This window comes from Megalopta genalis, chromosome 16, assembly GCF_051020955.1.
Source record: "Megalopta genalis isolate 19385.01 chromosome 16, iyMegGena1_principal, whole genome shotgun sequence".
NCBI classification, from domain to species: Eukaryota; Metazoa; Arthropoda; class Insecta; order Hymenoptera; family Halictidae; genus Megalopta; species Megalopta genalis.
The window spans coordinates 2,082,208-2,226,386 of record NC_135028.1 but is presented as its reverse complement, the minus strand read 5'-3'; the positions used below and the strand labels follow the sequence as shown (position 1 = coordinate 2,226,386).

The following is a 144,179-nucleotide window of genomic DNA, read 5'->3' as shown; positions in this document are numbered from 1 at the left end:
AGATTCGTACCCCCTTCCAAGGATAGAAGATACGCTAGACGCTTTGGATGGCTCCTGTTGGTTTTCAAGAATCGACTTACAAAGTGGATATTGGTAGATATCCATGGATCCTGTACATAAGGAAAAGACTGCCTTTTGTGTGGGTACTGGATTATGGCAGTTCAAAGTCATGCCATTTGGTCTTTGTAATGCACGAGCTACCTTTGAATGTCTAATGGACAACGTCTTAAGAGAGTTAAACTGAAAAATTTGTTTGCTATTCCTCGATGACATCATAATTTTCGGTAGAAGTTTTGAAGAGGAAGTACAACGTCTGCGGAAGGTACTTGCTCGCCTGAGGAAAGCCTGCTTGCTGATGAGCCCGAAGAAGTGTAATTTCTTCTGCAAGGAAGTGAAATATCTTGGACACATAGTATCCGAGATGGGTGTACAAACTGATCCTGAAAAATTGGCCGGTGCCGAAGAGTAAGACCGAGTTGAAGAGTTTCCTGGGCCTTTGCACTTATTATCGGAAATTTGTTAAAAATTTTGCTGATATTGCGAAGCCCTTACATCGTTTGACCGAGAACAAGAAAATCTTCATGCGGACGGAAGAAGCGGAACATTCGTTCGAGGAATTAAAAAGGAAATTGATGAAGTCTCCCATTCTTTCTTATCCGTCGGATAATACAGAATTTATTTTCGGCACGGATGCCTCAAATTTTTCAATCGGAGCAGTTCTTTCTCAAATTCAGCAAAGTCGGGAGAGAGTAATCGCTTACGTCTCCAAGACGCTAGGAAAAACTGAGAGGAAATATTGCGTTACTCGGAAGGAACTATTGGGTAGTCCGTTACTCGGAAGGGCCGATCACGCGGCTTTATGTTGGTTACTGTCTTTTAAAAATCCGGAAGGACAGGTAACGCGTTGGATCGAGCGGATTCAGGGATATAACTTTGAGGTGAAACACTGGGAGGGAAGACTCCATCAGAACGCGGACGCTCTTTCTCGCAGGCCTTGCGAATCGCAGGATTGTGCACGATGCAAGCGCCTAGAGGAGAAGACGGAAGAAAATGGAGACGTAGTCCTGCGGCGGACACTCTGTGAAATACTTGATTTTGAAGAGTGGAGGAGAAAACAGGAGGAGGATGAAGAAATTGGTTTCATCCTGTCAAGAAAAGAGGAGGGTAGGAGGCCCGATTGGCAGGAAATTTCGGACAGGAATACGAGAATTAAATATCTCGTATCAATCTGGGATTCCTTTGAAGTGTACGAAGATCTACTGCTTCGTAAGTGGGAATTCCCTGATGGAAAAAGTAACAAGTGGTTAGTAGAGGTGGTTTTAAGAGAAATGGTAAGCTCGGTGATGATAGATTGTCATGATACACCGGCGGGTGGCCAATTCGGAATGAACAAAACTCTGGATAGGGTACGTCGAAAATTTTACTGGCCTGATAATCGCGAGGATGTGGAAGACTGGTGTCGTCGATGTTATACTTGTGTTGCAAGGAAAGGTCCGAGGGAGAGGGGTCATGGACCTCTCAAGATTTATAATGTCGGGGCACCGTTCGAGAGGGTAGGGTTCGACATTGTGGGACCGTTTCCGAAGTCTACGGCTGGTAACAAGTATGCGGTGGTCGTTGTGGATTATTTTACGAAATGGCCGGAGGTAGTTCCGTTGCCGGACCAGCGCGCGACGACTGTTGCGAAGGCCCTTCTTACAGAAGTTGTAAGTCGTCATGGCGTACCGTTGGAACTTCATTCGGATCAGGGGAGAAATTTTGAGTCGGCGGTCTTCAAGCGGTTGATGGTGCTGCTTGGTATTAAGAAGACTCGCACTACTCCTTTGCATTCACAATCTGATGGGCTCGTGGAGAGGTTGATTCGGACTCTGCTGCAGTATTTGTCAATGTTTGTAGCGGATCATCAACGGGATTGGGACGATTGGATACCTATCGCTCAAGCAGACACGAGGCAATGAAGAACACTCCATCGATGATTCTCACTGGTAGAGAGCTTCGACTTCCAATGGATCTTCAGAGAGGACTCCCACCTGATTCAAGATATGAGGAGGACGAGTTTGTTCAGCAAACGCGTATCAGACTGGCTAAAACTCGCGAATTTATTCGCAAGAGACTGAGAATTAGTGGAGATAAAATGAAATCTTGGTATGATGTTTACGCTAATTCAATTACGTTTGCTACAGGGGAGAAAGTATGGCTGTTCCAACCACGAAGGACGAAAGGAAAATGTCCCAAGTTACAGTCCGCGTGGGAAGGTCCTTATGTGGTATAGGACCGCCTGAATGACATTATCTATCGTGTAACTCGTTCTCCGAAATCGAAACTAAAGATCGTACATATTAACCGCTTGGCTCGCTACGACGCTGTACACAGAAACCTTTGACTGTCTCTCACCCAAGAAGAGGACGATTCTTCGCAGAAGACGAGGGAGTGATCTGTGTACTGACACGCTGAGCTCTTTCCAGTTGTAGAAGAAACGGTTCGATGGGAGAAGGAAGTTGTATCCTCTGGAAGATTACGTCCTCCAATTGAGGAGTGAGGACGTGTTCACAGAAGGGTACACCCTTTCCTGACTGGTCAACAAAAAGAGATGCACTGGATCCCATATTACTGCAGGTGATTGGAGGTGCATTCGGGGAAGAGTTTTGGTGAATGATCAGAGCAGGGAACTCCCGAGAAGTCTACAAGTGAGAAGTTCTCAAAACTTCTTCAAGAAGGAAATGCTCAAGCCTCAAAACGAAGAATTAAGAGGAAGGGTGAGCGACAGAGATTAGAGCTGTACGCGTCGTAGAAGTATTGATGTTCTGCTCAAGGTTTTTTAGTGGTTTTCCCTTGAGACGGAGGACAAATGTCAGGGTGACTAATGGGTGACTAATTACATTCTTTCGTTGATTGCCTACTTTTCAGACAGAAGTACTTGCGGCGGAGGTTAGCTGTTAGTTATCCGATGGAACGATAGTTCGAGGTTATAGGACTGGAGCTGGCACGATTAACGGTTCGATTGTCGTTAGTCAACAGAAGTGAAATTTGCCGCGGCCGGGACGGCCGCTCATTCAGCGGGGAGGGCAGTGTTACGGCGACTTGTTCAAATCAAGTCACTGTAATGTGAAAACTGCACTGTTGTGAACAACTCCTTAAAAAATAATAGAAGATAGGGGTTGCTATGGAAGAGTGTTACCAACGGACAATCGGAGAGTCGAGATCGGACTGTCGAACGAGCAACATTTCAAATAGAAAGATCTGAAATATAATCGTATTGAGTTGTATTATAGTTTATATTCTTCATTGTAAATAAAATGCCGCGACGCGAGAGAAACAGAGTGATTCGCAACAGTATTATTTATGAGACCTATGTTCATCAGTCATTTTTAACTTCTCCGAGGTAGTACTACTGGCCACACAAATGTTAATTCTCGTTTATGAGTACAATATGTGGCCACCCCAAAATGAAAAATTTATTTACACAATAGTCTTAAAGAACTTTACACTTCGCCTTCACACGAATTAAAGAACATAACCTAATCAATAAAATGACGCAAACCGTGTGACAAGTCCACGCAAATCTCTTTACTTTTTGACAAAAAATTAAGTTACATGAAGAAGATAATTGGTCATTTTGATGTGTAGTAACCGGCAAACGCAACTTCTTAAGACGATAAGAAATTTTTCTGTATAAATTAGGCTACTTAAAAAATTTGTTCTGTTGTATAGTATTTTATTTAGACATATATAGCCATTTAGGATCTTGAGAAAACTATATGTGAAGCAAACAAAAATCATGAAGTATTGATTTTTTATTTGCTAGAATCGCAATTCGGCTCACAATGCCTCGTGAGCAACGTGTATGTTCAATGTTACAGTTATCAGTATGTATCCCTGTAGAATTCTTTTGTCTTATTCATTTAAAGATAAGAACTTAGAAGAATCAATAGCTGCTGCAGTTTTTAATTCTTTCCTTCATTTTATGTACAAAATAAAAGCTCAATTACTATTGAAACGAGCATAAAATTCTATGCTGTATACATGTGCTGACTTTCTTGTATCCTGATTAAAGATGTTACGTCATCTTCTAATTAGAAAACTATAATAACTTAGCGTAGGGTAATTAGAAGTAGAACAGTTTTAAAAAGTCTACAGTGCGCTTTAAGGGATTTTAAAACAATTTAAACGTTCAAGGTTTCACACTTCAAGAATTCACTGATGACACTCATGTTCCACAATGGAAAAAAGGGTTAAATATAACATGCAATGACATAAAAAATTAAACAACTACATGGCGCGAGACGCCATCGCGTCTCATGATACATTTGTCCCAGATTCAGATGAACACAGTTCCAGACCCGCCAGCAGATGGCTTCTCTTCCCGCAAGTAACCGATCCGCCTCAATTTGTATATATACAGACTTCGTCCTTCCTACCGATATCCCAACGTCTAAGGCAAGAGCCCGCTAGGATAGCCTTACTGATGAATCCTCTAGCGGGTCCTGGACGAAACGTTACCCCCTCTCCTTTTCCCCCTAACAACAGTCACATTCAACCACCGCCAAAGATGTTTCCTCCGCAAATAACACTTTTAAAAATTTATTCATTATGTCAATACCTACTACTATTTACAACGAATATGATAACTTAAAAGAAAATAGGTGCTGCCTTACACATTTCTTGATAAAATCATCTAAATATTCTTACTGGTCGATAAAAAATAGTTTCCTGGTCATAAACCTGTCATCTACAAAATTTGTGATGTAATTTTCTGAAATCTCCACTTTAATTTTTGGAGATCAAAATCACTTCCCAATCATGTTATTATGCATGTCTGAACGTAATTTTTGCTCAGCTAACTCTAAACACTAATTCTAATATTAATACTTTTTGCAAGTCATATTGCATCGTTAGTGGTACTCAAAGCTGATGCAGTAACTATAATTGCTTCTTTTTGTAATTAACACTACTTATTACAGGTACGTGCACATATTTTTTACAAAATTATTACCGAAAAAGGAGTTGAAACACATGACGCAGTTTTATGTTTTTCACGTGCGCACATAGAAATATAATTTTGCAATATCGATTGTATTTATCAGGAGATTTATTATAATTATAATTGTATAAACAGGAGATCGAGAGACGAACTGCAAGACGATGCCAAGCTCAGAAGAAGACAATTGCATTTCGTCGGAAAACCAGAATGCCGCAATCGTAAAAACGCTAATCGATACTAACGCTTTCCCTCCTATCTATCGAAGTGCGTTCCTTACGCATTTACATAGTTTACCATATAACTCGACCTTATACATTTAAATTTAACATTTCTGTACAACGGTTATTTATACATTTACACACCGACTTCGTTAATATATCTTATACATATATGCTTCCTACACTCATGAAACTTAGCATTTTTCGAAAATTCTATCGCATTTTGATTGTCACAATATACCCTAATAGGAGATTTAATATATTTATCACACCCCCCCCCCCATTTGAGACAATAACCGTTTAGCAAAGATAATTTCCTGGACATTTCTGAAAGCACAACATATTCTGCATCTATAGTCGACAAATTGACAGAAGTTTCGATTTCCAACTAATTGGAATCCCCGCAAAAGTCGAAACGCAACCTGGACAATATGTACGATCATCAACGTCTCCATCCCAATCTGAATCTGCATAGTCCCTGAGGCTTCCACCATTTTTGACGTAATTAATACCGTAGTTAGACGTTGTTTGTAAGTACTTTAAAATTCGTTTCGCAATTAACCAATAATGTTTACCTGGATTAAAACAAAAATGACTTAATGTATTCGCCGCAAACGCTATAGGGGGACGTATAGCATTTGCCACATAAATCAAACCGCCGACGCCGACCAATTCCCTATACGGCCGGCTTGCTATTTCGCGTCTATCCTCTTTCATTGTCGGATACATTTCCTTCAAAATTTTCAAATTTGATCCTAGTAGAGTTGATACATACTTCGCATTCTCAATAATGGATTTTTTAATTAAGTCCTTGATGTACTTCTCTTGTGAAAGACGTATACTTCCCGCTGTACCGTCATACCATTCCGATAATGGCCGATTTCAAATATGGCCGAGGTCCACTATCTTAAATGCTAACTTGATTTTTTATTTAATTTCATTCAGTCAATGAACCTGCCTTCGTTTTTAACTATTACGTACACACATGGGTCTACTACAATATGCTTACCCCCATTTGATTGTTTTAACCAATTTAAGCAATTTACAGATTTGATCTTCATACCCACGTTCAATAAACATTTTCGGTTGTTCCATATACACTTCAGTGTGTAATTCACCCGGTGTACAGGCTGAAGTAAGGTTCATCTGATGTACATGCATTTCTTCGATTACCGATGCAGCGAGCAACGCTTGAATTACTTCATATCTCGCTACAGGTGCAAAATCTTCCTTGTAATCGTATATCTTGTACAGTAGTCTATAAAATAATAACTATAAAATATTTCACGCCTCCGAGTAATAGCGTCTTCAACGGACCGCAAATGTTCGAATGAATTAACCCCGAAATCTCTTTTTTGCGATTGTTTGAAGATTTGAACGGATAATTATGAATTTTATATTTTGCCCACATTTCACAATTAATTTCGTTTACATTCGACACGAAATTTTTTATTACGACTTCTACGACTTGCATTTTTCTTAAATAGTTAAAGTTAAGGTTCCTGTATCTCTGATGCTATTTATACACTTCTTTTCCGCAATTTTCTTTAATAAATTACATCTGTTCCTCTTTCTGATTTGTAACAGTTGATCGTATGTTATGGCGCTGAGGATTGTCGAACCATCTCTTCGAATGATCGTAGTTCGATCTTTTTCGAATGTAACCGTGTATCCGTAGTCAGTAACCTTCGATACCGATAAAAGATTATTTCACAAACCCTAAACACACAACGCATTCTTTAATTTTATCGAATTGGTCGTACGTTTAAATTAACATCGTCTATGCTTACCGATTTTACTAAATGTTTCGCGGCCGTACACACGCGTCTGTTCCTTCTCCCTAATCATCGCAAAAATTCGTTCATCATTACACATATTCCGGGTGACATAAGTGAAACTCCCACGTTTTCGATTTTTCATCTAGTTCAGTGTTACATGCAATTGCGGTCATTGCATCGTTAATTCGCATGCCCTATTTTACCACAATTAAAACATTTTCCGTTAAATTTACGTACATTTTGATATTTTTTTGGTTAATTTTTCGGTTTTTCATACGGCTGTCTCAATTGTTCATAGCGTCTTTTGGTTAATAGTGTGTCACTGTTCTTTTTTTCGTCCTTTGTCTTCTGAACTCGATCACTCTGCCTCGCTTCCTCTTCGATGAATTTGAGTTTCAATTTTTCTACTGTAGGTATTTCTTCACGTAATTCCATCGCTCTGGGAAAGTTATCAAAAGTGACTGATAAGGAGGTCAGCAACATTATCGACAATAATTCTCTTGGTTTTCGAAATCGAGCTAGTAAGGAGGTCAACAACATTATCGACAGTAATTCTTCTGGGATATTGATCCCCGCCACTCTTAATTGTTTGGCGTTGTGTGCAAAATCCGTCATATCGTCGAACTGTTTTTACAGCTACGCTTTCCTTACTGGACCACGAGATTTGAATGCTTCATTGAAACCATCCCACGTTTCTTTTGAAGATGATGCTTCCTTTACGTGATTCAGTTGACTATGCGTTATATTTAAATTAATTAAAGCCAATGCTATTGAATCTTTCCTTATCGATTCCTCGGAATTTTGACGAGGTTTCGTTTTTGTGCCATCAACGTATTCCCATAAATCATTAAACCCTAATACACTCTTCATTTGCACTTTCCGCAGATCATCATTTTCAGCAGTTAGTTTTTCAATATTTGCGAAGCCAGATGCAGAAGCCACTTTTTTTTTATTTTACAGTTTAAAACCTATGCACGCTAAGTTCGAAGTTTCTGGCTCATGAGCCAGACCTGTCAGGAGATTTATTACAATTATAATTGCAATGAGAGCATACAACACGTGTGATGCACGGGAGATCGAGAGACGAACTGCAAGACGACGCTAAGCTCAGAAAGAGACAATCGCATTTCGCCGGTAAACCAGAATGCCGCAATCATACATCAATCGATACTAACGCTTTCCAACAATATCCCTCGAACTCTGCCCACACAATATATTTTTGTTAATTTAGTGAATTTAAAAAAATAATACGAATAAAACTTGTCGGATTTAAAGAATTATATACCGTTTAAGATGTTTTGTTAGTCACAATTACCTAAAGATTAGTATGATGTTATTTCGGAGTTTGATTAAATTTTGTATAATACATTCTATTAATTATTTCACCAGTAATAAGAAAGAGATTTCAGCTAAATTATATGTTATGTACCAATTATCATTACACAAATCCATCGATATAAATATTTAATACTACTTACATGTAAAGTAATTAAAGCGATTAAAATATGCAAATAAGTAGATTATTAACCCTTTTCACTCGGATATCGTTGATACGGCGACACATTCTTGTCAAAGTGACAATTAATTTTATGTTTTGTTTCAGACTATGAAAATTATGTAAAATACATAAATTAAATCACAAAATCTTTTATTCGTTAATTCTTTTAGAATTTCACAGCAGTATAATAATTTTTATTTCAATTCGACTTTGTATAACAAAATCACAAGTTTTGCGAATTTTGGTCCCAGTTGAATGTAGATACATCGGAAAAATCTTCCGAGTGCGAGATGTGTTTTCTCATAACCGTGCTACACGATACTACATAGGATGACAGAAAAACTTGTTATCGCGTGAAAAAGGATGCCAGAATGCACATGAACGTATACTGCTGTTCAATATCATTGAGTATGATCCCTGTAATGTATCTGATAAACTGTGTCAAAATTGTGTCGTATCGCGACAATAATTTAATATGAGGCTCGGACCATTTACCAGACGGAAGGAAAACTTTCAGAAGTACTATGTGACAGATTGTTTACGTGTGCGTTGCATTTTGTCGGATGACTACATGAGGTGTCGTGTTGTGTGTTGGCTTAAATGCTAATAAAGGTTGAAAATGTAGGCAAATCGGTTTATCATTTAGGCTGAGCACAGTCCAATTTGAAATGACGGCTGCCACAAACTATGGCGCGATGGGGGTGTCTTCGGTCGCCATAAATCCTATCATAGAAACTCTCGGTTGCAAAAGGTTGGAAAGCGATGAGGAGCTATTGTACGCGGAAATTTGCGCATTTGAAGTGCACGTGTATGGGGACTTCGCAAATCGTCATAGTTTTAGAGTCAGCCCGATTTAGAGTCTTTCGGTGCAACTGCTACGGAAAATATTGATAAGGCATAACGGTATCCACTACGCATTGATTTACCGACGAAAATATTCCAAATTAAATACATTCGTAACCCCAGAAAAAGAATTTTGAAAATCGATTCTCGTAAAAACTATTCTGTTCGAAACGTTTTAGAAAAGGTATGAAATTGTTAAAATCAAATATAGTCTTGAAGTGATTTGATACTCCTAAAACCAAATGTGAAATTTTCAGATCTCGACGTTAAGAGTTGTAGAAATCTCACTGGAAAATTTACTTCAGACGTTATCGTTCACCTTTCCCATGCTGCTGTTCTTTTTACGATACGTTGGATTCATCATCACTTTTCCAGTAGTAAGTTGAATAAAATAAGTTGAAAATTAAGTTGAAAATCATTTAGGTAATTATTATATTCCTTAACTGGCTTTTTTCATGTGGTTTCAGATAAGATCCTTATTTGAAAATATTGAACGTGACTTCGTTGCGACGAAAGATCCTATGGAAATGGATATATTCGCGAAACAAATAATAGAAGCAAGACGCGTGGTCATGGTATTATTAGGTAAAGATGTTTAATCGTGTGATCCCTAATTGCACTAAATGTGAGTATTAGAAAAATGAATCCTTCTACAGGGGAGACTGTGGTAGCCCGATGCATAGGCAGGTTTGATACATTTTCATATTTCCTACCTAATAAACAAAAGAGATCAGTATATCAGTATAGAATACAAATGAGTTTGAACCTAATTTGATCAATGCCAACATATCGTTACTATTACGAAAATGGAAGCAATAGATACATTGAATTAAATTCGCAGTCAAAGGAATTTTATAAACGTAAGCAGTAATTTCAATTATATATAGCATAATCCAGATACAATTCCTAGGTTGCATTTATTTTCCATTTTTTTTTTAGCAAAATCAGTTTCGAATAATCGCATCTCCTCGTCGAAATGGTCCATTTTTGTTTTGAAGCCGAAGGACAATTGGGGAGAAATTATTATTAGCGTGTTCTTATTCTTAATTTATACAGGGTGTTAAAAAACATTCAACATTTACATGGTATATAGAACACATTATTTACATTAAAAAAGAGTTAGTAAACATACGTCGAAAGGTCAATCCTTTCTGAAATGTAAAACATTTCTGTTTGCTAGCATCGTGATTGATTTACTGTTCGATGCTCAGAAGTCAACTGAGAAAAGTGTAGGACCGATTCCATGTTAACGTCCTCGTAGAAGTTATTTCGTCTAGAATGTAGACTTCTACGTGATCCGTGTTCTCCAAAATGTATCCTCTCTGCACACAGTCTTCCTTAATTCATTACCCTAATAGGAGCATCTTGTCAGTTAAGATATTAGAATTATAGAAAACTACACAATTGACCACATTTTTTACTTTATGAACCTTGTTGCAATATTCTGTTCATCGTTGTCTTACTACAGAAATAAGTGCTTCGGCACTACAATAGTTTTAAATAGCCCTTTTACATGGGAACGCATATATCAGATACATGCATCTCATTTGTTTGTACACAAGATGTTCCAGCTAAAGCACAAATTCAATAGTTCCAAAATAAGAAAATTTGGAGCGGCTTATTGCATACCCGTATTCCTGCGTGGAAGGGCTCTAAATAAATCATTCTACATATGTTGGAACTATCCTAGAGTAACATTATTCTTATTTGTAGTCGTATCATCTGGAGGAGCGTTGCTCATATCTCTCATATTATTCATTCCTACTATATTGCAATCACAACTTCAGGTTCGTTATTTAAAGATAATTGGATTTTTTTATTCTGAGCTTAATCGGAATTCTACGCTGGTTGTTTATCAACTTATAATTGTACTCTGGATGGGAGTATTGTCGCTAAGCTGTACGGAATCATCGCTTGCTGTCATTGCCTCTTACTTGTGTGGATGTTTAGAGATCACAAGGTATGTTTCAATTCAGTTGTTTCGTACGATCATATCGATTCCAATCGATTTGATCATACAAAATTCTGATACTCCGTAGCCTGCTTCTAACAGCTGTTTGCGTCAAATTATTTTTATATACCATTGTCGGCAAGGTACTCTTGGATGGCTAGTTTGTTGTTGCCATATTAATACATATATTTTAGTTGAATCTTCATCTGCTTTTGTAGCCTTAGTAATACGCTCATGAATAAATTGATTCTCCTTCTTCAGGGCGAATGGTGACTCATGTAATTTCATTAATTACGAGAGCATTAAACTGTGACGCGATACTAAACTCCTTTTAGAGAATACTGTAAGTGTCAATATTAAGAGAACCTCTTTATTATTGGAAAATGTTCTGCATGTCAACGGTAATACAGTAATGTCTCCCTATCTGTCGCCGGGACCGAATTCTAAAGTGTCGCGAGTAATACGCAGGAAATGATTTCCTCGGGTCTCGCGGCTCGCCTTTATTGTTGCCGACACCTCGTGAGAGGGAGAGAGATAGAGCGAAACTCGAGTCGAGCGAAACTACGTTGTATACTATGTATGCAAGGCAGCGGTCAGGATCGGAGACAGCCGGTATACAACATTGTAATGATAGAATAAAAACGATGACTTAACTTTTTAATTTCTAATTTTTTATACATGAAAATTTTTTTAATATATTGGTTACATTTTTCCAATTAAAATGATACCAAGCACGACATGCTTTAGACCATTCTTATTCATTATACGTAATAAGTAACTTATTTTATTTGCGAAAAAAACATTACAAAAACTGATTTTTAACATATGAAATATAAAAGGCAAAGTCAAAGAAGGTATGTACATATGTTTTTCGAAAGAAAATATCACCAAAGCTACGCTATTCGAGCCTACGTTAGACACCGGGAGTAGGAAGCTTTACACGGATAGGAGACAGAAGGAAACGGAGACGGCCGAAAATGAAGTGTTCCAGGTTTGACATTTGCTGGGACGGGAGAAGCGACATCATTTTGAGGACGAGCCTGCACATTTTCCATCAACTCTGGAATTTTAAGATGTCGAACATCGAGAAAGAACACGACATTTAGCCAATTTGAATATGAATTATTTACAAATTAATTTTTTTACATTATTTGTTACAGCATCAGTAAAGCAACAACTTTGCCTAAACTCTTTTCCACCGCACACCACGTGTATCTTGGCAGTAAATTACGTGCAACATCTATCGTCTTTGATTTTGTCAACAGAAATATCTGTCCAAACTATATATCGTGTTTCGTCTCATTTTAATCAGGAAACTATCGGCAATATGTTAAAAAAAGATCAGTGTTAAAATGTTAAAATTAAAAAAAGTTATGTCATTGCATTATGAGTTGTATTCCGGGAATTCGAGTCAAAGGAGCCGCGACGCATGCCACAACACACCTGTTCACCAACACCATCGAACTTTAGCATAGCGAGAAAATCGATAAATTAAAGGGCCGCAAGAAAATCAATAAATTACAGGAACGTAGCAATATCTCAGCGGCGGGATTGACACACTCAAGTTACGCCGAGAAGAGAGACATTACTGTACTGTTACACAGAATTTTACTGAAAAGAATTATTTTTGTAGGAAACAATTGATGTGCTATGTATTCATACGGTCATCAAATATCATTCATTTAGTAATAATTGACTTGGAACATTCCTACTATCGACAAACCATAGAATTAATTTTCTGTGCAAGTTATTTAGGGGCATAGAGAATCGTGACAATGAACCCATATACTCCTTGGAAATGTTAATTATACTATTCATAAGTGACAGAAAATAGCAAGATTATAGAACATTTTAATGTTTCGCAGAGAAAAACGTACTTATAAATAGTAGTTAAATAATTAGATATATATTATTGAAAACGTCCATATTAACAGTACACATATATTTTCATTGCTCTAGTTACCGAATACGAACTGCTGTCGACCAGCTGGCGAATTCAACGACAGCTACATCGCATATAATAGACATACGATCAGCTATGGATTTGCACCAGCGTGCTACTGAGTTGGTACCTTCATTCAGATATTAGAGCAACATAATTGCTATATATTTTACTATACATTTAATCTATCTTCTCGTACGTCTTCTCTGTCCATCATGAATATACTGAAACAATATGAATTTGCGAAGGAAGACTCTCAGCAAATGTTACGAAGTCTTTGGCGATACCTTATTTAGTGGCTGTCTTAACAGTTGTCATCTCATTTGCTGTAAATATATATCGCGTAAGCATTGTTAAAAGTGTGTAAGAAGAAATAGGTTGAAGATAATTGTTCCGATATTTGTATATTTCCATCGATGGAAACATAATGCCACTGCTTCTGATACTAATAGCTATTCCTGGCGCTTGGAGATTTGAGTGACAAGGAAAACATATTGTTTTGTGTACAAATTACTTTGGTACATTTGTTCATTATATATTTAAACAATTATAACGGACAAAAACTGATTACTTCTAGTATTGGATTATTCAATGATATGTAAGTTCACTCTCTTGAATAAATGTAATTTCTATCAACGATAATTCTGATAATAAAATCGATTTAATAATAAAGGTAATGTGACTCACACTTTCGAATAAGTTTTGTAGAAATTACATTAAAAGATTACATAATTAAGAATCGAAACACACGTATTGAATAATAATGACATGACGCTATTCAATACAATAGATACGATTCATTGTGGTACTGTATACCACCGAAGTCGCAGAAAGTATTACTATTCGTATTGATGAGAAGTAGTTACCAAATGGAATTTAGTTGCGCTGGTTTATTCATTCCGTCTAACGAAGGCTTTGCCAAGGTAATCAACTGTTTTACATTCTATCAAATGTGATGTCTTAATTCTCAGATTAAATGAACATTTGTTTCAGATGATGAGCACATCATTTTCGTATTTTACTGCAATCACCTCGGTTCAGTAGGAAACCTAGAAATATTGGACGACAATGCTGATCACTGTTTAGGAGAAAGAATATGTATCATGCGTGTACAAAATTAATTGTTATAGTATATTTTCACATTCTTTTTCTGCATTGTATGTAAATATGTGTACACACTGTACCGTTAAATCTGGAATAAAGAAAGTGATAAAACTACACAAGTGGTATCTACTGATAATTTCATATGGAGTTCGTCGATGTAGCAACTATTTAGTTTACCATTCATAACACAGAGTGTCGTTTTCTAAAGTTTGTCGACACCTTGAATCTTGTGTTTTCTAGCAACAGGCATCACTCAAGAATTCTAATTTCAGGCGATTGTTTCATGCAATGTTGGTGAGACAAAATATCGCAAATGGCGATCTTATGGGACGTTTCTCTACTGATCACGTCGTCTATACTCATAGACGAGTATAAAATTTATGTTACTGCCAACCTGTGATCATGTCTTAAGATGCTCACGTCCGCATGTTTCGATTCTGACTAAAAGTATCCATGGGAGAAATTACTGTATTGACTAGGGCTGTGAACAACGTCGAACGCGCGCGCGCGCGTATCGATCCACGCTTTTCTTATAATTACTAGAACTTTTGAACGTTCATTCGGCGTTAAAAGTAAACATCGTGTTGGAGGCGGAATGCGCGTTACGCGATGAAGTTTCGGTGAAAAGTTTTATTACGCGAAGCGTTACACTCTTTCGATCGTCCAATTTACGTCAGTGGTACGTGAAAGATGTCATGCCAGCGCTTCTGGCGTCGATCCTGCATCTAATAGAGAATTCCATCAAGTATCAGCCGTTATAAGCAGGTTGTGCTGTCCATGTCTCGTACAATGCAGCTGAAGAGAGCAACTGTCAGCGTTAACAGTCACGACGCGTGTTTCTTTTGGACGGCCGTGGCGGGCCTCTATCCAGCTGAACAAAATTCGGAGCGAGTATTCTCCAACTTACACTACAAAGATCTGCTTCGAACTGAGGGTTTCTAATTGTTGAAGGTTGTCCATGCGAGGGACATAATATTTTAAATTTTGGTATTACATTGTTGTATGATGGGCTGCGTCGCATCTGGCGAGAAAGTGCGACGACTGTCTACCTGGACAAGATGTCCTTAAACAGTAGACAAGCGTAGATCCGCATTTCTCTGCGCATATGGTCTATTCGCACTGCGTTGCCATTTTTGAGGCTCCTACGACCAAAAATTTTGTTCTTTTGTTAGTTGCCTGCGGACGAGCGAGGCATGTGGTTGTGCCTACCGTTGCTTCCGAACCATCACCCTTTTTTTCTTTAAATAGCTTTCTCATTAAAATTAATTCTGTTACAATTATTTACGTTGCCTGTAAATATTCAACACTAATTTTGAATGTCGTTCAAGGATACATCAAAGTTTGAAGAAGCGAATTATGTTTCTGTGAACATGCTCGAATGGGAGGGGAAACGAAAAAGCTATCAAACGCTTCATTTGACAACAAGGACACGGAAGATGCACTAAAATTGCTGCTTATACAGAACGTAGCAAATATGCACAATTATTTTTTCTGTATATGGAATTTATCCCGTTTGGTTTCATCCCCCAACTCAGGGAACATAATCAACAGAAGTATATTTCTGATCGGTAAGTTCTATACTTGAATATTTATCTTGAAGGAAAAATAGACAAAAAATTGTGATATGAATTTTTTTCAGGTGTTTGAAATATTTCGGATTTTTGGAAAAATTGGACACTCATAGCGTCGACTGTAGCCAATGAATGAATGCGATTTGCTACTTTCAACGGAAGATGATAAGTGGCTGCGTTTCAAGGCGCATACAAGAAGGAGGCGAACGGAGATGCTTTTGTTCGTGGAGCAAGGAATACGAGGCGAGTTGGGTCAATATTCGAATCCTTAAGCGCGCACGAGTAACAAGTATCTGCCGATGTACAATTGTCCAAACCACCCACGTATCTAATGTATTTCGACGTTAATAATTTGTATGGTTGGACCATGTCGCAACCTTTGCCGCACAGAGTTTTCTGATGCAAGTAATCTTAACATCGATTCTGCATCGATCGACAGGCCCATCGGGTACATTTTAAAGGTCGGCTTGGGGAGTATCCGCGCGAAATTCAAGATTCTTATGCGGATCTCCTGTTTTATCCGAATCATGCTGGTCGAGGACGTCTCAAAAAAAGTTGATATTTTCAGCGATGTCTGAAGAATAATTTAAAATTGAAGAAAATCTACCATATTCTAGAATTTGAGCAATCGTATTGGCTATGGGATTACAACGATTTAAACACGAGATTGCGCGCCAATACGATGGAGAACGTACGAAACCCCGCGAACGTAAAATTGTTTTCGCGATGTGACTCGCATTAATATTCGGACACCATATTGTTAGAAGAATTATTGCTCCTTTTTATTGTTTGTGATAGTATTAGTGAATCAATTGTTTTCTCATATAATAAAGCACTTCCTAAAATAAGTAGAAACATAAATTTTGTTTATTTATTGCACATGTACTTTTGTATAATAAGCGTTAAACAAGATTTAACGTCGCAAAGATATTCGGACACATCTTAGATGCTAGAGTAAAATACTGTACTACATTGACGACGACGCTAACACACATTGTTTATAAACAAATTTTATAAACAAATAAAAATTCGTTGTGAGAACTTTGTACCACAGAAATTATTGGTGATATCAGACGCTTTGCTTGGGAAAATGGGACGAAAAGGAAGAACTCTTTTGAAATCCGACAATTGGTTATTTATCACAAGGAAAAGGGACAATCATACAGATATATAGCCAAATTATTAAATATAAGCAAGAGTAGTGTGGCAGATATTACACGTCGGTACATTTGTGAGGATTGAATCGATTTAATCCCTCAAAAAGGTCGTCCAAAATTATTAGATTCTCGCGACTAACGCAAGATAATAAGAAAAATAAAGAAAAATTCTGAACATAGTGCTACAAAATTAACAAAGGAGTTATTTGTAGAATTTGGGAAGAAAATACATCGGGACAGTGCGACGGGTATTAAAAACTTATGATTACAACAAAAGAGTTCCTCGTAGAAAGCAATACGTAAATGAAGCAAATCGCAAGAAAAGATTGAGTTTTGCAAAAGAATATTTTTGCAAAGACAACTGATTGTGGAATGATGTAACATTTTCGGATAAAAGCAAATTTTATCTTTACGCGGATCCGACAGTCAAAAAATTATGTGGTGTGAAGTAAATACAGAATTAAACATTTCAAATTTAAGACCGACAGTGAAACACGGTGATAGGAGTGTAACAGTGTGGGGTTATATCTCGTCCGTAGGTATAGGTGAACTAGTTTTTATTGATGCTATTATGGACAGAATGAAGAATTTGGACTTTTTTTTTTAATTTAATTACAAATCTTATAAATATAGATATACGTACAGTTTTAAGTTTTATCAGTACAGTGATCCTAAATACAAGGTCAGAATTGTACAGGAATATTTATTATATAATTGTCCAAAAGTTCTCAATTGTCCATCCTCCTCCTCAATCGCCTGATTTAAATCCAATTGAAAATTTATGGAATCAATTGGACCACAAAATTCGTACGACACCTACAAGGACAACAACAGAGATAAAACAACGTTTTCGTCAACCGACAAAATATTAATATTATGATAATATGATTAAAAAGTTTTTCATTTTATATAAAATTAATGTAATTCATTCACTGTCCGAATATTTTTGCGACGTTAAATTTTGTCACAATCTTAAATGTGTCAAAAGCACATGTGCAATAAATAAACAAAATTTATGTTTCTACTTACTTTAAGAAGTGCTTTATTATATGAGAAAACAATTGATTCAATAATACTATCATAAACAATAAAAAGGAGCAATAATTTTTCTAACAATATCGTGTCCGAATATTAATGCGAATCGCTGTATGTATTAGATATATCAAAATTACAATTGTACGATTTTCATTATGATTATATGATTCAAAATTTCCAAGAGAAATGCAAGATTTTGTACACGACCACGGACGGGACGCGTACGAGAAAATAAAACGTGACATTTACCTATACGATACTAGCAATTATGACAAAGACAACGTGTACGGTGTTTCGATCGCCAACAACAAAGTATTAGGATTGATGAAAAATGATAATAGCGGTAAATTATGACAGAGTTCGCGAATCTTTGCTCGAAAATATATTCGACTCGGGTGCAGGGCAAAATGAGATTAAAAAGATAAAAAGAATTAGAACCATCGTTACAGTTAAATGCATAAGTTTTGACGACTACTTGAAGTGTCTTCAAAATTATGCGAAAAAATCAGTTAGCAATAAATTGATAATGTCTGTACAGCATCGGGTGTACAGTAATTTCGTCCGGAAATGTCAAATTTTGGGTTACTGTGAACATCACTGTGCAAGTTCTACGCTTATGCAATTCATTGCTACGTCGATGCTAAGAATCAATGGAGTTGATTCCAAATCGCTTTCAAATCGTGACAAATAATTAGAAATAAAAAAGTGAAGTCGTCGATTTTATTCTAGCACTACTATGTATTCACATTAATGTACACCGGCATGTACATTATCATCATTGGCATCAACTACATCCCCCATGCGCACATTAAATTCATTCTTCCTTTGTTTGGTCTTGATTGATTCATGCTTTTGGGTTGAGATCGATTGTACTCTTGTTTTTTTATAGTCCTCGAATAATTTTTTTTGAGATCACGCATGTGTACGTATCTTGGATTTTGCAGAAACGGAAGTAACACGAGTGAAAACGCAACTTTTTCATCTGCCAGGATTTTAATCATCTTCGAGTTATCAGTGGTATTGCTGATTCGCTAACGAGATATGTTTCTGATGCAAGAGAAAAGTTGCATTTTTAATCGCGTGGCTCTCTTTCTTACAAATTTCGACATGGGCACATTTGAGATAGTAGGTTTTGGAAATTATTCTCTTTATTACTAAACAGTGATAATCACGAAATACAGTAATGAAAGACAGAAAGCAGTACGCAATAATTTTCATAATCGCACGCCGAAGTTGGGAACTGTGTTTGTAAGTTGCGTTCGTAATATTATAATTCCGTATCGTTATCCGATATTCGTATTAATGGGAATAAATGTAAAAAAGACATTACATTTATAATCATGTATTTTTTTTATTATGAGGACAAATTACATTTTTGTAACATTAAAGTACAGATGATAAGATTATAGAAGAATTATGCGATGTATTCAGTCCTAATATTCTACATTTATTTTATTTCCTTTTCTATCTAATATATATACCTTCTCCATTAAATACACATCAGCATATTTTGCAGCACGTATCTCATGTTCGTAAAATACATCAACGATTGGTTTATTTTCTGAATTGGTCAAGAGGTTTGTGACGGGATTCGTTCGTTTTACCGTGGTAATCTTAAATATTTCCGTTGATTAGTTTGACGTTTTGGCGGCTGTGAAGTGTCGTTGTCGTGGAAAAGGAGTGGAGTGGGGAGACGTTTCGTCCGGGGCCCGCTAGAGGACTCATCAGTAAGGCTATCCTAGCGAGCCCTTGCCTTAGACGTGAGGGTAGGACGAAGTCTCGGTGTATATATATGGATCGAGGCGGATCGGCTACTAGCGGGAAGAGGAGCCCTCTGCTGGCAGGTCTGGAGGTAGCCGCCACAACGTGTATCATTTGTCGAATACAGTTTTAAATGTGCTGATGCGCACATAGTTGCAAACCTTGAATTTAATAGGACCAACTCCTTGACACACGATGCATAAAAGATGTTTCGCATTTTTACGATTCGATTATTGTAGACTTCTATCGTCGTGGGAAGCTCTCATCGATCGAACGATATCTTCTACTCAACGAGAAGAATTTTTACATGTTGTTCTTCAGCGTACGATTGAATCGTTCTGTGACGGAAGCTTTTATAGTGCTGAACGTGGAATAGTGGTTGATGTTGAGTTTCCATATCAGTTTGCAAATTGTTTAGCATTCTACCATTTTTTTTTAATGTCGATGCGGAAGCTTTGAATACATCGTTGGCACTTTTATATTTCAGAGAGGAACCAGGCATATTTACTAAATGCATCGATTATCATAAAACTGTATGAATATCCTCAATTATCTCTCGCGTACGGCAAAACTTCGACGATATCGGCTTGCCAGAAATCGTCGAGTACGCACGTTCATGATTGTCACTTTATCGGTTTGACTTTAGCGCTATATTACTATGTATTTTATTCATCGTCTGTTCCGCATTTTTCGTCAGCTTCTCGCTAGCCGTTATTTTAGCCAGCATTTCAGACCTCCACCTTGCACTATTCTGTTTCACATCTTTCATCAACTTTTCGTTAGCATTTATCTTTCTACGATGCTCATCATAACCTTTCTTTGAAACGTCATCAACGTACGATTTGATAGTTGCGTCATCGTTTGCTGTTGGATTCGCAACACGAACGATCTTAGTTCCTCGCGCATCGTACAATTTATCAGATGAACATAATAGCATTGTCGTGTACATAATTTTTAAATATCGAATACAGAACCGAAATATCGGACGATGCTTTCGACTCGAACTCACTCGATTGATATAACGTGTCAAATTTATTAATGGACATTTTTTCGTTTCTCAATCCAGTTTTTTTTCTTTTCTATCAACGTCTCGAGTCGTTCTTGTTGTTGCTCGATTTGCTGTATTTTCTGATATATATTATTGAGTCTCTACTCGATATTTTAAAATTTCACCGAACGATCCGACTTCGGTATCTAAATTTCTCGATGACCCGACTAAGACACTGTCTAAATATTCGCTCGCTGAAGGTCCAAGATTGTCGAATTTATGTTGATATACGTAGCGGCGCGTTTTCGGATTTTCAAAATTATTTCGCATCGATGATACCAAAGAAGTATTACCCGAAAGTATTGTGACCAACGGTTCGATAGTTTTTTCGCTGCCATCATCATCACATTGTCGCCGTCATTGTGCGTCATTGCTTCGTCGTGCTTCATCTTCTTCTTGTTCCATTTTCTCTGCACTTTCTTCACAGTGTGTAGCGTTTGCATATTCAACGGCGGATTCGAGATCAGCGTAATATTGTTCACTTCTGAAGCGGTGTTTTGAACCAACTGTTTCAACGGCTTCAAGATCGGTCGTGAATTCGTCTGTATGTTCGTCTCAGTATTCATTTTCCCAACTTTTAGCGCCATATATTTTTTACGCATAGTATCGTTGCTCTTGTCTATTTCTTTGATGATCGCAATTCGCTGTTTTTCATCCGACGACGGCGGTGGTGACATATCGATGAACGATGTTACTTCAACTGCTCTTACCGAACAAACGTGTGTGTAGAGTATGACAAACTTGTTAAATCCGCATCTTTAACGACCACGATTCATAGAGCTGTCTTTGTCGATTACAAGGAATCTATATTAGTTTTGTCAACATCTCGTGCAGAGTGTGTGAAACGTTTTGATCGACATATCGGTATTCACTTGATCCTGATGAGTGTGTCACAGATTCGTTCGGTCTTGTTTGAATAGAATCAACAAATTGGCATTGTCGCAAATTAAGTGCTTACGTACTCTGGTATACGATTGCGCCAGATAGAAACAATGGATGTTCGAATGTCTGTCCATCGCAAAATATTCTCTCATGACATCCTGATCATCGCAAGTAACGTCGTCGAAGGTGAATATCGAATCTGGTGAAGCATCTGCCGGAGATGTTACATCTACGTTGTCCGAGTGGGCAAAGTATCCTATATCCTATTCTACGGATGAGAACACTTTGCTCAAGTATTGGTATTTCGGCTGACGTAACGATTGCGAGTACACATGCACATTTGCAAATCACAGTTCATTCGGACTCTCCAGCAAGCTAATCCTAACGTTTGTTTTATCACATCCTGATGGGCCGCTCACCACGCATCGTGCAGTACCCGGTAACAATGACCTATGTTCTGTGGAATTATCTCGTCGTGGTTGTCGAACATGCAACACATCAGAACCTGGATATTCTTGGATTTCCGTACAAAACGCATGCTCTGTTCTGTTGTGTGAATATTTCTTCTCGAGGTATAAAGTATTGGCTTGGCAAGAAAGTAATTTCAATTTACACCAGTAGATAGTGTTATGTTTGTATTGTCACTCTTCTATTAAGATAATTTTTTTGTTTTCAGATTTGTAGTTGACACTTTTAGATCACTATAGAAACAAATTCTGTGCAGTTTTGTTTACAACTGTTAGTTTGCTATCAATTTTAACATAGAGTGCAGAAATAAACATTTTCGACACATTTCACTTGTTTATTTTCACAAAGGCTGATGCTCGCAATGAAATATGTGAAGTTTATGGCGTTGATTGCTTAACAGAACGCACGTGTTAGAATTCGTTTAAAAAATTTCGTTCTGAAGATTTTTCACTTGAAGATCACTAGCGTTCTGGTCGACCTTCTGAAATTGATGATAATAAAATGAAAGCTATAATTGAATCGAATCGTCATGTTTCTTGTTAAGAACCTCGATGTTTTGATTCCGCATGAATTGAAAGAATTCACTTAGCACAACAAATCAGCATTTGCGATACGCATTTTAAATGTAACTCAATCAATCCTTTTTTGAAACGAATTACCACTGGTGATGAAAAATTGATCGTTTGCAATAATATAATAATCGAAAAAAATCTGGTCCAAGCGAGATAAACCAGCACAAACAATATTGAAAGCTGAATTGCGTCAGGAAAAGATCACGTTGTCAAATTATTGGGACTATGAATGTGTTGTGCATTTTGAGCTGCTTCAAAGCAATCAAACGATCAACTCAGATGTTTACTGCCAACAACTTATTAGTGCTTGGTTGAGAAGTGATGTTGCATCCTCCATATAGACTCGACCTTGCACCATCGGATTATCATTTATTTCGAAGTTTATAAAACTTTTTAAATGATAAAAATTTTAATAATAACGATGGCCTCGAATAGCACTTGGTTGAGTTTTTTGCTCATAAAGACTAGAGATTCTATGAGCGCGGAATCATGAAGTTACCAGAAAGATGGCAAAAAGTCATCGAACAGAATGGAAGATATTTGACTGATTAAAGTTCATTTTTGTATAGAAAAAATTGAAGTTTATTTTACATTAAAATACCGAGATGACTTTCTTGCCAAACCAATATTTATACAAGAACTCGAGCATCATTGATATAAGTCTCTTGGTATTCCAGAGATAGAACGCATCAACCGAGATTAAAACAGGTCACCGCTTTGTAAACCGTTACATATTGGAACAATAGCTTTTTAAACCGTTACATACTGGTAAAAAACAGATTTACTTACAGATAAACTGTATTACCGAATAACTCAGCCAGTACGAAATTGAAACGACGTTTAGCTTGTGGTTGATAACGTTTTGGCAGATCAAGCGCTACAACAAATAACATCGAAAGACATCGTTCGGAGAGAAAGTATTTGCCATGAAAGTTAAAACGAAATTAGATATGGGTCTGGAGAGGAAGAAGAGACAAGAGCAACGTCAAAGAGCAGTCAATGGAAAGAAAAAGAACATCGGCAGTGCCAAAAGAATTCTGCCAATCGCCGAACGCGGCAGGTTTCAATCGCTGCTGTTACCTGCTTTGGGTGCTTTGGGAGTGTTGGCAAGCGGTGCTGCTGGGGTAATCAAAACGAGAAACGATTCAAAAGCTCGTAGGAAACAATTGTAAGAAGCGCAATGATACAATCGCGCCATGGAGGGATCTGAAGAGGGATTGAAGAAAAAAAAGACGAAAGGAAAATGAAGGTAACTCGACGACGGATGTTGAATCGCGTATAGAATATTACCGCTTTTTCGCAGAGTTTCCATGTGCAACGAATTACCGAAAAAGATATGGGTAAACAAGCGAGGAATAGTTAATCTGGATAGCGGTCATGGACCGAGAACACGTTGGGTCGCATATATAAAATACGGATTTTGAAACCTTCGCCCATCGATCAAATCGATTCATTATTTCGGGTCGAACATAGAAATCTTATATAATTGCAAGAATTTTCAAAATTACAACGAAAGTATGTGCGGATAATTGTGAGTAAAATTTCGGCGAGAAACTTTCATATAGATTATGATCGCGCACGCTTTTTATTTCATGCACTCACATACTCCCTTAACGCAAAAATGTCTTACACGTTCATGTTATAGGGACGAAATAGCGTATTAACATCCAAGTATTTCCCGCCTATAGATATGAACAACGTCGAATACGAAGTAGATCTGTTCGATTTGCAAACTTATCAAACGACACCGAACATCAGTTCGAATATCAGGAACAATAAATTGTACTTCGGTGACAAAGACAAGGAGATATGCATTCCTGACGGTTCGTATGATCTGCAGGCGATCTACGCCTACTTGAGGCACGAGATACAGTGATTCGCATTAATATTTGGACACGATATTATTAGAAGAATTATTGCTCCTTTTTATTGTTTATGATAATATTATTGAATCAATTGTTTTCTCATATAATAAAGCACTTCTTAAAGTAAGTAGAAACATAAATTTTGTTTATTTATTGCACATGTTCTTCTGTATAACAAGCGATAAACAAGATTGTGACAAAATTTAACGTTGCAAAAATATTCGGACACAACATCTTATATGCAAGAGTAAAATACTGTACTACATTGACAACGCCGCTAACACACATTGTTTATAAACAAATAAAAATTCGTTGTGAGAACTCGGTACCACAGAAATTATTGGTGATATCAGACGCTTTGCTTGGGAAAATGGGACGAAAAGGAAGAACTCTTTTGAAATCCGACAATTGGTTATTTATCACAAGGAAAAGGGACAATCATACAGATATATAGCCAAATTATTAAATATAAGCAAGAGTAGTGTGGCAGATATTACACGTCGGTACATTTGTGAGGATTGAATCGATTTAATCCCTCAAAAAGGTCGTCCAAAATTATTAGATTCTCGCGACTAACGCAAGATAATAAGAAAAATAAAGAAAAATTCTGAACATAGTGCTACAAAATTAACAAAGGAGTTATTTGTAGAATTTGGGAAGAAAATACATCGGGACAGTGCGACGGGTATTAAAAACTTATGATTACAACAAAAGAGTTCCTCGTAGAAAGCAATACGTAAATGAAGCAAATCGCAAGAAAAGATTGAGTTTTGCAAAAGAATATTTTTGCAAAGACAACTGATTGTGGAATGATGTAACATTTTCGGATAAAAGCAAATTTTATCTTTACGCGGATCCGACAGTCAAAAAATTATGTGGTGTGAAGTAAATACAGAATTAAACATTTCAAATTTAAGACCGACAGTGAAACACGGTGGTAGGAGTGTAATAGTGTGGGGTTCTATCTCGTCTGTAGGTGTAGGTGAACTAGTTTTTGTCGATGGTATTATGGACAAAATGAAGTATTTGGACATTTTTAAAAAAAATTTAATTACAACTACTATAAATATGAGTATACGTACAACTTTAAGTTTTATCAAGACAATGATCCTAAACACGAGGCCAGAGTTGTACAGGAATATTTACAATTGTCCAAAAGTATTGCATCCCCCTTAATCGTCTGATTTAAAAATCCGATTGAAAATTTATGGGATCAATTGGACCGCAAAATTCGTACAACACCTACAAAGACAATAACAGAGATAAAACAACGTTTGCTACGTGAATGGAAACGGATTTGGCCGGATTATTTAAATAAAATCATCTGTAATATGCCCAAGCGATTACATGAAGTAATAAAACAAAAGGGTCAACCGACAAAATATTAATATTATGATAACATGATTAAAAAAAGTTTTTCATTTTATATAAAATTAATATAATTCATTCACTGTCCGAATATTTTTGTGACATTAAATTTTGTTACAATCTTGTTTATCGCTTATTATACAAAAGAACATGCGCAATAAATAAACAAAATTTATGTTTCTACTTACTATAAGAAGTGCTTTATTATATGAGAAAACGATTGATTCAATCAGGCTAAATCAGGCTTTATAAAGGGCCCAAACGCAACTAGAAATCGGGCTAGTTTCGAGTCATTCGTCGACGCGAAAACGCTAGAGAGATCGAGTCTTAATTCTCCTTCGAACAATCTAATAGGTAATTAGATATCAAATCAGAAGCCCCCGCCGTCTCAGTGCGAAAAGCTGAGAGCGCAATAGAGTCCGCGAACACTTAGATACATTTGTAAAAAACCAAAACGTGTAATAAATTAGCTATTACCAGTTTCTTTGGTTACAAGTTCAATTATTTCCACTTCCTATTTCGCAGCAGTAGTTGGTATAACCCACAAAGATATATCTTTATTTCTTTTTTCTTACAAAGTTACGAGACAGCCTAATATCAATTTCCCCCAAATACTATCCTTATCTTAAAGGTAGCCACCCGTGCCGAAATAAGGATCGGCTGGTCTACGCACCCTATCCTTACTTCCTTGAAGGTAGTCACCCGTGCCGAAATAAGCATCGGCTGGTCTACGCATCCTAATCCTTACTTCCTTGAAGGTAGCCACCCGTGCCGAAATAAGCATGGGCTGGTCTACGCACCCCTATCAAAATTCCCAATTGCATGCAACCTCCAGCCACCCACCTGCCTAGCCCTCGGCTCGTAACATATTAGTGCGAGTCACTGTATGTACGCGCGATGGTTTTACGAGCGAACAACAACATTATGAAAAGCGAAATTATAGGCACGTATAAAATAAACTTTACAATAGCTGATAATGTGGGCTCCATCCTAGGATTTTCTGCGGATCGCTTTTTATCATCGAATACGTGGCACACATCGGATAAGTTTGTGAACATCATTAATGCGAACATTATTCGAATAGAATGTAACGTAACCACAGGTCCGTACGATAACGGCAAACTGGTTCATACGATACACGATTTCTCGCCCAAGGTGCCGCCAGGATAAAAAATATCGAAAATACTGACACGAGTAATTTACCTTCCGATTGTTACACAGCCGATTGAAGATTCAACGATTTTTATCGTAGATCAATCTGGACGTATAATTGATTTTCGAGATGAAGAAATTATGGTACGGCTACACATACGACGAATCGTCTCATAAGCTGACAACGTTATGATAATTCATAATAATAATACGACGCTGAAGACGTCGAGCACCATAAACGATACATCACTTCGAAGTAGGAAGAAGAAGACAACGCTGACTGTGAAAAACGTGAAATACCTGCAATCTTTGGGATATATCGTTAAGAAGTAAAAATCTTCCCATCATGTTCGACGACATTTTGAACATCTCCGAAGCACCAACATCAAGCTTTGTAAACTTTTATTTAGTGCCAAAAACAATTAATAAATTGTATACCGCTATATTCGGAAAACTCTCCTCTATCTTTTAAGACCGATTAGAGAGAGAGAGAGAGAGAGAGAGAGAGAGAGAAATTTTCAACGATTTTACTTTTCATGCAATATCTCATTTTTGTTGAAAATTCTAGGTTTTTACTAAAGCTCATTTCTTTTTTAACTGTGGGTGATGAAGCAATTCGGCTTTCGGATTCCTGTTCGGGGAGTGAAGCTTTACATGAATTTCATAGTGGCTATCAATAATAATGTCGAATCGTTTATGTTCGACGAGATACGATATGAATTAAACGGACTGGAAATTGAACGATCAAGAAATCTCGGTTCAACGACAACCTTGAAGAATTACGTCAGTTTGTCCTCGGAAAGGAACAACGTGCTGTTCAACGCAGGCTGGATGTAGAAAGACAATGGCCAACGAACGAAGAATCTTCACACCGCAACACCTACGGCATCGATAAATTCCAGCTTTTGCGTTACACACTTTGTAACGTAACATACAGTCTTTCTCTCAATCGCCGATAAATCATGGAATCTCCATCACAAACTTTTATAGTGGCCATCTCTTTACAGTAGAATTTTTTTATTATTCATGAATCCATCCATATCCAAGATACAATCGATCCGAACCATCTTAATTGTAATAAAATGCTAATTACGTTTTTATGTCTTTGACACTTTTAAGTTATACCTAATTGAATATGTTAAAATCAAAGTTTTGAACTTCAATTTGACATTTTCGAGCTGAATAATTATGAACGGCGTGTTCAAATATCATCGATTCTGCAAACATTAGCAACGATGGTAGGTTCGTAGATAGAGAGTGGACCACAAAAGTGCTCATATACCTATTAAAACGCATTAACTTTTTTTGCTATTACTTTTGCTATTACTTGGAATGACAAACAAAATAAAAAAACTCTCGTTTTTTAAATATTTTATCTGAGCCTATAATGGAAATTTAAAAAATGCCTCTCATAGATCTCGGTAACTTATATGTATGCTGAAAATGTTATCGAAATCAGTTGACGTTGTTATGAGTTATAACAAATTAAAGATGATAAAAATCGCAGTTTTATTACGATTTTGACCAAAAACTGGACGAAATCTGCAGTTTTTAAAATGTTTTAACGCCTATATCTCGACTCCTAGCACTCCTGCAGCTCGAATATCTGGATCTACGAAAGGCATTTTTTAAATATTTGTTATAGGCTCAGATAAAAAAGTTTAAAAACGAGAGTTTTTAATTTTTTTTCTATCATCCCAAGTAACCGCAAGATTGAAAAGAAAAGACATTTCAGCCATAGTCTAGCAGACCAGTCCCTCTTTCATCTAAAAAAGAGTCAAGTAAATTAATTGAGTTATAAAAAAGATATTACGTTTTAGAAGCTGTACTTTTGTAGACCACTGTATGTATGATAACACAATTATATCAATATCCGCGTGGGAATCGGATGATAAGGCTGGGACGCTTGACTCACAGCCTGCGACACCCTTCTCCATTGAATTAAAATCGGCTAAGCGGCTTCACAAAAACGCTGATGAAACATTGAACTCCCCTCCCTTCTTGCCCTGCATACTGCGATAATCCCTCACCACCGAACTGGAATTGGCAACATCATTTTTGAAAAAAATGATCATAAAATCATAAGGATGGGGTATGTGCGAGCGGCTCCCTCTCGCAACGCCTCCCACTCCCATTGCCACTCATTACGAAAGGACTGGGCGATTTCATTTTGGGAAACTGATCGACCAAGAACGGTTGCTTAGGGACCTATAGGAACCTGCGGGAACCGGTGTGCGATTATCTAGTGTTAATGTTAGAGACCTTGAATCGCCTCCTACCCCCTTGGCCGGAGCATAACAGATAAAGACGCTATATTGTAACGTGAGATCCGCATTGCGTAACGCGGTCGTTCTGACATTGATTACTACGCTAGACGTTCTCCAAGCGGAACAGGAAGTGGAGGAGATAAAAAGATAGGAACATAGGCCCGTGGAATTTTTAATAGCTGGATTTGCTTGCACTGGTGGACAAAATGATAAGGCATTTTGAATATGAAATAAGAGAAGCATTAAAATGAAATAAAATTATATACAATAGTTTGTTTAAGTTTTAGTAATGTGTGGACTGTCCATCTTGGTAAACTTCTATATAGATCATTTATTTACTTTCGATCCACATGCTTTTCCAAGCTTCTAGATTTTAACTTGTACACTGTATTATTACTTCTTAGCTTCATATAAAGTTCGGCTGAGATTTCCCCAAATATCCTCGATAATGCTTAGGTCTGAACACCACGCTGGCCAATTTGAAACCTTTACATTTCCCATTTCCAAATACAGTAAATTCTCCCTAATTGACGCTCAGATTGTGCATAAAAATGGACAATTTAGGAAGAGGAAATGCGATTATTCGAGCCTTGCCTTATAGTTACCAATTGTCAACAACTATAAAAACGAGCCACAAGGCTCGAATAATTGTATCTCCTCTTCCCAAATTGTCCATTTTTTTGTGTACAATCTAAGCGTCAGTTAGGGAAAATTTACTGCATATAATTCTTTTCTATGCAAGCGGTTGCACAACTGCACTATCTTGCTGAAATATTTTGTACCAGCAATTCTGCGAGCGTAAGTCTCTATCTGTTCCATAAATAAATTTAAGTAGACGGCGCACTATTCATAGAGCCTCGAATAAATTTTATTTCCGTTTTTCCTCTGTAGCCAATACCTACCCTTCGTGATTACTGTACCATCACTACATTGTCGGCGATTAAATTTTGCAATAGAGCACATTCAATGGAAAAAGCAGTGAAAACGTATTATATTCACGAATGATTAAAAAACTGAATTTGGATGGTCCAGATGGATACATGGGAATTTCTCCCAGACATGTTTGGAGTCGGTATCAAAACACGTAGATCTGAGAATACTAAGTCGCGCTAAGACACGGTTCTTCGAGTCCCGTGGCTCGACTTTATAATTGCCGACACCTCGCGAGAGAGATAGATAGAACGAAACTACCTGGAAAGGCAGCGGTTAGCATACCGATGTATATTATTATGAATACATTGTAATGATAGAATAAAAACGATGACTTAAGAGAGCGGCCGGTCGCACACTATGACAACCCACACATAGAAGAAAAGCCATATACGTATATTAGTTTTAGAGGTTTACGTCGACCAAAACTGACGCTTTAATATCGAAGTGTGCAGTTCACAAGTGCAAAATTTAGATTCCAAAAAGACTAAACGACTGGGCTTCGGTTGTAGAAATATCCGTTTTGCAGTTATTGCGGAGATATTTGCAATATTCGGCCAGAGTGGTGTAAATGTCACGAGCAAGACGACACAAGATGGCCGCCGCTAACAGTTTTTCGTAAATATCGAGAGATATAGAGCTGGAATCGAAAATTCACAACCGAAGTCGCCGAGATAAGGCATGTACAAAGGCAGTGGAGTGTATTTTCATTTGATTACTTAGTTAATTAAGACACACTGTTAGTTGATCTGAATTGTATCGGAACACCACCTTGAGCTTCCGACATTCTTCACTACTAGCGTCACAGTTCTCTTCCAACCAAAAGATGCACCACAGCGAGCTTGCCGGTAACTATACTTACTTACAGTCGATAATACAGATCGACAAATTACATAGTTTTACACTTCCATTCAAAATATTTTGAATCAAAAGACGACTAAACATGGTTGCCACATTTCATTTCTCGCCGCAATGTTGCCATGTCGTCAAAACCGTTTCACAAACTGAGTTTCATGAAACTGATTCCTGCTTCATGAGCCCGTTCTGCCGCGCGCTAGGTTTCTGGACCAGGGGAAGGTGGCGTGCGGGGCAGTCGTGAGCGGCGCGGCAGTTGCAGCAAGAACACTCGTCGAATATTGCAAATATCTCAACAATAATAAAGAAATGGTCATTTCTACAACCAAAGCCCTTCAGCTTAGACTTTTCTGAATCGAAATATGCAACTCTCGAACTGCTCACTTGAATATTGGCACCTCCATCTTGGTTGATAGAAACAGTTGTCACGAAGATATTCTGCCGCGCGCTGGGCGATAGTACTGGGATCACTAATGGTCAGAGCACAATGTGTTCTAACGACACCGGCGATGGTATATGGCGGTATCTTTGATATACAGATTACATCACCGTCGGTGCGAGCTGACGGAACCGGCGGAAACGTAATCTGATATTTTGGAATCTCAATCCTAAGTAAACTATAGATTCATTTTTGTCCGAGGGTAAAGTTGTTTTCCTTTGCATAAATTATTATTTGGTATTATTTTATTTACCAATTCAACATCGCTAATCATACCATATCATACAATTTACCTTTTCCAATATGTCTCAAGCGTTCATGCCATAGTTCAAAATTACCTTTGATAGTACTGTACATTTGGACTGAGTTTACTTATTCATGCTTTATTTTCACATGCTCCCATCATAAGATGATGGAAGTGTTAATAATAAATGAGAAATTACACCCGTCTCTTCTAATTTTTCTCCAGCTGCTTTCAACTCAGTCATTAGGCCATCAAATGTCGTGAAGTGTCTCATCAATGGGGTATCACTTTGCAATTTTTCTAATACAAGCAAGTTTATGATTTGGTCATCGACGAATAATGTAAATACATCATACAGATTGATATCGTCAGGTAATTGCGTATTGAGACCGCCTGTCTCTTGAAAAGAAAATGTTTTTTGCCGACCACTAAATTCATTCCATTCACTATGTTGAATTGTAGCTTCCTCAGTATCATCAACATTTCTTTCTTCTTCCAAGACCAATTCTCGTAAACGATCTGACGATGCAATTTTATTTATGTTTCTCCTTCTGGGCAATCCGATCTCTTCCTCATCGCTGCTATCCGAATTTGTGTGAATATCGTAACAGGTCTTTTTTTCACTGCCATATGACTCACTAAGAACTAACTCTCTCATTTGTCTTTTCATTATTGAAACAAAATAAAGGCAGAGATTTTAAGTTGTATCACTCGGCACTCGGCAAAGATTCCAACTGTTCATGCAGGTGTCACGGGACCGTATCAGGTCTTGAAGAAATGACGTATGCTCCTTTATACTCTTCATACTACTCTTTATACTATGAAGAAGGTTATAAATTCAAATAATCGCGAAATTTAGAATTATTACATCAACAGTTCACAAAAGATCTTGTCTGAACGAAAGTAATTAAGTATTTCCGTAGAAAATACCAAAGTAACGCTTAGAACACGGAGCGAATAATGAAGATTTTTAATGACATGAACAAGGTGTGGCTTAGTTAGAATCGAACTGGTCAATGACTGCTTTATTCGGAAGTCCGCGCGTTTTTATACATGTAAGTGTTTATAAGAGCATATCCGGTGCGATTAGATTAGGCGTCGGAGACGTCGGAATGTCACCTTGCTTCACACAGGAACAGAAACATCAAAAGCGTACGCTTCCTACAGCGGCACAGGTGGCCTGAAGAACATTTCGCTGTAAACACGCGTGGCAGTCGTGTTTCGTTTTGTACACGCACTTTCCATTCCACTTAATAAGTATTTACAGTTTCTGTTTATGACACTAGAACGTTACACGTTAAGATAATAGTGTTCTCTTTGCACAGTCCTTTTACACTTCCGTTGAATGTAAACTCGCAAATCAGAACGAATGTGTCTCTCAGTAGCAGTACCAGACGAATCAGAATTTTATATATTTTATATTTTATAACATCTATTAGAATTATGACTTGGATTATTTCTTAAATGAATATGATATTAAATCTTTTCCTTAAAAGTTTTATTATTACTTTTACATGAAAAAAGGTATATGTACGAAATGACTGAGCGACCAAATTCAACTAAGAGACCGGCGACTGAATATCACAAATCTGAGTCTGCCCCGGTATAAATATCAGATTACGTTTCCGCCGGTTCCGTCAGCTCGCACCAACGGTGATATCAAAGATACCGCCATATACCAGCGCCGGTGTCGTTAGAACACCAGTACTATCGCCCAGCGCGCGGCAGAATATTTTCGTGATAACTGTTCATGTCAACTAAGATGGACGTGCCAATATTCAAGTGAGCAGTTCGAGAGTTGGATATTTCGATTCCGAAAAGTCTAAGCTGAAGGGCTTCGGTTGTAGACATGGCCATTTCTTTATTATTGTTGAGATATTTACAATATTCGACGAGCGTTCTTGCTGCAACTGCCACGAATATGGGGACTGCCCCGCACGCCACCTTCCCCTGGTCAAGAAACCTAGCGCGTAGCAGAACGGGCTCATGAAGCAGGAATCAGTTTCATGAAACTCAGTTTGTAAAACGGTTATGACGACATGGCAACATTGCGGTGAGGAATGAAATCTGGCAACCATGTTTAGTCGCTATCCTTCTCTTTCAGCTTTCTTTCTCTCTTCCGTCACATTTTTACCGATACCCGTGATCACAGAAACATATGCGTGTGCCATCTGACGGTCGAAAATATTTCTAATTTGGTTTGTCTAATGTCCGTTCGCACAACTGCAGCGCGACGATCAACTCCGTCGAGGTCGCCGGATGCAGGATGATCCGACCTTCCGCGTTAAATTTTTTATTTCTAATTTTTTGCCACGATTCGAAGGCAATTCGGAGACCACATGGTACGATTCAAAGGCAATGCGGAGGCCACACACCATGATTCCAAAGCAATTCGGAGGCCACCTGACACGATTCGAAGGCAATTGGGAGATCACATGGTACAATTCAAAGGTAATTCAGAGGCCACATGCCACGCATTCAACGGTTACGTACCTTGTAGCTTAACCGACTTCGTCGACCCCTAGAATCGACGTAGCAATAAATTACATAGGCGTGGGACTAACACAGGGAAATTCACAGGAACCCGAAATTTGTCATTTCCGGGAGAAATTACTGTATTGTGCTTTTACTTTTGAAAATGTCCGTTTTTGTTTATTTAATTACTAATTATTATTGCCAACATAAGTGTACACACAATTTTATGAGTAATTGTAGGTCACGCTATTGCCCCGAAGGACTCCCATGCCACTATTACAAGTTTCGAAAGCCAGGCATAATTCGCGGATGTTTTCGACCTTTCTGGTCAATTTAATACCACCTTACTTTACACAGACGGATATCTCCGGGCAGGCAATTTCAACGTTTACTTTCACTGCATTATCACTAAACACTGATAACTTATCAATAATATTTATGGACGAACTTTCCTGGGTTAATATGTATGGCTCTGAAAAGAGCCGATTTTTTAATGCAACGCGGCGCATGCCGCGCATGCCGCAGCACACGTGTTCACCGACACTATCGAACCTTAGCGTAGCGAGAAAATCGATAAATTAAAGGACCGCAAGAAAACCAATAAATAGGGGCCGTAGCAATATCTGGGCATTAGAATTGGTATGCTGAAGTTACGCCGAGAAGAGTGATATTACTGTATTTTCTTACTCAAATTCATCCATATTTTGATAATCTATTTAAAAAAACAATAGCATTCTTTAAAACAGAGCCCCTCAGGCTGCTGAAAATAAATCTGAAAAGGTGCAGGGATGCTAAAAATCTTGTGCATCAATTTGCGTGCAAGTGAGTGGTGGATATTGCCCTAATCTCGGAGCCGTGGAAGGTACTGGCTGACTGGTGTATCGATCTCAAGTTTGATGCGGCTATTTGGGTATGGCGGGTTGACAGATTTGGGTCAGTCAGTCCTCTGTGCAGGGGAGAAGAGTATGTGGCGGTTATGCTGAATGGGATGACGCTATGTAGCTATTATTTCTCGTCCTGCATACCCACTGCACTGAAACTGTTAACAGACTAATTGCCAAATCCAGCTACCGCCCTCGAGCTCACCATTCCGGTAAGCAGAGGGGATGGTGGTGGTGCGATAGTATTAAGAAGCATAGACGCACTGCTCTCCTTGCTAGAAGGAGGATGCAACGAAAATAGCACGAACGAGGAGCACGAAAATAGAACCAGGGCGATCTCCTTGAACTAGTAGCGGCCTTCAAAAAAGCGAGGAAAGAGTTAAAGATCGCGATTCAAGAGGCGAAGTCAGGATGATGAAAAAAATTGGACTGGGGCCAATCTACCACTGACTTCTTGGCGTTGTCGGAGGTGGGAAGTCCCGTCTGTGATGAGCAGCGAGGAAGATTATTAGGTCCCTTTTCCAGACGTGGTTGGAGCTTTCAGGTCGGGTGGATTTTCTCTGTGGAGGGGGGGATTCTTTGACGGCGACGACAGAGAATTCTCTGCAGGGGAGGTGCTGCTTGCTTTTAGCAAAGTCAAGAAAAAGGTGCTGGGAGTCGATGCTGTATCGGCTGAAGTTGTGAGCCTTTTCAGCAAGATTACACTGGGCCATCAAACGCGCGTTATTCACATGTGCTACAAAAACGGATACTCCCCCCGCTCCTAAAAGAAGAGGAAGCTGGTCCTAATCCCAAAGAAGCCGGACCCTTTAGAACAGACCAGTTGGGACCCTTGTGCATCTTCTCCAATTGAGTCAAGATGAAACCAATACCATTTCTGCAAGAGCAAGAGCACCATTCATGCCATGAAATGGTTTTTCGGCATTTGGGATTCGGCTAGAAGTAGAGGTCGACACTGCGTTCTGATGGCGCTTGATGTGGGTAATGCGTTTAGCGTCCTTAAGCGGAGTAACATCAAGCTCGCATTTTTAGTGTATATTAATGGTCCTTTATGGGTCTCATGATACATTCGTTTCTTACAATTAATGCTTAAAATTAAAATTGAAATTATCGCTTAACCCTACTACTTACATCTACTTCTTACAACTAACGCTTCAATACTCCTGTTCACTTTCTCTCGCTCTATCTCTGCTTCTTATCTCCCTTTCCTTGTTTCTCTACGTCCCTGATTCGTCTCCTTAATTTCATTTACCCATATAGTACACATCGTATTCCTTTACCTTCCAACCTTCCACCCTCTCGCCCTACATTTGCCCACCTCTGTCACCCTTTTCTATATCTTTCCATTCACTCTCCGTTCCGCCGCTTTCTCTATTACCTCTCCACCTCCTCATTCCTACTCCATCGTCTTAATCCATTTGTTCTTTGATTCTTTCATTATTTTACTCTGACTGTTTTCCATTTCTCTTACGCTCATCATTTACTTCCTTCCTCCTCATTTCCCCCTTTCCCTCCTTGAACTCATCCTTCCCTTCCATTACTTCTTTTCTTCTCTAAACTTTTAATCCACCCCTCCACATTTCCATCTCTTGCTAGAATCCTCTTAACTATTTCATAAAGGCTCCCTTCCTCTTCTTTCCATTCGCTACAGTAGTCTATTATATGTTCCCATTCCCCTATTCCTACCACACATACTCTGCATTTCCTATTCTCGCCTGTTTCCCAGTACCTCTCTCCCTTTATTTCGTTTCCTAATCTGAACCTTGCAATTCTTTTCCACCTTTCTTCCTTCCATCCTTTCCTCAGCTACTCCGCTATTTCCCCGTCTCTTATTTCTACAAACCATTTATTTTATTTCGCTTCTTTCAATTTTTCCTCAATTCTCATTCTCCTACATTTCCAACTCCCTCAATCCTTTCCCACTTCTATTCTCTTGCTTCCTTTTTTCATCCTCTAACATCTTCCTGCTACCTCTATTCTATATGTACTTCCTCCTTCCTTCTTCCCATTTTGATATTCGCATTCCTTTTCTCACTCTCGCTTCAATCTCTTTCAGATATTCTCTTGCTATTTCGCTTCCTTTCATTTTTTTAACCTTTTCTTAAACTTCCAGGCCCTCCTTGCGCTTTTCTTCATTTTCTCTCTTTTCAATTCTTCTCTTATCATATTCCCCGGTGTTACTGAATCCATCCACATTCTATCTTCTTTTTCTTCGCCCATACCCACACTTTTGCTCCTTATGCAGCCACAGGCCATATTAAGGTATCGTATAACCATACCCATCTCTTCACATCATTCTTGAAATATCTCTTTCTCACATCCCACACATTCCTCATGGCACCCATTGTATTCCTTGTCCTTCCCTCTTTTTGTGCTCCTTGCCTCCCATTTCTTTTGAACTGGTACCCTAGACGTTGTCCACTACATCTACGTGCCCCCTTCACCACTTCCACTTCTTTTTATCTCCCCTTATTCTGCCAGTTTTCATAAGCCCCTTAGAGAGAGCTCCTTAGCTCCTTCCCCTTCACATATTTTCTGAATTCCTCGATCATAAGCACCATTCCTGTCTCTTCCTTTGCGAGCAATACCATATCATCCGCATGTTGCAGCGTGTAGATCTTCTTCCCTCCTATCTTCTACATCCGTATATTTTTCACTTAAGAGACACTCCTGCCTTATTCCACTTCCTAACCAAAATTTCTCTTCTGTCTCTTCTCCTATTCTCACCTTCGCTGTTGTCTCCGTGTATACCTCTCTGACTCTTTCCACTAATTGTTTATACACCTGTGGCGGCTACCTCCAGACCCGCCAGCAGAGGGCTCCTCTTCCCGCTAGTAGCCGATCCGCCTCGATCTCTAAATATACAGAGACTTCGTCCTACCCACACGTCTAAGGCAAGGGCCCGCTAGGATAACCTTATTGATGAGTCCTCTAGCGGGCCCCGGACGAAACGTCTCCCCTCTCCTTTCGCACCCGACATCCACACTTCAACTGCCGCCAAACACCCCTCTTTCCTTCATCGCCGCCTATAATTTGTTTCTGTCTACACTGTCAAAAGCCGCTTTGCAATCTACAAAGCAATCTACCATACCACCCTTCTTTTCTGCCACCCCTCTATTTATATCATATATTATATTACTTATATTTTCTTTAAAAATTTCCATAGTTCGCTTTCTGTCATGACACATCCTGCCTCGTTTATTATTCTTTCTCTCACCTTCTCTTTTTTCCTTTCGCACATTATGTTCTATCCTTTCCTTCTTTCCTTTTTTATTTTTACTTTCTCTCTTCTCCATTCCTCATGTATTTTCATCTTTATCACTTTTATCCTTTCTTCCGCACTGCCATTCCTTATTTCCTTCTTTTCCACCTTTATTCTGAACTCTTCCCTCTTCTCTTCATGCACTCACTGCATTCTTGTTCCCTTTTTCTCCCTTCTCCTTACATAGTCTATTACAGTCTTCCCTCTCTATCTTATAAACGTGAACTCCCCCTCTTTGTCTACATTTATGCTCCCATTCATTATTTCCAGACCCATTTCCCTCACCTCTTTTAATAAGATCTTCTCTTCTTTGTTTATTATCGTATCTTTCGATCTTTTTTCCTCTTCCTCTTCACTTTTTCTCTCTATTTTGCTTCCTTTCTTCCCTGTTCTTGCATCAAAATCTCCCCCAATTATCAAACTCTCCTCCATCCCCTTATCTCCTCATTTCTTGATTTCTTTCATTTTTCTTTTTATATTCCCAGTCACATACTCACATTCTCTCTGTTATTATTCCTTATATCCCGTCTCTTCCATCCCTCTATCTCTTCCACCAAATCTTTCTTTATTCCCATCATCATTCCCCCTTTGGCTCTTCCTTTTCCCTTCTTTCTTTTGTATGTCGTTTCTTCCACTCATATTTTTTTTATAATTTCCTTTCTACCCTATTCCAATCTTTTTTTTCTAGCCAAGTCTTTACTAATGTAATTACGTCCCATCCTTCAAGCCCTTTCTAAAAATCAACGTCCTTATTGTTAACTTCAACTTCTAGTATTCGATTTTAACCTTTTTTGTTTTCGACGTTGTCTCTTTCTTTTCCCTTTTATACTCTATCGTTGCTCTTACTCCATTTTTTTCGTGTTTCCCTTCCTGTCCCTTTTTTAGTTCCATACCATCCGTATTTCTTAAAATTTCCCTTCTTTCATCCCATACCCATCTTTCCCCTTTTATCCAAATGTTCATATACCCCTCCAACATCTTCTTTCCTTTCCTTCTTTCTTGCTAGACTATTTGTCTTATTCTCTCTTCATTTTATTCTCCCCCCCCCCCCTCGTCAGATCGTCCTCTAGTCTTACTTTCCTTCCTACCAATCTGCTTCTTCTTTCCATCACTTCTCTTCTCTATTCCATCGTTTTCATCTTCGCAATGCTCCACTCTCCACTTCCTTCCTTCCTCTCTCCTTTTCTTAACTCTTCTATCACTGCGCTACGCCCAATCTCTTTTAACATCCCCTCAGCCTCCTCCCTTCCATCTCCTCCTTTTTATGTCTTCATACACTTTATTACTATATTTCCTTTTCTCTCGTCCTTATTTTTCTTCTCCCACCTGATTTCCATTTCTTTTACTCTTCTGCATAATTCTCCTTCTCCTGTTGTTCTTTTCCTGTCACCTTTGTCCTCTCCCAACTGTTCCATTCTTTCCTCAAAACTTCCTAACTCCTTTTTCCTTTTGCTTAATTTTTCCATTTTCTTTTCCAACCTTTCCTTTTCTTTGACCAACTCCCTTCTTAGCTTCCACACCTCCTCCGTTATTCCTTTCTTCTCCCTTTCGAAATCCCTCATACTTTCTTTTATACTACCCATCACATTTCTTATTCCTTCCATACAGTCCCTTATCCCTTCTCTTATGGCTATCTCTACTTCCTCCCTAAGAATTTCTCTCATCTCTTCTCTTATCAATTCCTTCCTTTCTGCCCTCCACTCATTCTTCCTCTTTCTTTTATTTCATTTTCTCTGCTCCTATTCCTTTTTCTTTGGTTGGAGTTCTCTCAAAGATCTGACTCCTTTTAAATATCTCCTCCTCTTTGTTGCTTTTATCTATCCCTTTGTCCTCCCTTTCCTCTTCTCCTCTTTTCCTCTTCAGCCAATTTCCTATTTTTTCTACTTCGTCTATCCCCGAAAAACACTTCACTCTTTCCCGTCCTCCTTCATCCTTGTCCGTCAGTCCCCCTACCTTCATCTTCTCCTCTATTTCCTTGCCTCTTTCCATTTTATTTTCCATTCTTTCTACTCTTTCACTTCTATTTTTTACATCTGCTCTCTGCCTTATCCGCTCTACTACCACAACTTCCCGCTAGGTAACTCCTTTCCTTTCTGTTCTTGGCTTCATCTCTTTGCCACATTTCTCACCTACTGCACCCAACCTCGCTTTGTTTTTCTCTCACTTTTTCCGTACTCCGATCTTCCTCCTTTCTTTTTCCTTTCTCCCTCCCTTTCCTCCTTTTTGCCCCACTGCTTCTTCGACTTCTACTTTCTCTTCGCCTGCCTACTCACCTTTTTCCAATTTCAATTCTACTCATAAATACAAATCACTTCTCTTCACTAAAATCTCGGAAATGGAAGTCCTCAAACTTGCACTTCGCACAAAAAAAATCTCTTCTAGATTCTTCGACATCTTATGCAGCTACCTGAAAAATTGCGGAGAAAAGCGGAGAAAAGACAAGCCCCATTATGGTGGACATCTTCATCGATTGATTTAAGGACAGGGACAAGAAGGCTGCGGTGAAAGACTTCTTCTTCGCCATCCACAAGGAGAAGCTGAGACAAGAGGATGGATTGACGAGTGAGGACAATAGATGGGCATTGGGCTAGCTACGGCCTTTGTCAAATACCTTGTGACCTTGATGTGAAATCATCGACGTAAGTCACCCCACTTCGCAGTGCAGTAATGCAGCGGGCCCATGGGGAGTGTGGAAGGAAAGGCTGACGCCTAAGGAGAGGTTTAGTGGGTATACCAGAACTGGCACTACTTCCGGGGAATCTCTCACTCCCGGTCTATGAACATTAACGACCGGCGTGCCCAATGCATTCCTCTCCCCCTGAAAAAAAGCGGTTGGTGATGCTGCTTAGTATCAAGAAGACTCGTACTACCGTTTCGAATCCACAATCTAATGAGCTCGTGTAAAGGCTAATCCGATCTCTGTTTTAATATCTGTCGATGTTTCCAGCGGATCATCAACGGGATTGGGATGATTGGATACCGTTATTTTTAATATCCTATCGCTCATCCAGACACGAGACGGTGAAGAACACCCTATCGATGATTCTCACTGATACAGAGCTTTGACTTCCAATGGATCCACCTGATACGAGATATGACGTGGACGAGTTTATTCAGCAAACACGTATCAGACTAGCTAAAATTCATGAATTTATTCGCCAGAGACTGAGAATTAGCGGAGATGAAATGAAATCTTGATATGATGTTTATCCTAATTCAATTACGTTTGCTATAAAATGTCCTAAGTTACAATCAGCATAAGATGCTCGTTATGATGCTGTTGTCACGGACCGTATCAGGTCTTGAAGAAATGACGTATGCTCCTTTATACTCTTCTATCGTACAGGCGAATTCACCGATTCGTATGAAGAAGGTTAAGTTCAAATAATCGCGAAACTTAGAATTATTATTTAAGGTTCACAAAAGATCTTGTCTGAACGAAAGTAATTAAGTATTTCCGTAGAAAATACCAAAAGTAACGCTTAGAACACGGAGCGAATAATGAAGGTTTTTAATGAGACGAACGAGGTGTGGCTTGGTTGAAATCGAACTGGTCAATGGCTACTTTATTCGGAGGTCCGCGCGTTTTTATACTTGTAAGTGTTTATAAGAGCATATCCGGTGCGATTAGATTAGGCGTCGGAGACGTTGAAATGTCGCCTTGCTTCACACTGTACACGGAAACCTTTGACCCGCAACGTGGGAAGTAAGGAATATTCAGACGTGGGAATAATAGCCTTCCTGAGTGCGTGCCGTAGGCGGCCGGGTCTTAAGACCGGTTGTAGAAGAGACGAAGTCCAGATGCAGGGCCTGGTCACTTGAAAGACCTTAATCATTTTTCTAAGTTGTTTTCTTGGAAATAATTCTCCACTGCTTAGAAATTCGAAAAGTCGTCGTCTAGGACAACTGTACATCCCTTGCTAAATGGTGACGAAGCGTTGAACAGTCTAACGACACAGATTATGGCAGACGTATCGCCGCAATATTTTGTTTAATTCAGAATATTTATCATTGTTGTTTCGTTATTGTTATTTTTCTTCGTTACGATCGTTATCGTTTTCTCGTTATTATTATGTCGTTGTTTGGTAGAGAAGACGTCGCAAAGGTATTATAATGTTCGTAATTATTCTTGTACGGTGCGAACAACACCAATGCGTTTACTTCAAGCATGCTGCTGTCACGGGACGCGACACGTAAAAATGAGCTAACGCGGAACTCTAAGCTTTCACTGACTGCTTATTACTATACTGAAGAGTACACGATCGTGATATTCTGATAATTAGTCCTTGCGCCGAACTTTAAGTAAAGTACGCATACGCTACGCGAAAAGGTTTCGGGAGAATGAAGTTGGCACGCAGAGAGGTTCCGGCAGAATAACTAGTTTATTCGGGTTCGGCTGGCTTATATACAGAGTTTTTAGGGGTTGAGTGTTTAGAAGTTCTTATCTTATGTTTAGGTTTAAGGGTAGTCTTGCTTTACACCGCAAAGAGTTCAGGAGAACGTTACGAAACGTGTCAACGCGATACGTGTTGTTAACGATGCGAACTTTGAAAGCGTCTCATAAAAATATCGGCACTTCTCAAGGCCATACATTTTAACCCAGGAAAGTGCGTCCGTGAATATTGCTGAATAAGTAATCAGTGTTTAATGATAGTACAGTGAAAGTGAACGTTAGAATAACCTGCCCGGAAATATCTCCTTCTGTACGTCAGTGTGACAGGCTACGCGGCCCGTTACACCATTATAATAACATCCGGTTAAGGTCAAGCCGACTACGATCCACCTGGAGCAAGATAAGAGGCTGCCCCACGTGGAGCGAGATAAGCAGGTGCCCCACGTGGAGCAGGATGGTGTGACACCCTACACACCCCGTTACGTCATTATATCAACATCCGGTTAAAGGAGCAGCCGACTACGATCCACGTGGAGCGAGATAAGAGGGCGTATAAAATCACCGCACATCAAAGACAGGCCATTGAGTTGGAATCAGGGTCTTGACCCATACACACCGAATTGCTGCCCGTCGTTATTATTTTGTACTGTGTCCATTTACTGTATTATACATTCAAGCGTAACCCGCTTGAATGAAATAAAGTTTTTCATATATCTAAGTGTGAAAGTTTACGTCACATATTGGCGATCCTTGCCAGGATCCATCAGATCTACGCGAAACGAAACTACGAGAGTTCGGCCTACGGGAACGCGCAGACACGAGGATCCACGGACCAGCAACTGTTTGATGAACCAGAACCCCTACTACGAAGGAATTGGAATCTACGGATACAAGCCAAGGTGAGCAATCTGGATTCATTCAAAACGTACCGCGTTAGAAGACACAGTCACAGTAGCACGTCTAGTTCAAGCATCAACGACAGTCAAATTATAAAATTCAATATGAGCAAGCCGACTCAATCAACATCAGCTCAAGAAGAAAAGAACAATAATCTTAGTTCAGACACCAGGACGATCCTGTCCACAATGCAAAATTATAACGAAAAGATTGAACGCGAAATGCTAGAAATTAAACGAAACTTAAAAGCCGCGGACGAAGAAAATATTAAACGCATTCAAGAAATAGAAATACTTTCTCGCACACTTTCAAAATTCGACTTGGGACAAACTTCCCGACCCGAAGACTCCACTGACTACGGATCATTAATGACGACCGACGACAGAATATCCGTCTTACACGCAACTACCAAGAACCTTTACCCGAATTTGCCTCCATTGAACCCGCCTCCTAAAACATCCTCGGAAGCACCCATTCCAAGGAATGAAGCAACTTCAATCCCTCAAAGACACCAAATATCCGTCCTTGACGCCCTAAAGATATTACCCATCCTAAACGGTGAGACCGGAACAGGAGTGGAAGAATTTATTAACGAACTGCAAGAAATACGTTCAATTTGTGCAGACCCACTCGTTTTATTAAAAGCAGTTAAGAACAGATTGATCGTAGGAAAAGCCGCCGCCGCAATAGCCAACATCCGCATTAACGCATTCGAAATTTTATACGACGCCCTACGAAGGAACGTCGCAGCACAAACCACTGTCAGGGAAAATCGAGACAGATTACGCGAAATTAGACAATTTGCGCACGAAACTGTTCAAGATTACACGATCAGATTCCGAAAAGCATTCAACTCATTACAATATAGCATAGCCAACGAATACCGAGATGAATTGACGCGAAGAGCAATGTTAGACAGATGTCAAATTGACGCCGTAACCGATTACAGCCGAGGACTTCAATACGAGATATCACGAATGGTCTTGTGTAGCCTTCCGTTTAACCTCAACGAAGCAGAAACACGAGCCACGCACTTCGAACGACTTATCAAGACACAGCCACGTCAACAAACTATCCCCGTGAGACGGCCCTTCCAACAGCCACAACGATTATTTTCCTCACCACTCAAGCAAACGCCTAAAACAAGCTACATGCCACCTCAGGCAACTGCGACCGCACCCAAGTTCGCCGCCTTCGAAAATAAGCCACTCACTGAAAGAAGTGCTATGAAATGTTTCAAATGCAACAAATTGGGACACACTGCTAATTATTGCCGAAATTTTCAATCAAGCGAGCCTCAGACGAGTCAACAACACCCTGATGGAAGAAATAAAAGAGCATCCACCTCCGAACGGATTCGAATCAACAACGCCACACTGGGACAACTACCAACCCTCAACCTCACCAGAAGAGCAAGAGATAGAACAGATCGACTACGACTACTCATCGACACTGGAGCCGGAATCAACATACTCAAACGAAAATTTTGCGAAGCAAACAGAATAAGATCAAAGATCTGCAAATTCACAATGGGACATTCTACCTATGAGACTACCGAAGAAATAGACATATCAATTTTTCATAAAAATATTACTTTTAATATAATAAGCGATGATTTTCCTATTATAGAAGATGGTATACTAGGTCTACCCGGTTTAGCCAAATACGATTACACCATTTCGAAAGATTGCATCAAACTCGACAATAACACTTGTTCTTTGGCGCAGAAAAACATCGAGATCGAGCCAGGCCAGAGTCTAAAGGAAACCGTTTACCTACAAGGACAACCTACGCCAGTATGCTTTTTCAATGGTGGTGAGTCCAAAACCTCAATTTCCAATATCATCGAAGACTCTAACAGCTTCGAAGACGTACAAAATTTTAGAGAACTTGTCAGATTAGATCACATAGAGCCAGAACTTAGAGAACCAATAGAAAAGATATTATTACATTACATAGACGTTTTTAATCTTAGCAAAACCACTCTTCCTTGCACAAACCTAGCTGAACATTCGATCGCGCTTAAAGAAAACAAAATCATTAACGTAAAATCATACAGACCTCCCGAGAAACATAAGGAAGAAATATCCAAGCAAATTAACGAAATGCTGGAGAAAAACATTATCGAAAATTCTGATTCGCCTTTCAACGCACCTGTGTGGGTAGTACCAAAGAAAGCAGACGCATCTGGAAAGCAAAAATGGAGAATTGTCATCGATTTCCGGCGATTAAACGAACTAACAGACCAAGACGCTTACCCTTTACCTGACATAGACGAAATCCTATCCCAATTAGGAAACGCTAAATTCTTCTCAGCTTTAGACCTTTCCTCAGGATTCCACCAAATTCCCATGTCAAATAACTCTAAAAAGTACACCGCTTTTAGTACCCAACAAGGACATTTCCACTTTAACCGCATGCCATTCGGACTTAAAAACGCGCCCGCCACTTTCCAACGCATGATGGACAACGCCCTAAGAGGACTCCCCAACGTACTAGTTTACTTAGACGACATTATAATTTACGGAGATTGCATAGAAAAACACAACAAGCATTTAGCCATGACGTTACAAAGACTAAAAGAACTAGGTTTAAAAATACAGCCGGACAAATGTGAATTCTTAAAACCTGAACTCGAATACCTAGGACATATAGTAACCACCGACGGAGTTAAGCCAAATCCCAAGAAAATCGAAGCCGTAAAGAGATTCCCACAACCAAGAAATCCGACAGACGTAAAATCTTTTCTAGGACTATCAGGATATTATCGCAAATTCATTAGAAATTTCTCTAAAATAGCTAAGCCACTGACAGAACTCACACAAAAGGGGACACCTTTTCACTGGACCGACAAGACCCAAAACAGTTTCAATGAACTTAAGACTAAACTCTGTACGACACCAGTACTGAAATTTCCAGACTTCACGAAAACTTTTACTTTGACCACCGATGCGAGTAACGAAGGATTAGGAGCCGTATTGTCGCAAGACGACCACCCCTGTTGTTTCATATCAAGAACTTTGAATCCTGCCGAACGCAACTATACGACTACCGAAAAAGAACTTCTTGCCATAGTATGGGCGACCAAGAGGCTCAGGCAATACCTATTAGGCCACAAATTCATTATAAGAACCGATCACCAATCCTTGAAATGGCTTCACAATTGTAAAGACCCTTCCAGTCGATTAATTAGATGGCGACTTAGACTTGAAGAATACGACTACACGATAGAATACGTGAAAGGAAAAGACAATAAAGCCGCAGACTCACTCTCTAGACAACCATTAGCTATCCATAACTTGACCGAAGACAAAACGGAACTGTACGACGCATTTAAAGTATGGGAAAGGAGCGACCAAACGCCAAAACTCCTTAAAAGAACCGTGAACAGACAAAACTTCTATCAGCTAAGAAAAACCGACTTAGGAACATTCGACGAAAAGGACTGGTTAGACAGACTAAGCACAATAATCCGAGACAACAACAAGATAGGTATAGCTGACAACAGCTTAGACGAAGTAGATATCTCCAACATCAAAAGATTTCTGCTATTCCTAAACGAGGAACGCGACGACATACAATTTGCCGACAAACCAATTCACGAGTTAGACGAGAAAGAAATCCAACAAGTACTCAGAGAGAACCACGACTTAGCTGCACATCCAGGAATATAGAAGACCTACGAACGTATACGAAAAGACTATACGATACCAAACCTGATGGACCGAATTAAAAAGAAAATCGAATCGTGTGAAATTTGCCAGAAACAAAAACTGACTAGGATAAGACCCAAAGAATTACCCCAAGTCACTGACACACCTCTTGAATCCAATGAAAAGATCTCCATGGACCTACTCGGACCCCTGCCCAAGACTAAAAATAATCATCAATACATCCTGTCCATGCATGACGAACTAACCAAGTACCTCATATTAATACCACTAAAATCAATGCAAACCCAATCAATATGGGAAGGCCTGTTAAACCATTACATCTACATCTTTTCTGCACCAAAAAAGATACTAACCGACCGAGGACAATACTTCATTAGCGAATTAATGCAGAAATACGAAAACGCCTTCCAGATCAAACACATTACTACGACTTCATTTCACCCACAATCTAACGGGAGCTTAGAACGAACACACGCCGTCATAAAAGACATGTTAAAAACAATGCAAGCCAAAGACAACTCAGAATGGGATACGAATCTCAGTTTTATTAGTTTAGCGTACAACACCATGGTCCACGATGCCACGGGATATACGCCGTTTGAATTAACTTTTGGGCATAAAGCCAATTTACCTTCTACAATTTCAAAGAATGTTCAACGTAGTTTGTCAGAAGAAGTAAAACTGCGCAAAAGAGAATGGGACGCGAAATTGACTAGCGCACGCGACACGTTAATCAGAAATAAGAAGCGTTACCAAAGAGAGCAAGAGAGGAAAATAAAGCCTCAGACCATGTTTAACGTAGGAGATTCAATTTTGATACATAATGATCATAAGGAGCATAAGTTAGATACAGAATGGTTAGGACCCTACACCATTGAACGAGTAAAAACTCCATATTATGAAATCCTCATAAATAACACATGGAAAAAGATCCATGGTAATCGACTAAAACCTTACTTTCCAGGCCACTCATCCTCTATGGAAGCATGATATACACCAAAGTAATTGTAGAACCGCTAGGTAAAGCATCATTGTATCGCGAAGTTATAGGTAAAACCTATGTTTATAGCGATAGCGTAAATATCATTATAGGAGTAAACGTTAGCCAGATATATAGTTCTTACGACAATCTACTTAAATTAAGTTTCGCCGTCAAAGATCATTGCAAAGCCCAGCAATGCGCATACATGATAGAAGCATACAATCTTGTAAAATCCGCACACCGCCTCGAACGTTCAATCCAACACCTGAAAGACATTACTCATAACCGCAACAAAAGAGGACTATTGAATTTCGTAGGATCAATACCTAAATCAATATTCGGAACTTTAGACGAGGACGATTTAACCCTAATTAACAAAAATATCGACACGCTGTTTGATCAAAATAACGACCTCAAAAACATAATCGCCAATCAGACTATGTTAATACAAAAAGTCATTAGCACAGAAAGCGCGCAAGCCCTTGAAACTCTAAGTACCAAATCAAGCAAAACCAAGAAAGAATTAAAGTCCACCGAAAGGTACGTCCAGAGCCTGTTACAAATCTCCGAAGCCATAACAGAATTACATTTCGAAACTGACGAGCTATTAAATGAAATCACTTTAGCTAAACAAGGAATCATAAGCACCCAATTAATTGACAGGGACGCATTTTTGCGAAATTACGAAAAGATACTCAGAGACAATAACTTACACACCAAACTCACGCCAGACCGTGAACACTTTCAATACACATTAGACGTCAGCCAACTAGCAGTAACGATTCTCGAGAATCACATATTTTTCAAGATCTCCATACCTATTATCACCCGAGACGAATGGGAAATAGTGCAGGTATATCCCATTCCTCAGAAAAGGAACCAAATTTTCGTAGCACCGCTAGTTGACAGACCAATATTCTTCACATCAAAACTAACGTACATAACCGTCGACGACCAATACATGACGAAAAATTGCAAGACTCGCATGAGCACAACACTCTGTAGGCAAACCCAACCGATCAAGAAAAGGGGTAAGACACGCAACTGCGCCGACGACACGATCAATCTCCACGACACCATTACTACTTGCGAATTTGTCGCATATAAAGTACCCGATGTACTGTTCATTCCTTTGCACACCAAAAACCGATATATCGTAATCATAGATAAACCCATACCAATCAACACTATTTGTAACGCGAAACACGAAACTATAGAGATTACCGGAAATAGCGTCATATATGCGAACGAAAATTGTGACCTAATTTACGACCGCGAGCATATCCGAATAGGACAAACCAAAGGAAATCTGACTTACTACCTACAGCAAAAGGACCTAGTCCTACCAACTAACGACAGTCTAAAAGAAATCTTTGCCGACTTAGACAAGATGACACCTACACACGACAATATAGAACGATACAGAATTGACCTGAACAATCTAGACGACCAGCTTGCCAAAATACAAACCGAACATAGAATCAAAACCGCTCGAGAAGCAAGTTGGACTATATTCAAAATTTTAAGTTACGTTTCGCTTGGTTTATTGCTCAGTTATGGACTGTACAAAATTTGCAAACCCCACCTGCCCTCCAAACTCTGTTTTCACCTATTCTGCTGTAAAACTAAAAATGTAAGATTTAACAAGGAGAACCGGCCTATGAACAACGTACCGCTAAGTTTCCTCCGGCAGACCCCGGAAAACACATACGCAAGTACCCCCACGTCGAGCCAGCTGACGATCACCGAAGAAGAAGAACCCATCATTCAAAGCCGAGCTGCCTACATACCACGCAGCATATTGAAAAAGAGCCGCCGCTGAATTTGGAGGACCAACTTCAATCTGAGACGGGGGGAGTGTGACAGGCTACGCGGCCCGTTACACCATTATAATAACATCCGGTTAAGGTCAAGCCGACTACGATCCACCTGGAGCAAGATAAGAGGCTGCCCCACGTGGAGCGAGATAAGCAGGTGCCCCACGTGGAGCAGGATGGTGTGACACCCTACACACCCCGTTACGTCATTATATCAACATCCGGTTAAAGGAGCAGCCGACTACGATCCACGTGGAGCGAGATAAGAGGGCGTATAAAATCACCGCACATCAAAGACAGGCCATTGAGTTGGAATCAGGGTCTTGACCCATACACACCGAATTGCTGCCCGTCGTTATTATTTTGTACTGTGTCCATTTACTGTATTATACATTCAAGCGTAACCCGCTTGAATGAAATAAAGTTTTTCATATATCTAAGTGTGAAAGTTTACGTCACATCAGCGTCGTATACAGATCAGCTTCGTCGTACATTGTACGAGGTCAATGTACTATTCTCCTGACACATATTTCCGATCATGAAGTGAATGTGCAACAGAATGAATGAGTTTCTTATTAATAACATTTTTCACATTTCCCAAAGAAACGTTCAGTGTGCAAACAACGCGAGAAGTTACCCGGGCTGTGAAGGATAACAGAAGAATGAAGGGAAATGTAATTTATGTGCGTAACTGACAAAATACGTTTAATAAATAGTACAAGTAATATTTACATTCCTTTTACCAGTTTATAATGTAAGTATTGCGATATAATATTCAAGTACAGTAGTGCAGTACGATCAGTGACCCCCCCGTGTCCGCTACCTTGTCGTGGTGGGGGGGCTTCGTGCCCTAATGATCCTCAAGGCTGTGCCGGTGGGGATTTTATTCCCTGGCAGGTTCTACCTAGCCGGAGTGGCTTGAGGTGAGGGGCCAACTAAAGTCGGACACATACCGTAAACCTGTGGTCATGTTTTACAGGAACGGGGGTCTTGCCTTAACCGGCCGGACCGCGAGGATGACAACCTCTCTAAAAAATCCCTAGCCCCAAGCAGTGTTGCGCGGTGAAGAGGGCGTAGCTGGAGTAAGCGCCAGCTATGGTTGGTGGGTGCACCAATCGTTAGCGGACAACCCCGGGGTACCTGGCGACCCCCCGGGCGTATTAGCCTTCCCCGGGTATGGCGGCTCTACCCGGGGTGACCTCCTTTCCGACCACACTCGTGGGATCAGATATGGATTCTTTTTCAAATACAACCGGGGAGGGGGGAAACGAGCGTGAGGTGGAGGTGCGCGGGCCTATCGTGCGCCTCAAAAGATGTACAGAGCCGGTGTCGCGGAGGCATTCTGCAACACGCGGCGCAAAGAGGCCTGCGGAGGGCCTTGGCGACTGCGACGGGGGGGAGGAGTCGGACTTCTCCGTCTCCTCCCACCACTCGTCGCAGAGCGTCCCGGGCACCTCCACGAGGAAACGGGGCCGGCCACCGACGACCGGGCAATACGTTGGCCTCCAAGAGGCCAAACGCAAACAGGCTGAGGCTGAAAGAAGCCTCATAGCGGGCATTTTCGACCCGGTTGCCCCGGGACCGAGGCCCGCGAGTTCGAGCGACCCGCTTCCGGACGAGGTCGAGGTCGCTGCGGATTTCCGGGGCCGCCCGACGCGGGACGTTGCGGCCGCGGTAATGGAGTGCCTGGGCGATGTGGCCAGGATATCCAATGCCGCGACGGGGCTGAAGGCCAGTGCGGTGCGGTCCCTCCGGACGGCGGCCCTGAGCAGCCGGGTGGGCGTTGCGGAGCTGGCAGTTCGGTCGGCTCCCAGCGCCACCCGGCTGTTGGAGGCCGAGAACGCTCAATTGCGAGAGCAATTGGCGGAGTTGCGGGCGGAGGTCGCCCGACTCCGTCAAGCGGTGGAGGCGGGGCCGGCTGTTGCCGGGATGGCTCCGCCGCTGCCCCCTGATGGGGGCAAGGGGTTGCTGCCGGTTATCAGCGCTCGGGGGCCCCAGTCACCTGGGCGAGGAGGGTCCTCGCCCCCACCCGCGGCTGTGCCAGCCGACTTGCTGGCACAGATCGGTTCCCTTATCGACGCCAAATTGGCATCGTTCAGAAGGGAGCTGGTCCCGCGGGTGCGAGGCCCGCGATCGGCGGCACCCGTGCCGCCCGCCCCACCCCTGCCGATGGACAGGAGGGGGGGAAAGAAAAAGGGTGGCAGTGGGGGAGAGACTGTGGTCGCTAAGGCGACACAAATGCAGCCCGCCCCCACTGTTGCGCCGCCCTCCACCACACCTCCAACTGAGGTGTGGTCAAAGGTAGTTGGCCGGAAGGCCAAAAGGGCGGCTGCCGCAGATAAACCTGCGGCAGCTGCCAAGGCTGCTTTGACCGAGAGGGCGGCGAAGCGGGTGGCACCGGCTGCTCCCAAAAGGGCTCCCCTGCCGCCACGTCCGCCCCGCACGGCTGCCGTTACTCTAACGGTACCGGCCGGCGGGGCGATGAGTTACGCCGAGGCGATGGCCACTGCCAGGTCCAAAATAGACCTGGCAGAACTTGGCATCGCCTCGCTGAAGCCCAGGAGAGCGGTGACGGGGGCAATAATTTTAGAGGTCCCCGGAGCTGATGGAGCAGCCAAGGCCACTGCCCTGGCCTCTAAGATGGCTGACGCGCTGGCAGGGACCGGCGTGAAGGTCGCGCGCCCAATCAAAAAGGCCGACCTTAGGGTGCGCGGCCTGGTCGACTCGACCACGCCGGTGGAGGTCGCCGCAGCTGTCGCCCGTGTGGGAGGGTGCGACCGGGGGGATGTGAAGACCGGCGAAATCCGGTCTTCCCCCTCTGGTTTGGGCACCCTCTGGGTCCAGTGCCCTGCTGCGGCCGCGCGCAAAGTTGCGGTCGCTGGCAAATTGACAGTGGGCTGGACCCAGGCGACGGTGGAGGCCCTCAGCGCCCGCCCCTTGCAGTGCTACCGCTGCTTTGGCTTAGGCCACACGAGGCAGCGGTGCACTGCGGCCGAGGATCGGTCCGGCTGCTGTTTTGGGTGCGGCAGTCAGGACCACAGGGTGGCTGGCTGCACTGAACAGCCAAAGTGCCCGCTTTGCGCGGGTGCTGGCAAGCCGGCCAGCCACCGCCTCGGCAGCCGGGCGTGCCCTGCCAGCGCGAGACGCGGCAGAGGGAGCAGGGGGAGGAGAACCACGACGGCCAAGGCAGCAGCCGCCGTGGCAGCTACTAATACAAAAGATCCGGCACCCAAGGATGCCACCGTCACGCCCGCGGGGGCGGTTGGGGCTGATAAAACCCCAGACGCCACCGCTCCCGCGGCGGCGATGGAGATTGAGGCGCCGGAGTAATGGGGCCTACTGGCCCTATTATTCAGGCCAACCTGAACCGCTCGGTCAGGGCACAAGACCTTTTTGTGCAATTCCTGGCCGAGCGGGGTGCCGGGTTGGCCGTAGCGGCGGAGCCGTACCGGGTCCCCGACCATCCACATTGGATGGGGGACTTGGACGGCTCCGTCGTTATAATATGGGCAGGCCGGCCGGGGTCCCCGGCGTGCTCCGTTATCGAGCGCGGCAGGGGATACCTGGCCGTTGACTGGGGCGGCACCGTGGTTGTGGCGATCTACGCACCTCCGAGGTGGTCCCTCGTGGAGTATGAACAGTATCTGGACGTGGTGGGGAGATGCGTCTCTCGCTGCCAGCCGCGTCCGGTGCTGGTCCTGGGGGACTTCAACGCCAAGTCTTCAGCTTGGGGTTCCCCCAGGACGGACCCGAGGGGCCGGGAGGTGCTTGATTGGGCGGCGGGACTCGGACTCTGTCTTCTAAACACGGGCTCGGTCCATACGTGCGTGCGGTATAACGGGGGGTCCATCGTTGACCTGTCATGGGCAACGCCCCCGGCCGTGCGCCGTATTACGGGGTGGAGGGTGGCGGAGGAGGTCGAGACGCTGTCCGACCACAGATACATTGTTCTCGGCCTCTCCGCCGCCCCATCGACGCCCCGACGTCGCCCCGCTGATGAGGGGTCGCCTCAGCCACGGTGGGCGCTGAAGCGCCTCGACCAGGACGCTCTGATGGCGGCAGCCCACGTCGTGGCCTGGCCGGCAACACCGGCCGGGCCAGTCGACGGGACAAGGGAGGCCCATTGGTTCCGGGGCGCAATGACGTCGATTTGCGACGTCGCCATGCCCCGGGCCAGGGTCTTCCCGAGGAAGGCGGTGTACTGGTGGTCGCGCGCGATAGCGGATTTACGCACAGAGTGCGTCCGCGCGCGACGCCAGTACGCCCGCGCCCGTCGACGACGACGTTCCGACGTGGAGCTGGCTATCCAGCTGTATGGGCGATACAGGGAGAAGGTGGTCGCCCTGCAGCTGGCCATCAGGCAGGCGAAGAGCCAGGCCTGGCGCGACTTTCTCGGGTCTCTGAACCGAGATCCGTGGGGGCGCCCATACAAAATGGCGATGGGACGTTTACGTCCCTGGGCGCCCCCTCTGACGGAAAGCCTGGATCCGGGGATGCTCGGACGGGTCGTGGACGCGCTATTCCCCGTCAGCGGGGAGGCGTCCCGGCCCGTCCCTCAGCTAGAGGGACATGAGTGGTCCCCGGATCTGGAGATCGCGCCGGAGGAAATGGCCGGGGTAGTCAAATGGCTTCGGGGCAAGAATACTGCCCCGGGGCCGGACGGTATCCCCGGCCGGGTCTGGTTGCTTGCCATGAGCGTCCTGGGCGGGAGGCTCAGAAGCCTCTTCTCCGGGCTCCTGAGGTCCGGGGTGTTCCCGGACCTCTGGAGGAGAAGTCGGATGGTCCTCTTAAAGAAGGATGGGAGGCCTGCGGATTCTCCCTCCGCGTACCGGCCCATTTGCCTCCTGGACGAGGTGGGCAAGATCTTTGAAAAGATCATTGCTGCCCGCCTCGCCAGGCACCTGTCCCGCGTTGGCCCCGATCTGGCGGACTGCCAGTTCGGCTTTCGGGAGGGGCGATCGACGGTCGACGCAATCGACCGTCTAAAGTCCCTCTCGGACAATGCCGTGGCACGGGGCGGGGTGTGTTTGGCGGTGTCGATCGACATCGTCAATGCATTTAACACCCTGCCCTGGTCCGCCATTAGGGAGGCCCTGGTTGAACACCAGGTGCCTCCCTATCTGAGGCGGGTAGGCGGTGGCGGTCTGTGGCCACCCAGGGCGGGAGATAACCCCCGAACTAGCCCTCGCGTAGGAGGGTTGATCGGCCGAGTCGATGGGTGTATCGGCGATGAAGGCATTAGAGACCGTCAGTGCGTCGTACACGTAGTACTTCGCATAATGGCGAGGCCCTGATTTAGCATACGGGCTGTGGCGTGTTCTTTGTACAGCACTGTATGTGCTGTATGACTTCCGACTGGGGAACTGTTGTCACTCGTGGCATCAGTTCCCCAGTTTACGTTAAACGGTTTTTCAGACCGTTTTTCGTGGGCGGAACACGCCACTAGACAACACTCCGCTGGGCTCAGGAATACATGGGATGCAATCAATCCCCTGGGCAACCCAGGCCGCAAGGGGCAAACGTGCCCTAGCCACACTTGAGCCTCCACGAAAAAGGTACCGCTGGATAGCTCGTGTTCTTAAATACGCAGCGAACTGAACGAAGTGTGGTGGAGAGGAAGAGGCAGCCTCTCCGACTGCTGTCTCCCACGTGTTTGCCGTGCGTGGCGACCCTTGTCGTCGGAAAAGAGGATCCTGGGATCTGAGGGGGCCCTCTCCTGCGGGTGAGACGTCCCCAACACGTACCTTTGGCCTCTGCTTCGGCTAGATGGGCGGCTGGACGAGAAAAGCAGCCCTGGTCCAGTCAATCGGCTTGGAACGACCACACGCTTCGGGCAAGTGGGTTCTGCTGGGCGAGGACGCGGGCTGGGTAAGGAAACCGACCCAGCCAGCAGACTATATTCGGTGCGTAGCCCTAACTCAGCCTTTGGCGGGTTCCAAATTGTGCGGGTCGGTGGTGGCCGGGGAGCGCACTGGATGAAAGACCAAGACACATTATGGGTCTTAATAAAATTAATGAACAAAAAACTAAGCGTCCAAAGACGACGGGTCCAGCTCCTACTCGGAGTGAAGCCGTCGCCGCAGACGCGGGAACTGCAAATGCAGCTGTCAGTCCCCCCGCGTCTGTGAGAAAGACAAGATCCGGGAAGGTGATTAATATCGCCAATCCTCGTGTGATCTTGCAAAGATGTGTGACTCCCACGCGAGCGGTCTCGGTGAAAACCGAGCCCAACGTGGAAGTAATCGAACGAGTCGGAGACACGTCACTCGTGAAGGTGCAGTCGGCACCCGAGCGTGTCGAGGACCCTACTGGTGACGGTTGGCAAACCGTCACCAAAAAGTCGAAGCGAGCCAAGCCGGGCGCACCCACCGGCAAGGCCGCAGTAAACCGGGCCAGGAGACCGAAGGGGACGTTCTCCGGGCAGAAGGTACGGCCTCTCGATCTCGTAAGAGACGAAGCCTTTAGGCGAGTGTCCGAAATACGGACCTTTTGCTTTCGACCTGAGTCGAAAGTCAATAAGGAGTCCGGGTCAAAGATACTCGCCGAGGTTGAGGCACTCAACGAGCTGGTCCAGGAGCTTATTCAACGGAATAGCTTCGTCGAAGGGCAGCTCGCCGCGGTCAGGGCGGACCTAAAAGCGCGTCCTGCCGTAATGAGTGCGATGCGACCTGGGCCGTCCAAGGGAACTCTCCCGAAGACGGCCTGCAACGCCGCGCAGTCGACTTACGCCCATGTGAACAAAGTCGACTGCAAAGGAGCTTCTCCGGAAGCGGGGAGACGGCCACAATCGCAGCATGTGGTAAAAATCTTCCCGCCGAAGGAAAAAGGACAGAGCAGCGAAGTTACGAAGGTTACTGTTCTGTCGCTCGTTAAACCAGCGAAGGAGGCGATCCGAATAAAGTCGGTCCGACGCATCCACTCCGGTGGCATCGTCGTCGAGACCGACCGAAAGGAGGACCTGCAAGCCTTCGTTGGCAATAAGAAGCTCCGGAGCGCGGGTCTGTCCGTCTCCTTACCCACCAAGCGGGACCCCGAGGTTTTAGTTTACGACGTCCCGCGTCGGATGGGTAAGGACGAAATTGCCTCCAGTATTTGGAGGCAAAATCTCTGCGATGCGAACCAGAAGGATGTGCCTTCGGGAATTCGGGTCAGCCGCATGGCTGGCAAGACCCCGGAGACAGCCAACTGGGTCGTTGCCGTCAGTCCGCAGAATCTTCAGCGGCTGAAGCAGAGGGGTAGCCGAGTTTACCTTGGATGGAACTCCTGTCGTGTACGGGATTTCGTCCAGGTGCTTCGGTGCTACCGTTGTCAACGCTTCGGGCATACCTCGAAGCGTTGTAAATTCAAGGAGGACGTGTGCGGTCACTGCTCCCAAAAGGGGCATACCTTCACGCTCTGTAGCAAGAAGAGTGAACCTCCGGTCTGCTCTAATTGCAAGGACAGAGGGTGGGCTAGTGCACACAAGTCGCGGGACCCAGCTTGCGCTTCCTATCAGGCGGCGCTAGCTTTGGAGTCGTCCCGTGTCCGACTTGAGTGACGGGCAGACGTGGACTTGTCCACTCCGCCATTCGAACGGCATGCTGGGCGGACCCCTCGGGGTTCGCCCCCTCGGGCCAGGCTGAAGCCCCTCTTGCGGAGATAAATTGACTTTAACACTACTCCGTCAAGAGTGCCTGGATTGGGTTGGACTCGAGGTGGCAGCGGGAGTAGCACGTTGTCTTCCCCTGTCACGATAACGAACGAGGGTAGAGCCAGACCATCGGCACGCGTCGAGAGAGCGGCTAGTATAGTCCACATAGGACCCAGGCATAGCCCATCTTAAGACTCACAACGACGACACTAACTATCTGAGGCGGGTGATCGGGGCCTACCTGCGGGACAGGTGGGTGGAATACCCGGGCCGGTACGGGACGATACGGAGGGAAGTGGACTGCGGGGTCCCACAGGGGTCCGTGTTAGGACCACTCCTGTGGGACCTGGGATATAACGCAGTCCTGAGGGCCTCCCTGCCCGACGGTGCCACTGTCGTCTGCTATGCGGACGACACGTTAGTGGTCACCGTCGGGGACACCTTCGAGAGGACCATCCGACGAGCGGAGGTTGCGGTGGCAGCCGTCGTCGCGAAGATCCACGATCTGGGGCTGAAGATGGCCCCGGAGAAGGCCGAGGCCGTCTGGTTTGGACGGCCTCGGTCGCGGCCACCGGCCGGATCGTGGATCTGGGTTGGAGGAGCCTGCGTCGAGGTGAAGTCCGAGATCAAGTATCTCGGACTGATCCTCGACAGCCACTGGAGATTCGGGGCGCATTTCGGCCGCCTCGTCCCCCGAGTTGAGAGGGCGGCGGCCTCGCTCGGCCGCCTGTTGCCCAATCTCGGGGGACCGGATAACATGGTGCGTCGCCTATACCTGGGCGTGGTGCGGTCCATGGCCTTGTACGGCGCCCCGATCTGGGGGCCGTCCGCGAGGGCAAGCCGGCGCATCACTTTGTTGTTGCGCCGGCTTCAGAGGCAAATGGCCCTTCGCCTCATACGGGGTTACCGCACCGCGTCTACCGTGGCGGCGCTTGCTCTGGCGGGAGAAATTCCCTTCGAGCTGCAGGCGGCGATGCGCGCCTATGTCTATAGGCGCATATGCATCGCTGGCCGGGCTCGGGGGGACCCGCCGGAGCAGGAGGCGGTCGACGGCTTCGAACTCCAGGCCCGGGGACTAGCGCTCGCCAGATGGCATGCGGAGCTTTGTTCCCATGCCGGCGAGCGCGTCCCTGGGGCTCTCCTGCCACACTTCACCTCGTGGCGGGAGAGGCGGTTTGGCAGGCTCACCTACCGTGCGACGCAGGTGTTCACCGGGCATGGCTGCTTCGGTGTGTACCTGTGTCGCATCGGTCGGGAAGCGACGACGGTGTGCCACCACTGTGGCGCGGAGGAGGACTCGGCGCAGCATACACTGGAGGTATGCCCCGCCTTTTCAGTGCTGCGCCGAGTCCTAAGACGGGAAGTTGGTCGCGACCTCGCTCTCTCCAGCTTAGTTGGGGCCATGCTGGAGAGCCCAAGAAAATGGGCGGCAGCCATCGCCTTCTGCGAAGAGGTGATGCTGCAGAAGGAGGCTGCCGAGCGGGGTCGCCGTGAGCGGGGGGTGCGGCGTGTGCGCCCACGCCTAGAGCCCCCCTCCCCGAGCAGATGAGAATAGGCGGGCGGCGGGTGTACCAGATTACTGGTTTAATTGCCCGCCGCCCGCCAACCCCCCCCCCCCCAACTGAAGCTGTCCTCCCCATAGTGGGAGTGACGAGGCGGTGTGGGGTGCGGTCCCCCGCACCGCCGAAGCAAGATGATTCATGGGGGGAGTATAAATCTCCCCCCCGGGACGCGGCCGGCCATCGCCATTCCATCCTGGTGGCCGGCCAGGCGAGGGGGAGCCGCGGTTGTGTTCTGTAAGAGTTCCCGTGGCTCCCCCGCTACTCGCCAGCGCCCTAGGCCGCCGTGGGGGTTTTAGCGGGTCAAAACCCGCACTACCCCCGCCCCGCCCCTCGGGCGGGACGGGGGTGTCTGACCAGCAGATTTCCCCCACGTTAAACAAAAAAAAAAAAAAAAAAAAAAAAAAAAAAAAAAAAAAAAAAAAAAAGTACGATCAGTGAAATAAACGAAATTCGCGTTGGATTGAAACAGTAGAAAACTCGGTACGAGCGCAAGCAACTAATCAGTTTGAATAGACTCAAATAATCAGATTGCCGTTGCACACCTGCATACATATATTGACGATTATGCCATGACAGAGAGAGAGAGAGAGAGGGGGGAGGGGGGGGCAACTGGTCCCCGAGCAAGCGCCAATTACCGATCAACACCTGACGACAGGGATGACTCAGCGGTTTATTAGTTTGGCGCTCACACAGAGATGGCCGTCTCTGTCTCTCCATGGCGCACAGTGGGTCGGATCGAAGATATTAGTGACTTTTTGACAAAAACCTAATTTTCTCATATCGATGTCTAGATAATTTTTATTGCTTGTTAAATGTCCATTAGCCTCCAAGTGGAAATATTAATAAAAATGATCATAAATTGTAATAGATACGACAATTTAAAGTTGGACATTTTGAACACTACATTTGACGCCAAAAAATATGCTTCTTTTTCTCGCAATGTGCTGACGAACCTAATTAACTTTTTCCCTTGCTTTCTTTTTTAACATTAGGAAGCAATATTTCTCGTTAGGAAACACTAGCTATCCTATATATGAAAAATATAATGTTTAATAAAATACAAAATGTGTGAAAATTCTTTACATTTGACAAGCAATATCTTTTGGCACCCAAGGAATCACGGTTTCGGACAAACGGTATATTTTCAGGATACTTTTCTCTACATAATTCTGTAAAAGTTACAAACCAAGACGAACCAGATTGTAAATTATTACGTTTTAAAGATATCAACGTTACGTTACTTCGAGGTTAAAGATATCGAAGATAATCTCTCTGTGTTCCAGTCGGTATTACAGAGCGTTTCTTCATCTGTAAATCGACAGATATTTAAAATTTTACATTATTCCATATAACATGAAAAATATAAGTAAACAAAACAAACTTTGTAACATTACAAAGTTATGTTATGTTGTAACAATACAACATTACAATACTAACGTACCTGTAATTACTAGTGGGTCCTCGTAACCAGTGTGGGTGCAATAAAGTACGCGTCCTAGAAAAAGTTCTCTGTATGCATTGTATGTAGTTGGTAAATTTCAACAGTTCGAACTTTTGATAAAATGTGGAGTACGTTAATTAATCTTACCATTTTGTTATTGTTTCAATAAATCTGCAGCTTCAGGATTTAATGCATACAGAGACCTTTTTCTGGGACGCGTACTTTATTGTAACCACACTGGTTACGAGGACCCACTAGTAATTCCAGGTACGTTACTATTGTAATGTTACAAATAGTTTGTAACATTATATTTAAACAATTTTTTTCACAAAAAATGTCAATGAAAATTATGTAAAAATTATTGCTTAACAAATGTAAAAAAATTTAATTATATACAGTTGAAAATAACTATTTTTTAAATATTTTTGGTGAAAATTTCATTGCAATATCTTTGATGGTTCAAAAGTTATAACAGAATGTCACTGAATTTCTCGATCCAGCCCATTGTGCGGCGTATCGAAGAGATCGTGACAAATCGCGTTGTCGCGACTTGAATTACGCACTCCACATCCCAATGACGATTCGCAATCTTCCAACCTCGAACAAATGGGATTATTTAGCAATAAAGTAGCTGTGCGACTTATTCGTTGTATTCTTTTCGGACACGGAATAATTTAAGTATTATTAAAAATTACTAAATATTCTTCAGACATTTTTAAATAAGGATAAACAGCGTTTTTCGTAAACTTATGGATGCACGAAGCATGATTCCGCTCGCTAGCTGGACCATCTTGTAGCTGGCAAGCTCGCCTCTTATTGATCACTGTTAATAAGCCGCGGATTGCATTTTCGCTGAGGAAAAAGTTACTTCAAATAACCTCAGGAATCACCCCTTTACGAAAATTGAGATAATTGTGAGACACCCTATATTGAATTTCCTCCTGAATAATATCAATACTTTCGTTTCCTAATGAAAGTGAGGAATATGTTGGGTATCCCCCTATACTGTAAATCCTCCCTACTTGACGCTCAGATTGTACACAAAAATGGATAATTTGGGAAGAGGAGATACGATTATTCGAGTTTTGCAGTTCGATTTTATAGTTGTTGACGATCGGTGACTATAAAACCGAGTCCCAAAGCACGAATAATCGTATCTCCCCTTTCCAAATTGTGCATTTTTGTGTACAATCTAAGCGTCACTTAGGGAGAATTTACTGTAAATTCTTTTTCTACAAAGAATAATTGTTTTTGTAATTGCTCTTGTTAGTTCACAACATTTCGAAGCTTCATAAGTAGGCTTATTATTACTACAAACCGGAAAGTGCAATCAGTATTACAATCCGAACCATTGAGCTGTGTAAAATTTGAGCATCAGAATCATTTATGGTATCAAATTTTCGTTTGTACTCGCTTTGATGCGATCCGTCATCCCTATTTTCTTATTAATTGTAGCTCATTTTCTTTTAAATTTTCTATTATGCGTGGTCTAAAGACACACTTGCTCGGTGAGAGCTGTTCGAGTAACATCGCTCATCGATATGTCACCACTGCCGACGTTGGGTGAAAAGCAGCGAACTGCGATCATCAAAGAAATAGACAAGAACAGCGGTACTACACGTAAAAAATATTTAGCGCTAAAAGTTGGGAAAATGAATACCGAGACGAATATACTGACAAATTTACGACCAATCGTGGAGCCGTCGAAACAGCTGGTTCAAAACATCGTTCAGAAGTGAACGATAATACGCTGATCTCGAATCCGTCGTTGAATATGCAAATGCTACATTCTGTGAAGAAAGTGCAGAGAAAATGGAACAAGAAGAAGATGAAGCACGACGACGGCGACAATGTGATGATGATGGCAGCGAAAAAACTATCGAACCGTTGGTCACAATACTTTCGGGTAATACTTCTTTGGTATCATCGATGCGAAATAATTTTGAAAATCCGAAAACGCGCCGCTACGTATATCAACATAAATTCGACAATCTTGGACCTTCAGCGAGCGAATATTTACACAGTGTCTTAGTCGGGTCATCGAGAAATTTAGATACCGAAGTCGGATCGTTCGGTGAAATTTTAAAATATCGAGTAGAGACTCAATAATATATATCAGAAAATACAAAAGATCGAGCAACAACAAGAACGACTCGAGACGTTGATAGAAAAGAAAAAAGACTGGATTGAGAAACGAAAAAATGTCCATTAATAAATTTGACACGTTATATCAATCGAGCGAGTTCGAGTCGAAAGCATCGTCCGATATTTCGGTTCTGTATTTGATATTTAAAAATTATGTACACGACAATGCTATTATGTTCACCTGATAAATTGTACGATGCGCGAGGAACTAAGATCGTTCGTGTTGCGAATCCAACAGCAAACGATGACGCAACTATCAAATCGTACGTTGATGACGTTTCAAAGAAAGGAGCATCGTAGAAAAATAAATGCTAACGAAAAATTGATGAAAGATGTGAAACAGAATAGTGCAAGGTGGAAATTCTGGCTAAAATAACGGCTAGCGAGAAGCTGGCGATAAATGCGTAACAGCTCATGCAAAGTGGAAATCATGAATAAAATACGTAGTAATATAGCGCTAAAGTCAAACCGATAAGGTGATAATCATGAACCCGCGTACTCGACGATTTCTGGCAAGCCGATATCGTCGAAGTTCTGCCATACGCGAGAGATAATTGAGGACATTGATAGGGAAATGAGTCTATACGAAGATGGTTCATGTATGATTTTATTTGGTTTCGGTAGTATTATTATCTTGGCAAGCTTCCATGTAATTTTGGAAACAATTTAATCTCTGAATATGGCGTTGAATATTAATAATAATTAATTTACCACTATTTAAGTCGAAGCCCGGAGTTTTATTAGTTTTAATACTTGTGATCAATTTTTTTATTTCGTTTATTGTAGTTTTGCGTGTAGTATTGTGACTTCTCCCTCTCTCTCTCTCCCTCTCTCTCTCTCTCTCTCTCTCTCTCTCTCTCTCTCTCTCTCTGTCAGCCAGATCGTTTGTTGCTAATGGTTTCGATGTCGTGTTGTTGGGTCGAAAGGTTTTATGTAAGTATTCTGCAAGTGTGATGCTTGTTCTAAGGAGGTCTTTGCCCAAGAACCATCTGAATTTCTTATTGCAGGTACTGGCATTGTTAGTCTGCTTAGTCGTTTTGTCGCTTTCCACAATGAATAATTTGTGTCCTCGCTGGGCGTTAAGTTGGAAAGATATTTGTTAAATTCTTTGTTAGTATGCTCTTGTATAGTTTTTTTAACTTTTCTGGTGAGTGTATTCAGCTGTCTTTATTATGAATACTGAAGTAGCGCAAATCTGGGAGAAATTACTGTATTCGATTTTTAAATACCGACTCTATGTTTGCCCAACGAAGGGTCGATACTCTGACGCCTCAGCCGATGTGCAATGAAAAACGACGACTTAACGAGACATTCAAAGTTTTCATACGACATATGGTCGGCACTAAACTAGATTTGGCACATACGGACAGTTCGTCACAGTAATCATTTATTTGGTACAACATTGTAAGGAATCGATGTAGGATTTGGTCCAATCGCGGTACTCTTCGATATTTCTAATAAACCCCAATATACGCGTCAAGTACTTTAATATGTCTTTAAAAACTTACGTCATCTTTGCGAAATGCTTTTGCACTAACTACGAATCAAAGTTTTTAACTTCAATTTGACGTCCTCGAGCAGAATAATTACGAACACCGTGTTAAAATATCTTCGATGCGGCAACAAACGATGTCTGGTTTCGTAGATGGTGATGAAACAGCCCCACCCATGTTTTATATGTATGATAACACAATTCTATCAGTATCCGTGTGAGAATCGGATATTAAGACCGGGTGCAAGCATGCGACTCCTACCCCTTTGCCCTGTACGCTGCGACACCTATCGCCATCGCATTAGAGTCGGCAAACAAAATAGATTTTTCTCTTTCTCCCTCTCTCCCTGTCACTCTCTCTCTCTCTCTCTCTCTCTCTCTGCCTCTCTCCCTATCTCCCTCTCTTGTTGCATAGACTCTCAAAATATTATATTTAAAAAATTACGGCGTACACGATGGTAAAACCACTTCGCGCGACTCGTCAGACAACGAAATGTCCTTACCTTAAAAAGCGGTTGCAATGGATATGCCATTGGCGACAGCTTCCAGGTGTAAAATGAACAAGCAACCAGTGACGAGTCGGCAACAACATCGTCGCAAAAAAACGTTGACTGTAAGATGATAAGGATGGAGCATGTGCGAGCGATCCCCCTCTCCCTTAACCCTCAGCGTTAACGAACGCTCGGCCCTCTTGCCCTTGCACAGCAGCGTCGACGAACGTTGAGCGCCCCCCTCTTTGCCCCGCAAGGTTGACAAACGTTGAGCGCAACCGCGTGCGGCCCGACCGTTACGTCCGCAAGACCCGAAGTCAAATGATTTCCGGATACCGTAAAACGGGCTCAGAAAAACTTCGGCGTGACAACGTCTATCTTTATTGTTAACGAATAGAAGTCCTTCGTTACAAAGCAGTACCACAATTCTTCTACGCACCTATACAACACGGATGAGCTCAGATTTCCAATCTACCCCTAGGGGGTAACGATCTCTTCTTCTGCATTAAATAGCGGACTTGAAGTAGTGTTGAATAGATGAAATTACTACCATGTTTCAGCTAGTGTATAAACTTAATCAAACGCACTAGTGACTCCATTTTTGCATCCACGAGTGGTCAATAATGAGTACACACATACGTAAACATAGAACCGCAGCTGGCGACAATATAATTCTTTAATTTTTCACAATGGATCATTTGTTTATATGAACATTATAAACAACAAAACGAAATTGTCCTAGTAACAGAAGATATGCATATTCGCGAGCTTCAAACTACGTGTAAAGATATAACCTAGTTATAGAGTGAAACTATTTCACCTTCCGTCTGACATTTTCCAATCAATCTGACGTATCAAATACGTTTCCGCCAGTCTCGCTTACCACTCACTGAGTGCAGGCACATTTCCGAATTAACATGTTGGCAACGAGATTAGAACGGATGCTTTGAACGCTTGTCAGCAGATGAGTACTGAATCGACGTCTTTTTCGCAAGTACATGATCCGACAGTGATCCCTGCATATACACCGTCCCCAACTGTTCTTTCCATATCGCGGGGACCGTTAGTTAGCTTTACTAAGGAATTCCGTAGCAGATCCAGGGCGAGAAACGCTTCCTTGCTTTTCCTCTATTGTATTATTTCCACCTAGCCGTTACGAAATGTTCTGCACGGAACACGTAGATTCAGAGGCAGCTACAAAAATGTCAAGTAGGATTACACCAAAGTTGCGCGTCATGAGCTCAGGTACTGAAAGAAAATCGAAACAGAAGTTGCGGAATCAATCGATGTACATTTCTAAAGTTCAACTTATGACTTTCCTGAACTACAGTAACTCTTATTAATAATAATAATAGTAATAATAGTAAATTTGATGTTCTTATTTTATAATATAATAGAACAGTCATTGTAGTTTCTAATAACATAAATTTTATTTATTTATTGCACATACTTTATGCATGGAAATGTGTTTAGAAGGATAGTACATTGACCTCGTACAATGTATAATGAATTGCACAGCTGATCAGTATACGACGATAACGAATAGAGGTATATCTCCGGGCAAGCTATTTCAATGTTCACTTTTATTGCACTATTAATAAACACTGATCATTTATTCAATAATATTTACAGACAAACTTCCTTGGGTTAATATGTGTGAGTCTGAAAAGAGTCGATTTTTTTATGAGACGCGTTCGTACTGTATTGACACCTTTCGTAACGTTCTTCCAAACCCTTTGTAGCATCTTTGGAGTAAACGCATTGCTCGAATCGTACAAGAATAAATCAGGAAATTTTCTTGCATCGTCCTTTCCATATTGATGCTCTGGATGAACTGCAGAGGACTGGTACGATGACCGACAATGTTTCGCGTTCGATGAAAAACAGTTCAAATTCGTTCGTAGGAAAACGGAATATTGTCGGCCACCGTGGCAGTCTTCTGCAGTTCGTCCCAAGCATTAAAATAGAAAGGATGTTGCAAGAGTATTATAATATTCGTAAATATTCTTATACGGTACGAACAACGCGTTTACTACAAGAATGCTCCAAAGGGTTCAGAAGATCATTACAAAACGTATCAACGCGGTGCGTGTTATTAAGCGAACATCGAACGCGATCCATAAAAAGATCGGCTCTTTTCAGGGCCATACATATTAACCCAGGAAAGTTCGTCCGTAAATGTTATTGAATAAGTGATCAGTGTTTAATGATGGTGCAGTAAAAGTGAGCGTTCGATTATCGTACCCGGAAACATATTTGCAAGACATTATGTTCATCATAGATTGTACGAAGTCAATGCACTATCCTCCTGCACATATTATATCCTTCTGCAAATATTCTTCAGACATTCTGAAATAAGGAGGTATAACATTTTTTTTTAATTATCATTGTCACATATTAAAATGAAATTCGGAAAGTTCACGCTCTGCGATTTGCCCTCCTTTTGTCACGTTTCACGGTAGAAGCACGTTGCACTTGATCGATCAACTACCTTGTAATTCCCGCTTTCGCCTCTTATTGGTCACTGTTTTTCGTTAATAACTCGTAAACAAAGCTGGGGATTGCATACTACTACATAACTTTTTCGCAAAGGAAAAAGTTACTTCAAATGACCTCAGATGTCGCTAAATTTTAGGAGACGACACTTTGTGTAATGTGTAATAAACCAAGCTGTTGCTACATCAACAAACTCCTTATGAAATTATCAGTAGATATCACTCATGTTATTTAATCATTTCCTTTATTAAAGATTTTATTGCCAAGACGATACAATTAGATAATTAGAAAAGCATTCCCGTTTCTGTCCCGACCCGGTCTCCCACACTACTAGTGATATCTTCTGTCGCGTCAGACTTTTTGAGTAGTTTCTTATTTCAGGTGGAATGAACTTTGCGCCTATAAAAATTCGCGGTTGCCGTATTGCTCTGGACTGACACCCGGAGGCTTGAAAGGTGTAACAACACATATACATACAATGCATACTACATACGTACTATAATACTCAATTTTTTACACGCATTATATATACTTCCTCTTCTAAACAATGATCAGCATTACCGTCCAACATTTCTAAGTTTGTTACTGAACCGACGTGATTGCGGTAAAATACGAAAATGATGTGCTCATCATCTGAAACAGATGTTCACTGAATCTGCGAATGAAGACATCACATTTAATAGTATCCAAAACAGTTAATTACCTTCGCAAAGCCTTCGTTAGACGGAATGAATAAACCAGCGCAACTAAATTCCATTTGGTAACTACTTCTCATCAATACGAATAGTAATACTTTCTGCGACTTCGGTGGTATACAGTACCACAATGAATCGTATCTATTGTATTGAATAGCGTCATGTCATTATTATTCAATACGTGTGTTTCGATTCTTAATTATGTAATCTTTTAATGTAATTTCTACAAAACTTATTCGAAAGTGTGAGTCACATTACCTTTATTATTAAATCGATTTTATTATCAGAATTATCGCTGAAAGAAATTACATTTATTCAAGAGAGTGAACTTACATATCATTGAATAATCCAATACTAGAAGTAATCAGTTTTTGTCCGTTATAATTGTTTAAATATATAATGAACAGATGTACTAGTGTAACTTGTACACAAACCATGATGTTTTCCTTGTCACTCAAATCTCCAAGCGCCAGGAATAACTATTGGTATCAAAAGTAGTCGTATTATATTTCCATCGACAGAAGCAAGAAAATATCGAAACAGTGATCTTCAACCTATTTTTTCCTACACACTTTTAACAATGCTTACGCGGTATATATTTACAGCAAACGAGCCGACAACTGCTAAGACCGCCACTAAGTAAGGTATCGCCAAAGACTTCGTAATATTTGCCGAGAGTCTTCCTTCGCAAATTCATGTTTCAGTACATTCATGTTGGAAAGAGAAGACGTAAGAGAAGATAGAATAAATATATAGCAAAATATATAGCGATTATGTTGTTCTAATATATGAATGAAGGTACCAACTCAGTAGCACGCTGGTGCGTATCCATGGCTAATTGTATGTTTATTATATTCAATGTCCCTGTCCCTGATTTCGCCATCTGGTCGACAGCCGTTCGTATTCGATAACTAAAGCAATGGCAATATATGTGTACTGTTAATATAGTCGTTTTCACTAATATATTTCTAATTATTTAACTGCTATTTATAAGTACGTTTCTCCCTACTAAACAATCAAGTACTTATATAATCTGGAAATCCATACTGTTTTCTCTTATTTATTATAGTTCCTATGTTACGATTCTCTGTGTCCCTAAGTAACTTGCACAGAAAATTAATTGTATGCTTTTTGACGATAATAGGAATGATGCAAGTAAATTATTATTAAATGAATGAATGATATTTGGCGTTCATGTGAATACATAGTTCATACATTATTTTCTACAGAAATAATTCTTTTCAGTAATATTCTATATTACTGAATTATAAGAAGGCTTTCTTACTATTGGCACTTACACTGTTCTCTAAAAGGACTACTCAATTTGTTATCACGTTACAGATTAATGCTCCGATGATTAGTAAAGCTACATGGTTCACACTTTGCATTGAACAAGTGAATCAATTTATTCGCGAGCGTATTACTAAGGCTACAAACGTAGATGAGGATTCTACTAAAATGTATGTATTAATATGGCAACAACAAACTAGCCATCCAACAGTACATTTCCGGCAATGGAATATGAAGATAATTCATCACAAACAGATGTTACGAACAGGCTATAGAGTATCGCAAGCTTGTGTAATCAAAAACGATTGGGATCTGTATGAACGTATGAAACAATTGAACTAAAACATACCTGGTGATCTCCAATAATCCACACAAGTAAGAGGCAATGACAGCAAGCGATGATTCCGTACAGGTTAACGAGAATAGTCCCATCCAGATTACAATTAGAAGTTGGTAAGTGACCAGACTAGAATTCCGACTAACTTCAGAATAAAAGAATCCAAAAATATTTAAATAACGAATCTGAAGTTCTGATTGTAATATTGTAGGAATCAGTAGTACCGCAGATGATATCAATATTCCTCCAAATGATAGGACTATAAATAAAAATAATGTTGCTCTAAAATAGATCCAACATAGAATGATTTCTTTAGAGCCCTTTCACGTAGGAATATGCGTATCCAATCAGCCGCTCCAAATTTTCTCATTTTGAAACTATTGAATTTGTGCTTCAGCTGGAACATCTTGTATAAAAACAAATGAGATACGTGTATCTGACATGCGCTTTCCCATGTAAAAGGGCTATTTAAAATTATTTTAGTATATAAGCACTTTTTTCCATAAAATATTGCAATAAATGTCATAAAGTAAAAGATTTTATCAATTGTTTAGCCTTCTGTAATTCTAACATTTCAACTAACAAGTTACTTCTCATAGAGTGATGAATTAAGGGAGATTGTGGTCAAAAACGATACATTTTGGAGAAATATTTTATTCATCACTCTCTACATTTAATGTCAACATAAATAAGTTAGGTAAAAACGTATACCCAAATTATAGCAAAAAACGCATTTCCCCTAATAAAAATATTTTAGGTGACGAAAATAATTATAGTTCACCGTGATCTACTGAGAGTGGTCTATATATGTAAATCCGAGGCAATTGCAGTAAATTCTTTGAAATTGTCCTTCAGCTTGCAAACAAAAATTACAGCCTTGCGCCACGTTTTTGTAGTTGTTGACAATCGGTAACTATAAAAACGAGCTGCGTGACCCGAATAATTGTATCTTCTCTTCTCAAATTGTCTATTTTTGTTTACAAGCTAAGGAATAATTTCAGAGAATTTACTGCACAATCAATAGATTCTGTTTCTTAGTTCACGAATGCTAAAAGATTATAATATTTCAATGAGCATATATCTAATGTAATAATTTTATAAGGAGTGTTAAAAAAGAGCATTCATTATTTATTTGTTATATAAACATTTCTGTTTACCAGCATCATGTGTGATATTGATGTAAGTGTTTAACCCTTTCGGTACGAGCGCCGGATATATCCGGCATCCATCTGATGACCGGTATGGATGAGTGCCGAATACATCTGGCATACATGTGAGCTATGTTTCTGACATATTAGAAATTATTCTAATAACTGTTTGAATCCCAAGCAGCGCGATCGCACTGTTCACATCTTGTGTCGCGATCAAACTTTAGTGACGCACGTACATCGCATAGCTGCTCTTTTTTTCATTTCTTTTTCTTTTTGTTTTGTTTCTCAATCTTGACGAGCGCTATCGTACCGCTTCATTCTCTTCGCAATTAATTAACCCCTTAACCTACGATTTAGATTCGAAGATGTTGGGCCGAAATTGTATACAAGCTCGCGTAGCGTTCGGGACGTTCGCACGACTTGTAAGTAATATTTACTTCTGGCCCGATCATCGTACGCGGGCTATGCCCGTCATTGTAGGTCAAGGGGTTAAGACAAGCGCGCTATCACGCTGTTCGGCATTTTTCGACCGTGTTTTCTGAATAATCCCTGGGACTCAAATGGATAAAGTCTTTTCTTACAAGGATTCCGAAAAACAGCTACATGTATAATTGTCGTTTGATCTGAATTGATTTAAAAAATTTGTGGTTACATTTTTGTTCGAAACTTGTTCATAGTTTTTAACATATTGTAGGTTCATTACAGAATGTTTACAGGAAACAAAAGATTTAGAAACGGATTAAGCACAGTTATTACTTGACGCTTAAGAAAATCTTCATACAAAAAAGTGGATTGACCCTGTGCTATGTGCGCATTTTCGGCGCGGCACCCTATACAGTGGGAGTGTCACGGCGGACAGCGTGCTCGTACCGAAAGGGTTAATACCAATAATGATTCTTGACAAAGAACTGATTTTTGATAAATGAGGACATTCAAAACAGAATTTATAAACACTGAAGTAAACATCGCATGCGAGGGAAGCAAGTACAATCGGTCACAAAAGTGTTGGGTCACTAGTATAACTTTGACATCTACGTCATATATTTAAATAAATATACATTTAAGGAAAAAATCGTTTACGGTATATTAGAATATACAAATGTCAAAATACAACATAATTCGTATTCAGCATAAAACGTTACCTACATAATTGAAAAAGTATAAAAAACCATCGAATTTTCACGCTACATAAGTATTCGGACTCCTTATAAAAGTAAGTTTAACAGTTTTAAAAATAAATTTTCTTTAAAATTTTTATTACTAGTTTTCTACATCGATTGTTTAACAATATGTTTCAAGAAGTTTGATATTTAAAAAATTATTATTTATTTATGATCCATGTCGTTTTGTATCTCTATTTTACACGATTTTATGATTGATTTATAATATATTTCATTTTTGTTGCCACTTGTATGACTGAATTCATTTTATGGAGATGGACAGTCCTGTATAAAACACGGATAAGTATAATTTGTTATCGTCATTTGTTAATGCATTTGAGGAAATTTGTAAAATTGAAGTGCATTTTTGGTTGATTTTTACCATATGACATCAATATTAGCGGATGTTTTGGACTTGATACGGTCGAAAAGTATACAACACCTGTGCGAGGAGTTCTAGGTTAATGAATATCATACGTGCGCGAATAGTTATTAGAAATGGTAGTAGAATAAAATTCTGCCGAACAGAAAAAAATATAATATGGAACAAAATGATCAAATTACAAAATGTTGAGTTCCTCTCTACTACCCTCAACGCCTCATATGAATCAAGTATCGTGTGTTAACAAAAAAAACATGTCTATATGTGTTGTCATTACCAATTGTACATGTCATCAATTAACTTTTCGAATTTCATATTACAGTCTGATATAATTAATAATGTAAGCTATGTGTAAGCTAATAATAACAATGCAACAGAAGGCTTTAAATTCGATAATAGACGTTATATTTATGTATTATATAAAAGATATATGAAATAAACTATTTAGAAGAATGTATATAGGGGTTACCGAAAAGAACTTTAACCTAGATTTAAAAAGATAAAAACATGAAATTTGATGGTGGAGGGGGCAACTTAAAAAGTATCGATTTTTTGAAAAAACCTTTTATAAATTCTTGTAAACATCAAAATCCATCCAACTTTTGTTTAAACTTGTTTTCAATATCTCGCACCGTTCTCGAAATAGTCGACGAAAAAGATAATTTTGCATTCCCTTTGAGGAATGAAATTACCCCTTAAGAGTAAATTATGACTCGAATGGAAAATATGTACGCGCGCACGCGTGTTATAGATGGCTTACTCTACTTTACTACTACTACTACTACTACTACTACTACTACTACTACTACTACTACTACTACTACTTTACTACTCTAGTTTCATATTGTTTTTTTATTTTCAAGTTGCCAAACTTCCCTTGTGACTCTCCTCATTCAATGTTTGTTCTTTAACGGTAAGTCCGAAACACCAGCTAATATCAGAGTTATTATGGGAAAAATCAACCAAAAATGCATTTCAATTTTACAAATTTCCTCAGATGCATTAACAAATTATGATAACAAATTATATTTACCCGTGTATTATACAGGACTTCGGTCATACGAGTTGCAACAAAAAAAATAGAGATATAAAACAGTATTCATCACAAACAAATGATAATTTCTAAAATGTGAAACTTCTTAGAACATGTTGTTAAAAAAATAGAGATATAAAACTATCGTAGTAATAAAAATTTAAAAAAAATTTAATTTTATCATTTTTGAACTTTATAAGGAGTCCGAATACTTATGTAGCCTGAAAATTCGACGGTCTTTTATATATATTTTATATATTTTTTTATATGTTTTTTATAACTAAATCGAAAGTTTATTTTATGTTAACACTTATATATTCTACTTTAATATACCGTGAAGGACTTCTTCTCCTCAATGTACATTAATTTACATATATGGCGTAGTAGTCAAAGTTATACTAGTGTCTAAATATTTTTGTGACTGACTATAAGTCAATCACGATGCTAGCAAATATCTCAGAAACGGTTGGCCTATGTTTGCTATGGCTTTCTTATTCAGTAGAGTGTATCCTATACATATAATGTATATTGTACACTGAATATTATATATATTCTGTATATTATATACTGTACATTATATGTATTCTATGTATTGTATACTGAATATTATACAGGGTGTCCCAAAAATATCCCGCAATACGGAAATGTGAAGTAGCTGAGGTCATTCTAAGTAACTTTTTCCTTTGCGAAAATGCAATCTGCGGCTTTGTTTACGAGTTATTAACGAAAAACGCTAATCAATGAGAGGTGACGGCGCGAAGTTTGAGATCCCGCAGCACGAGACTTTGACAGAAGGTCGAGACGGACTCGAGCCGTGTTCGAAGTATTGAACAAGACACGAAGCGTGAACTTTCCGGATTTTTTTTACGGTGATACTTTTACGTAAAATACTGTGCATCCTTATTTTAAAATGTCTGAAAAATATTGACTAATTTTTCGGACTCGAAATAATATGTAGTTTAACCGTGACAGCCGTTTTAATTTTCTGTTGTGCATGACGCCTTACGTGTACCATATGAAGTTTTTATGCAAGATGTACAGTGAAGATTAACAAAATTCGTATATGATATTTTAATTTAAATAATTCCTTGTCCGAACAGAATTCAACGAATGATTCGCAAAGCTAATTTAATAATAAATAATCGCGGTGAGGGACGTAAAAGATTTGTTTATTAGAGAAATATGAAAAATACTATCAATAAAAAACAGATGGTCGGTATAAACCTCTGGTATGGTTATTTACGAAGTTCACATTCACTGCACTGTGACCAAACACTGATCACTCAATTAATCACTGGTAATCCAAAACATTTGTGGATATTACGAAAGATCACTGAGACTCGTTCACTGCCGAAAAATCCAGGCCTCAACCGTGGGCCCTTGTCGTCCGTCGTTCGGTCGTTCGAGGAAATGACACCCAATACCATTTTCTTCAATGGCCATTAATTACGTTCTACGAGCGCAGGGTACCGTCAGTGACAGCGGGTCGGCCGCAGTTTACGTCGCTGCATATCTTGTTTATTTAATATGGCGATACCCTGTGCTCTTAGAATGTAATTAACGGCTGTTCGAGGAAAATGGTATCGGGCGTCATTTCCTCGGACGGCCGAACGACGAACGACAAAGGCCCACGGTCGAGGCCTGAATTTTTCGGCAGTGAAACGTTGACTCCCGAACGAACGCGTCGAATATACGATTATCCGCAAACGAGTCTCAGTGATCTTTCGTAATATCTGCAAGTGTTTTGGATTATCAGTGATTAATTAAGTGATCAGTGTTTGGTGACAGTGCAGTGAATGTGAATTTCGTAAATAACTATACCAGAGGTTTATACCGATCAGCTGTACCTTGTACGAGGTCAGTGCACTTCGACATCGTGAGTCACAATTCCAGCCAGCAAATGCATCCTCAACTAAATGGGTGAGTTCTTTTATTGATAATATTTTTCACATTTCTCTAATAAACAAATCTTTTACGTCCCTCAACGCGATTATTTATTATTAAATTAGCTTTGCCAATCATTCGTTGAATTCTGTTCGGACAAGGAATTATTTAAATTAAAATATCATTTACGAACTTTGTTAATCTTCACTGTACATCTTGCATACAAATTTCATATGGTACACATGAGGTGTCATGCACATCAGAAAATTAAAACGACTGTCATACTTATTATTTCGAGTCCGAAAAATTAGTAAATATCCTTCAGACATTCTGAAATAAGGATGAACAGCGTTTTTCTTAAAATTATCACTGTCACGTAGTAAAAAAAATATCAAAAGTTTATGCTTCGTGACTTGTTCATTGATTCGAACGCGGCACAGAGTTCCCCTTCAGCTGTCAAACTCAGTGGTAGGAGCACGTGGCTCTCGATCGATCGATCACGTTATGGTTCCCACCATCGGCTTTCATTGGTCAGTGTTTTTCGTTAATAACTTGTAAACAAAGCCGCAGATTGCATTTTCGCAAAGAAAAAAGTTACTTCAAATGACCTCAGCTACCCCTCATTTTTGGATGTTCAAATAATTGTGGAACACCCTGTATACCACATAAATTTTGAATGCTTTTTCGAACACCCTGTTTAAATTGATTTTGTACTTACAAGGGATGGTCCCCTGGTTTGACGCTCACTTTAACAACTTTGACATTAATTATTTCAAAAGCTATACGCCGTCTGCTCTCACAAAACCGGATATCATCGGATTCAGCTTTACAAGCACTATCACTGTACCAAATCCAATCAAAAAGTGAGCGTCAAACCTGGATGCCTGTCCTTGTTAGAATGGGTAGTTGGTAGGTTCGAAAAGAGGTACGCATAAAGAGTTTGATATTAACCAATAGTATATCGGAATTATCAGTGCGAGTGGATTGATAACATTTAGTTGTTAACCTTTCCTCTAAGTATTATTTTCCTACTTGCTTTATTTTCAAATTTTCTTACGTTCTAAAACTGATCGTTCGTTCTGATCTGATCAATTGATTGCAGTCGATATTCCATTTGAGAATGAATATTTTCGAAAGTGGATCACATTGTTGAAGGAAACAAATAAAAGTGACTATAGCAAAAGCTCGTAAACCAATCAGTACTTTTATGGTTTTACATATTTACAAACATAGATAAATAAAATAAAGGTTCAAGTCTTTAGAAGGAAATTTATTTTGCTAACAAAAATGACAAATAAACGCAACCTAGAAATTATAGATAGAGTATACTATGTATACTGAAATTATTGCCTACGTTTATAAAATTAGTAACACAAATTCCGAATCTTTCTCCTCTCACTGCGAATTTACTTCAAAGTACCTAATACTTTCATTTTCATAGAACTATTTATAGAATGGTATGTTCACTTCTATCAAATTATGTTCAAACTCATCTGTATTGCATACTGGTGTACAGTTTTCTTGCGTTTATTAGGTAGGAAATATGAAAAGGTATCAAACCTGTCTACGTATCGGGCTACCGCAGTCTACCCTGTAGAAGGATTCATGTTTCTAAACATTTTTGTATAATATACATAATCATACATACAATTATGAAATAATTATTTTCTGTCCATATGTTTACATAGAACATTTAGAGTAATTAGGGATCTCACAGTTGAATATCTTTACCTACTAATACCATAACCACACGTCTCGCTTCTACTACTTGTTTCATGAATATATCCATTTCCATAGGATCTTTCATCGTAACGTAATCATGTTCAATATTTTCAAATAAGGATCTCATCTGAAACCACATGAAAAAAGTCGGTTAAAGGATATAATTATTACATGAATGATTTTCCACCCGTTTTGCAACGAAAACGATAGTGGGATGTTTATCTAACTTACTACTGGAAGAGTGATAATGAATCCAACATATCGTAAAAAGAATAATAACATGGGACAGGTGAACGATAACGTCTGAAGTAAATTGGACAGTGAAGTTTCTACCATCTTTAACGTCGATACCTGAAAATTTTACATTTGGTTTAAAGAGTATCAAATCTTTTAAAGATTATATTTGATTTTAATAATTTCATATTATTTCCAGAACATTACGAACAGTATCGTTTTATAAAAGTTTTTATGATTCTTAAAATTCTTTTTCTGTAGTAACGAATGAATTTAATTTGGAATATTTTCGTCGATAAATCAATGCGTAGTGGATACCGACTAAAATTAGACTATATTGTATATAGTATATATATATATACTATATATACTAAAATTATAACGATTGACAAAGTCTCCATACACGTGCACTTCAAATGCGCAAATCTCGGTGTGCAATTGCTTCTCAACGCTTTTCAACATTTTGCAAGGCAACCAAAGATATCCCCATCGCGTCATAGTAGGCGAAAATCGTCACTTCAAATTAGACTATCGTCAGTCGAAATGATAAACTGACTTTCCAACATTTTCAAGGTTTATTAGTAAATACTAATAATAAGCCAAGACACGATCTCATAAAATACAAGACACGCGTAACAATCTTACATCAATCTTACATCTTGAAAGTTGTCACATACAACAAGCTCAATCTTTTCCTTCCGTCTGGAAAATGGTTCTTCGAGTGATATATTAAATTATTGTCGGTAGTGCTATGAAAGTAACAGAGCCACGTTCCTCTTTCACGCGATGACAAATTTATCCGTCATTCTATGTGTCGTGGAGCACGGTTGTGGAGAAACTGTCTGTTTCCTGCGGGTAACTCTCCCGCGAAACACATGGAGCACGTTTAAAAAGTATATCAACGCACGTCTATCTGTTAGTAATATTACATGTAACCTTTAACACTTGGAAGATTTTTCCGCTATATCTACATATTGTTCAAATTAACAAAAATATATTGTGTGGACAGAATTCGAGGAACACAATCGATATTGTGCGATTATATTTCTATGTGCTCATGTGAAAAATATGAAATTATGTTATTTATTCTTTTACGGTAACAATTGTGTAGAAAAATATGTGCACATACAGTGATCTAAACCTATAATAATTAATAGTATTAATTACGAAAAGAAACAATTATAGTTACCGCACCAGCTTTGAGTACCACTAGCGTTACCACGTGACTTGAAAAAAGTATTAGTATTAGAACTGAACTTTAGAATTAGCCGAACAAAAAGTACGTTCAGTCACATATAATAACATGATTGTGAAATGATCTTGATCTCCAAAAATTAAAGTGCAAATTTCATAAAAATATCTGTTTGTATCACAAATTTTGTAGACCATAGGTTTAAGATGCTTGAAGACGTGAATGCAGAAAAACTATTCTTTATCGACCAGTAAGAATATTTAGATGATTTTATCAAGAAGCGTGTAAGGCAGCACTTATTTTCTTTTAAGTAGAAAAAGACATAAAGAATAAATTTTTGAAAGAGCGTTAGTTGGGGACGAAACATTTTTGAACTGTGGTCTTCTGAATCTGGGAAACATGCTTCATGAGGTGCGGTAGCGTTTCCGCCATGTAGTCATATCATTACATGTAATATTTAACCCTTTGTACCATTGTGGACCATGAGTATTATCAGTATATTTAGTCAACACAATGTTTAAATCTTGGACGTTCAAATTGTTTCAACTCTATGCTAAACCATTATATTTTTCTTTTCAGGAGATGGCGCAACATCTTTCATCAAGATACAAGAACGTCAGCATAGAGCATAGAGTATACAGCATAGAGTTTTATGCTGGTTCCAATAGTAACATTAATTATTTCTAAATTTGGAGATTTTTATTGTACGTAAAATGAAAGAAAGAATTAGAAAACGCAGAAGCTATTGATTCTTCTGAGTTCCTATCTTCAAGTGAATAAGACAAAAGAGAGAATTCTGCAGGGATACATGCAAGTTCTATATGACAGAACAAATATTTTCTAACCGCTATCGTCTTAAAAACTAGCGTTCGTTGGTTCATGATTTTCTGTTCGATAAACGACAATATGAACCATGTTTTAGTCGAACCAGCATTTACGGAATTTTTGTTTATTTGAAGATTAATACACTTAAGAATGACCAACTTTCTTCTTCTATGCAATTTTTCACCGTTTTCGCGGAATTGTCATCCGCTTTGCGTCATTTTGAAGATTTGATTCTGTTGTTTAATTCGTGTAAAGACGAAGTGCAAAGCTTAACAAACTATTGTGTAAATGACTTTTTATTTTGGGGTTATAATATATACTCATAAACGAGGATTAACATTTGAATGGCCAATAATATTACCACAGAGAAGTTGAAAGTGTCTAATAAACATTGGTCTTATAATTAATACTTTTTTCATTTTTACTGTAAAGTGAATCACGATGCTAAACCTGTGCGTCCGCATCCCCGAAAGCGAAAAAACGTCTTGCGATCTCAGCTATTTGAATGTTTACCTGGATAAAAATGTATATAATATATGTATCTACAGAATTTATAAATAATAAATATAATGCACTAGTCAGTTAAATTGAAAAAAATTGAAATTAAAAAAATTCGGAAACAATTTTTTTGAGATGAAAAATATTGTCAACATAACAATTGATATCATCCTCTTACAAAAATATCATAACAATTAACATCAGAAGCTGCATCCATATATTATATATTTATTTAGAAATCATATCGGAATAGAAAAAAAATCACATTGCGATACATACGCATGATATGTAGAAAAAGATAAATAGCCGCTATATTGTATAGGATAATGACTTTCTATACATCGGTCGTAAAAATTTCAGAGCAATAGCAAAAATATGTGAAATCGCTCCAAAAAAACATCTGCAATGTAATTTAAAAACTGAATTCGGTTTGGACTTTGGGTCTCATAAAAAATTTCCAACAAATTATCTTACAAAAGCATCCAGAAGATTTTAATTCAAAACAATAAGTATTTTAATTCCTAAGGAAGAGCATTCCCTAAGTATCATAGCAATTTAACCCTTCCTATCCCCAAAATTGCTTTCAAATACAAAAAGTGAAATATTAATTTGGAAAACAAACCTTCGAAACTGTAACACTTCGGAAGGACATAAAAAAACACTCCAAAAGATATTTATTACCATTTAATTTCATTTGAAGATCATTTCTGATTTAAAATCAGAAGTATATATTACTGAAGAAGTAAAGTTAAATCAGAAGTACTGAAATTAAAGGTCGTTATTCCTTTGTACAGTGTGCTCCACAACCAGCTATTTAGAAAATCACGATAAAACATTAATATTTTAAACAGACTGACATATAACGGAAACTTAGAAATGTCAGATAGACTTGGAGGACCGTTTTTATCAAAATCATGTATATACTAAATTAAAGTAACAAATAAAACTGAAGTTGACGCGATATATAAATTCATACAAAAAATGTTGTGATTATCCATATGGTTGAAGAATAGTGCAAGGTAAACTCAAACAATGCAAATTTTATGTCACAAAAATATTGGGACGATTTTACGATCGAGTTTGTTCTATAGATTTTTTTATATGGTTCAGGTCTGGCAATTGGGGAGGAGTCCCTAGCATTTTAGAACAGTTATAAAGCTTTGGATCATTGTCCTGATAGGACTTAAGCTGTTCTCTAATTTCCATACTTTTAGCACTTTTTCTCAGATTTTTTTATCAGAATGCTCACAGATATATATTTTTGTCCATAATGTCGTCTACAAATACCAATTTATCAACATCAAAGCTTGATATGCACTCCCACATCATCACTGATCGGCCGCTGTATTTTACAGTCGGTTGCAAATTTTTTGGATTCAATTCTCTTGTTTTTTTCTTCACACTATTACTCTTCGGTCACTACAATGAGTGCCAAATTTACTTTCTTCTACAAAAGTTACAGTATTCCATCATTCACTTTCTTTTGATACATATTGATTCGCATATTGTACTCTTTTCTTTTTGTTGATTGCGTTGATAAGTGGCTTTCTTCTGATTATCAGTCCATATTAGATTTAGATCTCAATACTCTTCCTACAGTTTGCACAAGTACTCTATGCCAAGGCTGCTGTTAAGTTTTGTAGCTAGTTTTGGTTTACTTTGCTTCAGGTCTTTCTTAATTTTTCTTACTATGAAGCGTCTATTATGAAGTTAATGAAGTTAATTAAGTTCCTTTGGCCGATCTTTTTGTGGTTTCAATCCCAGTGGTTTTCGATACGATATCCACCTCAATTTGTATATATACAGACTTTGTCCTTCCTACTGACATCTCAAGTCTAAGGCAAGGGCCCGTTAGGATAGCCTTACTGATGAGTCCTCTAGCGGGTCCTGGACGAAACGTCTCTCCCTCTCCTTTTCTCCTTAACACAGTCAAATCAAACACCGCCAAATCGACTTATGATATTCCATACGGTACTCTTTTAGCCACATTTAATATTCTTGCAGATTTTTTGCATCGATTTTTCTTTTCCATAGTGACTAACTGTTGTATTTCGAGCGAAGTATTACTCTTGCGAACCATGTTGTATAAAATTCGTACCAAGGTCAGTGTTCGCAAAAAAATAGGCTACGCAAGGAGTCGGTGCAGGCGACGCCTGCACGGGAGTACCACACAGCGATGCATACGGATCCAGACTGAAGAGCTCGCTGTTCATTTGTTAAAAAAAGTGACATGCTCATATCGAAGTTTATCGTATGTATCTTACTTCCTGAATGTCCATCGCTTTAGAAAACGGTAAAATTAATGAAATTTATCAATAATTGTGATTCGAAACAGCATTAAAATATCAACATTTCATAATTCAGATTTTTGCACAAAAGGATGCTTGCTGTTTGTATCGATATCCTGAAGAATCTATTTCATATTATCTTTCCAGTTTTTTAAAGTTAAATAGTATTTGCCTATACTGTGATTACCCCTTGGACTGAAAAGTATTGTTTATAATTTATTAACGAAAAAACGTATGTTCAACGAAGCGTAGGGCATCGTGAAAGTTTTCTATAATTGACCAAGAATATCTCCCGAGTTCCACTTACATTTGATTCAGCATTTTTAGAAAACAAAATATTTTCATTATACTGTCCCCTACAGAATCATGAAAATCACTCCCCATAACGTCCCTGAAAAAAATTATTATTTTTTAAAACGTATCTGCCGCTGGAACTGCGTGAAGCGTTGTGAGGCTCTAGCAGTCTGAACATGGCCGTCGAGAGTAAGATCATCGTCAACTGTTTATGTTCAATTATTCAATCAAGCAATATTTTGTCTGGGATCGGTTGAAACATTGAAACCGTTCTTTCAATTCTTTTTATACGTACTTAACCTTTTATATTATAATTTTTGTTCTATTTTGTTCTTTTAAGTTTTGTTATCTGTACATAATGTGTAAAATATCTTTGTGTAGTGTATTATTTTCTTCAGTATATTATGTGTTCTTATTCTATTATTTATCCTACATTTGGTTAAGTTATATTCAGTACATTTTTCATCTCATATTTGGTAAATACGACACTGCTAATGTAACTATCAATTATATCGGTAATTTTGTAGTTAATGATTATTTCATTGTTATTTAGATAATGAAATGGAAGCTAAGGCTTCCATGAATGAATAAAGATCCTTTTTTCTTATTAAGAAATTGTTTTAAAGATATCGATAATTATTTTTTCCTCTTAGAAAAATTGATCTTCACGAAGAAAATTCAGAAACACTGATTTTTCACATTATACACATTATTTTTCAGACATGTCCAATGATGCGACAAAAGAATGATTCCTACAAAAAATAACACTGCCCGACACAATTTTTGATTATTTTATATAGCTACTATAAAATTCTTGTAGATTTTCACTGCCCGTACAAGAATTCAAAAACTAATTTGCTCCATTACCCTCAGTTTTCGAAAAAACGAGCTTTTGTAAAAACTCAAAATTTTTGACAAAAATGAGGTACTGCATGAAAAGTAAGAACGTTAGATAGTTCTAATCGGTCTTAAAAAATAGAGAAGTTTTCTGAATACAGTAAAATCTCTCCGATTGTTGCCGAGTCAGAATTGTACGTAGTCTGTCCTAGAATCGAAGTCATTATTTTTCGAGCCTCACGACTCGCCTTTATAATTGTAATAAATAACACCTCGAGAGAGAGAGAGAGAGAGAGAGGGAGAGGGAGAGAGAACGAAACTCGGGTCGGCTAAACTACCTAGAAAGGCAGCGACCAGCTCCGGCTGCAGCCAATGTACATTACTATAAATACATTGTAATGATAGAATAAAAACGATGACTTAACTTTTTTATTTCTAATTTTTTATACATACAAATTGTTTTAATATATTGATCAGATTTTTCCAATTAAAATGATACCAATCAAGACCTGCTTTAGGCCACACTTATTCATTATGCGTAGCAAGTAACTTATTTTATTTGCGAAACGAAGCATTAGAAAAACCGGTTCTTAACATATAAAATATTGAAGGCAACGTTAAAGAAAGTACACTCGCCGCGGAAAGTATGTTGTCAGCTTTTCAAACGGAATAACTTTTTCAATATTGGTTCAAATGAATTGAATTTTTTTTAGATGAGAGAGAGACTAATTTCCTATAGACAATGGCTATACTACCTTTTTTTATTATGCTATTGCTTGGAAGACGCAAAAAAACAATTTAATATAGAATATAATTTTGCACTTATCTGATTATGCACATTGTCTGTGTGCAATGGAGCATTTAATGTACAGTCATTATTAATATACATATACAACAATGTATTTTACTTATATAATCACAGCGATAATAGAATCAAATGAATTACACACTGATTTTATTTTAATCAGAAATATTTGTCCGAACTATATCATTTTTGGACTCATTTTAATCAGAAAACTATGAGCAATATGTTTTAAAAAATCAGTTCTAAAATATTAAAATTAAAAAAAGTTATGTCATTGTATTATGAGTTGTCCTGCGGGAATTCGAGCACACGTGCTCACCGACTCCATCGAACCGTAGCATCGGCGCGAAAATCGATAAAATACAAGGCCGCGTAGCAATATCATGGCGTCAGTGAAGGTACACCGAAATTACGTGAGTACGAGAGACATTACTGTCTAGTGGCATACAATTTACTAATTGTTTTTGGTCCTAACTAACTATAAATTAATATCAAAGTTTAAAAAAGTGCTGACGTTCCTAGTTTCTCCGTAATATTGTTATATTTTTACGAAAAGTTTTTTACCCAGCACGAAAACTCTACCCAGGATCCGATTCTGTAAACATTTCTGAAGAAGAAACGGCCCAATAGAAGTGTCGGAACGATTTACATTTCGAGCAGGCCGAGAAAATATTCGTTGGCAACTGTGTATGCCGTTTGCTGCCATGTGCTCCGCTATCCGTTCCTTTCGGTTCAGCAGGGCCGAAGTTACGCATAATCAACATAGATGGTCGGATCCAATGGGGCACCCACTCTGTGTAAACAATATTTAAATATTTGATAACTAGTTTCACGTCTATATTGTTAAACAATATGTTTCAAGAAGCTCAACATTTAAAGAATTATTACTTATTCATGATCGGTGTCGTTTTATATCTGTATTTTACACGATTTTATGATTTGTTTATAGTATGTATTTTTTTGTTGCAACTTGTATGACAGAATTCACTTTATGGGGTGTTACGAGCCGAGGGCCAGACAGCTTTGCGTAGCCGGAAGTTGGGTGCGATTGGGATTTTTATAAGGGGAATTCGTAGACCAGCCAATGCTTATTTCGGAACGGGTGGCTACCTAGAGATCAGGATAGGATGCGTAGACCAGCCAATGCATATTCCGGCACGGGTGGCTACCTAGAGATCTGGGTAGGATGCGTAAACCAGTCAATGCCTATTCCGGTACAGATGGCTATCTAGAGATCAGGATTTGGGGAAATTGGAGATAGGATGCCTTGTAACTTTTTGCAAGAAAAATTGAAGATATACCTCGAGCGGTAAATATATATCGCCGTGGGTTAGTAGTGGAAATAATTGAGTTTTATAACCAAAGTAACTGGTAAAAGCTAGTATATTGCAAGTTTTTGTTTTACTAGAAATGTATGTGAATAAGTGCTTCGTGGACCTTATCGCGCTCTCAGTTTATCGCACTGAATCAGCGAGGGCTTTTAATCTGGCATCTATTACCTACTCGATTGTTTTTCTCGAAAGAGAATTAAACTCGATTTCGTTAGCGTTTCTTCGTCGACGATTGACTCGAAACTAGCCCGCTTCTGGTCGCGCTTGGGCCCTTTATATACCTAGATTTTTTTGGGAAATGATAGTAGGGGTGTTCCTGTGTGGTCCGATTCCAAAACGTTCGTCGTCGTACCTCTTGAAGGTATTTGACTCGCGATATACAAATGAACCCCCGGCTGGCTGGCGACAGCCAGAAGAAATTTGTAAAATTAGAATGCATTTTTAGCCTATTCACCCGCTAATATTAATGTAATACAGGGAAAATCAATCAAAAATGCCTTCCAATTTTATAAATTTCTTTAGGTGCATTAAAAAATTAAGATAACAAATTGTATTTACACGTATCCTATATGTGACTGTCCATCCCCATAAAGTGAATTCTGCCATACAAGTTGCAACAGAAAAATACATACTATAAACAAATCATAAAATCGTGTAAAATACAGATATAAAACGACACAAATCATGAATAAATAATAATTCTTTAAATGTAGAACTTCTTGAAACATATTGTTTAACAATATAGGTATGAAACTAGTCATAAACTATTAAACTATTATATAACAGAGTGGGTGTCCCATTGGATCCGACCATCTATGTTGATTATACGTAACTTCGGCCCTGCCGAGCCTAAAAAAACGGGCAGCGGAGCACATGACAGCAAAACGTCATGCACGGTTGCTAACGAATATTTTATCTTCAAAGATGTTTACAGAATCAGATCCTGGGTAGAGTTTTCGTGCTGAACAAAGAACTTTTCTTAAAAATATAAAAATATTGCGGAAAAACAACGCACATCGGCACTTTTTTAAACTTTGGCATTCGTAAAACTGTCTTCTATCTTTTAAGACCGACTAGAACTTTCTAACGTTTTTACTTTTCATGCAATACCTCATTTTTGTCGAAAAATCTGGGTTTTTATAAAAGCTCACTTTTTCGAAAACTGAAGATTATAAAGCAATTTTGTTTTCGGATTCTTGTTCGGGCAGTGTAGCTCTGTAAGAATTTCATAGTGACTATATAAAATCAGAAAAAAAGTTTGATCTCGTCGGACAGTGTAATCAGTTTTGAGTCTTCTACAAATTCCAATATAGAAAAGTAAAAAAATGTTTGAACAAAATATTGAGGTCACCTTGATTATTTATTTGTCACTATATATTTTTTATTCAATAATGTTGTAGCTGACACAAAGACGAATTGAACGACCTATAGGGCAGGTTCGGGAGAGTTTGGCCAGCGGGAGAGACGGCCCAGTGTAAATATCTCGAAATGTGACATTGTGCTAAAGGTCGGAAAACATTTTAAAAAGTTGATTGTTAATCACGTATTGCAACTGTCACGAAACTGTATCCTAATCTTTCATTGACAGATAGGAAAATCTATTTACACTATTTTAATTTTAAGGTATATATTTTATGCATAAAACTAATATAAGCTGAATTGTACGTATGTATTCATTTCTACTTTATATTAAAAATGCTAGCGATCTCTCCCGTAATAGATCGACCATACTAATCCGGAAGAGTTCGACTATATTAATTGTTCCATCATTCGACAGAATTTTTATTCTGTTTTCTTTTCAAGTTGAAAATAAATTAATTTCCAAGGAATTCCGTTCGGCTTAACGAGACAATACCGTATGGAATGTTTCAATTAAAAGGGAGAAAACTGTGAAAAAACGTAGGAAGCAAGAAAGTGAGACGTTATTAGCAGGGACCAAAATAAATGCGTCAGATGCAAAGAGGACTATTTCGAAACCAATAAAAGTGAAGACTGACATAAATGTGTGAAGTGTAGTCGTCGGTATCACGAGGGATGCTCCAAATATGAGAATTTTTGTGATTTATGTGGGAAGCTAGAAAGAGAAAATAACATAAGCATTACTTTCGTTATTTATAATACTTTTCATAAGCCACAGTTAAGGTTATTTTTCGAGATCCTTCTCACTCGTAGTAAATGGACGCTCTAACCCGGTGATGCGAGTGAGATCGTCCACTTACAGTATTTTTGTTTTTTCCTTGAAAATGGTAGTATATATTTTAATTTCACGCAAAATATTGTATATATATGTATATTACTATAATTTGGTTAATAAAATAAAATTCTAAAAAAACACAGCAATACGATACTTTTCTCAAAAAGTGGTCGGACTCTCCCTGACTTACCCTATAATATGGTCTTTATGTGTTGAAATCATGCTAAAATGGGTGTGCACAGTTAATTCTTCTCTGTAGCTCACTGAACTACGATCAGAAGTCTCGTCGCGATTGTAGTTCAGAATTGTAATGTTCATGTGGTAGAGGCGTCACGTCGCTGTGCGGAACTCCCGGCGCATGCGTCAGCACCCCACTTCTTGCGTAGCCTAATTTCCTGCGAACATTGACTAAGATCAAGGCGAAATCAACACGTCAACACCATCGCGAGTCACGAAAACTCTCTTACATTGTAACTACCTCTCCCCGGTAGTCTACAACCGTATACTATTGTAAGTATCCCAATATATTTGTGACATAAAAATTCGCATTGTTTGAGTTTATCTTGTATTATTTCTCAACCATATGGAGAAATTAAACCATTTTTTGTATGTACAATCTAGATACTATAATGTAGCATAATGTAACGTTTTGTAGTTGCTGTTTACACATTTATCCAAAATATAAATAACACGATTACATGGTGTCCCAATATTTTCGTTGTCGAATATATATAATTGTAGACAGAAACAAAACATCGGCATCTTTGAAACTTACAATAGAAGAAAGATATAGTTGTATATCATATAAAATAATGGTTATTATCATACCAGAAGATGTAATTTCCTAGTCTCCTCTAACTGAGGTACTGTATTGACAAAAATAAATTGAGATCACATCCTTTCATTAATCCATTTATGCTTACGTACCGCGTACGGTACAATTTAATAATAAAAACTGACTGACATACTCGTTAAAATCTCATATGACTGATTTCACTTAGCATCACATAAAAGGTAAAAAGAATATTATAAAAGCATTTCACTGCGACAGAATTTAACGAATAGTGAATACAAATATCGTTACATCACCGATTTCATATTCGAAAATTCCCTAAAAATTTAACTCGATTAGTTTTAGATCTAAATGAGTTATTACAACAAGGTGTCATGTACAACCGGATAGTGACTGATTCTACGTCAAAAAATGAAACGAAAAAGAAGAATAACATTTTTTTATTTGAGCTTTCATTTTGAGAAAACTGAGTTGGAAGATGCATCAAGTTCGCGTGGCTTGCAGTGTAACGAGAAGTTGAATTGGTATTTTATGGCTAGAGGCACCACTTTATTCCTATTCAATAATATTATTTTTTCAACCTAAGTTTTTTCGAAAACGGAATATTGGGTAAAAGTAATTAATTCTATATTTTCGACTAATTTTTTGACATAGAATCAACGCCTATTTGATTATACCACTGGTTAGATGACATACTGTATATGTATAATCGAAAAATAGTCACATAGTCATTTTCTATTTTATCACTATAAATCACCACTTTTAGAAACGTGCTGGTACTTCGATGAGAATAAAAAGTTTAGTTTCTCGATTTTAATATTATTCCAGTGGGACTCATATCTTTCTCACCTGTATCCCAATGCAGCAGAGAGTGAGCAAACAGTAACCAACTCTGTGAATTTTCGTTTTTAGAGAGTAGTCACTGGGCAACAGTCCAGTGATACACATCACAGTATAATAGGTACTATAATTTTTCTGGAACGCGTCCATGTTCAAGAATATGCAAAATGTATATGAATGGAAAATCTAATGTATCGTCCAACTACACCTCGGCTCTATATTTTATTCATGGTTTCCGTCATTAACTTCTGCCGGTTCGAAAGTTCGCAGAAGTAAATTGCATATTTCCGTTTGATAACGTTTAAAACATGATTAATACACTCGAGGTCATAATTGAAAATACGGATAATGTAGTGTGTAACCTCCTATTTTGTTCCTTCCTTGCAACTGAAGTCAGTTATAGTCTGCCTGCGATTTCTCTCAGAGTCCACGCACACGTGTTAGTTCCCAGGCACTCTTTCCGTGGCTATCACTTTCTGAAGTGGTAGTCTGAATTAGTGTCATGGTGGTCACCCGTGACCGGAGGATACATTCTCAATGGAGTCACCGTGTTAACGGTATTTGACCACCTAAGATATTTGTATATTATACTATCTTCATATTTGACCTGAGAACACAGTTTGTTCGTTTATTATCCTTGTCGCACTTAACGCGTGATATTTTTTATATATAATCTATGTTTGTCTTTTTTTAAAAATTCTCATGAAAAGAATTTTATGAGGTGTCAAGGTTATGTAAAAATTTGAAGAGAGTCGCATCGTGGTAAACCGCTTCCCTACTGCATGCTGCAATTAAAATGGTTAAAGGCGTAAATGGACGAATACCACTGATATTTGTGCGTGGTTCATAGTAACTTTACACTGGGGATATGTAATGTGTGATTAATAATAATATGTGATTTGGGGATATGTAACGAAGTGTACAGTACTTCAGAGTCGTAAAGATATTGATCTGCCAGTGACTGCTGGTTTTCCAATGACATCGTCAAAGGATTTTCATGATTCTTGATGTATGTGTTACGAGTTGAGGACTAAAGTGAGAACTGACCGAGGATTCGTTTGGTTGACAGAGTGAAAGAGTTTGTTATTTGTGGACGAGCTGATGTTTGTTTCACCGTCGGGATTCACAAGAGGAATTAGCATCGTAACTTGTCAAGTTAGTGCAGCTCGAGTGGCAAAAGAGTACCGTAGTGGAGTTGATATCAGCAATTGGAATCGACAAGATATGAGTTGAAAGTATTGAATTAACTCGGTATACTAAGACTTTAGTATAACATATTACCCAAATGAATTTGGATGTAACAAGTGTTAAATGTGAAATATTTTCCCGGAATCAAAGTGCGGAGGAGACAACAATTAACGGACTAAGTGAGATTCCATCTGGTACACACACACTGTGTGTGTGTGTGTGTGTGTGTGTGTGTGTGTGTGTGTGTGTGTGTGTGTGTGTGTGTGTGTGTGTGTGTGATATGGATTCTAGAATACTGCACGATGAGGAATGAAATCGTGGCCCTTGCATACTCTCAAAATTAGTCCAAATATGGCGGAGGAGATATGTGTATGTGGTCCAAATATCAATTTTCCGGAATTATTGGATAACCAGTTGTAGTGGTTTGAAAAAGGGCGACTGTTTTTTTTTAATTGAAAGACCCATGGTACTTGCACATGACTCGTTGAAAGGTTAAGAGTCACGAAGGAGAGATTAGAAAAGGTCTCCGAAAATGTACAAAAAGTATCTGTACTTAATATATGAATTAGTGATCGGATTAAGGAAGACAATAATTTGTAGGAAAAAATGTGTATGCCAATAAACATGAGTGAGTGCAAAAGACACGGTTTCAGAAGGATATGCACGCAGTTGATATCAAGGATATTATTAAATATTTCGAGATTAAATGGCAAAGTTTCCTTTATTCGCATCAACATAGCAATTTCAAACAAGATGTATGAAGGGTACACTTTTGTAGCAAATATAAAAGAATTAAAAACCACTCTACTTCTACTTTGTATCATTGAAAAGGTGAACTATCTGACCCTGAATGGACAGTTTAGAAGACTTTAAAATTGAGATAAATAAGCAGTTTGCAAATTAAATATAAAATATTTTTTATGTTAATATTATTGCATCTTAGAAAAAGAACAAAGGACCGCATACAAGAAGCGAACTCGGTATCTCCGCTTAATAGTCGACCGACTTGGTCACACAGTCTTTTTTTTTAAATAATGTTTATTTTGGTCCTTACAACACATATTGGGTGTTACATAGTTGAGAAATAAAAATAGAAAAAAGTAAACCTAAACGTAGATTTATATATAATAAAAAAATATAATAATTATTGGTACGAGTCCTGTTATGTTAAGAGCGATAACATAAAGGCTGGACATAAGAATTTTAACTCGCGAAGATTGGGCAGTCTACAGGGGAGGAGAGCATTGCATAAAGTGAGGAACGATATTCTTTGGTTCGGAAATCCCACTAATCTACCTGAGGTCATTTGAAGCAACTTTTTTCTTTACGAAAATGCAATCCGTGGCTTTGTTTTCGGAGTTATTAACGAAAAACAGTGATCAATGAGATACGAGCGCGAGAATCGCAACGCGCGTAGTCAATCGATCGAGAGCAACGTGCATCGACCGCAGAGCGTGACAGGAAGAGGAGGGCTTCGAGCCGCTTTCGAATCAATGAACAGCGTGAATTTTCCGAATTTTTTTTACAGTGATACTTTTACGTAAAATGCTGTGCATCCTTATTTCAAGATGTCTGAAAAATATTGACTAATTTTTTGAAGCCGAAATAATAAGTAGTTCAACCGTGACAACCGTTTTAATTTTCTGGTGTGCATGTCACCTCATGTATATCATATGAAATTTGTACAGTGAAGATAAACGTGAAGATAAATAAAAGAACGTAAAGGATTAGTTTGTTCGACAAATGTGAAAAATATTATTAACAAGAAACCCACCTATTTAAATGTAAATCTACTTCATGATGTGCCAGGAGGTTATGTGCCAGGAGAGTAGTGCATTGACCTCGTGCAATGTATGATTAACTGCACAGCTGATCAATATACGACGGTGACGAATAGAAGGATATCGCCAGGCAGGTTATTCCAACGTCCACTTTCACTGCATTATCACAAAACACTGATCACTTATTCAATAATAATTAGCGACGAACTTTCCTGGGTTAGTATGTGCGGCTCTATTATTGATGATATGCCATTAATGCTACATGAAGTTTTGTTTAGGAGCCTTTTTTCGAAATGTGACTAATGACTGTGGGCTGTGGACAATGTTGGATTGTCTGGATCTAGGATTAACCTGATGACTAGGTTGCTATGTGTGAATGTAGTTTGATTGTTTGGCTTGAATGTGCGTTTGATTATTGGCTTTCGCTTGTGAATGATCTGTGGATATGGTTGCGGATGTCTGATTTACTAATTTGTTTAGTCTCTCTCTTGAGTTAGTGTTGAGGTATTTGGGGGAATTTATGAATTCGTAGTAAGTTCCAAATACAGTTAGTTAATGATGTGATTTAATAACGCTATGTTGGATGTGTTTATGTGTAGTTCGTCAATGTTCGTGATAGCTGTTTCTGAGGTTTCTGTTAATTAGTGAGAAGGATTTCGATCCTTTGTGGTTTATTTTTTGAGTTGATTTGCCAGAATTTTTCCGATATGTTTCGGAATTCGGTGTATAGTCTTTTTTTGATAAATTCTAGTATCTCCGTTGCTATTTTATGTATATGTAATTGTGCTTGTAGGGCTTTCTTTCGGAAATTGTGGATTAATGAGATAATGTAAGATTTGTCTTTATATAATCTGGATAATTTTGTGCCTCTGAATTTCCGTCAATTGTCAGCTTATTTGTGGATGGGGACAGTTCTGGTGATCATGTTTATGATTGTTTGTGATAGGTTATGCTGACTGTCAATTTACTGTATTCAAAGGTTGTATTGTAGACGTAAATTGTAGGTATCGTAGATACGAATCGTTTCCATATCATAGCTTTGAAATTAAATTTGGTGGGTTCTGGTGTGTTGGTTGAGTCTATATTATCGGATAGGGTGAAGCTTTTTATGTATTATATTGCGTTCTGGTTGCCGTTATATGGAAGAAATTAATTTAATACTAATTTGTTGTTCGTGTTATTTACGTTCAGTCTGAAGTTAACATTCATCTGGAATGAACCAGAAGGGATAAATGTTGGTTCCAGTGGAAGTAGGATGTTTCCGGGCCCGGCGACTAGCGCTCGCCAGATGGTGTGCCGTGCTTTGCTCCCACGCCGGCGAGCGCGTCCCCGGGGCTCTCCTGCCACACTTCACCTCGTGGCGGGAGAGACGGTTTGGCAGGCTCTCCTACCGAGCGACGCAGGTGTTCACCGGGCATGACTGCTTCGGTGTCTACCCGTGTCGCATCGGGCGGGAAGCGACGATGGCGTGCCACCATTGTGGCACGGAGGAAGACTCGACGCAGCACACGCTGGAAGAATGTTCCGCCTTTTCAGCGCTGCGCCGAATCCTAAAACGGGAAGTCGGTCACGACCTCGCACTCTCCAGCCTAGTTGGGGATATGCTGGAGAGCCCGAGGAAGCGGGCGGCAGCAATCTCTTTTTGCGAACATGTAATGTCGCGGAAGGAGGCTGCCGAGCGGGATCCCGCCCGACGGTCCCGGGGCCAGCGTGTGCGCCCACGCCGAAAAGCCTCGAAGGTCCTCGGAGGAGGACCTCCCCTGTTGGGAGTGAGGGGTGACGAGTAGACTCAAGGAGACAAGGATGAAGTATAATCATCCAATATACTCGCCATCCCCCCGGCGGCCGCTATGATCAGGGCGGGGGCCCTGGTCACCTATCGCGCGGTCGCCGTGTCGGGGCGGCGCGGGGTGCGACCCCTCGCGATGCCAAAGCAAATGGATTGAAGGGGGGAGAATTTGTCTCCCCCCCCCCGGAACGCGAACGGCCACTCCTTACCATCTTGATGGTTGACCAGGTGAGGGGGAGCCGCGGTAGTGTTCTTCAAGAGTTCCCGTGGCTCCCCCAATTGAATCGCCAGAGATTGGATCAGCGTCCGTAGGTCGCCGTGGAGGTTTTAGTGGGTCAAACCCCACAATACCCCCGTCCCGCTACCCCGGGCGAAGCGGGGGTGTCTGGCGAGCAGATTTCATCCACGTTAAATAAAAAAAAAAGGAAGTTGTTACACATTGAGGTATAATGTAGTAGTTATTATCATTATCGACATTTAAATTTAGAAAGAGACTGTCTAGTACTTTGGTTATTATTTTTTGATTTTTATTATTTGTGTAAATGCTGATTATGTATGGATTGTTTCTGTTACTTAGATTGATTTTGGTTGTGTGTTCTAGGATTATTTTATTTTTTGATGATGGGTAGAGGTTATATGTTCATATTGAATATTTTTTCTAATTTGGATCGCGGTGCCTCCTCCTTCAATAGAGTCTTTAAAAATAGTTTTGCCTTTATGGTTAAGTTTGGTTTCTGAAATTAGTCGCAAGTATTGGAAAATTTCATTAGATCATATCTTCTACGGTTGGTGATCAGTGTATTGCTTTTGAAGACTATCCATTAAGGATTGTGTGTTAGAAGTGGGTGGGGTTGTGACATTATGAGATTGATCTTGTTTGAATTGTGTTTTACTTGAGTAGTGAGGTTTTGAATTTGTTGCATTAAAAGGTTGACTAATTCGGACATTGGTGGATTTTAATCTGCAGTCCTCTGATGGGCTGTTGCTGAGATTGATGATTGTCGGTCTCTGATTTTGTTTTGTTGCTTGGACGAACGAAAGTGAATCTGAAATTCTTCTAATGATGGTTGATATTTCTTCCTTTAATTTATTTGCTTTATTTGTTGTTCATTTTACTTAATTTATCAGCCAATTTAGGGAATGGGGCGGCAGCCTCTGTATAACGCTGGGTCTCCCGTGTTTGCACATGTCAGTGTAGACATGCTTGAATCTTTTGCACCTGGTGGGTGATTCTTGGCGCAATAAAGCCACCTAGATGGCATTTTGCACTTTATGCTGACGTGACCGAGCATTTGACCTATTTATTTTTTTTTATATGCAGGTGTTTGTAAAACAAACAAATATTTGAGGTGTTTGTAAAACTTGTTAGATAGATAAATTTGGATTTGTCTATCTTATCGTAATAGTATTTAGAAACTTTAGAGATTTCTGCGTTAGTAAAAATTATATCTTGGATTTCTTTTAAGCTTTCCTTTTCGAAAAAATCTCCTCTTACTGTATTTTGAATTTTGTATGAGTACGGTGTTTATTGAATTATGTGTTATGGTCGTTGAGGTGTACACTGTATGGTGCTCCTTGTAAATTTTTAATATGTTTATCATATGCCAGTGAATATTGTTTGAGTTGAGAAGATTAATGATCTCTTTAATGATGAGTTGCTAGGTGAAAGATTGGTTAATTTGAAGATGACCGGCTATTGGAGGATATTTTGGAGTTCTTCATCTTCTGCTAAGTTTTGAAGTTCTTCAAATTGATTAGTCAGTTGAATGAGACTCGTCTATGAATCATTTGTGCGGGGCTACTTGGAGTTTTTTGCCATCTGCCGAAGTGTCTCTTTCTCTCCCTCTCTCCCTCTCTCTCTCATCCTCTCTCCCTCCTCTCTCCCCCCTCTCTCTCTTGTGTGTGTGTGTCTCCCCCCTCCCGTGTCTCTCCCCATGTTTCATTATTGTTATTTTCCTTCGTTACTCTTGTTATCGTTTTCTCGTTATTGTTATATCGTTGTTTCCTTGGTATAAGGACGTCACAAGAGTATTATAATATTCTTACTTATTGTTGTACGGTGCGAACGCAGCATCCAAGAATACAGCAAAGGGTTCAGGAGAACGTTATAGGACACGTCTGATAGAACAATCGGCACATTTTAGAGCCACACATACTAACTCAGGAAAATTCGTCGCTAATTATTATTGAATAGGTGATAGTGCAGTGGAAGTGAACGTTACAATAACCTATCCGGAGATATATTTCTGTTCGTCACCGTTGTATGCAGGTCAGCTGTGCAGTTCATCATACATTGTACGACGTTAAGTCGAGCTTAAGTCGAGCTAAGTCGAGGTTAAGGCGAGGCCAGTCGAGCTAATGAGTGGAACCGGGATTCGTCCGCTCGTTGACTTGGCCGCTTTGCTCCAGCCGAGCTCGCCTCTCATTGGTCAGTGTTTTTCGTTAATAACTCGTTAACGATGCCTCGGAGAAATTTTTTCTAAAGCGCCTCTTCGTGAGGATCCCGATCTCCGTTTTGACGACTGCCAATTGGAGACCGAGATCCTCCATTCACCCGTTGACCCTGCGCATGACTGGATTCAGCGCAAGTTGTATCAACTCGGGATGACGTGCTGTTGTGACGGCGGCGACGTCGTGGCAAACGCGACGAAGAACGCCTCAACAGGGTGAGAGAGAGAGAGAGAGAGAGGGTGAAGAGGAGGAAGAGGGAGGGAGAGGGAAGAAGAGGGAGAAGGAGTGAGAGAAAGGAACTCGGGTCGAACGAAATTACCTGTAAAGGCAGCGGCGTACATTGCTAAGCAGCGAATAGTTTTCTGTACATTTTCCATCAACTCTGGAATTTTAAGAAGAGGAACATCGAGAAAGAACACGACACTGTTTAGATACGAGGTCCTTGAAACTCAGCGCTGATAGCGCAACAGATGTGGCAGATGTGGCGATGTGGCGACGAAGGATAAGGGCTAGAACTGAAGCCACGTTTTCCTATAAGGAGTGTACGAGGAGGCCCGAGTTTTCTTTTCGCGGTTCCAGAGTCAGTCGTTGCAAATCATTCTTAGAGTAAAGAACTCCCTAGTGCGCCATAAAATAATATCTTTTATTACCTAATTATCAATTCTTAGTGACCAGTGTTATTATTAGTGGTATTAATAATCAGTGATATATAAATTGTGGCAATTAATATCGTCCTTTTTAATCGTTTTACATTCTAAATTACATATACATAGCTTTACTGATTAATATTTTGGCATCAACAGAAAAATGTACGCTATTAAATATTAGCAATGCTTGCATGTCTTGGAGGATCTTCGAGAAACAGAATTGTCAACTAAACAAATTGGGAAAAAATATGGCGTTGGCACTAGAATAATCTAACGCCATTGTACAATCTAACGCTACAAAAATTAATACGTTTGTAGATAAAAATGAACGCGAACTTAAGCGACGAAAAATAGTAAAGCTACAATATGACGAAATAGATAAAGAATTATTATCATGTTTCGTACAAAGAAGAACACATGGTAATTGTATAACCGATGCTCTTATATTAGAAAATACGACGGAATTAAAAGAAAATTTTCCGTCATGTTCGCGATTTAAAGCGAGTCGTGGGTGGTTAACAAAGTTTAAAAGACGTCATGCTATACGCTTACTAAACATATACGGGGACAAAGCTAGGACAAAGCTTATCAGGATGCAGCAAATGCTTTTATGATTAATTTTAAATAAGTAATAGAGGAAGAAAATATAAGTTTGGAAAATGTTTACAATATAGACGAAAGTGGACTTGTATGGAAGGCTCTCCCGACGAAAAAGTGGCTCGGGAAGAAGAAAAAATTCTTAGTGGACATTAGGCGAAAAAAAGGTAGAATTACAATTGGCTTATGTGCAAATGTATTAGGCACACATAAGGTTATGTCTATTGTAATTTATAAATATAAAAACCCAACAGCTTTGAAACATATACTTTCATTACCTGTAACTTTTAACCATCCGTAAAACAATATCAGGAGAAGAAACGAATATCGAAGGATACAAGAAGAGGAATATTTAAAAATTATATATTTACCATCCAATACAACATCTATTCTTCAATCGCTGGATCAAGGGATCATAGAAAAAACAGAATTTTCCGGCACAAACTTTTGCAACTTGTTTTAACATATGATCAAGGAATAAATGAATTTTATGGCGATTGCATATTAGAAACCTGTATTGTCACTTTATCGTATTCGTGGTTGGAAGTTACAGAAAGTAATATAAAAAATGCATAGAATAAACTGCTATATAATAATAATCCTGCTAACCCTCCAATTCAATCAAACACGGGAGAACTTGAACCTGATTGACCAGACATGATGAGTGCAATTACAGGAGAGCAATGCACCCGGCACATGCCATACAATTTTTATTAGGCTGTGAGGAGGAAGAAAGAAGGAACAACAACGAATAAACAGAAGAACTGCAAGATGAACCGCATGGCAACAATAAATTCCGTACAGTCTTCGAGGAATTGACATCTTGCAGTGAAAAAGAACCACCTTTCATACAACACATGGTGGAGGCTTCAAAATTATATTTGTTGAGCAAGGAAAATTAAATAAGTAAGTGCATACGTATCTATACAATGGTAAAAATTTGCAGCCAATTTGAATATGAATAATTTACAAATTAATTTTTTTTACATTGTTTGTTATTAGTAAATAGAGGAAAATCATCACCTTTGGTTACAATACCAAACAATTCCAAGAATGATATGCAACGAAACTATTTAATGTAGAATATAATTTTGTACTTATCTAATTATACAATTTTTATTAATATGTATAACAATGTATTTTACCTATATAATCACAGCGATAATAAAATAAAATTGAATTACATATTAAGTATTAAGTAAATAAATGTAGTAATCGAAATTATATCGTGTTTAATTTTAATTTAATCGGAAATATTGGTCCAAACTATATCATGTTTATTTTTTCTTCCGGAAATTCGAGTCAAAGGAACTGCGGCGCGTGCCGCTGCACACGTGTCTACCGACTCCGTCGTACTTTACCATCGGCATAGCGAAAAAATCAATAAATTACTGGGCCGTGGCAACAGCTAGATTTCGTCATTTAGGGAGAGATTAGTGTATACAGGGTGTTCCACAATTATTTTAAGAGGCGAAAATGAGGGGTAGCTGAGGTCATTTGAAGTAACTTTTTCCTTTGCGAAAATGCAATCAGCGGCTTTGTTTACGAGTTACTAACGAAAAACACTGGCCAATGAGAGGTGACGGTGCGAGAGAGAGAGAGAGAGAGAGAGAGAGAGAGAGAAAGAGAGAGAGAGAGTCCGCGAGAGAGTACGCAGCACGAGGCTTTGACAGATGGTCGGGACGGACTCGAGCCGCGATCGAAGTATTGAACAAATCAAGAAGCGAGAATTTTCCGGATTTCTTTTTACTACGTAACAGTGATATTTTTAAGAAAAACGCTGTTCACCTTTACTTTAGAACGTCTGAAGAATATTCACTAATTTTTCGGACTCGAAATAATATGTAGTTTAACCGTGACAGTCGTTTTAATTTTCTGGTGTGCATGACACCTCGTGTGTAACATATGAAATTTTTAAGCAAGGTGTACAGTGAAGATAAACAAAGTACGTAAATGATATTTTACGTTAATGATATTTTATTTAAATAATTCCGTGTTCGAACACACAGTTCAACGAATGATTCGCAAAGCTAATTTAATATATAATAATCGTGTTAAAGGACGTAAGGGATATGTTTGTTAGAGAAATATGAAGAATATTATCAATAAGAAACTCACCCATTTAGTTGTAAATCCACTTCATGTATCCGACGGCGACGAACAGAAGGATGTCTCCGGGCAGGCATTCAACGTTTACTTTCACCTCTTGCCACCTCTTACTAAACACATGGAAACACATGGACCAGACGGTTATAAATATTATTGATACGACCTGCGTACTGATATAGGATTGGTCATGAGCAGCAGTTTTGGCGGAGGAAGTTTAATGCGTTTAACTATTCTGCAAAAACACCAGTATGAAAAATTTACACCACATTGAACGCAAATAAATACATAGATTTATTAGAAGATTGTTTAATTCCGTTTATAGAAGAAAACCGTGAATGAAAATATAATTTCTTAGCAAGATAACGCTACTGTACACAGTGCTAAAAAAATAATGGAATGGTTTTGGCAAAAAGATTTATCACTTATAACGTGGCCAGCACGTTTGTCCGACTTAAACCCCATAGAAAACGTATGGGGGATCTTATCAAGATTATATTAAATAATAAACAGTATAGTAACGTTAAAAAGTTGGAAATCGCTATAAGGCAAGAATGGGATAAAATTAATGTTACTACATAACAAAAGTTAGTTTGCAGTATAAAGAATATGGTATGTGAAGTAATAAAACGTAATGGTGGAACTATTAATTACTAATGTTATAATTATTGTTTTTTTTATAACAGTGTCTTTATATGTTTATTGCATTATATCTTGTATACCAAAACTATAGATGTTCTTTTGTGTTTATAATACTGGTTTTTTGTTTTTTATTGCCGTCTAAATTTTCAACTTAATTTTAATGTTAGTAACAGAGTACTAAGTTTTTATTATTGAAAAGATACTAATGCTCGTATGCAAGCTTCGTTCACTGTAGCCTCCACTTTGATTTGGAAGGTATGTACTCAGCATCCTCCTCGTTTTCCTCGTCTCCCTTGTCCAATAGGGATTATATTATGTTTACTATAATAGTAGTAAGTGTTTGTTTTACTCCAAGCGATGCTAGTATGGGCTCCGTTTCGCGAGTGCATGAGAACGTAACATAAATATACATAGAACAAGATAATAAAAAATACTTCTTATTTTTTTCATTTGTTTGGCGGAAATAATGTTTTTATAGTCATTGTAATGCACCACATTATAAATAAATTTTTTCTTCCATTCCAAGCATTATATTGATTCGTTTATAATGACGCTGTGATAGTATTTATTTATTTATTAATGCTTTTCAGTTTCAGTCTCATTTAGATTTCTTGTAGATGAATGATACTGGAGAAGAGCTATCATTATCTTTAAAGTCGACAATATGATACATTGAAGAATATATACACATTTCGCTATTTGTTCCCTCATAAAATTATAGAATATATCTGTGACTGCAAAGAGAAAACTAGAGAATATAGGATTTACATATTTATTCGAAAAAAATCTAGGAAACAAATTCGATGAGCTCATAAATATAATGCAATTTAATCGAAATTAATACAAAGAATTAATGATTGTAACTTCAGACGAATAATTATTTCGAAAGTAAAAACATATGATATGAGGTGTTCTTGTTTGCAACAACAGATGTTTGGATGCATCGCTATCATAATTTATCGCAGCTGCAACATAAACGTCATTATATGGATACTTTCACCTGTTCAATGTGTTAGAAGGGCACATTGATTTCCCCTTGCGTGACACAGTTCACCATTCTTGAACGGTATATTCATGAGCATTTTTATGGCTAGCAATTGAGTACCACAGTCTTCAAACATTTTATTTTATATTGGTATCAGAGTATGTCACAATAAAAACATAATTAATACTTTCCTCGAGGAAAGGAATATATTAATTTCATATTACCATTAAAGAAATGTTTCTTATCGGGAAAGAATCGATGTGTCGTACTCTCTCAATAAATGTCTCACTTTAATTTCCATTTCCTTTCACTATAATTAACAATTTTGAAATTTAATGTCTTTCTTATTATTTGTATATACATCGCAATACACATATATTTAAAGCATTTCTTGAGTCATACATTCTGAAAAATATATTAGAATAATTTGTATTACATCAAAACAATATACATGGAAGTTTATACATATAAAAATAACATGGAAGTATAAGGATGATGCTAAGAAATAAACGGTACGAGCGAACTTTACCAACTTTATGTGACATGCGTCACGAAGCGACTTCGACAACTGGTCACACCACGTGTTGCCCAAAAACCACGTGTGCTCCACGGTACGCGGCACACGATATGATGCGCATGAGTAACAATTAGTGTATAATGTCTCTGAGTGATATTCTTCTTTCTTGTCACTTGTGTATAACGGCAGACGTACGAGATATTTGTAATAAGTTCTGCTCAGAAATCAAAACACATTCTTCAAGTATCCAGAAGTACAATAAATAATAAGTACAAAACAACATAGTAATAAGAACGTTAAGCAGTACGGGAGGATACATACTTCGATGACAGAAAGTTTTTTTCATTTTATCAGTGCAAAAAGGTAAACAAATCTCGCTTGGAAAGTTCTAGCCGTGTTCATATTTTTCTTTTTATGAATTTCTACGTACAATATCGCCAAAGCTATTCAAGTATGCTCTTCAATGAAACGTACACATTCGATAGCCCATTGGATTTGTCGTATGTACTATTTTATAATATTAAAAGAAACGTGGAGTTACAAATGAACCTTGGTCGTTGTTCCGTAATAATGCAAAAAAGTTTTCTGGTAAAAGAAGAAACTTTCCTTTCGCATTTATAATATTGGATTGGCAGGAAAGTAAATTCGGGGTATTTCAATGTGCTATAAAACTCAATTTTTTCTATACAAGAAGTGAACTTTAATCATTCAAATATTTTCCATTCTGTTCCATGACCTTTTGCCATCTTTCTGGTAAGGTTATAATTCTGCGCTGATAAAACTTCTGGTACCTATCAGTAAAAAAACTCAATGAAATGCGATTTGAGACTATCGTTATTATTTAAATTTTTACCATTTATAAAGTTTTGTAAACTTCGAAATAAATGATAATCCGATGGAGCAAGGTCGGGGCTATATGTAGGATGCGACATCACTACCCAACCAAGCTCTAATAATTTTATACGTGTTCCTAAAGATGTGTGATAATTCGCATTGTCGTAGTGGAACACGATTCCTTTGCGATTTCTCAATTCTGGCCATTTCACTTCGCCTGCTTCTTCCAATTTCACTAGTTGTTCTCAGTAAACATCTGAGTTGATCGTTTGGTTGCTTGGAAGCAGCCCAAAACTGGGGGACACACATAGGGAGAGACCGTAGTGTAAGGACTATTCTTTGTGCACATTATTAATGCATTTCGTTTTCTACCCTCGCCAACGGAAAAATCGCGACGGTCATTGTCTTATCGAAATTACATCTTCTGTCAATCATTTCACTATGAATTCAATAAAAAAGGGGGCGTGCGACGATATAAAAACGCTGGAAAATCGATCGTACTGCAGTCACGACCCTGCCGTCGTGTTACGGTGATATTCGTAAACGGTTCCGACACCACGTTCCACAAAAGACTAATTCTGCTGATAGGTCTATGGCCTACCGCCAATCCGAGACTTCAGATTGTTCAGAAAGTATTCTTCTACCTCCTGATGCTAGTCAGCTCGCTTTCTGGGGTATCTCTAAATCAAATGAACCCTCGACATGAAAAAACTCTATGTATGTTCTGCTGTGTTTTCACGTCGTTGATTCGATAGTGACTCTAATGTCATACTTGTTTGTTAAATGTCTACGAAATAAAATATTAAAACTTTCAAATTTACGTTGATTGAAGAATGCAAGGACGTTTCAATTCTTTTGTGAACTTGAAAATGTGTCAGCAGAAGCTGTCAGTGACAGTGAACAACGTGCAACTAATTTCAATATTTTTCGAACGGGAAAGTGTTTAAACTATAGTTTTCGTTTTCTTGTTTTCTCAGTTTAGATTTCTTTCATCAGGAAACAACTTATCAGATCGTGTTAGAACCATCGAAGAACTGAATACTCATGCAAAGTTCAATTGAAAGTACAGAACGATGCTATCGTATTCTAGGTTTTGATTGTATTGTTCACATTTTCATTCTTTGGTTGAATTTCATTAATTTATTGAGTGACGTGTTTATATAGAACATTATGAATGAACCTTTTCTTCAATTTTTCGAAGTTCTTCTGTTTTATATTCTACATTTCTTGTTAGTATTTGAATTCTTTAATTTTGTATGTGCTATATGTATATTTGATAAGTTCATAATCAGAATAATCAGGCACGCTCTCCGTTCTTGTAGGGTTTATTGGGATATTGTTAACACTAGGTTTATGGAACCTGTGAAAATGACGGATCATTAATTTTTCAATTTACGATTATTCAAATTGAAAACTCGTTTGAACACTCGTTCAAAATTAAAATAAATGCCTTATTGTTACTTTTATAAACTAATATAAAACAGCTATGTTTAGTACTGCTTACTGAACGTATTGATTCTTCTATTGCGTTTCAATATTTGGATTTTGTGACATGTAAGTTTTTAACAATTCGTGCTAATTAATTGTGAGTGAATAAAAATGAAAAAATGCAATATTAACTATATCCTAATTAAGCACTATAAGTACTATATGTATAGCAGTGTGTACTGAAAGTGTATTTGATTCTGCAATTGTGGGCGGAATCACTTCTTTTTCGTTTTTACTTCTGTTTGAGTTGTAACATGTAGGTAAGTTCGCTTGCATTGTATTCTATTTTACTTGAAACTGGGTGTTATTAGAACATTTAGCTTTATTTGGCATTTATGAAGAGAGTTCGTGTCGCATCTGCGAAATCGTTCAGCGTTACTTCTAGTATTGAGAAATGGGGAGATGATACTCTAATGAAACCTAAAAGATGCAAAGGGCAAGGGGAATGAGTAGGTCGTTTCACTTGAACCCTCCCACTTTTCAAATTCTGAGTCATTATTGGCTAAGTTACGCGATGCCAGAAAATATGATTAGGTGAAGCGGGCATCCGCTTCCCTCTAATTTATCTATTTATCTATCTTTTTTCTTTAATAGTTTTAATTCATTTGTAGCCACAATGTTGTATCTTGTTCTGATGTTTCTCTTACATGATCAAGGATATTATGCATTTTAGTTATTAAATCTTACTTCGCACATGAAAATAAATTCAGCACTTTGAAAATTATAAATTCGTTGTTAAGGGGGTATTGGGTATTCTAGTCTAGAGACTTTAAAAAATCAATTTTTTAATTTCATTTTATGAAAGTATATACTTTTGAAAATATTTCTAGTTGTGGATATTATTAAATTTGAGAAATTGATGAAGTTGTATCGCGTTTTTCCGTAGCGTTTGATGACGCACTGTTGCATGGTAATGCAAGTAGCAGGTATATTTCTCGCCGAATCTGCCAAAATTTCTTTGTTTTAGGGTTAGAATATTCCGAAAGGAGCCCCTTTGAGTCCCATGAAACAAGTACCAAAGCATTTGTCATGTTCAGTTCAGCACCGATCGCTAAGTCAAAAGCAGACTTCGAACGTACACATATTTGTATGAAATATTTTAAATGCGTTTGTTTCGGAACCACAATCTTTCCAAGTGGTTGCCATGATTCTTCAAGTTCTAGTTGACCGATTACGATCAAATTTGGAGGGTATCTTCAGCACATGTGTCTTTATCGTCCGTACCAAATTTTAAAAATCTAATGTTTTTAACTATTTGTTTTGGCAAGCTAAAGTTGAAAAAGCACAAAAAATCGATAAACTAATAATAAATGATCTTCTCAATGTTTTTATACATTTTTGATACCGACAATGGTCACGTTTATACTGAACATAATGGATGTTTGTTTGTCCATTTTAAAGAAGAATGGCCGAAATCGTAGCAACCATGAAGGCATGTTCAACTGAAGGAGCACTACTAAACTAGTTGTACCTTCGTTAATTTTAAATATTCTTTTATGAAAAAAATAGTGTATACTCTTTAAATATAGGCTAATACCATGCCATAAATCCCGACACAATAATTTCTTTATGATTCTCAAAAAAATCACAAATAACACCTAAAAAATTGACCTCTAGAATAGAATAGCCACTTAATTTTTAATCTACATATTAATTATTTATACTTAATTTAATCTTGCGTTCCTAAATTCATTGGTTTCAAATTAGATCAATTATTTTGAATCCATATAAAATATCGGATTATAAACAGTTAACTCGTTGCACTACGATTTCCATTTTTCGTTTTACAAGGCAATTTTTGTTTCTTGTACGTTTTTACTTACCTCAATTCCTAGATTTTCATTACAGGAGAATCAACTTTTGTTTCGATTTTGAAGAAAAGTATAACACTCATATTTTGTAAGGGGTTAATCATGTAATTATAGAAAAATATGAGAAATGCTTACATGCTCCTAGTTGTCACTGCTTTTCTCGCCCGAACTTGGTTTCAGCGATACCCTGTGGCGTTTAGTGTACTCCTTAGCTATAGAAGTCAAAAATGCTTTTAGAATATTTGTTTGACTTACACCATTAAATTATGCTCCATGGTAAAAAAACAATGTATACAAAATTTCGGAGCGATTAGACAACAGACACCGGGCTTCATTGGAGTTGAATGTTTTAAAACATCTATTATATTTACGTTAACTTGAATATAAATGTGTTCTACTGTTTTAAAGGCTGTACTAAATGCTTTTGAATGATAATATAACGTTTTACATGTACATAATATTATCAAATCTTAATTTCTAATTATACATTATAACAAAGGTAACTGAAACATCTTATAACGATATATTACATATTCGTCAATACTTGTAATTCTCTAATACTTGTAAAATGAATTGTTTATTATATTAATTTTTCGTTAATAAGTTATTACATTCCGTGATAAGCTTCACGCCACGATCTGCGCTGTTATTAAGTACTTCTAAATTCTTTATTATCTATTTCTAACGCACCTTTATACGTTCCATCGCTTTCCCAATAGAAATTGTGACTTTGTGATGAGTTGAAATTTTTTATGCCAATATTAATATAATTCTTTATGTCTTTTAAAATAATCCTTTTACTAGAAATTTCCATGCGTTTAAAATTCAGATTTTGGATCATACGCCATAATTCATAGAATTCTTATTCAAAAAATGCTAATGTTGCATATTCTGGAATTAAATACCTCAAATGTCAACTTCATTATACTTGTACAGCTGGTGCAACGCAGATCAATACTTAGATTATAGAGTGTGTTAATTTATAGAGTGTCTAAAAATTATCGTCTTTCCGGGAAATAAAGAGTTTCACAGCTTTGTCAACGAATTAATAATGAAATACGGTGACCAATGAGAAGCGAGCGCGCGAACTGCAAGGTGGTCGAGGGTGCAAACAGCACATGATTTTAACAGAGGGGCGCGATGGATTAGGGCTGCATTTGAAGTAATGAACAAGTCACGGAGCATGAACTTTCCGAATTCTTTTTTTACTACATGACAGTGATATTTTTAGGAGAAAAACCCAAAAACCCAAAAGATTAGATATTGGCCTTACGAAGGATACATCGCGACATTAGCGCGACGAAAACTGCAGAGCGACTAAAAATCCCAACCATGCTCCTCGAAAACTCATTAAAGAATTTTACAACTTTTACCTGGCGAAAATGTGCATACCATCCAGCGAAATTCATCATGTTATAACATATTTCTACAACCCTACCTGTCAGCTTTCAATTCTCTAATAGTACTGATATGACTAGGGTCTATTCTTTCCCAGTGCATTTTTCAATAGCTGGGATTCCTAGCAGTTTTTCATTTCCGTCATACGTAATTATAACTGATAAGTTCTCAACAGATTCTTTACCATTTAATCATAGTAGCAGCTTCTTATCCTAGTGAACAGTTATATTTTTCGGCAAATCTTGGAATGTTTCACACAATTTTGTTGACAGTGGTAGCATCGAATTGAAGACCGATTAACTACTAAATCATCTAAATTATATCTTAATGCTTCAGTAACAGCTACTCTACTAGTTGGGTCCCTCTTGACTTTTTTGATTGACTCGGTCCCGCTTCGTCAAAATAATCAGGCTCATCTATGATTCGATCTTCGTGTATAAATTCGGTGGAAAGATCTGTATCACTTCTATCGCGTTTCCACTCCATCGGCAGTGGAAATTTCAAGCGTTCCACCGATAACACGAGAGGAGGTGCGACGAAGCCAATTGCTTGATTGAAGAATACTGACGTTTGGCTTTTCGTACCGTTCAGCATCGACCCAGATCAAAATCAAATCATTACTACGTGGTCACTGGTTATCCTTAATAACTCGTAAACAAAGCTGCGGATTGCATTTTCGCTAAGAACAAAGTTACTTCAAATGATTTCCGGATTGCGAGATAATTTTAAGACAGCCTGAATATTCGACTTCGCCTGCTGAAATTGCCACTGTCGGCTGCTTTTTGCTCTTTCATGTCACGGCTCCACCGCCTAGTAGGGAAGCAATCCGCTGTACGATTTTTGATCTTCGCTTTCATTTGCTTAATCTGCGTCCTCGAAACCTGTAATCTGAATACCGGATTTTCTGTATGCTAGACAATGGTATTTAGTTCTTTTTAAATATCGCAATATACTTTTCATTGCGTGGTAGTGCTCTTCATTATGGCTATTCTTAAATCTGCTGAGATAACTTACAATATGAGCAATATCTAGACGTGTACATAAGGTCAAATAATTTCATTAATTCCTGGTTAGGACGATCACCTATTATGGTTGTCTTATCTAATTTCGCTTCCACCGTATACAGAGTTTTAGTTGGTTCGCAATTTTCCATACTAAATTTAATCTTATCTCACCTAGATTTTTAATCGGCATTTGTGGCGTTAATTTGGTTCTTTAATTTGATTTTGTCTTGTTCATTATCATTATTAGTTTTAAATTATTTACAGTTTTATAATCTACACACGAAGTATTCGCGCTTTCCTCGAATTCTAATTTTATTAAGATATTACGAATTCTGATATACTAGACTCGTGCAAATTGTTCTAATCCATACATCGCACGTTTTAATATACAGATCTTATTTTTGTCAGTGATAAAACCATCATGCATATACAGGGTAACCCACTTAAATCAAATCAATATGTTGATAATAGTAATAGCATGGAGGATATATGCGGGGTTTCACAAACTAAACACATATTTGCATGTACATTATTTACATAAAATGGTCAGTCTTAGTTTCTCTCTTTCACGAGGCTACAATCGACACGAGCCTCTTATTCTTCTCTCTCTCTCTCTATTCTCCTTCAGATGAATGGATGTTCGATTCGGCAATGGAGTTTTCTTTTTTCTTGGAACGCTACCGTTATACAAGGTTAACTTTATTTTCGTTAAATAGAATCATTGGTTTAGCAGATATTTTAATTTTATCAACAGTGATACCACTCACGTATCTAAAGTTAGTGTTCAAAAATATGAGCTTCAGCCTGAATGCAAAGATTTACTTGGTCTCTAAAAGATACTAAAATTAGAATATTTTCTGAACCAATGATTTTTCGCAATGAATGTCTTAGTATTTTTTATGAAGGGAATGACAACCTGTATAGAATAGTTCATCAGAAAATATATGATTCCATTAAAAAAAATAAAGTCCACGCGTTCATCTAGAAAAATCTTATCATAGCAGATTACGTACCACCTAAAACCATTCAACGTTTGTTTGAAATATTTTTTAATATCATCAACAGTTTCGAAGATATTTGATTGAGTCGATTTAAATGACTCGCCCTGTAGACTTCTTCTCTCAATTTTTCATTGAGGAAAGCTGTCGATATGTCCCAATGTTCTAACTCATGCCTTGTTGCAATTGAAGCAAGAATAGCGTCCTAATAGCGGAATATCTATTAACGGGTGAAAGCGTTTCATTAAAATCCGCGCTAAAGAACTGTGAATACCCCTTTACCACAAGACAAAGCATTTCCGTCTTTATTTGTTTTTAATTTAAAAACTCACACAGACTTTATCGGTTTTCGTCCTTCTGGTACCCGTACCTCATTTTTCTTGAGTGCTTCGAACGCTCCCTGTACTGACGTTGAATCCGAATTCGTCGTGAGAAACTCTTGATGCCTAATCATACTCAAAAATGTTCTTGTTTTCCATTCTTTTTCCCGGTATCTCCTGACTAGTTGGACAGTTGGATGATCATCCGTCTTCAGTGTCTTTGTTGGAGGTTAAAGTTGTATCGTGGTATGTTATTGAGAATACATCTACTTCCGCCTCGATGTTTTCATCTTGATCTGTTCGATCGTTCAAAATTAATTCTGTAGCTGCCGTCTTTCTTGTCTGGACTTGTTTTCTCTGCTGGGAATTCGTCTGGGAATTGTTTCGCCCTCTTATCGAATTTTATCTTTTGTTGTTTTCAAATGTGCATACAGACTTTGCAACCAGAAAATGCGTAAATGCCGTAGGTTTACTTTTTCATTGGTCCATATTTCGTATGGCGTTTTACCTTTAAAGGCTTTTGAAGGTGAACGGTTTTTTAAATACGCAGCTGTCCTCACTGCTTCTTCTCAATACTTTTTATTGAAACCCGAATCTTTTTTGTAACATACATGTTGCTTTCTCTATTATAGTGAGGTTAGCACGTTCAGCTATTCCATTCTGCTAAGGAGTGTGCGGAATAGTTGTATGGTGATGGATACCTTTAGTTTTTAAAAAGTCCTCCATTTATTTGTTTACGAGTTCTGTGCCATTGTCTATCCTAAATATCTTAATGCCTTTGTCTTGCTCATTTGTTAACCAAGCAGTTATTTTTGAAAGTAACAGAATGTCACACACGAAAAATCGTCAACTAGAATGTATACGTATCGTGCTCTAAACCAGTTTAATTATGGGAATGGACTACAAAGATCGGCGCGTAGAATTCATAAAAAATCATCTCCTCTCTTCCGATCTTCACTATTGAACGGGAATTTAGTCTATTTTCCATTGATGCAGGCTATATGTATATGGTTTCTTACTGGACTCATTTTATTCGATCCCGATTGCCATGCCTTTCCTTAACAAAGTCATACTACAATTATTTAGGTGGCCAAGTCTTTCATGTCAAAGCTTTGAGTTGGTTGGTTCCTTACGACATTATATACAATGCGTAGTAACGGTTCTATGTCTAATTGATATAATCCGTTTACGTCAGTTCCTGTCACCAATACTTCTCCCTTCGTTTTGGAATCGGATTTTTTGTAAAACATTGGTATTAGATTTGTTTTTAGACTAACCTTTGGCTTTTATATCTACGTTTCCGCTCTCCGCAGTGCGAATAATTTTACTATCTGCAATCGTGACAGCTCCTGCTGTGTAATCTCCCGAGTCGATGTACCATTCATTTTTTGTTACATTCGCCATTAAAGCAGTTAATAAGCCCCAGTTATGATTCATTCGACCCTTTGAAGATTTTGAATTTCTGGCTGTAAATTTCTACAATTTGGCTTCGTATGGCCTATTTCTCCACAACCATAACATTTTATAACTTTCATCTGAAATTGAAATCTCTTTTTATTCTAATGTTCCTGTTGCTGCTTTATTGTAAATTCTCCACTACAAATTATTTCCAAGTAGGGCTTTCATATCTTCCTGTAATAGTTTACTTTTCACATGTTCCGTTGTGACTTGTACTTGTAGACCATCGGGAGCCATCACTATCGTTTCATATTTCGATGGTAAAACAGCTGAAAGTATAACAACGAGTAACTTGTGTTCTATTCGACTACCGATATTTGCAAGCTTTTGAAACAAATTGAGAACCTTTGACACATATTGGTTCATATTTTCGTAGTTCGCATAATCTGGTTTAAATATTGCTCTCATTAAAAATAAAATATGTGACGAGCTCCTGTTCTCGTAGGCTTTAGATAATCTTTCCTACGCGATTTTGGCCTTTGTTACGTCTTTGACGTGTACACGTCGTAAACTATTGCAGAAAGATATGAAAGCCCTACTTGGGCTTAGCGTACATAGTCCTTTAGCGAGGATTGTAAATAAATCAGGATGTGTGTGTGTGTGTGTGTGTGTGTGTTTTGCCTTTACTGATAGTATTTATTCTTGTCTATGAGCGTGCGCGGGCGTGGCTAGCGGAGTGTGGAGATGTGCAGAGTTTTTGGGACTGGCCGGACCGACTGGGGTATCTGACTCAACTTGAGTGACTGAACTAACTGACGGTGCGGAGTTGCTTTTTGCCTTTTTATAGTGATTGCGAGGACAGTCATACGAAGGGAAAAGATGAAATTCTCTTGGAAGGGGAAGATAGGAAATGTCTGTGCGAGTCGAGATGCGCGAAAGTTCGGATAATTGTTTTGTTGGGAGTGTATTTAAGGGAGTTTTTTTTAGGATTAGGGAAGGACAGGAGTTCTGCTGCACATTTGGTATTTATTAGAGCTGTCGTAAAGGAAAAGTTTAGGAAAGAAGATTAGGAAGGCAGATGTTTGAATTTCCTAGCGGCCGCTAGTCCCTTGTGTGAACTTGATATATATATATATATATATATATATATATATATATATATATATATCCCATTGGTCTAACCCAATAAGCGTCATTGTCATTATATGCTTCCTAGTGGAATAATTCGTAGTATGAATCCGTACATAGTCTCTTGTGTGATCTTGATCGGATAGCCATTGTATTACGTAATGCAATATTTAGTTTATTCGTGCAATTATGATAGTTTTCTCTTAATATATGCAGCCGTAACAACGAAAAACGTATATAATGTTATATTATATACTCTCTCTTCAGAAACGTCTACCAGCTCAGATATTTTCAGAAACATGCACCAGCTCAAATCCTTTCAAAACGTGCGCCTACTGAGATCTATTATCACCATCAACACACTCAGAAATCATTATTAAATAAAGGGAGTTTAAACCAAAATAAGTCTTGCGAAATTCTCCGATCGGAACAAGATTCCCTTACTTTTTCTTGGCAAACTGTCCCGTTGTGTCGTGTTACAATATACAGGGTGTCCCAAAAATGTCTCGCAATCCAGAAATGGCGGGTTCTTCAGATCATTTGAAGCAACTTTTTCCTTCACAAAAATTTTCTCCAAGGCACCGTTAACGAGTTATTAACGAAAAACAGTGATCAATAAGAATCGAGTACGGCTGATGCGGGCGACCCAGCCAACCAGCGCACGAAGCCTAGTTCCGCTCATTAGCTCGGTCGCGTCGCGCCAGCTGAGCTCGCCTCTCATTGGTCACTGTTTCTCGTTAATGACTCGTTAACGGTGCCTCGGAGAAAATTTTTGTAAAGGAAGAAGTTGCTTCAAATGACCTGAGGAACTCCACACTTTCGGATTGCGAGACATTTTTGGGATACCCTGTAGATTATTTTAACATGTACATTAGGGTGGACCTTATTTTTTTACCATCGCATTTTTTCATGCGACCCCCTAGATTTGTTTCATTTGATAAAAAAAATAATTTCTGCAAAAGCAGAGGTGTATAGGCAGTATGGGAGACGTGTCACAAACGACTTGAAGTTTCAAAATTTCTTTAATTTTATTCCAATTCTATTTGTAACTCCATTTAAACGTTATCACTGAAAAAATTATTATTATATAATAAAAATATCATTTCTTGGCTATTTGATAACAATATTTACTTATAAGTTTGAATAGTGTATTAGAAAGTCTAAGCGTATATGAGTACGAGAGTACTACACTATGAAATGTAAGTACCTGTCAGCACGGTTTAGCTTACTGCGATTATTTACGAATCTTTCGCCTAATAAACTGATTTCCGGAGTTATTATGTTTAAGTCCCTTAAAAACTTTCCACTATTTTATGTTTATACTTTTCCTATGCTCTTCAACAAGAAAACTCGCTTCAGTCAAGGCCGAAACTTCGTACAGTTCGCATTGGAAATAATACAGTGAGTCAAATAAAATGGAGACAAAAAGCAGTGATAAGTTATTCTCATTGGATCATTATGAATCACAAATTGTTGGTGCTAAGTTACCAAGCAACGGACGAGTTTTGTGTGTGTTGTTCTACAATAAGCGAAAAGTCAATTTAAATTTACGTGATAGTTCGATGTTAGTAATTAAAGAAGTTTTTTGTAATTAAAGCATTTTCTGGGAAAATGCGAGAATTCCTTTAAAACAAAAATCGGATTGTGTAACTAAAGTGGAGAAACTTTATAATAAATGGCGAAAGCTCTACAAAACCGCGAATCGCCGAAATGATCTACAAAAAAGGTGAGAACAGGAAGTCTCAGGTATCCGACGGTGAGGACACTGAGGCATTAGACTGCGACATATCTGGGGCGAGTAACCCTAAGAAAAGACGAGGAAAGCAAATGGTTATTAACCCCAAAATTATTAGCTGCTATAAATTCTTGTAGAATAAGTGACCATGATGCAGTTCGAATCGTTATGGCTGCGGCAGAAGGTTTAGGCCACGACCTAACTGATTTAATAATAAATAGAACATCCATTCGAAGATGACATAATTATCATTCAGAGCGTGCAGCATAGTTACAAGAAATGTTCGGAAAACTTAATCCTATATACAAGATTCATTGAGACGCTACACTAGTGTGGTAAATTTAGGGCTTCAAAGTTTTGAATTTTTTTAATAAACAAATATATACTTGCGTGGATACGCAGAACAGTGCCTGCCATAGCTCCTCGGTTAGACATCGAACAATACATAAATATTAGCATAGATAATTTTGTTTGTACACAAACATTGAAATTTTTAAAAAAAGATGAAAATTATATTGCGGCAACAAGAATTGTAGGGAATTTACAGATTGTTAATAACACAGCTGAGCGAGTAGTAAAATTGATGAAAGAGTATCTAACTTGTATTACTAAGGACGAAAAAGAAAAACAGGATATTTTACACACACGCAAATTGTAACTGAATATAAACAGCGTTACTCTACAGTAAATAAGAAAATATCGAATTAAAACTTATAATAAATAATAATATTTACAAAGTTGCATACAATTAAATTGTACAAAAAATAAAGATAGCATTAGTATTATTTATATTATATGTATATAAAAAATATTGTAATATTTGTTTAAATTATTTGTTTAAATTATTTGAGTTGTTAATAAATTACTTTTTCTGTTACAATTATAGATATTAGTCTAAAGTAACATTTAGTAGTCAAATAACGTGCTAAAATCTATATTTTTCCCATTTTTAATGGAATTTATATTTTTTGCATAAACAAAGCCGATGTGACACGTCTTCCCGTGGTCCGATCGACTTCATTTTTTATAGAATTTTTTTACTAAATGGCAGAAATTGGCGGGGTCAATAACAGAAAAATTTTTCACCAAGAGTAACTAAGGTCCACCCTAATTTACATGGTATCGAATATTAATATTTTAATTAAATATTAATAAAGATACAATTACTAATCTGGTTAATCTGGAAAAGATTAACTATTTAGTATTTACAATTGTTATCCTATGTGGTGAATGCTTGGAAAATAAAATTGCAGTAACATTATTTTGTTTTTTATCGATATTTCATAATTTCATATATAAATAGAAACTTCATATAAAAAGTGAACAGTACTTTCCAATAGATCTAACAATACCATGAGCCAGTGACTCCTGTGGAATAACGCATCGATTTAATATTACTCTATCTCCAATTGACAAAAAGCATTATTGAATGCATAGAATGTACATTACTTACTTATTTATTTATTTTATTTATTTATTTACTTACTTATTTGACGGTCTATAGAGCTCTATTGAACAATATAAGTAGTTAAGAAAATATCAAGCAAACTTACCAAATTAAAATACGAACGTCTGATTTGAGTACTTTCCTACAATATGTCGCTGCTTACTGAATTAATGTAGTTACAAATTCTGGTAATAGTGTCAAAGAATCTAAGATCCAGAATAGCTCTTGTTTAAAATCATTTTTTAAAATGACAAATAAAATTTTATAAGTATAATTTTTTCGTATCAATTGTTTTTATTTTAAAATAAAATCTTTTTAATAGAGTCGACAACTCCCTACTCTAGGAATGATCCGAACTCGACCTCATGTCATAGCCTCCGCTCGAACCTCTTTACCAGATAGGGTCGACGACTCCCTACCCTAAGACAATCCGAACTCGACCTGGGTCCCGACCTTGCATGCACCCGTCACGCACAAGTAATTCTGACCCGAAATTACTGCTCAGGGTAACATACTCCGACCAAGTACTACTGCACAGAATCCTGCACTAGAAGCTGCCCACTGCCAACTCACCGTCGTCTACTGGGTGGCATCAAACGTAACCCAATGTTTCATACTGTCAACAGCGACCACAGTACGACTATTACGCGATTTCCTCATGTCCCGAAGATCGAGAACCTCATATCGGTCGTCAGGTAGGACCGCAGTCACCTTGAACGGCCCTTTCGCTACAGGCAGTAGCTTTCGGCTTTCCCCTGTCGCTCCATGTTTGGCAGCGACCATCACAACATCTCCTACTGCATACTTCGGAGGTGCATAGCGTTTTGTGTCAAAACGTTTTTTCTGCCTCTCCTGATCCGCATCCGTGGCAGCTTTTGCGGCTTCACGCATTTTCTGCAGGTCCAACTGATCCAGCGTATCCTGGATTTCCGCTAATAATTTGGCCCCTGCCAAACTACGTGGCTTAAATCCAAACAGCAGCTGCGTCGGAGACTTGCGAGTGGTCCTATTGGTAGTACAATTAATAGCGCTTATTAATTAATAGTACAATTAATAGTGCCCGTGGTGTAGCCACCGCATTCAATACATGTTTCATGCCATGTTCAACGCAAAAAGCTTCGAACGATTTTGCGGTGAAAGCCGATTCCCTGTCGGTAATGACGCGAGATGGTACCCCAAAAATTGCAATTACTTGACTCAGCACGCGTAAAACGTTCTTGAATGAAGTGTTACGAGCAGGGTCAAGTATACAAAATTTAGTGAATCCATCAATGACCGTTAAAACCTGGGTATTCTCTTTTTGACTACGAACAAAAGGCCCGACGTGGTCAAGATGCACGGTGTGGAATGGCACAGCTATTTTTTCTATTGGATGTAATAATCCTGGCTTTTTCCCACCGGGATTCTTATAATATAAACAATTTAGGCACGCTTTAACATACTTTGTGACGAACCTTCTCATCCCCTTGAACCAATAATGTTCCCGCACTTTGTCTAACGTTCCATCGACCGCGAAATGCCCTTGTTCATCGTGACAATATCTTACTACCTGAAATCGAGACATACTAGGTACAACCCCTTTCAGTTTTTCGAAACAGGACTCCTTTTTTTAGTACATACTTGTCGAAGTACTGCTTAGTCTCCGGCTGTATATCTTTCGACTCGAGAATTTTTCGGACCACTTCGAGACTGGGATCCTGCAACTGAGCAACCTTGATCCACTCTGCCTCAGTGATATCAATTGCGCAACATTCTACAGGATTCCGACTCAAATAATCTACATGAGCCAACTTAGTGCCCGGGCGATAAACAATATCGAACGTGAAGTCCTGCATATATATCCACCAGTGTCTTTCTTAGCTGCAGTAGCCCTCACAGCACTACAATCCGTTATTACCGTGAATTTAATGCCTAGAAGATAAACCCTGAACGTTTTCAAAGCTACCCCGCCATGCTTCTGAAATAAAATTGCACCCAGACCAATCGCGCTCGCATCAGTGTGAACCTTTGTAGTCAAAGATGGACTGTAGATTGCCAACACTGGCCTATCGACCAAAATCCGTTTTACCTCTTTAACAACTTCAGATTCTTTCGTTCCCCATTCCCAGGGCACGTTCTTGCGCAACAACTTTGTTAACGGAGCAACCTTGCAGGCAAAATTCTGAATGAATCTACGGAAGTAACCAGCGAGGCCCAAAAATGGTCAAACCTCCTTCACATTCCGTGGTTCGGCAGCTCTTGAAACCGCCTCTATCTTATACAACCCCGGCCGCAATTCCTCCTCCGAAATCTCGCGACCCAGATAATCAATCTTATATTGGAAAAACCTGCATTTAGCCAAATTTAATGTTAAATTGTTCGTGTCCAAAGCCTTCAAGACTGCTTTTAGTTGTTCATATGCCTCCTCCAAACCCTCAGATGCTATTAATACATCGTCGATGTATACCAGAGCTAGTTCTTTCACTACCCTTTTTATCATCGCCTGGAAAACTGAAGGAGCATTAACCAAGCCAAACGGCATACGCAAAAACTCCCACTGTCCATCTGGGGTAACGAACGCCGTCTTCTCTATCGAATCGGGATGTATAGGCAATTGATAAAATCCCGATTTTAAATCGAGAGACGTAAATACTTTCTTCCCGAATAGTTGATCAATCTGATCCTCAATAATTGGCAACGGAAACTTCATAAGTTTGGTCTTTCGGTTCAAGGCCCGGTAGTCTATTGTCACATGCGTGTCTCCAGTTTTCTTTTTTACGAGTACTACCGGACTAGCGTAGGGCGACTTACTCGGCCGAATTATATCGTTCATTTCCAATTCCGCCACTATGTTACGAACTATTTCCTTATCGGCCTGTGAGAGACGATAAGGTTTATGAAAGACCGGTTCATCATCTAATAGTTCAATTTTTAGTTCTGTTACCGAGGTCCGACCTAATTCGTTATGATTTAGCGCTACACAATTTCGGTATTCATTTATTAACTCCAATAATCGACTTTTATCTCCAACACTACTATCGCAGCAGATATCTGTCTCCACTATCGGTCTTCTTTCACCATAACAAGTCATGTTTATCTCCAACACTTCTCTGCGATAACCACCACATGTGAACGTAACACCCGAAGAATCGGTTATCGCTCGGGTCCCCGCTTTGTTTAATACATCTCTGCAAATAATAATTTCTTTTGACAATTGATCGTCCGCTACGACCAACACCCTAACTTTAAACGGTATATTGTCAATAAATATACTGATTTTAGAGCGTCCAATGGGGACCACTTCCGAATTATTGAAACCGGACAACACCTTATTGGTGTCTTTCAACGTCAAATTTAACTGGCGTGCGAAGCTTTCCCGAATTATCGAACATTCGCTCCCTAAATCAATTGTGCATGTTTTCTCCCTAGACTCTACCACACATTTCTTTAAAGATTTAACCAAAGGATCGACCTTCACCTCTAATGCTTGAGCCCGATGGTTCCCAACATTTTCGCCCGACACCGATGCCCCTTCCTTGTCTAGTCATGCTCTCTCACTCTTTCCTTTCCCTGCGTTTTCCTTACGTAGCATCCTATAGCATTTACTGTCTGTATGGCCCAATATACCACAGTACCCACATTTCACACCAGTTCTACCTTTTTCTAAAGCACCATTTCCATCTGTTCCCACGGAATTTCTTACCCCCGCGCCCTTGCCAATATCTGTCGTTCTTTTTATATCTAGTGGACAATTATACTTTATATGCCCCTTTTTCCCACAGCGAAAGCATACACCCGATTCGATTCGTCTCGCTTTATTCCATCTACCTTCCCGGTCAGAGAAATCTCTTTTCCCTTTGGTAACATTCGATCTATTGGATAGTTCAATCGTAAGCAAATCTAAACAGTTCATTAGTTCCGGAATTGTTTTTTTCTTGGCTAGATTCATTAGATTCATTCTAATATGGTCGTCATGAATGCCATACACCACGCACTCAACTAACTTCTCTTCTGGTAAGACCAGATTTAGTTTGTTAATTTTTTTTAGTTTCTCAAAACAATATGCCTGCAAACTTTGCCCCGGCACACTTTTGTACCCGACTGCAACTTCTAAAAGTTTGCCAAAATTCTCCTCCCCGGCAAATTGAGTGCTAATCAGTTCCGAAAACACGTCCCACACCAAAGGAGGACTCGTAAGACTATCGTACCACTGTTTGGCAATCCCTTGCAATTTACCTACTGCGTAAAAAACCTTATCTGTCTCCTCCCAATTGCAAACTACTGCCAATTCGTTAATCTTTCGCAGCCATTCCAGCACCGACGCGTCTGTAACCTCAGGATCAAAACCCGGAATGATCTTATCATTCGTGACCTGTTTAGCACGTTTAGAGCCTGCTCGAATAGCGTCCGTCAGAGCTGCCGTCAATTTCGCAAAATCGGACTCACCAATCCCCGAGGTACCGTCATCCATACTCGAGCTTCTTCCTCCGTCCGATCGTCCTTCTCTAGATCGGTTCCTGTGGGTGGATGGCTGTGGTCCCGTAACCGAGTCCCTACGTTTCTCCATTTCCCGTGAACTCCGAGACCGCTGCCTATGATATCGACTCGATAATTCGGCTTCATAATTGTCCGGCGACTCTGATCGTCTCTTACCGACTTCCTTCGACATCTCACGACCTTATACCACTTTGTCAAATTCACTTATCATTCACTCGAAGACGATTTTCGAATAATCAGGTCGATACTCAACACGCGAGTGTATCCCACTTCTGAACTATAAACTTCTATTAAAGAATAAACTAAATAATGGCAGTAGCTTTAATGAATATATATATATATATATATACTTTTGGGGCCCTTATATGGGGCACTTGGGGCCTTTATATGCCCAAAATTTCCTTAAAAAATGGTAGTGGATGTGTTCATATATGTCCCCGTTCCAGAAGATTCGTTTTCGTATTCTTTTGAAGGTATTTGACTCACGATATTCAGAGCGAAGCCCACCGGCTGGTGTCAGCCTGGCAAACGCCTTTAGGAAGGAGTAAGAAAAAACACGTCGGAAAATTCTCCGAACGTTACATAGTATTAACCGCATTCGAAAAAGGGTTTTCTGCACTTTTCACATAGCAGTCGCGATTCGACGGCCTGTGTACATTTGTAATTTTGTTTTAAAAATAAACGCGCAGGCAATTTTCTTGTTTGTATTGGATGTTAAGATACGATATAATAATTTGTAGTTAGATCCACCCCTTCACGGCAGGGTATTTTACGTCCGCCGTTCTAACACCCTGTATACTGTCAAAATGGGTCTACAGAATGGTGATGGGAATATTATTCTCAAAAAATGAATTAAAAGCAATGCTTATATAAGTGGTGTCTAATTTTTCACTTCGTATTTCGCATTTTTTATAGCATATTCAGCAACGTCAAAACAATACGAATGTCGATTTTCATAAAAATCGAATAAAATTATTAATTGAGATCAACATTTGAGGAAAGCTACCACTGTGAGTCAGGCCTTAGTGAGTCACACTGACAAAAGTACAGTCGTCTCGGAAAGTACGTTAACGCCTTTTCAAGCAGAATAATATTTTTAAAATTGGTTCAAAGGAGTTGAATATTATTGAGATGATAAACCGACCAGTTTTCTGTGCAACGAGTATACAAAATGTTTTTTAGATTACAATTGATTGTGTGTGTGTGAGATGATAAAAAAATTAAAATATATTTTTTTAACTTTTTCATCTGAGCCCATAACGAAAATTTAAAAAATGCATTTTGCAGATCTCGATAACTTATAAGAAGGCTGAATTTTATCGAACTCGGTTGACCTTCACGTGAGCTGTAAGCAATTAAAGATCGCAAAATCTCACGAATTTCAACCAAAAACAAGTAATTTTTACATGTTTCAGTGGCTGTAGCTTGACCGTGAGTCTATCGATTTCGATGAAATTTTCAGCATGCATATAAGTTACCGAGATCTATAAAATACATTTTTCAAATTTTCATTACAGGCTTAGATTAAAAAGTTGAAAAGACAACAGTTCTTAATTTTTTATCATCCCAATCAAGTGCAATCTAAAAATCTTTTTGCATACTCAATCCTTAGGAAACTAGTCGATCTAACATCTCAAAGATAGTCAAGTCTTTTGAACCAATTTTGAAAAAGTTATTCTGTTTAAAAAGGCGTGAACATACTTTGCGAGGTGAATATAAGTAGTTGCGGTCAGCTTCAAGTGTTGTGTGAAATAAAGAAGAACGATGATTAAGATGATGTCGTCGTCGATAAGTCGTGGTCAAAGGATTGCCAGGGTGCGGTCAGGTCTTGGAAAGGTTACTATAATTCGTTCGTTCAGTGACGCGCTTCTAGAAGCCGAGGTACCCGTGCGATGTCGTTCCCTAGTGTCTTGTCAAACATCTAAAGACTTTAAGATTTGTGATTAAATCGTCGATTACTGAAAGAGAGAGACCGAGAAAAAGAAGCAACGAAAAGGACACCACAGAAAAATGCAGTGCCGCCACCGACTATTTTTCCTTGCTGTCGTTCTTATCTCACAACTTTGTAGAGGTAACTACGGCTATGCCTGTTTGTGATTTTATATTTCTATGTTCATCTAAACAACGATGCAGAAAATTGGATACTATTCCCATTGCATTTCTATGCATGGTAGCTTATTTCGATGGAGACACTCGTCCTTTCTTACCCTTTGCTGGCAGCCCGCTTCTTATCGCAGCTTCCTCGTATGATCACCTTACTGTAAATATTCTACATGCAAGGACACGTGTTACACACTAGTGTAAACTAGAAGATTTTGATTAATTCATACACACACAAACATAGGTCGCTTCGGGAAGAAACTTTAACTGAATTCAAAATTAAGCAACTATTTCGAAATTTAACGGTACCACTTGAATATTTTTGAGACGTTGGAAAGACTAATTTACTAGATGATCTGTAAACAAATTTTGAAACATTCGATCATGCTATTGCAGTTACTGTTATCGAATAAAATGAAAGCATTATTGATTGTATTTAACTCCTTGCATTACACGAAATCATTCTTATTTAGTAGATCCATGAATCACAACTCTGACTTGTGATTCACTAAACAAAAATGATATTAATTTTTCTAAATGTAACTAGAGTTGTATTTTACTAATATTAAAGTCTAGAGAAATGAAAGTAAATGAAGATATACAAGAAACAAAAATTGTCTCGTTCTAATATCATCGTAGAGGTCACAACGAAAGTCAATCAGGCCTTGCGAACTTCAGAGAAGTTATGATAGAATTCTTCCCGGTTAGACCGCTGAAATTGTACAATAGAATACAATGTAGACTCGAGGATATTTTAGCCTTACAGGGCACAGTGCAAATACATATAGGATAGGCCTGATGTATGCCATGATCTTTAACAAATCAATGAGTAGATAATTAGATAAATATGTAGGCTTTTGAAGTAGGCTTGGAGTTACAATCTCAAATACGAATAAAAGAGTTGAGTATATATAAGGTTGCTTAGAAATACAATCAACTGAAAAAATTTTATCAATTCTGAGATGAAAACAGTTTCAAGTAGATATGTTTGCTTCGCATTTATTGTTACGGGGAAGCCATAAAATGTTTTGATTTCTAATAAAACTATGCAATTCGCAATGTGAATTATTGTTGAAAAACGAACAACGGACACCATGGACAAACTCTGTGCTGTTAATTCATTTCTACATGTACTTATTTGCCTCGTGAAACGAGTCTGATAGCTGATAAGGTGTGCTATCTGTAGAGGAAAGAAAGGACTTCCTTAGTACACAAACGCAGGCACGCATTCCTCGCACATACTAAGGCAAAAGTGATACTTTATTTTTCTCACTTAAAAACTATGGTATAAACCGATTCCTGCAAGAAAACGACAAAATAATGAAAGTTGAATATAATTAGATAAGTATTGACACTATAGTGTGTGAAAACCAATTTAAAGTAGATTACTTTAAAATATGTTCTTCATACGAAAATGTTGTCAAATAAAGACTCTCGTAGCTTTATGTATATGTTAAATGAAACATTCGATGTTCCTGAAATATTTACAACTAGTTTGTATTGAATGATAAACCTTTGAGGCACCTCTGAATTTTCCTGTATGTATCTCCATTCGGTAAGTAAGATCGCGAATCACTTTTAGGGATTTATGAGAACACTGGACCTCCTATCCCAGACTAAAGTTGGGCAAAATTTTTATTCGACACTATCAAATAAATGTTCAATCGAATACAAATTTATCTAGATACAAATTTATACGAATAAAAATGATAGAATGTAAAATGTTCTTTCATAGTTTATCAATTTATTTTTTCCATTTTACTTATTCGAATTATTCGAATAAAATATTCGACCAAAAGGAATTCAGTTAGATAATTATCTTGGATAAATATTTATTCGAAGCAATCCAAATAATGCTGACATCTGTCCCAGCTACCGGATATCCTATAAATTGCTTCGTGTGGATACGTTTACGCATAAATCACTACGTATTTACGTTATTATGATCACCCACCTAACTTTTATTCGTCTCTTATTCGTATAATTACTATTAACCACAATATAGTGTTATTGCTGGGATAATATTTGGAAACGAACGAACGAAAAAATTATTTGTGAAAATTTATTTATTTATTTAATCTACTACATGCATCGTAGCAATTAATTACATTTTGTCATTAATCGAATAAACTTCTTTTGCTTGTTTCCAGAATCAACGGCTCTAAAACGAAGTATAGCACCGGCAACTGTCCAAACTATTAGAAAAGAAGGCGAGTCTTTGCCTTTACGGCTACTATGCTCCGATCTGGCGAACATTTTCTTCATGTATCCCATTAACGTAATTGATGTAAGCAATGAAATAACATGATAATATTATCACCACAAAGTAATGAAAGTGACTGTAACATACATATGCTTTAATAGGAGGGTTCGTTACATGTCTACAATTCAATACACACCGAAATGAAGAAAACCCAAGATCAAAATGGTACCTACTGGTACGATTTTCGTGGACTGTATACAGTCTTTTGGAGCATTGATCTCTATAGTTGCTCATATAACACAATTGAGATCACCATACGTAATTATTCCGACCCAAATTTTCGGGGCATGTTTGTTCAGACAAACTGTGAGTGTATTTCAGATTTCTATTAAACTGCTAATATTTATGCAACAATTACGTAAAATCACAGTGCCAACTAGGAAGATTCTATTAAGTACTATGATATCTAGTAATTAAATATAGTAATATAACTATATAGTAATTAAACTATTATGTTTCAGCTGAAACGTTTCGGTATAGGGAACTACCACTTTCTGAAACTTTAGTAGCATTTGAAGGCGAAAACATTGTCATACCATGTAGACCAACATCGCCGATAGCGGAAGTCAGGCTTTCATGGTACAATCAAGTTGGTATTTGATTGCTTAAAACATTTTCTAATATGAAGAAACACCACATTGAAGCTAAAAAACGTTTCATCAAATTATCTAAGAAGATAATATTTATTTGTTCGGAACTTGAATACATAGAATATTAGGAAAGTTTTCAAGAACGATATTTTACATGTGTCAAGAAAAAGATTGGCATTCCTTTGTCAAGTCATTGAAAAGATAAATTGTTCTTTGTTATGTATAATTGCTTAGACTTCACGGTTGATAATATGTGAATTTAATCTACGAAATGTCATTTATTAAAATATATTGTGCAGTATTTCAAAGAAGATGGCTTGCGATTTTCTTTCGATCCAAACTTTGGATTTACGCTGTACAAAGTCAGGCCACATGACCGAGGTTTCTACAAGTGCAAAATCGCTACTGATCAACAGGTCGCTTATCGTGTAATTGTGCGGGGTAAGTAGACCTGTTGGACAATGATCATTTCATTGTCAGGTTATTATTACAAAACCTTCATCACATTTCCATGTTACAAATGTATCTTTCCTTCCATTTAGCATTCGTTTCATGGTATCTTTTTACTATTTTGCTTCGACAAATTTTTAATAAGAGCAGATTTTAATAGTTTAATAGTTTTTATTTAGCGTTCAATAAGATTATCTAGACATAAATATACTTTACTACTATTACTACTACTATACTATACACTTTAAATTCTAAAATACATAGTATGGGTCTTTTGAACGTAATGGAGACATCAATTTATTCTCAAATGGTCCCTAATACAGTACAGTAAATTCTCTCTAATTGGCGCTCAATTTGGAAACAAAAATGGACAATTTGGGAAGAGAAGGTATGATTATTCCAGCCTTGCAGTTCGTTTTTATAGTTGTTGACAATCGGTAACTATAAAAACGAGCCGCAAGGTTCGAATAATCGTACCTTCTCTTCCTAAATTGCCCATTGTTGTGTACAAGCTGAGAGTCAATTAGGGAGAATTTACTGTACATTGAAACGACGCGATGTGCGGACATGAACCCAACTATAAACCGACTTTGTCTAGAGTCCGTGATTGTTTCTTGGATCTTCAGTTTGTTCACGGTGTCACCTTATGCTTTTTACATTCCAGTAGACTCCCACATAACGCGATAATGCGTTACGGATTGTAAAAATTCATGTTATAGGAAATCATGTCAGAAGAAAATTACTTTTTTATAACACGGATTATATTGTCATCTTGTTTGAAAGCAACATCTTTTTTCGTATAAATTCATCGAAAGAAAGAATTTAAGAACTTCCGTAACCAAATCGGAACGACTGGAATGACTGGAAAATAAATCGGAATGACTGTTTTGTACCGTTCATCTTTGATCATTGTCTGAATCGTCTGAAGTTACATTCTAATATCGTCGTTCCACATTTGGATTTTATTACAAACCGTGTTGGGTCATAAACCATAATGTGTAGAAACGGTGATTGCAAAATTTTTGGCGTGTTAAAGGAATCCATGTTATAGAAACTAGAATTACACGGGAGTCTCCTGCATGTAGAGATAAAGATACAAACGTGGGATGTTTGGAAAAGAGATAAAGTTTTAAACTATTTTCAAACCATCTTTCTAGATTTTATTACCACGCGAAAAGGTTACTTAGTGCAAGGATGTTGATCTTTAATTTATTTTTGAATGAAAGATGGGAGATTGACTTTTTATTCTAGATAAAAATGGATAATTGAAATATCAAATTTTAAAGACGTTGGAAGAATTTATGAATCTTGTCATAATATTTTCATGTTAGTAAAATCATGGGGAAAAGAAAGTTACATGGCTCTTTTCATTCTTATGTTTCATTCTTACAATTTATATAGATGATTAAAGAATATTCTTGAAAGAATTCATTTATTCACGAAAATCGTTGAAAAAGCAGCACATTTTTTCAGATTTGAAAAATATTCGTTTTTCACGAAGATCTACAGTTTTATAGTAACTTATTCAACTATTAGAAAGAACGTAGACCTTGATTTTACTTGGATTCCATCTCAAAATGTTTCGAAGCCTTCTCTACTCACTCATCGTTTATGGCATAGAACTTTGCTATACTTATGCCATACTTTCTAACAGCTATACTGTGATTGAAAATATTTTAGATGTAGTCGGGGAATTCGGTTTTATTCCCACGAAGAATACAGTGGTAGAGGGCGACGAATGGGAGCTGATCTGTGCTGCTTCGATTTACAATTATTCGGACACCTTCGATTGGAGCAGCAAAAAGGGACTGATTGTACAATCTGGTAACTCTATTTTCGATATTCACATTAATAACGTATTAAACAATTTTCTTCTCAATAATTAATTTTTAAAACAAGTATAGATCAATGATGAATTGAAAGAACCGAAAGTAATTTGTTGAAATCTTTAGACAAAATCTTTATCGATCGAGAGGAGACTGAATTCACGTATAGATCAATTTTGAAAATACACAACGTGACAATGAAAGACTCGCAGCAATATATTTGTACAGGGAAGTCCATGAAGAATATGTCTCGGTCTATTAAATATCGTTTGGAAGTGAAAGGTAAATTCCTTTTAGATTTTAGAAATGTAAATTCCTTTTAGATTTTAGAAATGTAAATTCCTAAATATGTCGAAGAATGAATTGTTGAATAATATTTACGTTTTAGCTGCACGAGCGCCTGTTATTACCGATACTAATTTGAAAAAAGGCGACATAATCATTAACGACAATACCCGTGATCGCAAAAAAGTAGTTCTTAAGTGCTTCGCGGATGGTTTACCTAAACCGAGCATCACTTGGTTTAAGGTAGGCGATTACTAGTTAATTAATTTCTGAATCAGACCAATACTTCACCGTATATATTTCATTTAACATTTTTTTACTTCGCTATATTCGGAAATAGATTTTAATGCAAGTTATTAAAAATCAACATACTTTTGACAGGATGGTGCCCAGTTGGTTATTGATAATGAAATGTACAGGTTTCTAAATGATTCCCAAAAACTTGAAATAGAATATCCGTCGGATATTTACAGCGGTGAGTACATGTGTCGAGTAGAGAATCGTATTGCAAAAGTAGAAACTTACCAACGAATAACGATAAATGGTAATTTATTTAATTGTGAAGTACACTGGCGGTAGTAACAATTTGACTCTAAACTTTTTTTTATTTACAGGGAAAGGAGTACCAATAGTTCTGATCGTTTCAGTTGTCGTGTTAACAGTGGTCGTTGTGATGTTGGTAATCTACCTCTTAATTAGGATTTTTCGTAAAAGGGTAACTTCAGTTTGTGATGTTCCGCGATGGCATTTGATTCAAGAACAATTTGACCAATTTTTATGGTGTTGTAGATAATGAGAAAGTAATGAAGCAGATCTTCTCCCTTAAGATAACAAATAGATACTTCCTAGGGAAAAGTTGAGAATTATTAATGTAGGTGCCATTAAATGTTCAAATCGCGACGGTGTTGTCGCCGAAAACCAATGTACAGTGGTTTCTCCGGATTTACCGAATTTCAGTATGCTCTGGTTTGTACTTGTAATATTACTACTGCACTGTAATTTTTCGATTTTCTCGCTACGCCGATGCTAAGGTTCGACGGAATCGGTAAACACATGTGCTACGACACGCGACTCAGCTCCTTTGACACGATACCCGAAAGACAACTCATAAAATAATGACATAACTTTTTTTAATTTTAATATTTTAAAACTGATTTTTTTAACACATTTCTGATAGTTTTCTGATTAAAATGAGACTAAACATGATATCATTTGGATAAATATTTCTGATTTAAATAAAATCAAACACGATATAATTTCGATTACTTTCATTTATTTAATATTTATTGTGTAATTCATTTTATTGCATTATCGCTGTGACTACATAAGAAAAATACATTGTTATACATATAAATAATAACTGTATAGTGTATTTCTAATATACTGAAGTAATCTATCGACCACAAGTGTCATAAGCTGTATTAAAGCTGCACTGATATTATATAATACATAATTATGCATATACTAATTAGATACGTGAAAAATTCTATATTGAATTGTTTTGTGGCGTATCATTCTTGAAATCGTATAGTATCATGGCCTACGATGATGATTTTCCTCTATTTTTTAATAACAAATAATATTAAAAAAATTTATTTATAAATAATTCATATTCAAATTTCCTTATCCAAGCAAAATAATGCTCTTGCACTATGGGATGTCATTGGCTCGAAGGCCTTACGTAACTGATTGTTCATAATCCCATAAAAAATCATTTGATTTAAAATTCAAACAGTAAACTGTTCCTTCACACTCTCCATCAAACGCGTAAGCTCATTCCACCGAATCTTCGTCAAATCGTGACATGGAATTGTAGTCAAATCGTTGCTGGCTCCTCGTAATTACAGTCGAATTGTCGTCGACTCCTCGTAATTACAGTCGAATTGTCGCCGACTCCTCGGAATTACAGTCGAATAGCGTAACTCCACTAATATTTTTTTTTAACGACATACATACCTTCTTTAACGCTGCCTTTAATATTTTTCTAATGCTTTTTTTGTTAGAACTACAATTTGTGTAATAAAATAAAATAAGTTACTTGTTATGAATAGTAAATAAATATGGTCTAAACTATGTGTTTGGTCTCATTTTATTCATGAGACACAGCAGCGTCTCGCGCCAAGTAGTTGAGTGGCGCGCAACGCTAGGTTGCATATCTTTTCTTTGATCAAAACAGCCAAAAATTTCAATAGCAATTTATTCTTTTAAGCCATATTGTATTCAATTTTATTGTTACTCAACTTTTTATTTTAAAATTGTATTAATTTTCCCAATTATTAAATGTCACGGTGTGCGTATAAAAAGTTGTCAAACATGTCAATAGGGACAGAAATAGCTGAAATATCGAGATATCGATTTTTAATTTTCAGCTACATATACTGCATATACTATACACTTTTGTGGCTCTCACATTTTTGCTGGTAGATGCCAGGTAGCTTCAGTTTAATGCTCAGCTTCAGCCAAGGTTTACATAGAATAGGAAGCTTGTCTAGTAACCAATAGCAATTAAAGTGTCTAGTGGAAGCGAATGCATGGCGGACATATTGTTATACACCACCATGTAGATGTCAAAATCCGTCAAATTTTGAAAGAATAGGTTACAAAATATAATGAAAACTAATAGTATAGGGGTCCCAATTAATGATACATTAAGAATATTTTTTCGTTCATTTTTATATTATTAGCTGAAATTTAGGTTAAAATGAATTTCTTCTTGCATTCCATATTGTTTATTTCTCTGGTTATCCAATTAAAAATTGTCAGAGCGTTAAAGATTTCAATTTTGTATAAAATACATGAAAAATGATTTGCATGTATTTATTCTAAATTAGCTTTCTCATAATCTATCCAACTTAAATAATTCTATTAAAGTATACATATAATTTGTTTTAAGGATAGGATATGAACAGAGCCGGTACTTCCATAAATTTATACGTTACACATATTCATTACGGTATGTCGATAATACGATAAGAGCTCGAAAATGTATACAGTTATAATATTGCTCTATTTATTCTACAAGTGTTTAAGAAATGTTAACGTTTGTGCTATCTTTATAAAATTTTGTAAGTATAAAATATTGTTTTTGTTAAATAGTAATTATGACATCCACATGGGTTGGTGACGCTGCCTGTATGAACGGATGAATGAGGTTAGGTTAGATCGATGCAGAGCCAAGTTTGGTATGAAGTGGTATGGTGAGAAAAGCTGAATGACAAAATAATCTGAACTGTTACAATTTAGATAAAAGTTTCCTATATTACTAATAGTATGTATACCTCATTACAAATAAATATATATTGAATTGTAATTATTGAAAATGCAACAGTTCAGTGGATTGAAAATTAACTACTTACAGGTGCGATCATTTATAAAATTTTGACCACTCTACACGATAAAATAAACCAATATGTACAAATATTCCAGATAAAAATATTATATTTGCAGTGGAAAAATGCCGACAATCTAAAGGATGGAAAGATAATTTTCAACAAATTAACTCACACACACAAAAAACCTTCACATCAATGAATTCATCCAAACGAGCATCCAGAGAAGATATTAATTCAAAACAATTAATCTCCCAAAGAAGCACACAAATGTTATTAATAATTCCTTCAAAACATCGAGAAATATTAATTCTATCTATCCCCTTAGAAATGCTTTCAAATACAAAAAAAATAAAATATTAATTTACAGATAAACCTCTGCAAATGTAACACTTCGAAAGGATATAAATGAAAGACTCTAATTAATGATTTTCTACACATCATTCACAAAAATACACAGTAATAACAAAAATAAGTGTAATCCGCCCCCTCCACCCCCAAAAAAACATTAGCAATGCAATGTAAAAACACCAAGTACTTGAATTCGATTTGATTCTGGTGCCCACAAAATGTTTCCAACAAATTAACCCACAAAATCCTCCATATTAATGAATTCACTCAGACAAGCATAGAGAAGATAATAATCGAAAACATCAAATTCCCCAAAGAAGCCTTCAAAAGTTTTTATCGAACCTCCAAGAGGTTATTAAAAAAACTCCAAGAAATGTTAATCCTCTCGTCCCCAAGAAATGCTCCCAAATACAAACAATAAAAATTAATCCACAAAAATACTCAGTAAAGTATTAAACTACGGGTGGGCATAAAAAACACTCGAAAAAGTATATACATATTACTGAAATAGTACTGAAATCAAAAGTATTTGATCCGTTTCTACAGTGTGCTCCATAATCAGATAATTAGAAAATCACGATAAAATATTTTAAACGAATTCACTTTTAATGAATACTTGGAAAAAGTGGAAAAATAATACCTAAGATGGACTTGGCAGTCCATTTTTATCAAAATCGGATAGTTTATTTGTAGCATCATGTGTAAGTGATCACGATCACTGCAAAAACGGAGCAACTACTTTTGGTTTCAGTACTTTCTTCGAATGAAATTAAATTGTAATAAATATTTTTTGGAGTGTTTATTTCCGAAGTTTAACATTTTACTGAGCTTTTTCGTGGATTAATATTTCATTTTTTATATTTAGAAGCATTCTTTGGAGAGAGAAGAGGGTTAATATTTCTTGGAGGTTTTTTAGAAGTTCATTAATAACATTTGAGCACTTCTTTGGGCTATTAGTTGTTTTCCATTATTATCTTCTGGATGCTTGTTTCAGTGAATTCATTAATGTAGAGGTTTTATGTACGTTAATTTGTAGGAAATTGTTGAGAGAATAATTATTTACTTAAAAGACAGACCGAAGAAATCTGCAGAGAAAAGGCATGAATACAGACGAGATTTGAAGTCATTTTTCATCATCATCCAGATGCTGTATAAAAATTGGAAAAATCACCAGATTGCCGGTACATTATCTAAATTTCAGTTATAAATAGTTGGCTCAAATAAAGTACAAAAATAAATCACGATGCGAAAATCACTATCGATGAACGTAATTAATAGATACTTTACGCGAAAGTGTTTTACATTTACCATAGATGGAGATGTTGCGGAATTAGCCTATGACTGTACTATTTGAAAAATCCATGGGAATTTGAAAAATCAAATATACACAATATGAAATTCAAAATGACATGCATATAACACGATACGATGGTACATATACAAAATCCCATTCTAACACGTGTTTTATATTCTCTCGATTGATCATATCGTACTATTTTGTTAACAAGTGTATTAGGTTATAATGTATCAATTACAATGTAATACGTAACTGTTAATTTGCCTATTAATTGCGGTAGGGCCAAGTTTTTTATCCTTTAAATGATTCACGGATTTTAAGTGATTTTTTAAACAGTGGAACGAATTGCAATTGATCTAGTAAGTTTCGTAATTAGGTGTCTCTATGTGTTGGAGTACGATCGTAAATAATACAAGACAAGTTTCATAACTAATCACGTATTTAATACATACTAGAATACATATATTGCGTTTGTAGGATGACTATAATTATTTATGAGCACGTGCACAGACTTATGATACATACTGGCATTGTATCTTATAGATTATTCTGTCTCAGTTTTGGGAGGCACTACAGCTCCCTTACTATTTCGGTGTTACGAGCCGAAGGCCAGGCGGAGGTTGGATGCGATTTAGGAATTTTAATAAGAGAATTGCGTGGACTTGCCGAAGCTTCTTTCATCAACGGTTCACCACTAGGTTTAGAGGAAATTGCGCGGACTAGCCGAAGCTTCTTTCATCAACAGTTCGACACTAGGTTTAAAGGATATTTCGTGGACTAGCCGATGCTTCTTTCATCACCGGATCGTCACTAGAAGGTAGGTTGGTAGAAATTAGAGTTTAGGGTCTTGTAACTTTTACAAAAGAAAAATAAAGATACATCTCGAGTAGTAAAAATGTATCTCTGTAGGTTATACCAACTACTCCTTCTAATCAGCAAATGGAATAATTGAATTTGACAACTTGATAAACTGGTAAAAGATAGTACATTACAAGCTTTCAGTTTAATACAATTGTATGTGTATAAGTGTATCGTAGATAGTAGATCGTGCTCCCAGTTTGTCGCACGGGAGCTTATAACCTTGTAACAATGTACGTACTCGGTTGAAATGCTTGAACGAGAATCAGATTCAATCTCGCTAGCGTTTCTTCGTTAGTAACAAAATTTTTCCTCGGTTCCAGAAGGTTCGTCTTCGTACCCTTCCGAAGGTACTTGACTCACAATATACAGAGCGAAGCCCGCCGGCTGGCGCCAGCCTGGCAAACGCCTTCAGGAAAGAGTAAGAAAGACACGTCAGAAAATGTGTCGCACTCAGCCGCCTTACCGATAATTCAAGAATTTAGGCCCGTTAGAAAGAAGCGACTATCTTATATATTTCATTACTGTTAGGAAGCGGGAGTTGTTGCCCTGACGAGAGGGTGGATCAACACTACGAATTAATTCGTGTAGAAATTCGGTCGATCGTTGCAGACAAGTTGTCTGAGACTTTATTGCGAGAAAAACAATGAATACGTCCAATGATCGCTGGGATCGAACAAGTAGTATGTGATATGTACAGAAATGAGAGCGAAGTATACAATGGTTATGTCACTTACCGCGTGAGACAACTACATAAAACTATCGCGTGGAAATTATGTATAATAGGATTGCCTAGGGATTTTGCCTCGAAAATCCCGTTCGTTCCTCAGCTCTGCTCGGTAGGATGAAGCTGCTAGTTCGCGAGAGAACTGGCAGTTCTAGATATATGACGAGGGCCTTGAGACAAAATAGCGAAAACCGAGGGTAAAAATGTTGAATTTGTGAAGAGTGATGCTCTGAACTTACTGCACGAAAAATCGCATCTAAGCTGGTAACTCTCTCGAAATCGACTAATTAGCCTAATTGCTGCTGCGAGCAGCTCGCATTTCGCTCGTTACGGCGCGCAGGGTGGAGGTTGGGGAGTGCTGTCTCTAACAATTATGTACTACTACGAATGCAGAATATTATATAGAGGCAATAAATGTGTTCGGTACGGACGTTTAAATTGTGGAAATAGTATTTATAAAACATCTACGAGGGAAATATAATGTAAAGTGTTATTATTTGTACGGGCAGTTAAGCTATTATTTTTAATAATTATAAAGTTCGAAATAGTATACAGGAGAATTTGTAGGGTTTACAATGTTACAAGCCGGGGGCTAAGGCAGTTACGCATGATCGAGGATTCGTTTTGTTGAGAGAATGTAAGAGTTTTGTTAATTATGGACGAGCCAAAGTTTGTTTCACTGTCGAGACCCACGAGAGGAGTAAGGGTAAGATTTGCAGACGAGCTGACGTTTGTTTCACCGTCGGGACCTAGAAGGTGTTTTAAGATATAAGGATTATTGGTTAACCTCGTAACTTATTAACTTGGTCACCTCGAGCGGGAAAAGTGCACCGTGGTGGATTTGATACTAGTAACCTGGAATACAGAAAAAGGATGTGAATTGAATGAATCGAACTCTTAAGTATCTATACAAATGTATATAGGTATGTGGCGGCCCACTGTGTGTGTGTGTGTGTGTGTGTGTGCGACAGGAACGTTGCCACATTGAATAAACAAGAGACACAGGTGAGCGACCAGGGCACACGACAAGACCTGCATTTTCGTGCAGTCAAACGTTGTGTTTCGCACTTATCCGGCTCGAGGGACCAGAATGTGTCGCGGATCCGGCTCGAGGGACCAAAAATGTGTGCGAAGCGAGTCGAGCTTTTTCGACCCGCGATTGCGTTCGCTCGTTAGCGAATTTATGCCGCGGATGAGGATTCTACGGAATGCCTCGTGAACTCGAGAGAGTGTCCGATTCGCTGACTGCCCGATTGCACGACTCCGTATCACCGATTGTACTGTACGTTAGAGCTAGAGCTCGAGCGAGAAAGAGAGCGCGTGTAAGTGTTTTTTGACTGTGACTTTTGTCTGTTACTATTGACTGTTCGCGCCCCGACTCGTCGCGTTGTTTTATATTGGTTACCCCCGCTTGAGATCCCTGAAGGAACCTCCACCTCCACGCCGGGATGCACTGATTGGTTTTTCTCGAATATTACGATTTTCCAATCAGTGTCCTCTAAGCGTTTTGTCACCATCCTCTCGTATCGTCCTACACGAGCCTTGTCTAGGAGAGGGGGGTGTCGCGTAGTTGCGTGGTCGGGAGGTCCCCTGGGGCCGGAGATATCGTCCCTGCGACGGTTGGGACTAAACTTTCCCAAGACCCGTTAAATTCTCAAATTTATGACGGGGTTGTTTTCCGGGCCTTTCGGGTCTACGACGCGCCGCGGTCATTAAAAAGACGGAAGACACTGCACAGATGTTCGGCAGATGAAAAAAGGTTTCCGTCTCTTTATGATCCTCGCTTGTCCGCCATAAACCTTCGCGAAAGCGGTCTACGGGAGGTCCTACGGAACGGAACACGTTGACTCCCCAGTTGACGTGATGAATAAAAACCTTCGTACGAACGAGCCTCGGATATTTCACCCACAGGTATATTAAAAGAAGAAACTTTTATAATTCTTAAAGTATAATCGTATCGAGGAGGCCAAATTCTGGTCTCTCGGTTTTGACACACTAAAAAATGCGGTGATTTGTATGAACTAACCGACTTGGATATTGTATACTGTTAGTTCGGTATACTCGGGAGAGAAAGATTCGAATGAAAATTAGATCTGTACTATGAGTCTCTTGAGAAGTAAATGCCGGAAAGGGAAAGAAATTGTAACCCTTTCATACTATGTAAATTGGTCTAAATATAGTAGCTGATATGTGTGTATGTGATCCTTAAATCTAGTTTCTCGAAATTATTGTGTCATTAGGCGCAGTGGTTCGAAAAAAAGAGCATCAGTCACCCTAGTGAAAGGGCCTCTTATTTGGGCACGATTCTCGGTAACGGATTAAGAGCCACAGAAGGGGAGAGAGGATTTATTCTTATTAATATTATTGCTGTTATTGTTGTTATATCACATATTATTGTTCATGTTATATTGTATACCATCGTCATTCCGTTATCTTCTTATCGAACATCTTAAAATATTTTGCAAAATTATATTCTGCAAAATACTCTGCATCTTTGTCTTATCCTCATCGTCGACCTCTATCATATCTGAGCCTTTGCCCGCACGTCATTTTTAAAACTCCAACCTTACCGCAATAATGTTTACAATTCCCGAACCCCTAAGTCAGAATATATATACATACATATAAAATGCTATTCGCGGCTTTTTGTATACGAGTTATTGATGAAAAAACAGTAGTCAATGAGAGGCAAGCTCGGTAGCCTTTCGTTAATAACTCATTTTCTGAAAGTAACATAATTTTTGGACACCCTATACTTTGCCACAAATTTAAATTAATAACAGATTACCAACCATTCATTTGCGTGAATTCAGTTAAAGATCCAACTCCATGTCTTCACACCGCTGGTGCCTAAAATAAGCAGAGTCCGATAACATTATTCCATACAAAGCCGGTAACAAGAATTCCACACCTGACGCTCTATCTCAAAATACCGTGCGCCAACATCCTCCCTCTAACGATTTTTCTGATTCCGCAAAATTCGATATTATACATAGCGATCGTCATTCCAACGCCCGACCAACCCCACTCCACGTCTATCAAGCAACGTCCAGGCATCGCCATCGCAGTCGCAGCCACCACACGTAGAGGAAATCTGCTTGCCAGACACCCCCGGCCCGTTCGGGGGAACGACCGGGAGTAGTGTGGGGTTTGACCCACTAAAACCTCCACGTAGTGCCCAGGGCGGGGGCCTTAGTGGAGTATGGTCGCCGGCGTGTGGGGGATTGTGAAAGACTCACCCCCTTCTCCTCACAGGAGATGAATGTTACGCCCGGTGGGCGGCAGAGGCACGCTCTCGATCCTGCTCGACGATCTTCTTCTGCGACATGACATGCTCGCAAAAGGAGACCACCGCCTTCCATTTCCTGTCGCTCTCCAGCATCGCCCCAACTACACAGGCCGGGCACTCCTCCAGCGTGTGCTGCGCCGAGTCCTCCTCCGCAACACAATGGTAGCACACCGCCGTCGCCTCCCGACCGATGCGATACAGGTAGACACTGAAGCAGCCATGCTCGGTGAACACCTGCGACTTTCGGTACATGAGCCTGCCGAACTGTCTCTCCCGCCACTTGTTAAAGTGTGGTAGGAGAACCCCGACGACGCGTTCGCTGGCGTGGGAACACAGCTCCGAACGCCACCGCGACACGGTAATCGGCGGGCCCGAAGCTCGAAAATTTCGATCGCCTTCCGCTCCGGGGGGCCCCTGCGAGCCCGGCGGACGATGCATATGCGCCTATATACGTAGGCGTGCACCGCCGCCTGCAGCGCAAAGGGAAGTTCTCCCGCCAGAGCAAGCGCCGCCACGGTAGACATAGAGCGGTAACCTCTAATGAGGCGGATGGCCATCCACCTCTGTAGCCGGTGCAACAGTTGCGTGCCACGCCGACACGCACACTCTGACGCTGGGATTCTAACCGCCTCGTAACCCTAATCATAACCTGGTTAATAATTTGTTTATCTAGAATGACATCATTTAATCAAATTCCATAACCATTTAAGATAAATTTTAATCCAGGAAATGATCTTTCTACCGATACGTACCTAACTTGAGTCGATGGTACAGCATGTATAATATAAGCAAGCTCTCTTAACTCTAGAAAACCATGTTTATTCCATTATTATACAATATTTTAATATTTATCTATTCTTGCAGGGGGGAGAAAGGCACTTAATGTAGCAGCTATGTTAAAAGCAAAATTTATGTTACTTTGCTCTAATCCGCTACCCTTTTCAAATAAGTCTTTTTCTATGTCATCCGTGATATAGATGGTCGTTGTAACACATTAGTAACATTAATAGAATTTAACATTTGCAATCATTACCAGGTATTTGTTAAACGAACGTTAACTATATTTATTTTCTTCTGCAGACAGTACATTTTTCTATCTACCGACTAGAAGAACTGAATCTAGTATCAACTTACTGCACATAATTTCGCGTTGCCGATTACGTGTCACTTCCTATAACATTTTCGCAAGGCTGGTATTTTCTAATTTTTGTTGTAGCTACTTTCGAGAATTTCAGTGCTATCATTACTTGTTGAATATCAGACCAATCATTATCCGACAAACTGGTATCTTTTAATTCGTCATAAATAGCTCTCAATTCTACTAATCTTTCGAGTATTTTTAAAGTAAAACTCCAACGAGTTACACAGTCTAATATCGGTTTTCGTAATTCCATGGTCATTATAAATATTCCGTTTGAATGTGCCGCAGCTTCCTCGCTAATTCACTTACCTTATTCAGTAATTGTTGAACATTAGAACTTTGCATAACATCGTTCCCTGCCAGTTATAACGTGTGGGCAGCACATCGCACACCTACCTCATCACTTCTATATTCGTTGGTAGAAAATGTTTCGACTACTGAGTATAAGAGTGATACTTCACTAAAAAAGCATGGTCTTTCTCATAATCACGATTAATATTTTCTCCTTCTTCAAGAAGGTGAATTAACTTAATTATATTGGCAGCATTGTTCATTGTCACGGGATAAATATTATAATATTTGTGTAGGATGAGGACTAGGCGAAATAATTGGGTTTCAGTTATAACGAAAGGGAACTAAAAAATATTTATTTATGTAGGAGATTTGAATGTTCTCTTATGCTTTACCACAATTCAACTGTTTCCTGTAGCCTTCGCACGGATCCATTCCACGAGCTTCGGTCTCATGTTCTCTCAGTCACGCTGTCTCGCCAATGCTCTCTCGCACGTGCTCTCTCACTCACGCTCTCTTACTCGTAGGATTCTCCAGCATTTGTGCATGAATGTACTTACACGCATACACGCATTCATTCGTCCATCAATTCCTACATTATTAAATTTTTGTTGCAATTACTCTAGGAACATAGTTCTGACTTTGTTATCTTATTCATTTCAAGGAACCAGTGTATTATTTGTAAGGTTCGAAAAATTTAAAACATATTTAAATACGTTATAATGAATCTTTTTTATCTTAACCAGTAATTATTATAATAATAACTTTTTGTGGTAACCTCCTCCTATTGATAAGAAAATAGTGAATTTAAATTGTTTAATGATAGAAAGCGTTACTTACACGATTTTTAAAAAGTTGATAGAATTTGTTTCATAAAATGTTTGATAAATTTTTTCAGATTCAGATCTATGCTAGTAGAACAGTAGAAGAACTTAAGTTGTTCGCGAATTCGTGACTCTAAAACAATTAGAATAATTCTCCTTATTTCAACTTTCCAAGACTGCCGTTCATAAAATAAAATTACCAAATAATAGTTTTAAACTGGTAAAATATTGATATTAGCTTGCTCATCATAGTCCCAGAACATTAAAATAAAAAATAATGATGATAAGTTTAAATAATCACTTGTTATATACATAGACCTGGTGTAAAATTGTATACGAAAGTCTTTCTTATTATACACTGAGCTTATTGTTAGGCTCTGTTAACAATGTCTAACAATAATTGTTAGATACTGTTAACACGATGGTATATGCCATTTGGACAACCTTTACTTTCAACATTTTTGCATCATTATTTTCCGCGAATATATTTGGCAGCAAGTGGTATAGTGAAAGACGTTTTAGTAGTGCCTATGAGTGCGAAATTCTTTTAAGCGCGGTACTCGTTTGTCGTGAATATCGATAGGAAATTAAAGAGGTAAGTGTTTCCGATTTACTGCTAGATACCAACCCGCCTATCTCTAAACACTCATCCTGATTAGTCACAACAAATTACTCATCAAACCAAACTGACCCTTAAACATCCCAGCCCTTGTCGCGTCATTTTTCCGTCATCCACCCCCTCCCCCCATGTCGCAACCAAAATTCCCACTATATATACACCCACATCCCAAGAATCCTTAGACCTTTTTCTTACTCCAACACTGGACGATCCCGAGTACGAGACGCATTTGTACCGTCGATAGTGAAATAGATTTCAAAGATTTTGCATAAAACACAAAAATTGATTCCACCGACCCGGAATCCAACATTGCTATTAGGATGTGGTTAAGAATTGAGGTATTGTTTTGTAATGAAGAAGTAATATTTATTAACAATAGATATAGGTATACAGTAAATTCTTCCTAGAATTTCAAATGTCGCGTTTCTGTGAATTTCTCTGTGCTAGTTCTACGCCCATGTGATTTATTGCTACGTCGACGCTAAGATTTGACAGAGTCAGTCGAGTGTGTGATGCTGCACGCGACGCGTCTCCTTTGAATTAAATTCCCGGAAGACAACTCATAATACAATAACGTATTTAAAAACTGAATTTTTTTAACATATTGTATACGCGGTACTGGGATCACCAACAGTCAGAGCGCGGTGTGTTCTAACGACACCGGCGATGGTATATCGTGGTATCTTTGATATACAGTTTACATCACCGTCGGTGCGCGCTGACGGAACCGGCGGAAACGTAATCTGATATTTTAGAATCTCAGTCCAAAGTAAACTATAGATTAATTTTTGTCCGAGGCTAAAGTTTCTTTTTTAACATATTTATTTATTTAATATTTATTGTGTACTTCATTTCATTGCATTAAAGCTGCACTGATATTATACATAATTATGCATAAGGATTAATTAGATAAATGAAAAATTATATTCTATATTAAATTGTTATATAGCGCATCATCTATGGAATCATATAGTATCGTGGTTTATGTAAACTTTTATTAATATATGTTTTGAACAAAAGTAAAGTAGTGGCCGTATTAAGTGTATGTTTGGATTTTTCCCGTTCTGCTGCCCAAGCGATCCTTCTTGGTCAACGGTCTAATTTTCTCTGGGCCTCGGCCCGGCTCGTCCCTGCAAGGCCAGCCTCCACCGCATGGCCAGTCCTTATCTCCCAACCTAAACATCCTGGGTTCTTTGAACCCGAATCGGACAAAGCCCCTCTGTGCGTTCCGTTACACTCGGCCAGACTGACCACTTCGTCGTCCTCGACGATACACATGATAATATAGGTATCTCACCTAGGTAACCCATGAATCTATCCTGTAACCCATCAATAAATACAAAAAATTAGTACAGACCACAATTCGTTAACCATACGGTACTTGATCGATTGAGACTACAGACAGCGACGCAGGGTGATCAGGCCCGTCCGACAGTCAGACTCCCATTGATACAAATACCCAGTCAAACAGCACAACCACAACTCATTTGGCATGCATAAGCAAAATAGTGACTAAACAAAACTACGGTCGCTAGCCTTGCCAGAGACTGAGACAAAGCTAAGTGAGCGACTGGTCACTTCAACCCCATCAGTCCTGACTCCGACTACCTGTCCCGGCCTCCGCTCGGATATCTTTACCGAGTAGAGTCGACAACTCCCTACTCTAGGATGATCCGAACTCGACCTCATGTCAACGCCTCCGCTCGAATGTCTTTACCAGATAGGGTCGACGACTCCCTACCCTAAGACAATCCGAACTCGACCTCATGTCATAGCCTCCGCTCGAATATCTTTACCAGATAGGGTCGACGACTCCCTATCCTAGGATAATCCGAACTCGACCTGGGTCCCGGCCTCGCATGCACCCGTCACTCACAAGTAATTCTGACCCGAAATTACTGCTCAGGGTAACATACTCCGACCAAGTGCTACTGCACAGAATCCTGCACTAGGAGCCGCCCATTGCCAACTCACCGTCGTCTATTGGGTGGCATCAAACGTAACCCAAGGTTTCATACTTGAACGGCCCTTTCGCTACAGGCAGTAGCTTTCGGCTTTCCCCTGTCGCTCCATGTTTGGCAGCGACCATCACAACATCTCCTACTGCATACTTCGGAGGTGCATAGCGTTTTGCGTCAAAACGTTTTTTCTGCCTCTCTTGATCCGCATCCGTGGCAGCTTTTGCGGCTCCACGCATTTCCTGCAGATCCAACTGATCCAGCGTATCCTGGATTTCCGCTAATAGTTTGGCCCCTGCCAAACTACGTGGCTTAAATCCAAACAGCAGCTGCGTCGGAGACTTGCGGGTAGTCCTGTTGGTGGTACAATTAATAGCGCTTTGTACCTGCTTCACCTTATCGTCCCACTTATCCTCTGCTTCCCCAGCACAAGTAGCTGCAAGAGAACTCAGCAGAGTACGGTTCAGCCTCTCGCACTGTCCATTTGCCCGTGGTGTAGCCACCGCATTCAATACATGTTTCATGCCATGTTCAACGCAAAAAGCTTCGAATGATTTTGCGGTGAAAGCCGACCCCCTGTCGGTAATGACTCGAGACGGTACCCCAAAAATTGCGATTACTTGGCTCAGCACGCGTAAGACATTCTTGGATGAAGTGTCACGAACAGGCTCAAGTATACAGAATTTAGTGAATCCATCAATGACCGTTAAAACCTGGGTATTCCTTTTTTGACTACGAACAAAAGGCCCAACGTGGTCAAGATGCACGGTGTGGAATGGCACAGCTATTTTTTCTATTGGATGTAATAATCCTGGCTTTTTCCCACCGGGATTCTTATAATATAAACAATTTAGGCACGCTTTAACATACTTTGTGACGAACCTTCTCATCCCCTTGAACCAATAATGTTCCCGCACTTTTTCTAACGTTCCATCGACCGCGAAATGCCCTTGTTCATCGTGACAATATCTTACTACCTGAAATCGAGACATACTAGGTACAACCCCTTTCAGTTTTTCGAAACAGGACTCCTTTTTTAAGTATATACTTGTCGAAGTACTGCTTAGTCTCCGGCTGTATATCCTTCGACTCGAGAATTTTCCGGACCACTTCGAGACTGGGATCCTGCAACTGAGCGACCTTGATCCACTCTGCCTCAGTGATATCAATTGCGCAACATTCTACAGGATTCCGACTCAAATAGTCTACATGAGCCAACTTAGTGCCCGGGCGATAGACAATATCGAACGTGAAGTCCTGCATGTATATCCACCAGCGAGCTACCCGGGGCTGAATGTCTTTCTTAGCTGCAGTGGCCCTCACAGCACTACAATCTGTTACTATCGTGAATTTAATGCCTAGAAGATAAACCCTGAACGTTTTCAAAGCTACCACTACTGCTAAGGTCTCTAAGTCGTACGAATGATATCTCTGCTCCTCGACCGTAGTTTTTCGGCTGAAATATGCTACTACACGATTTTCCCCGCCATGTTTCTGAAATAATATTGCACCCAGACCAATCGCGCTCGCATCAGTGTGAACCTCTGTAGTCAAAGATGGACTGTAGATTGCCAACACTGGCCTATCGACCAAAATCCGTTTTACCTCTTTAACAACTTCAGATTCTTTCGTTCCCCATTCCCAGGGCACGTTCTTGCGCAACAACTTTGTTAACGGAGCAACCTTGCAGGCAAAATTCCGAATGAATCTACGGAAGTAACCAGCGAGGCCCAAAAATTGTCGAACCTCCTTCACATTCCGTGGTTCGGCAGCTCTTGAAACCGCCTCTATCTTATACAACCCCGGTCGCACTCCCTCCTCCGAAATCTCGCGACCCAGATAATCAATCTTACATTGGAAAAACTTGCACTTAGCCAAATTTAATGTTA

General features: G+C 38.9%; 3 protein-coding genes and 4 long non-coding RNA genes across 29 annotated transcripts; 3 read left to right on the top strand and 4 right to left on the bottom strand.

The window, feature by feature from the left end:
• Positions 1-14,081: 14,081 nt before the first annotated feature.
• On the bottom strand, positions 14,082-14,844 carry LOC117218907 (uncharacterized). Its single transcript, XR_004489913.2, has 2 exons — positions 14,493-14,844; positions 14,082-14,403 (listed from the first exon to the last, which is right to left on the bottom strand). It is a non-coding gene; the product is annotated as an uncharacterized LOC117218907 (long non-coding RNA).
• Positions 14,845-15,042: 198 nt separating this feature from the next.
• LOC143260703 (uncharacterized) lies at positions 15,043-24,814 on the top strand. 4 transcript variants are annotated; one of them, XR_013034979.1, is made up of 3 exons: positions 15,043-15,883; positions 15,955-24,058; positions 24,113-24,814. It is a non-coding gene; the product is annotated as an uncharacterized LOC143260703 (long non-coding RNA). The 4 variants fall into 4 exon arrangements; XR_013034980.1 differs by having other exon boundaries at positions 15,955-24,340; positions 24,498-24,814; XR_013034978.1 differs by having other exon boundaries at positions 15,955-24,340; positions 24,455-24,814.
• Positions 24,815-65,711: 40,897 nt separating this feature from the next.
• Positions 65,712-89,541, bottom strand: LOC143260701 (uncharacterized). 11 transcript variants are annotated; one of them, XR_013034973.1, is made up of 10 exons: positions 89,362-89,539; positions 77,453-77,572; positions 77,231-77,348; positions 69,902-70,148; positions 69,069-69,173; positions 68,851-68,941; positions 68,596-68,741; positions 68,271-68,403; positions 68,065-68,200; positions 65,712-66,319 (listed from the first exon to the last, which is right to left on the bottom strand). XR_013034973.1 is itself a non-coding variant. In XM_076527047.1 (10 exons), exons 3-10 carry the CDS (start codon positions 77,555-77,557, stop codon positions 68,150-68,152), a joined length of 996 nt encoding a protein of 331 aa, XP_076383162.1. In that variant the 5' UTR covers positions 77,558-77,572; positions 87,910-88,114; positions 89,362-89,501; the 3' UTR covers positions 66,767-68,149. The 11 variants fall into 11 exon arrangements, 7 of the variants coding, with proteins under 7 accessions (XP_076383158.1, XP_076383157.1, XP_076383162.1 ...); XR_013034972.1 differs by lacking the exon at positions 65,712-66,319 and adding an exon at positions 66,765-67,966; XM_076527047.1 differs by lacking the exon at positions 65,712-66,319 and adding an exon at positions 87,910-88,114 and having other exon boundaries at positions 66,767-68,200; positions 89,362-89,501.
• Positions 79,587-84,978, bottom strand: LOC143260702 (uncharacterized). Its single transcript, XR_013034976.1, has 2 exons — positions 82,566-84,978; positions 79,587-82,453 (listed from the first exon to the last, which is right to left on the bottom strand). It is a non-coding gene; the product is annotated as an uncharacterized LOC143260702 (long non-coding RNA).
• A 143-nt stretch (positions 89,542-89,684) lies between the features above and the next one.
• LOC117219499 (neural cell adhesion molecule 1) lies at positions 89,685-136,378 on the top strand. 10 transcript variants are annotated; one of them, XM_076527038.1, is made up of 13 exons: positions 121,746-122,163; positions 124,343-124,479; positions 124,557-124,761; positions 124,917-125,044; positions 125,345-125,486; positions 127,176-127,319; positions 127,448-127,603; positions 127,710-127,849; positions 127,988-128,150; positions 128,221-128,321; positions 128,396-128,572; positions 133,142-133,400; positions 133,765-136,378. In XM_076527038.1, the coding sequence occupies exons 1-11, from the start codon at positions 122,103-122,105 to the stop codon at positions 128,408-128,410; spliced, it is 1,392 nt and encodes a 463-aa protein (XP_076383153.1). In that variant the 5' UTR covers positions 121,746-122,102; the 3' UTR covers positions 128,411-128,572; positions 133,142-133,400; positions 133,765-136,378. The 10 variants fall into 10 exon arrangements, with proteins under 10 accessions (XP_076383155.1, XP_076383156.1, XP_076383153.1 ...); XM_076527039.1 differs by having other exon boundaries at positions 133,127-133,400; XM_033468684.2 differs by having other exon boundaries at positions 131,054-133,400.
• LOC143260667 (uncharacterized) lies at positions 94,611-99,026 on the top strand. Its single transcript, XR_013034951.1, has 2 exons — positions 94,611-98,711; positions 98,808-99,026. It is a non-coding gene; the product is annotated as an uncharacterized LOC143260667 (long non-coding RNA).
• Positions 111,505-120,264, bottom strand: LOC143260682 (uncharacterized). The gene is made up of 10 exons (XM_076526996.1): positions 119,424-120,264; positions 119,202-119,336; positions 117,826-119,135; positions 117,514-117,762; positions 117,233-117,445; positions 117,059-117,165; positions 116,234-116,622; positions 115,656-115,677; positions 115,500-115,537; positions 111,505-111,635 (listed from the first exon to the last, which is right to left on the bottom strand). The coding sequence occupies exons 1-10, from the start codon at positions 120,262-120,264 to the stop codon at positions 111,505-111,507; spliced, it is 3,435 nt and encodes a 1,144-aa protein (XP_076383111.1).
• Positions 136,379-144,179: the final 7,801 nt, after the last annotated feature.

Excerpts from the sequence above, each read along its gene's own strand:
- LOC143260682 (XM_076526996.1), bottom strand. The coding sequence starts at position 120,264 with ATGTCGAAGGAAGTCGGTAAGAGACGATCAGAGTCGCCGGACAATTAT. Across the intron at positions 119,136-119,201 it reads TATATTGGGCCATACAGACA|ACAAGGAAGGGGCATCGGTG; the intron begins GTAAATGCTATA and ends GAGCATGACTAG. Across the intron at positions 115,678-116,233 it reads TACTGTGGTCGCTGTTGACA|AGCTCTATAGACCGTCAAAT; the intron begins GTATGAAACATT and ends ATTGTTCAATAG.
- LOC117219499 (XM_076527038.1), top strand. The coding sequence starts at position 122,103 with ATGCAGTGCCGCCACCGACTATTTTTCCTTGCTGTCGTTCTTATCTCA. Across the intron at positions 122,164-124,342 it reads TATCTCACAACTTTGTAGAG|AATCAACGGCTCTAAAACGA; the intron begins GTAACTACGGCT and ends GCTTGTTTCCAG. Across the intron at positions 127,604-127,709 it reads ATATCGTTTGGAAGTGAAAG|CTGCACGAGCGCCTGTTATT; the intron begins GTAAATTCCTTT and ends TTTACGTTTTAG.
- LOC143260701 (XM_076527042.1), bottom strand. The coding sequence starts at position 89,502 with ATGGACGCGTTCCAGAAAAATTATAGTACCTATTATACTGTGATGTGT. Across the intron at positions 77,349-77,452 it reads TCATTATCACTCTTCCAGTA|ATGAGATCCTTATTTGAAAA; the intron begins GTAAGTTAGATA and ends ATGTGGTTTCAG. Across the intron at positions 68,201-68,270 it reads CTAACGAAGGCTTTGCGAAG|ATGATGAGCACATCATTTTC; the intron begins GTAATTAACTGT and ends CATCTGTTTCAG.